General features: G+C 40.6%; 1 long non-coding RNA gene across 1 annotated transcript; it reads left to right on the top strand.

The window, feature by feature from the left end:
* Nucleotides 1-12,452: 12,452 nt before the first annotated feature.
* On the top strand, nucleotides 12,453-94,625 carry LOC110016490. The gene is made up of 4 exons (XR_002291793.2): nucleotides 12,453-12,496; nucleotides 89,374-89,513; nucleotides 90,022-90,338; nucleotides 94,307-94,625. It is a non-coding gene; the product is annotated as an uncharacterized LOC110016490 (long non-coding RNA).
* Nucleotides 94,626-144,179: the final 49,554 nt, after the last annotated feature.

The following is a 144,179-nucleotide window of genomic DNA, read 5'->3' on the forward strand; positions in this document are numbered from 1 at the left end:
CTCAAAGCGCTCAGCTCGATCAATATCTGAGGAGGAGAGGCGAGGAGAAGAGAGGAGAGAAAGTGGGAGCGAGTGATAGGGGAGGGGATGAAGTACAGACGTCTTCATTTCAATGGCTAAAAGTGGTGTGTGCAAGACTCAGCGCGGATTCTTTTGGACACTTCCAGTGAACTCACAGGTTCACAGTCACACTTGTTTGGACGGGGCTTTTAGGATCATTTTCATGCCCTCAGAGAAGACACACAATATGGTAGATGGTAATGAAAAGCGTTTACCCCTTTTAAAAAGGCCAGATTTGGAGATGTCTACCCAAAAAAGACATGCTGTTATAATAATGATGGTAAAAATATCTTAAAGAAACTAAACATTGCTTCTAGAAAAAACAAAATAAGAAGGTAACAAACGAAAGGTGTAAGCATATAAATGGATTGATTTGACGACCCACTCCCCAAAAAAATGTGTTTTGAAAATGTTCTTGTGGCATTTTTCTCACGATGGAGGACATATATAAAGAAAATTAAGCCAAAAATGGATTCTTTGAGTATTTCGTCATTCAAATTACAGTGAATCAGGGCAGATGAAAAAAATCAGTTTGAAAAAGCCTGTAGTTTTTACATAGAAAACTACCAGGGCAGCGTGCAAACTGCTTGCTCTGCCCCATTCTGATGTATAGACGTGTAGCATTTGTACATCTTCGTTTTCCTTGTCCGAGCTGGTATCTGTAATTATTGCTATTTCTAAAGCCTTAACTCATTTTCCCTTGTGCTATCCTAGGCAGTTAAACATTGGAAGCTGGGTCATCTAGACCCCACTAGACAGTGCGCTGAACCTTTTTTCTTGAATGATTTGTGATCTTCACTGGTGTCCATGGATTACATGAAATCTTTCCACCTTTATCCACCTTTGTCATGGTAGGAATAACACCTCAATGTAAGGGTGGGGTCATCCAAGATAGCACAAGGGTTAAATACAAAATCTAGTAGAAATTCTTTTTTGAAATTTTGACTTATGATCAAACAAAAAGGACTGATGTTTCGGCCAAATGCAGAGTTGGGCTTTAAAAATTTAAGTTTAACAGCAAACAGTGGTCATTTTTAATTCTTAAGAGTTCAAGAGAAATCCACTTTTGTCAGTGAAACTGTGCTTTTCTTTTGCTGTGAAATATTCTCACATTTTACCCCACTTTGTGTGCTAAGACTCACCTTCTTTTTTTATGTACATAAATAGGGTCCTTCTGCTGATAAAGAGAAACAAATACAAGAGAGAAACTCGGTCTGCCAGGTAAGTGTATTGTACAATTATATTCTAAAGAGAAATCAGCAAAGACAGGACACTTTAAAATAAGTCTAAATCCTTAAAAAAAAAAAAAATCTGTGAATGAGGTAAGAAACTGTTGTTCTTAAGAATTTGTTTTAATCGATCTTCTTCCGAAGAATTCTTATTTTAAGAAAAAATAATTCTAGCCACTAAGACATTTTTTCTCAAACAAAAATTAGTTTTCTATAGAAAAACTTTCTTAGACTATTTTTCTTGAAAGAAAAAATAAGACTGATTCTTTACTTTGTTAAGTTACAGATTTTGCAGGGAAACTGTGGCCCAAAATGTGTTTGGACGTGACTAGATTTATACTGATTTGTGTGCAATTATGTCAAAATGTCGTTTTTTATATGCTTCAATCTAGGTGGGAAATGATAAAAAAAACTCCGGTAAGTCATTTTATGTAACCTGCCTGAGCATCCTCTGAGTGCTGCAACAGTGGAGCTCAGGGAAGCCTGACCTTTTGTGCAAAGGAGCACCTAATTTGCCTCAGTTATTTAGAGTAGGCTGTGCAAAAACTGTAAGTTTGCTCTCTAGAGGCCTCCCATGTCAAAAAGACACATCCCGTACACAGAGTGAACACGTACAGAACGCTAAAAGGAAATAAGAGCAGATGTATCCAACTGCAGCAGAAAAAAGAATGCGAACCCACCAGCAGAGACCCCGTGATTGGCCCCGAGCTGAAATGGACATGAACAACCTCTGTGTTAACAGCAAAGGGGCCTGTTTTGATTTCCGACACATTTAGTACAGAGAAGCTGGCGCTGTTTCGGTTGCTTTCCAAGTGGAGCTGAGTCATACGGGTCCCAGGACAGATTCTTAAGCTTTAAAAAAAAGACACGAAAAATGCTGAAGGAACTTAAACCAAACTCGGGGCGAGAACACAGAAAGCAGAGATGTGTAATTCAGTGTTTGAATGTGTGCATGAGGGATGCCTTTGGGTACAGGAAACCTTCACCACAACATCCCTGGAGCTGCTGCAGAAAGTTTCAACTCGGAGTGGAAGTGAAATAAAAAAACAGAGAAAGATGGTAGCAAAAAATAAATAAATAAATAGACTCTATAGCTATACTGTCTACCTCAAATCACATAAATATTACAGTTGAACTGCTTTCCTCGTTTTTCTTTTTTTAAGTAAAGCAAGATTTTAGAATGGTTGTCTCTGTCTCGTCCCATATTTATCACCTGCCTGTATCAGGAACAGAAGTGCTGGAGTTACTTATAAAACCATTAAAGACCAGGCTGAGTTTTTTAAGGGGATTGGGATCAAAAGCAAGGTGTGTGGGTTTGTTTTCTGGTTTTGGTTCAACAAAAAATCATTTTCATTTCATATTACCTTAGGTTAGTGTATTATGGATGGCTTTCTATAAACAAATGAATTGTGTGCACAGAACGAATAGAGAAATATATTTAATATCTGATAAAGGAATCATGTGACAAGACCTTTTAATAAAACATAATATATATATATATATATATATATATATATATATATATATATATATATATATATAATATATATATATATTATGTGCACTTAAAATTCTTAATTATTAACAACAGTAGATGTTTTTTTTCCATTACACATATGCACAAAATCTTTTTAGAAATTCTAGAAATTTTCATAAAACGGGTGCCAGGAGTTTTTCTCAATAAATGCAAGTTTTTTTGGGAAATCTGCTGTGTTACCATAAGCAAAATTCATTATCGCAAATCCAATTGTTGCTGCATTTTCATAGTCAATGGAAATGCAGCAACTGTGTTTTATAATCGGGAATGTGAAGAAATTGCGGTCATGCTTACTGATGTTGAAGCGATTATCAGAGCTACATGGTGCTCTGTCAAAATGTCCTGTCTATTTAAAGATTTGTAGCTGACTTTTTTTGTGTGTGTAACTAAGTTGGGAGTTAGCGTAGTCTCAGCTATGCTTGTATTAGAGGTATTGAGTTTTCACGTGTTTAAAATATTACGCTAACAATGCTAACGCTACTAACATGACCAATGTGTAGTTTTTATAAAAAATATTGTATAGTTATTGTGAACGCAGTCAATAAATCCTGACTGGCAGACTTACACTAATCTTTAAAATACATCTGAAGTAAAAAATTGAGCTACACTGTTTGGGAATTTATAATACCAACTCTTAAAGAAGAACAAAATCAAATAAAATTAAACATAATCAAAATCAACATTTTTTTTTTTTTTGATCAGATGTTGGGATCTTCAAGATTAGTTTATTTTTTTCTCATAAAGTTTTATTTGGTTCCACAATGATCATCCCCAATACGTTTGATGCACCACCGTCCCTTGGTGTGTTTGGCCAAAAATATAAACTGAGGCAATCTTAGAGCAACAAAAAGCACATTTTATTTTGAAGCACTTTTCTTAGCAGAACTTGAAAGTCTAAGAAATAACTGGAGCAGAGGTGAGGCCAAGTCAGATGATTAAAACACAAGACTCAAGTAAGAATTCACCACAGGGCAGGTAGTTTTGCTCCACATGCTGTTTACTATTTACTTGTGATTTGAAACACAACTTCTTTAACTGTTTCTTTATTTAGAGAATTCACACATTAAAAGTTCACACTAAAGCTCAGAAATTATGTGCAAAGTCTGGGCTTTTGGTACTAGTTGGTTAAATTAAATTCAGCTACTGTTTAGCAGGTGAGTGTTTCCCATAATTGAGGAAACGAGTGCCACAAACCCAGTGGTCTCATCATAAGTGGCCCACAACTGAGTCCTGATTTTTAATTTAAAAAAAGTCTCAATTTGGACACAAATAGCACAGAAACAAATGTAAGGTTGTGTCAGAATTCCCACTCTAACCCCTAACTACTAAAAAACTTTATAGACTATGTAGCACCCTGAATTTTAAAAGCAATTCGGACACCATGCTCAATACTAATCTTGTTGTTATTTAAGTGTTAATTTGAGCACTCTTAACCAAAGTAATCCCACTACACAAATCAGGGGACAAACACCAACTAACAAATTACAGACCAGTGTCTTTACTCTGCCAATTCTCAAAAATACTCGAAAAAGTATTCCTCATAAGGCTGGAAAGTTTTATAGAAAAACACAAACTAATATCCGACGACCAATATGGTTTCAGAAAAAACAGATCAACATCCATGGCGATTACGCAACTACCTGAAGAAATTATAACTGGCACTGACAATAAAGATTTCGCAGTAGGAGTGTTTGTCGATCTGAAAAGGCTTTTGACACTATTGATCATAACATTGTAGTAAACAAACTGGAAAGATATGGAATACGAGGACCAGCATTAAAATGGTTAAACAGTTACATTAATAACAAGCAGCAGTTTGTCCAACTGGAGGACTGCAAATCATCCCTGCTAAATTTAAGCTGTGGAGTTCCACAAGGGTCAATATTAGGTCCCATACTGTTCATCCTTTACATTAATGACATTCACTTGGTATCAAATGCACTCAAATACTTTTTATATGCAGACAACACAAGTATAGTCTGTACAGGGGAGAGCCTCAGGGAAATTGTAAAAAAAACAGTAAATACAGAATTAGGGAAACTAAAACAATGCTTTGACAAAAATAAAGTGTCACTCAGTGTTAACAAAACTAAATTCATAATTTTCGGAAATCGCCACATTCCTTCAGATTAAGAAATAAAAGTTGCCATTGATAACCATGTTCTGGAAAGATTGACTGAAATCAAGTTCCTTGGAGTAATTCTGGACGACAAAATAAGCTGGAAACCACAAATAAAGCCAGTCAGAGCTAAACTTGCTAAAAGCATAGCAGTGTTGAGAAAAACATGCCATACTCTCACTCACAAAGCACGTTTACTAATATGTTCATCCATAATACTACCATATTTACAGTACAGTGCAGAAGTTTGGGGAAATACTTTTAAAACAAACCTACAGTGTTTATATATCTTACAAAGAAAAGCAGTTCAAATTGTTCATGGAGTGATGGAGTGGACTATGGGTCACATACAAGCGCTCTGTTTTTAAAGTCGGGTTTATTGAAAATATGGGATCTAGTGAAACTGAAAACAGCTCTCGTCATGTACAAAGCCAGATACAACTTACTTCTAATAAACTTACAGCAAATGTTCAAAGACAGAGACGGGAGTTACAATCTAAGAAAAAAACTGAATTTCAAAAAGCAGTGCATTCGAACAACAAAAAAGAAAATATGTTATCAAATTGTGGTGTGAATTTATGGAATGGATTGGATGAAGGTTTAAAATAAACCAAAAGTGTACATGCATTCAAAAAAACCTACAAAAGTCACTAATAGGACTGTATAAGGCCAGAAACGATTAATTAAACAAAAAATGTCACTTTAGCACAGTTGCAATGCAGAATTGTATTGTGAATGTTTTGTACCTATCTGTAAATAGCAATACGCGTATTGAAAACGCACATCAGGTTTTGTAAAAAGGGGTGGGAGCAGACAAGATTTCTCTTCAACCCACTCCTTTTCAAGCACACTATTATTTTATGTCTTCTAAACCACTGTGTGTGTTGACTTTTCATTTGTGTTTGAAATAAACTAAACTGAAACTGAAACTTTTTTTTTTTAACGGTATTATCGATTAGTTTAAATCTAATTGATTTGACCATTTTGTGACAAATATTTATGAGTCCACTGTCTTTTGAAGATAAAAAAGCTGACGATTAAAAAAATACATTTAAATTATTTTTTTGGGCAAAAATTGTTCAGAAGCAATGCATTGTGGTCCATATTCGCCTATCTAATAAGCATTGATGCAAACTGGTTTTTCGCAGAGACTTCTGGGAAATTTCTAGGGCACTTGATTTTGGAATTGTAGAATCACACAGCACTGAAAAATGGTGAACGAACTATATAATGAGCAGTGAATGAATTTATAAAAAAAAATACGCCCCTCTGATCCTCCGCTGGTGGTTTCTCCTCCAAGCTCGGGTCCTCTACCAGAGGTCTGGGAGTTTGAGGGTCCTGCAGTATCTTAGCTGTTCCTAGCACTGCGCTTTTCTTGACTGAAAGGTCTGAGGTCTTTCCAGGTATCAGTTGTAGCCACTCCTCCACCTTGGGGGTTACTGCCCCGAGTGCTCCAATTACCACAGGCACCACTGTCACCATCACTTTCCAGGCTTTCTCCAGTTCTTCTCTGAGTCCCTGGTATTTCTCCAGTTTCTCATGCTCCTTCTTCCTGATTTTCCCATAGCTATGCACTGCCACATCCACCACAACGGCTTTCTTCTGTTCTTTATCCACTATTACAATGTATGGTTGGTTCACCATTACCATCCTATCAGTCTGGATCTGGAAGTCCCACAGGATCTTTACCCTTTCATTCTCTACGACCTTTGGGGGTGTTTCCCATTTTGACCTTGGGGTTTCCAGTCCATATTCTGCTCACATGTTGCTGTATATTATTCCAGCCACTTGATTGTTGCGCTCCATGTATGCTTTCCCTGCCAGCATCTTACACCCTGCAGTTATGTGCTGGATTGTTTCAGGCGCCTCTTTGCTCAGCCTACACCTTGGGTCTTGTCTGGTGTGGTAGATCTTAGCCTCTATGGCTCTGGTGTTCAGGGCTTGTTCCTGAGCTGCCAGGATGAGTGGTTCAGTGATGTCCTGTAGGCCAGTCCTTTCTAGCCATTGGTAGGACTTCTTGATATCTGCCACTTCAGTTATAGTCCGGTGGTACATCCCATGCAGAGGTTTATCCTCCCATGAGGATCTGTCCTCCAGCACTGTATCCTCTGCTCTCCATTGCCTGAGACATTCTCTGAGCAAACTGTCAGTTGGGGCCTTGAGCTTGATGTACTCATGGATCGTGGATGTTTCATCCTGGATAGTGGCTTCTACGCTCACTAGTCCTTGGCATCCTTCCTTGCGGCTAGCACACAGTCTCAGGGTGCTGGATTTGGAATGGAACCCTCCATGCATGGTGAGGAGCTTTCGTGTCTTAACATCCGTGGTCTGTATCTCTTCCTTTGACCATCTTATTATTCCTGCAGGGTATCTGATAACTGGCAGTGCGTAGCTGTTTATTGCCTGGGTCTCATTCTTGCCATTGAGCAGGCTTATCAGAACTTGCCTTACTCGTAGGAGGTATTTAGCTGGTGCAGCTTTCCTTGTTGCCATTTGCCTGCGGAATTCCAAAGTACTTGTAACTGTCCTCAATGTCTGCTATTGTTCCTTCTGGTAGTAAGAACCCTCCTGTGTGGACTACCTTGCCTCTCTTTGTCCCCATCCGTCTGCATTTCTCGAGCCCGAATGACATCCGAATGAGCCTGAATGACATTGTATAAAGAAAAACAAAAGATACAAATGTACATAGAACGATACAGACAGACAGATGGGGTCTATTTTCTTACATATTGATATTTGGAACAGGAATATTTTTTATTTCATTTGCTAAAAAATACTTATTGGATGTGGCTTTACACTGATTCACAAATATCCACAACTAACCATGATGTCTTAAAGATGGTTTATACTGCTTAGACCAGAAAAGTTAGTTAGACTTGGTTCGGTTGGCAAAGGGAATAATACAGACATTATATTTGGTGTGACTGGCCTTCATTTTGTCAATGAGAAAAACTGTTTTTTGGTGGTATTGTCCAAAATGTCCATCAACCTCAAAAGAAAATAAAGTAAGAGAATAAAATCTAAGAGCCCACATCTTCCCATAAATCAGGCAAAAATATGTTTTCTTTTTTTTTCAAATTTACACAAATTGGCTTTTCTTTTTGCTTAGTTGGAATTACACAGTGATAATAGCAGTGTGTCCTTCCTTGACTTTTCCTTGGTTTGCTGGATGGTCAGTCTATATTCCCACTAAATGAATCTCACCAGATTTCATTTGTAAGTGAAAACATTTTTATCATGTGTAAGCAGACTATACTTGTTAATGTCCATGTGCTCATAACACGTAAGAGGTACAAATACTGAGCGCCACAGATATGCTGAAAGGTGGGCAACAACAAAAGATCAAAGTCATACTTCAGATTTTGTTTTTTTATGTCATATCTGCTTGATCCCAACCCTTAACAACTGAACTTTCCACACATCCTTTCTTTTACTGTTAAGCTACAGTCACACGAGTATTTAAGGACGCAGTAAAGGTTGAAGCGAAGCAAATCCAGTGAAATTTGCGCCAGGTTTTTTCTTTCACGTCTGTCTGTCTGTCTGTCTGTCTGTCTGTCTGTCTGTCTGTCTAATCTAATTTCTACTTCATTATCAATTTTCAAATGCTTGGCATTTCCGTAAATTAAAAGGCTCATTATCCATGCATAACTTCTAAATCCTAGTCCCTGATTGGTCAAAGTTCAGCTGGTTTAAGATAAGGTACATAGAGCCCAAAAACTGACTTAAAACTTGCATAGCTATGTTTGAACGCGAGCGTTTCGAATACGGAAGCCTGAAACGTGCATTTATATAGACTTTTCATTGAAACTGGTCTCTTGTTGATGGCGGTGTGAATGTAACTTCAGACGCACACACGGCATGGCTACTGACAATCCCTTCATCTGTTAACAACAGCTAATGTGTTAAAACTCCTGTAAGCATTTTGGGTACCACCTGTGCAGACGGTTCTTGGAAATGATTCACACAAACCCCTCGGCAATAAAACTTTGAAGCACGCCCACTTTAAATGCCTGATTTTCAGTTTTACGTGTGTTTATGTCTGGTGGAAAAACCTCAGCGCTTCACTGTTCTCATTAGGTGTCTCTGCTGGAACAGAAAGCACACTGAGAGTGACCAGACTCTATCCTGGTTTCATCTGTGGACAGCTTGGATGTGTGTGTTTTTGGAACCCGACGTCACCTTTGATGTAAAACACATAGTACATGTTGTTCTCATTTATGATCCCAGCCTTTCTATTGCGCTGACATCGTCGTCCAGCCGCCCCGGGGCAGATGGCATCAGGATCTGTATGAGAAAAATTCATGTGTGTGTCTACGTGCATGCTCTTCAGGATAGCGAGGAAAATGCTGACCTAAAAGGTCACAGGCCTGAGACAGGCTTTATTTTTAACAATTAATCTCCTTCAACCAGGAGAGACAGAATGACTCTAAAACCCTCAAACACCGCACCACAAATATACACACACACACACACAGGGGCTGATGATGACAGGCATCAGACCGCTGTGTGCGGTTGTGTGTTAATCTGTGATGTGAATATGAGGAGATTAGATAGACCCGGGGATTAAAATCTGGCCTTTACCTCAGAGGATCTGTTCCAGCAGGGAGGGATCCTGATGGACACACAATCACCAAAGACACACAAAAAATACACAAAAAAGAGGCACAGTACTCCCAAGGCCCAGGTAAGAAAAAGAGAAATATTTGAATGAACGCACACCAATGAGAGAGACTGAGACACAGAGCAAAGAAATGATGGAAAGACAAAAAACCATGATTGCACAGAGAACATTGCACCAATGAACACACAAAATGGAACCCTGTATTAAAAAAAAGCACCTCACTCTGTTGGAAAATTAGCTCCTTGTTTATCAACCAGGAGTGTCAAACATACATCCACAAATATGAGCAGTGTGGCAATATTTGCACTGAAATTCAATTAACGTTCTTTTTGCATTAAAGCAGACACTGACATTTGAATACGTCCATCTATTTCACCGGTTTTATACGTCTCTTTGGCATTAAGAATTTCTAAAAGAAAGAATACTGTGGTGAAATCAGCATTTACTAAGTTTTTGCAACCTTTGCCTCTTCTGACTCGATACATTTTTGCAGCTCAGATAGATATTTGGGCTTTCTGTACGTCTCTGTTTAGTTTATCAAAGAAAATATTTTATTAAGTATAATCTCTTATTTTTCACTTTAGCGTAACAATGTATTCTGTAATTAACAAATGCAGTTGTAGCTGTGCTGCTTACAAAGTTAAATGTCACTGAAACAAAGCAACAAGTCTGAATCAATCTTGGTGCTTCTGTCAGCCTGCATTAATCTAAAGAAAAGAATAAATGTTTCCTAATATTTCTGCTTTTGTTGAAACAAACTTGGTTCATAAATGTGTTTCTAATATTTTCTCCAGTGAGAAAACTATTTTTTTCTATTTTAAAAGAAATCACAAAGAAATCCCTCTAACTCCATTGTACATTTTACAGATATGTTAACATGTTTCATCAGATACTAAAAGCATAAGGAAAAGGGAGAAACATTTCATCTTGTTAGGTCATCAAGGATTTACCACAATAATGAAATCCACCCAAAAAAAAGTGCTATATTTTTATAACATATACCGTAGTATCAATAATAAGAAATTGGGGGAATCGGGCTGCACGTTGGTGCAGTGGTTAGTGCTCTTGCCTCAGAGCAAGAAGGACCCCCGGTTCCAATCCCGGCTGGGGGACAAATTTGGCCGTGCAGAGGCCAGGTAAGTCACAGCAAACATTTCAGTCTGACTGTCAATGAAAGACAACATTTTGGATTTTTTATCAACTCATCCCACACATTCCCAGACGTGGATCTGAGGAATTTAGAGGCCAGATAAGTTCCTCGTCGTGTTTCAGACAATTCCCAAACAGTTTTAGCAGAGCTGCAGGATCAGTGAGCGAAAGAGGCCACTGCCTTCAAAAAATTGAAATACTATGAGGGGTTGTGGAAGGTCCACGACAATGTTTACATTAGTGGAATGTGTCAGAGGAGACACTCGCTGCCTAAAACATACCAATCTGTGAGGGGTGCTAAAGGAACAGGGTCAGCGATTGGTTGTTTAAGTTTTAGTTTTGCTTGAAAAGTCGAGGATTTTTCTTGGATTTATGCTGTCCCATTACAAGTGTTCCAATATGTATCTTTAAACATCACACAAAACGACTGGAAGACTGTTCACAGTTTCACAATCTGCGAGTACTTAAAAAAATGTCATATTATTAAATGACAGTTAAAAATGTCATTACAACTATGTCACTGCGCTATTGAGCACCAAGGGTATGCATCTCTGAGTCACACTGGTGAAATATTTGGCTGAAGATGTCCTAGGTGTCATGAATGCAGAACAATTTCGAACCCAGACGCTGGAACCCGGAAAGAACACAGAGGAGAAAAAAAAAAAAAAAAAAAAAAAAAAAAAGAACACAGAGGAGAGCGAGCGTGGCAGGTAAGAGGATTTAATCAACAGGTAAGTTAGATGGTGAGAGCAGGATTCGTGGTGTCCACGATACGAGAGGCAGACTTCAGTGGCGTCACTGGTGGATTCTTCCACAGGTCTTGGGAAGCGTAGTCGTTGGTGGTGATCCAGGAACAGGAGGAACGGCAGAGGCTCGAGGTGTGTCCAGAGGGGAAGGCAGAATGTGAGTTCCGGGCAGAGGCTGATTCAGGCGACCACTTGTGGCCATGAATTCCATCAGGGGCAACGGACTGGCGATGAATACTGGTCCTGGAGCTCCTTAAGTAGGCAGGCGGTGATGATGATGTAAGTGGTCGCAGCTGGGCTGAATCAGGAACCAAGCGGAGAGGTGAGGGGGAGGAGTCTAACAGAGGCACCATGACACTATAGGTAGATTTAAGGTCAGTAATTTGGATCGAATCAATCAAACCAATTATCGAATATGAAATGAATTGTCAACCACAAATTATGATATGAATTGAATTGTTAAAAATAATTTTTACACCTCTACTAAATCAACTCCACAAGTATGCACAAAGGAAGTACAGATATTTGAGAGTGCATTACCTCCTTATATTGGGAGTCTTTTATGCCTTAAGTGAAATAAAATAAATTGAGAACAATTCAAAACATGGAACTACTTTTCAGCAAAAGAAAAAACTTAAAATGTTCGTGTTTAGAATACATAAATAATTAACAAATATGTGTTAATATGTACTATACTTGATGTTTTGCTTGTCCCAGTGTGTGTGTGTGTGTGTACACGCGCATCTATGTCTGTGTGTTCACTCTGTGTAGCGCTGAGCTACATGAGGAGACAGGAAGCATGTTGGAGCTGACAAGGCCTGTAGGGTCAACATCAAGCCAAATCAACTGCTCTTGGGATCAACCATTGCTCCGGCTCTGTCAAATTAGGGCACTCCGCCAACACACACACACACAACCAGACACACAAACGGCCACACATACGCGGACACATGGACATGCACGCAAACAGCTGTCAGGCACACACTCGTGACTGCCCACTGCCCCGGAAACATCAGAGCACATCTCTGCCCTGAGGTGAGAATTGCCGTTTGGGTTTGTGTGTGCCTGTGTTGTGTATGTGTTTGTGTGTGTGTGGGCAGTCACGGGGTCTATGTGTTGAATCCTGGAACCTAGTGGCCAGGCAGTGAGGGATTTGTGTTGGCTTGTATGCGAGAGCGAGGCCATATTTTTCTGGAAATGATTCGTTTAGTGACGTTTGAACTTGAGTTAGTCATTACCTCCCAGTGATTGTGTGTGTATGAAGTGAAAAAAAGATCATGTGTGTGTACACAGGAAAGAAAAACATATGGACAGCGGAATGCACAGCCATTACCATGCTTTTGTAGCACACGAAAACAATTTCAGGTGTGTCTTTTTCACTTGTCGTAACCTGTGTTCATACGTGAGTGTGAGCATTTGTGTGCTTGCTATGCCCCAGGGGTGTCATCAGCAGGACAGCGATCGGGCATCTGTGTGCAGTCCAGTGGAAGTCAGCAGGCTAACTGGGCTAACTGGGCCAACTGTGCCAGCTGTGCCACTGGATGCCCGCTCTGCACTTTATCAGCAGCATCATCATTCTTTCAGCTTCACATGCATATCTCCCACCCATCACGTCCGCACTCATCCAAATCTGTCCGATCCAACCCCTAGCAAAAAGTAGTCCATAGTAAAAAGAAGTCTATGTACTTGAAGTACACTTAGTGTACTGTATACAATAAGTGAGGCAGTACTTGCAGTGTACCTTTTATATATTTTCTATATATAGTAAACGTAAAATGTTCCAACTTTGTCTCAAGATGTATTTTGTTTGTATACTGCAGTGGTCTAAAACCTTTTTCAGGTCACGGACTGGTTTAATGTCAGACGATGTTTTCACAGACCGGTCTGAATGGGGCGGAAGTTTACGTTTAGTATTTTCAAGCTTATGGTTTCTGAAAAAACAATTTTTCAAATTAAAATAGTACTACAAGAAATGAAAAAAACTTAAAACATTTGCAGATTTTTTTTTTTAACAGATGACGAAGATTTAATTTAAAAAACATTGCTGATTTGTTGAAGTTTTTTCTAACTTGTAAAAAAATTCAAATTCCAAATTAAAACTCCTACCCGTATCAAACAAATCAGCTAAATGGAAATAATCTAAGTTGGTGTTTTCATTTTTTCTGTCTGCCGCCCTTTACCACGTGGCACACAAACCGGTACCGGTCTGCGGCCCAGGATATACTTTCCTTACGTACACTCAAGTATACTTGGTAAAATAAACTTCAAGTGTGCTACTTTTTGCCAAGGGAAACTTAATGTTTACAGGTGGGAAAGCTACATAAACCCTTTTACTCCAGAGTTGTGGTCGGCGACACCTAAACAACACAGTTTGTGTTGTTTGAACGAAAGAATGGTAATCAGAAGAATGTAAGCGCTGGAGCTAAACATCCAGAGTTAAAGGGTTAAAAAGCTATATTACCAAAATAACACAAATTATAGCGGCCCCTGGCTGTATCGTGGTTCACCATTCCCAGTCTCGCTGTTTAGCAGAATTTCTTTGTTGCTTTTTCAGTCATTTTTTTATGCTGTTTTTTCAGTTACCGTAGTGTGTTTACACTATGTTCTGTGTCCTGATTTGTCAATCTTTGTCAATCAATCTTCTCTGTGCCGTGTCACCTGAGCAGAACGTGCTCCGTTTGCCACATTTACATGAATCTGCGATCACGGTGAAACCTTTGTTTTCATTCTCTAATCCTGGACTTATTTTTCTATTAAGGTTTAATTAATAAGGTTAAGGTTAATGTCAATTAAACTGTCAATGACGTTGCATGTTATTTTAAGAAAATAACACCAATAAATGAAGAAACACTATACTTTACCTTTAATTCTTTGTCAATGAAGATAGTTTGTTTCCTTTAAATGGTGCCACATTTGTAGTAAACATCCTTTATCTGGGATGAGGGGCAGAGGTGAGGTGTTGTTGGCATCCTAAAAAGCTCATGCTACTGTTCGAGGAATTTTGGTGTTTGGTAAATTGAATGACACTGCATGATTTTACATTTGATTAAGTGAATAAGTTATCAAATCCAGTTATCAAAAAGCAGTGGTTGCGTGGACACTCTTAAAAGATTGTACAATGATTTTCGAGTGGATTCGCAAACTTTCTGGTCCTGAGAGGGTCTCTTTTAGCTCATGTACAGGAGTGTTTGTCATTGTAGTGTGGCAGCCAGGGCCTCATGACAGATCAGGGCATTCAGGCCAGTGACATTCCTCCAGAGCCTTGAATGCATCACGGGCCGGTGGTGTGAAAAATGCCGGCCGGCCTCATCCACTCAGCCGCAGATGAATGGAGCGCTCAGTGCACTCACCCATAGATGAATGGAGTGATCCGTCTTGTCAGCGGAGGTCGACCGGGAGGTTACAGTATCCAGCATATACCTGTGTGTGTGTGTGTGTGTGCGCGCCCATATATTTATGTTTGCTGACTCCAGAAACAAACTGCAGCATGCACACATTTACACAGAGTAATAAACACAAACAAAACAATGTAAGCACAAACACATGTAATCTTAGCTCCTCCTTTTTTCTTCCACCTTGTTTTTTTTTATTTTTTTCCATTTCTGAACTAAGCCTTTTATCAAATAAAATGAAACCTTCCTGTTCAGTTTATACTGTTTTGTCACACATATGGACATATTTATTTCATTTCTTACATTTTACTGTGAATTTTTCAGAGTGATCTCCCAGCTCATATTGATGTCCTAGAAAGGTGCAGATTTCTATTCTATTTAGCTGGGAAGCATAAGAAGTCGTAACAAAACCGTATGTGTTCTTTTAAGTTTTATGGCAACCAAACATCAAAACATAAAAGCAAGTATAAATTGATGGAGACAGAAGCAAGTCCACAAACCACAGAAGGTTTGAGTCTTCTACTTAGACCTTGTTTAGTCTTTTAAACATGGGTGAAAAAAATGACTGAGTGGACACACTAAGAACCATAAAGACTTGTTTTTAAAGGGTTTAAACAATAAAATAACACAGGGGGCTCTTGATAATACCGATTATTTTAAAAACATCGACTTATAGATCAGCCAGTGTTAACCCTTTTACACCAGAGCTTTAACAGTACTAAGGTGTTTATGCAATCAGCAAAGACCAGCTACAGACAAACTGGGCACGTGATGAAATGCATGTTCTTCAACATGTGTTTAACGTATGGTAGTCATAATGGACTAGCAGGGAGCAGCTTCTTCTTTGGAACAGGCTTGATGCGAAATGTCGAAGTGGTGCTTGTGTGTGCTATGTGTGAACACGGAAGCCCAAAATGTGCATATATGGGCGTTTACAGAAGCTTTTCTTTAGTGGTCACTTGAATGCATGGCACAGAGGGCAGTGTGAACATAGCTTTATGTGCAGAAAAGCAGTGTTGCACCTAAATGCAACACTATACTACTTTGATGCTTTTCAGTTGGATATATAGTACAGACCAAAAGTTTGGACACACCTTCTCATCCAAAGAGTTTTCTTTATTTTCATGACTGTGAAAATTGTAAAGTCACACTGAAGGCATCAAAACTATGAATTAACACATGTGGAATTATATACATAACAAAAAAGTGTGAAACAACTGAAAATATGTCATATTCTAGGTTCTTCATAGTAGCCACCTTTTGATTTGAGTACTGCTTCTCACACTCTTGGCATTCTCTTGATGAGCTTGTTGAGGTAGTCACCTGAAATGGTCTTCCAACAGTCCTGAAGCAGTTCCCAGAGATGCTTAGCACTTGTTGGCCCTTTTGCCTTCACTCTGCGGTCCAGCTCACCCCAAACCATCTCCATTGGGTTCAGGTCCGGTGACTGTGGAGGCCAGGTCATCTGGTGCAGCACCCCATCACTCTCCTTCTTGGTCAAATAGCCCTTACAAAGCCTGGAGGTGTGTTATGGGTCATTGTCCTGTTGAAAAACAAATGATGGTCCAATTAAACGTAAACCGGATGGAATAGCATGCCGCTGCAAGATGCTGTTATGTATGCCTGTTCAGTATGCCTTCAATTTGGAATAAATCCCCAACAGTGTCACCAGCAAAGCACCCCCACACCATCACACCTCCTCCTCCATGCTTCACGCTGGGAACCAGGCATGTAGAATCCATCCATTCACCTTTTCTGCATCGCATAAAGACACGGTGGTTGGAACCAAAAATGTCAAATTTGGACTCACCAGACCAAAGCACAGATTTCCATTGGTCTAATGTCCATTCCTTGTGTTCTTTAGCCCAAACAAGTCTCTTCTGCTTGTTGCCTTTCTTTAGCTGTGGTTTCCTAGCAGATATTCTACCATGAAGGCCTGATTCACACAGTCTCCTTTTGACAGTTGTTGTAGAGATGTGTCTGTTGCTAGAACTCTGTGTGCCATTGACCTGGCAGGAATGTTGTAGTATCCCTTATCACCACACACACACACACGCACACGGGCAGCACTGACACACAGATTGTTACTCACCCAAACGACCAGCCCATCTCCTGAGCCATCAGCCTCAAGCCTGGCGCCCCGAACAGTGACTCTGACACATCTATATGTTTTTCCACCTGACCTTTTGCCGTCCTTTCTGCCACAGCCCATAAACCATAAGCTGATGTATGAAGGCAATTTTTAGCGGTGCCACTTGTATCTGAGTGATTGTGTACATTTTACTTCTGGGGTGCCTGCCACCTTGCCACCCCACCTCCCCCTGATCTCTGTATTCGGATAGTCTGCTATGTTGTGTGGTGATGGTGGCTGAGAAAAGGTGGGGGTAGAGGGAGGATGAAAGGATGGGTGGATGTGATGCCAAATTCAAACATCTGTCTACTCTTAGGGCAAAGATTCTGCTGTGGGGTAGCCCTTCACTCAGCCAAGTAACAACTGAAAAGTCTAAATCAAAGAAAAGGTTTCTCTGAAGCTATGGTGCAGCTATAGTCTCCTAACAAAATCTGTGAAAATTTCTTTCATAAACCCATTCAATTATTAATACCATATTGTGTATCATTACCATATGTTCTTTAAGATAAATTGTTTTTTAATACCTTAAAATCATTGAATCTATTTAATAAAATGTCAAGAGGTTGATCAAAACTTAGAAATAGAAAACTTAATAGATTGATGATTCTTTATGTCTATTGGATGTATCCTGCTATCACACTTTGATGTAATCTACAGTTTACATTCAACATCACTGGCATCAGCCAAACTTCTTTTTCATTCTTGGCATGTTGTCTCATTAGTTTCTTCATGCTTAGATGCTGTAGTTTTTCATGTAATTGTCTGTTTAATGCATGGCCAGTTGTTGTTGGAACTGACCTTACCTGACTGTCACACTGAATGCGATTTGTGCGTTGTCAAGTTGTCAAGCTGGGCCGTCATTCAAAGACGATACCTGGAATGTAATCGAATGATTTTATAAACCTATGTGGCAATGTCTTTGTCTTTGTAAATACATAAACTCAAAGTATGTCTCTCAAAAACACTGGTTAAAAATTATGTCTTTGATGTTGTTAATATGTTCTTGTGGTATTTTTCTGATGATGGAGGACGTATATAGAGTAAATTAAGATTGAAATTGCATTCCTTAATATTTTCTTCATTGAAATCGTAGTGAATCAGGAGCTCCAATTGGAAATATATTTCTGACGTGGAAAATATGTGGATGGCCTACAAGCTCCCTGCTCTGCTCCATTCTGTTGCATCCACTCATAAACGGCTAGATCCACGTACGTCTTTGTTTTCCTCGTCTGAGCTGGTATCTGGCTCAAAACTGTACGGCTGGATAGCTCCAGTATTGCTTTCCATTTTTGTTGCACCACTAATGTCAGGTTGGGGTTGCGAGGGGTTGTAAGCTAGCTGGAAAGGGTGTAAACAGGTGGTTAATGGGAAACAGGATGGGGTTGCTTTAGCTCCAGCAGTCCCACCCACAACTCAGAGGTAAAATTCGAATGACCTACTCCTGCTCTGCAGAAACTACATCCTAAACCACACAGGTTATTTGATTTTGGCAAAAAAAAAACAAAATAAAAAATACTACCCCAGCATAAGTAAAATTAAAAGACCACTGTCAACACTTTAAAATAGATCAAACAACGGTCAAAGTGGGACTTTAACGTCCTTCATTTCTTCCATAATGTGCCAATGAGCCTGTGAAATAAAGACTAGCAAATTTTTATTTATTTTTTGAGAAATAATTGCTTGCTTATTCCTCATTTTCCATGCGGTTGACAGTCATTTTGATAAGCTTGAATCCTGTTTCAGAGATATGCCTGACTTGGAGACGTTGTCGGCCCTTTAGCGTTTTAACTCCTGATTGAACAGGTGACTGAGTGCCCCATTGGCTGAAGCAGATCAAGCTCATTAGCTTTTTTAGCATGAACCTCTGCTATGACACTATTTGACATTTGGAAATTTTACATCACTTGAGTGCAATGACACCTGCTACTGTAATTTTTTAGCATAAATCCTCTAGTGAATGCTGTGAATTGGTGTATGTTACAGTAAAAGAGCAGCTTTGTTAGCTTGTTAGCATGCTGAACAGATATGTGTGGCATAAGCCTATTTAGAACCCTGCACAAGCTGCTTGTGATTAGCTAGTCATCACTTCTCAAGAAGTGTGTGTATGTGAGTCTCTTTTAAACACTTTTTCAATTACAGCTACTCATTATCAGGTTGTAAATGGCTGGGTCAGCTGGCTGGAGTTCTGCCTTTGAACATAGTACAAAGGCATCATTACAGAGGCTCAGCCCAGCAAGAGACACCCCCACTTCTCCATCACCCTGAGGAAAAAAATAATCTGCCTCAGATGTAAAAACTAACAAAAAGAGAAAAAAAATGCTTCTCTTTTAAAATGAAATTAATTTTTTTTAACTTTTTCCTCTTCTTTTATTCCCCTGCTCTCCCCTAAGCCCTTGGAAAACCCTTTACTTGATATGTTTATCTTTTATCATTATTTAAGACTCATATACTTGGAAAAATCATTTGCAATTTTCTGAAGACCACAATAATCAGTGACCCCTCCAACAAAGCTTAGCAAAAAGACTTTTTTAAATCTTTTGCAACAAGGTTAGCAGCGGAACAAACACCGGTTCTGTTAATTATAATATGAGATTTTGAAAAAAGGCCCTTTAAAAAAAAACAAAAAAAGGAACACTCAAGTGTTTTAAGTTTGATTAGCATTTTTATTACAACTTGTATTCATGCAGCATGATGGCCTTTTCTTTTTTGTACCTCTCAATAATATCTTTAAGGATCAAAGGCTTCAGTTGGCTTTCTCTCATCTATTTTTACTTCATAAAATCATCGTTTGCCTTCTAATGCTGTAGCAGCGGAGTTTTGCAATAAAACCACATTGGTGGAGAAGTGATATAAATTTGTTATTCTGGGACTAAACTGACATAAAAAGGGAACAATTCACCAAAGTAAAAAAAAAAGGTCCCCCACTGTGACCCATTGCTGCCTAAACTGTAAAATGTTGCATTAATAAGTATTCAGCGCTTAACTTTCTCTTTTTTTATTTTGTCAAATCTGAATTCTTTTGATCAAACTACTTTTTAAAAATATATTTAAATACACTTTTTAAATTGTTTAAATGCAATGAATTGTGGTCTATATATGCCACTCTAGTTAGCACTGATGCACAATGGTTTTTCACACAGGGACTCCTAGAACATTTCTAGGGCACTGGATTTTGGAATTGTAGATTCGGACAGCACTACGAAAATGCCGAATGTACTAAGTAGGGAAGGAATCGGACATAGCCTCAGTTTACTGCATCTAAAAAGTGGTCCTGCTATGGGACTGATTCATCTGTAGTCCTCTTTTTGCAAAGCTTTTGGACAAGGAAGGGGCTTGCAGTAGGACCAGCTGCTGAATAAGAAAAGTGTGGTACCTACTCCATGTAATTCTTTAAAAGTCTCAAACACAGCAACACTTTTGCTGTTTTTTTCTAACAATTGTTCACGATGGGGCTTCACTTATTATTCTCAGATGCTTGGTGTCCCAGCCATTTGAAGCCCTTTTACTAATTACAACAATTTTTGTTTGAAGCAACATTGTTTTTTATTCACATCTTTGCTGCTTCAGGCAAGACAAGTTTATTTGGATGGTATCTCATGTAGGTAAAACTGATATACAGAAATGAAAGAGTTTGGAAATTGACATTAAGTTTACATGAAAATGGCCACACACTGATGGCGACTCTGCTGTCTAACCCTGGTGCCATCTTATAACCACAGAACCAAAGTGTCTTTGCCCAAGGACAATTCGACACATGGGTAGGCAAGGTGGGTACCAAACCTGTAATTTTCCATTCAGCGATTTTTACATATACCTCTGCATACGTTGCCTTCCATAAATGACTTTTTATGTATTTATTTATTTATTATAAGTTTTTTTTTGAAAGTACAAAAACAAAAAAATGGTGAAATTGGGGCTTGATAAGCCACAAAGAAGTTAGAGCCATGGTAGAACATTTTTGAAAGCATGGGAGACTTTTGCCAAACTAGACCAGACCAGACTGCAACATTGACAAGATAATAGGAAAGTTGTTTAATCTGATGAGGAGATGAATCAAGTTGCAGTTTTTTAGCCAATGTTCGGGGTTCTAGAGGAAAGTGTTTTGTGGATTAGCACACAGTGAGTAACAGTGTGCTAATGTAATGATGTTGGACAGTTGACACACATGGATGTGGGTGTCTGGGGTGATCTAAAATCATGATCTTAATAAGAATTCAAAGAAAAATCCAGCCTTGAGGATCAAGAAATGTGGGTTGGGATTCACTCCTAATGGTCACCAGCAGAAATCTGAGTTGGATCAGATTAGTGGTTTAAGGCTTGTTTAAAAAAACTCTTTTCAACTGTTTTGCTGCAGGTACTGAGCCCCTAGTGAATGATAAATGCAACATTTTGCACATTTATTGCTATTTCTGTCTTTGTCATTTTTATTTTACCATTTAAAAACACACAGTTCTGGCATAAATCTCACCCTCTTACAAGTTACATGACAAGAGCCGGAGTGCTGCCTGTCTGCAGTGGGATTATACAATCTCTGCAGGGACAGACAGCATAATATAGATGTCTTAATTAAAGTTTTATTAAGATGGAAGATAATGACTGTGTCCTTAATGATGCACTAGTTCTGAGTTAAATAAGTGAAGTGCCGAACTTTTGATGTGCTTATACTAAAGCAATTTCATAATGTGTGTTTCATTTCAAACAGTGAATTAAGTATGAGAAAGTAAAGTAAAAATATTAAGTACATACGTATCTTTAAAGTAGTGTTGTTGCTTAAATATTCACTGTAACTTTATTTCCTGGTATGCAGATGCTCACAACAAAAATTGTGAGTAGAACAAAAAATATCTGGATGTCATAGTACAAGGTTTTTAATCATTTTGTGTTAAAATAGATATTGGATTTGACATGCAACTAAAAAGAAGAGTACAAAATCGTCTTGGTAAGGGACTGGTACAGAATGTTAGGGCTAAGTTTTAGGGTAAATATAAACACCTGTCTGATCAAGGTAGGATCAAGCGTCTCTGCTACTCAGTGTTTACAGCAAGTAACCCCCAAAAGTTATCTGCTTTCTATGTTAACCCAACCTCAAATGTTTGAAAATCAAACAATAGTTGGTTCGTGACAAACGAGACAAAAGTTTGACAAAGATCATGTGTCAAGAAAAAAGAACAGCTTGCTAGATTGTTGGATTTTGTCCTACAGCCACTGGCCGTGACGCTGGAGGACTGTTAGCTCTGGATTTGCACAGTAAAATGCAAAAGAAAGGCACAAGAGCAGCTACTGTAGCCCAGACCTTTAGGGCTGAGAGCAAGAACAGCAAGACAAAACAAATGTATCTATTTGTTTATTTTTATTTTGCCTTTACATCCAAATGTTCTCAATAATCACATATTATGGAAACTTACAAATTGCACACCATATATAAACATACAATTCATAATTTGGTAAGAAGAGTTTAACAACCCAATGATACTTTAATTTTGGAGCCTGAATCGAATCCAGGTTGCAGTAAGGAGAAAATGCTGTCTTTGGCATAAAGCCTTAGTCACATTGACCTGTACGGGTGCTGTGGGTTTTTGGCTTGTCCGGGGTCATGGAGGGTCGTAGAAAGGAGCAGCCACATCTTAAGGGGAGCCCAGATGTGTCTCGCAGTTCCCTTAGGGCTTGTGCGGCCACCTTTAGAGACGGGATGAAAATGGAACGTATGACTTGTTTGGTGTGTTGAGAAGCATTTGTTAAAATAATGCAAGTAACTCACATCTGTGATGTATGGGTGATGCTGTCGTACGGTGCCTTTACACCACAATCAAGGCTTTAACAAGATGTAAAATACTGGCTTCTTACTGGGCATGCGCGAATGCCACACGCACGGCGAGTCCAGGTGATAAGGAAGTGCCTGTAGGAAACCCTGACAATCAAGCTGCATGCAAGGAGTGTCCATTGAGGAGCTCATTGCAGAGTATTTGGTAGGAGTTGAAAAAAATTAAACATCCATATGACACGCTTGTGTCTCACCTACTGACAGAAACACGATTGAGGAAATGTTCCTATATATTTTCCAAAATTCTATGATTAATGGTTTTAAAAAATTATGAAACCTTTTCATCTTTTCCAACTGTTATACATTTTTTAAGAAAAAAAAAGGTAATGCATTGTCCTGAGCTGCAACTTGAGTTTCCGGTCTGCGATGTGTGGTTTACTTAATTTTCTATACCCTTTTTTCTTTTTCTGAAGTCTCTGTAAAAGAAGTTTAAATTTGGTTTAGCTGCACTTAAATTTACTTTAAAAGAACAACACAAAAAAACTGGTCCAAACTCAGGATATGCTAAAATTTTGTATCTGGTAATACAAATATACACAGACTCCCTCACCCAAAGAGATTCCTTTAGGATTTTGCTCATCAGGTCCAATTTCCTTTCCTTTATCTCTTCTGTTTCTATGTTCACGCAAAAATAACTAAATGGAAATGATCATTTTGCTTTCCCTTCTTGCTTCATGCACATGTTAAACTCACGTTCCGACACACTGCATGTTCCTGCTATCAAAATGCTAATCCGTCTGCTGTCTGACTCCTTGCTGGAATATTTTTTTAACCTTTTTTTTTTTTTTAACTCCGTGACTTCATTAGAAAGAAAGCAGAGACTGGGTGACAACATTAATTACAGGTGTGTGCTGACACACTGAAAGCTATTTTCTACTGAGTCGACCTAATCATCATCAATATCCTCATAGCCATCCACCCCCTCAAGACCCTCATGCTGGGAGCGGATGATTCAAACAACATGTATATTTAAGTCAGCTGCCAGCCACATATAAAACTGAGGCTGTCCTGAATGTGACCTCCAGATGGGATGAGGGGTAAGATAGTGGGTGATGACGTGGAGGTGAAAGAAGGTGTGTCTCTGCTGGGGTGGGGAGTATTGTCAGGGGATAATTGCCTGGAGACGGTGCAGTAATAAGCTCTAATGGTCAGTAATCCAAGCCTGGAGAGGGCCTCTCCACAGTGCTCCAGTGAATGCCGGTAATGGGCTTCCAGCTCTGTCACTTACATATGCATAGATCTTTCTCCATTAGGTCTGGTTTGAATGACAAATAAGGGCGGGTGTAAAAAATGATAATAAAAAGGGAAGTGGAGTGAAAAAAGAAGAGAAGGAGCTGGAGGAAGATTTCCTGGCTTGCTGGCAGAAATTTGGCAGCAGATTTTTCTCGATCAGCCTGTTGTCCCGATGCTGCCACCCAAATGAAAGGAGGTGCAACTTTAATGGTTTGAAGATTATCTTGACTCTAGAAGCTTATTTTCCACACTATGAGGTGCACTTAAAACACGTGATCTTATTCCAAAAAAAAAAAGCCAATGCGCCTTTTAACCCAGAGTAATTTATATATGGATTAATTCTGCTGTGAACATGTGTGTTATTGTGAATGCGCCAATGTGGCTAATGTGTAGCTGTGTCAAACAGTGTTTTGTTTTGTTTTCTCCATGTCACTAACAAGGTTGGTAGTTCGCATAGTCACAGTAATTGTTGTTTTAGCTGTATCCGTCTGTTTTTTTGCACATTGCAAACAAAGTTGGGTGTTCTTGTGAATACACCAACTATAGTGTATCGGCGTCTGATACATTTTTCTTCGTCGTGTTGTGTCTGTTCCTTTTCAAAACAAGGTTGGGAGTTGCAGGTATAGTGAATATGCTAAAGTGGCTAACGTGTAGTGTATTACAAACAAGTTCTGGAGTTACTGTGAATGCAGTTAATAAAGTTGGACTGATTGATGGACTTGTCTCTGAAGCTATACTCACACCACCCTTGGTGATGTGTGTTCCAGCGACCACATTCAATGAAAAGTCCATGTAAATGTGACCTTCGCATTCAAAGCTCTCACGTACACGCGTAGCTGTGCACATTTTTAAGAGTGTTTTAAAGCTCTATGTACAAAACTTGTGCATTGAAAGTTAAACCAGTTTGATCAATCTGGGAATTGGATATAGTAGAGACGTATGGATGGCATCCTCTTTAATTTACAGACGTGTCAACCATTTGAAAATTGATTATGGACGAGAAATTCATTCAGTTGTTCCTAGCTACAAACTACATGACACCAAGTCTTTCATATATTGGAATAGAGCTGTGAAAGAAAAAGCCTAGAACATGAGTCTCGAGATTTGCAGTACTTTTACATTGTCATTGTAGTCAATAAGATAGCACAAAGGTTATTGCTCCCTGTAGTTTGGTGTGTCTTATATGTGACATAAGTTCAAAAATAGACCAGTTATTGCTGGGGTTCTTTATAATCTAGTGTGCCCTATGGTGCAGAAAATATGATACTTTTTTTTGAGGAGCCTCTCTGACAGGTAAATGGCCTTTATTGACAGTACATTTATTATTCCTCATGTTACCACTGGATTTTCTTTGTCCGTTGGCATGACCAAAGTAGATGGACTAAGCTTTTTCTTCCCCATTACAGTATCTTTCTTTTTCATAATTTTATTTTGCTTTTGTCAATAAGGCTGTCAGTAATATAAATGCAACTTATTTACAGTCTCGCATTTGTAGGACTTTTTTCCAGGACCACAAGTTGCTAATGGCATCTCTGAATTGGTGCTTGCTTTCTTTTCTGTCCTAGTGTAACTGGATCATTTCTGCGTTGTGTTTTAGGGAGTCAAAAGATGTCTGGACACAGCAGTACCCTTGGAGACTACCTCCTTTTATTGGGGATCTGAAAAACTCCTGACAATTTTCCAAAAAGAGAATAGAAACCACGGTGTTAGCATCCCGTATTAGCTCCTACATAAGGGTGAGAGCTAGAGGGAGCACAGGAAATTCTTATATTGAAAGAAACAGTCAACATCTATAAAGGTTTTTGTATTTTCATAACAGATTTCAAATGATAACAATGTATGGCACATACTTAACATAAAATGAGGATTCATATCGCTAACATTAGAGGCACCCACCTATCCCGCTGGACAATAAAAGGGAAAGGGGATAGGGAAGGCAAGCGCCAAACTCATAGAGGGAAAACCAGTGAAGAAGAACACATTAAGGAGGGGCTACAACCCAACGCTGAATACAGGGGGTAAAGAAACTTAGGGACAGCCAATATTTTGTGTAATTAAAACAAACAGATCTCGTCCTGTTACACTGGCACACATCAACAACCTACTTCTTTTTACAGTGGGTCAAAATAAAACTGGTGTTTAGTTGCCTTAAATGACTCAGCAGAAGATTTACTTTATTACTTTTCCCTTTTTTCTGCAACGATATGGTCAAAGTTCACTTTTACAGAACTGTGATTATTGCTCATGCTTTTCGGGCCTGCTGCCGAACTTCCGTGTGAAGACCAATTTAAAAAAATAAGCCATTTTAATTACCTCAAAGTTTTGCTTTTAGAAAACTCTGGTTCAAGGCAGAGTGCAGGATTCAGTGTAATGGCATGCCATCAAGTTGTTGCCGCATTCCTGCAGATAGCTTGCTGGATAACCTCAAAGCATCAAACACAAGTGCTGTCCCAACGGTAATCAGTCAAATTTTCTCATGTTAAAAAACAAAAACACTTGTTTTAACTTTTTTTTCATATTGGGAAGGTCACCTCTATCCTTTATCATCCATTCAGAGACTTTTTTGATAATCCAATTTTCACAAAAACTACATATGGATAATTTATCTTAGTGGAGAAGTTTTAATAAAAATAATATGCAAAAACTTTTTCTGTAAATTTAAAATGAAAAAAGGAATTTTAGTTCAAGTCATTCTTGTTGGTCAGCAATGTAATAAATTGAAAACTATGACAAGAGCCAAAGTCTACCTGTGTGGTTTTAAGAGTCATCAATCTACCGGCAGAAAAGTCAATCTTTAAATTTCACCAGGCAGAATTTTTTATTTTATTTTTTATTTTGAAACGGTTTATTTCAAGCAATCAAAAGAGAATAATACACAAAAACAATACAATCATCAGTTATACATCCATACAGTGACGGATCAAACTCAGGATAATTAGACAAAATCAAATATTGCTTGAAAGGAAGTGGAAGGAAGCAAATTTATATAATCCCACCCCTGTTCTACTGTATGCATTTTTTACATGATTTATCATTATCCAGTTCCTAGCTTTTATCAGACAAAATTAAGAATCCTTAGGTATCAATAAAGCACATGACAAAGATGAATTACTTAAATTATTATGTAAAAATAACTATTTTAGAAATATACATGGCAAATGCAGATCAGTTGTCCAAAATATATGCAGATTATTTTACTTATAAAAAAATCTATATGATAAAAAAAAAACAATACCATATCAGAAAAATAGACATAACGCTGTTTAAAAATCTTCAAAGCAAAAATTGTTCAAGTATCAGAAATTAAAAATATGTGTAAATTATGTTACATTAGGAAAAATCGTGAATCCATTTTTCAATTTTTGGATCAATTTTTTCCAAGTTGGGTTTATTTATATACCACTAATTCAAAAAAGATGTTGTTTATGGTGCTACAAAATAAGGACAAAAAGCACTAATGCAGGTTCAATCTTCATATATTTCTATTAATATCCATATAGGTCGGATGAATTTAATAAATACAAAAAATCTCAATTGTATGTTACATAAAGGACCAAGAAAACACTAAAGAATATGTAGTGTGCCCTGTCATACAAAGGACTCACTTGGGTGATTATGGAGTGGAAATTCCCCTCTAAAATTAATAAATAAATTGTCGTGTTGCAAAGGACAAGACAAGAGACAGATCAACACAATGGAATACTTGTTTCAACAACAAATGCAGACAAGTTAGGTGCAACATTGATGAAAAAGACATGAAAAAAAATATGTAGAAGGAGGAAGAGCTGAAACTAACTGGATACTGAAACACAGTGCTTAAGTTTAGGGTCTATCTGTACTGGTACTAAGAGGCAGAGGGGTAAAACACTAGACCTTTAAAGCTAGACCTGAACCAAATGAAGGGTATATTTTTCAGTATATCAGTTTAAAAAAGGTGAAAGCTCTGAGATTAAAACCCCTAACTGTCATCTGGTTTATAACTTGTCTTAGGTTTGCTGGATCGTTTGTCTAGCTGCTGCGTATGGACCTTAAGAGCTAACCAAGAGCCGTATTTTCAGACAGATGACAGATCACCTATTTGGTTTTCATTAAGTAGAGCTTTCACGTCTAAGAGGCCAATTGGAGAAAAACAAAGGCTGATCTTAACAGAACAGCCCCAGAGTGCAAGCATCCCTTTCAAAACTTTCTCTGCACTCTGGTCACTTTATCATTGCTAAGGCAGTAATGCAGCAGAGGGTTGGGACCTCTTAAATAACAATTTTACAAATGTCACTTAAATACAGCCTTAGAAAGTTTCATGAAAACTAACGTTCAATATATATAGACAGTGGTGGACAAAATTGTTGGTCCACAATGCTCACTGAAATGACTTGAAACGTTCAAAAGTAAAAATAAATGAAAATTATTGGGAAAAAAATAATCAAAATCAGCTATTACTTTTGAGTTGTTGATTAACAGAATTATTTAAAAAAAATAAACTAATGAAATAGGGCTGGACAAAAATGATGGTACCTTCATAAAAGACAGAACTAATTGCCCAGGGGTCATGATGAACTCAGGTATGTCCTTTAATTGACATCACAGCTGTTTTCAAACCCATAATCAGTCAGGCTGCCTATTTAAAGGGAGACAAATAGTCACGTTGTTGTTTGGTGAAAAGGTGTGTACCACACTGAACATGGACAACAGAAAGCCAAGGAGAGAATTGTCCCAGGACATTAGAAACAAAATTATAGACGAACATCGTAAAGGTAAAGGCTATAAAACCATCTCTAAGCAGCTTGAAGTTCCTGTGACGACAGTGGCACATATTATTCAGAAGTTTAAGACCCACGGGACAGTAGCCAACCTCCCTGGACGTGGCCACATAAAGTGACATGGCGGGCCTTGAGTTTGACACATGTGCTCTATGGGGTTCTGGTCAAAGTACATTGCTGGTCGTACCATATGAGGCACTCCAACGTCCTGAAGTCCAGCTGTGACAATTCTGGCACCATGTGGTGGAGCATTATTATCCATGAGCAGAGAGTCGGGGGTGTGCCGGTGGAATTGGGGGATGATGATTGTTCTATGATGTTTCTGAAGTAAGAACGTGCAGTGACTGGAACATCTACAATAACCAAATTGGTTTTAAGCTGACTGGTGATGCCTGTCCAGAACTTTGCACCTCCTGGAGGTCTAAAGAAAACCATAAGGACCATGTTGACCTTGGCAAGTCGCTCACCTCCCTTTCTTCAGCAATGCTGACAATCACCATTCCTGTGCAAGGTGACCCACCACTCATCAGTGAACAGCATGGTAGACCAATGCTGCATTGTCAAGGTTACATGGTGTTGTACCCATTGCAAATGTTCGTGGCAATGTCTTGGTGGAGTGACCTGTAACAGTCGTCTGGTATTCAGGTCAAAGCGGTGGAGGGGTTGTTAATGGTTTGTCTGAAAACCCTAGTACCCCTCATCTGGTTAATGGGCCTGCAGCTGTGTGGCCTGGGTCTGTCACAAACTCTGAGAGTAGTTCTGTTGTGTGGTTGTCACCCAAATACAAATGCCTCCCTATCCCGATAATCTGTGAAGTGAAACAAACACTGTGTACACAACATCCACAGAGTTCTTCCAGATATGCATAATTTATTGTGAGTAGTCTATTCTAACTTCTTTTAAATCTTAATTTTTGATAAGCTAAAAATCCTTCAAAATAAAAGTCTGAGAGTTGAAGTTCTGACTGAAAACAAACAATCTTAAGGTAATTCTAAAGACCAGGGATCCAAGACCAGAGTAAGACAAGAGGGAGATGAACACATATCTTATAGGAGGGGGGCTTAGAGTGAGGAATACCTTGGTCTTTCTGAGCCACAGAAGGGGGGAGTCAAAGAGGGGAGCGATCACTATATGTGAAGTACTCCCCAGCCTCCTCATTCAGCTCCACTGCCAGATGGCACACACTCAACCCCCAGTGGAGGGAGTGACAGACACACGCGTGCATTTTTGAACTCAACCATTGTCAGTTACAAACGCATCGTTACCAGGTTTACTCAAAGAGTTATCCCAATTAACTCTCAGCCACCTGATTGGCTGCTTAAGCAGCTGCTTTGGCTTCTTCCTCCCTGAAGGGGTCACACCGTTCCCCATCAAAGCATTCCCCAGAACGTACAGGAAGTTAGATGCCTGATAAAGGAGGGGAGGTGCTCGTGCCATCATTGGAACATGTCACCATATGGATGCAGAGACACTTAGGAGATGTATCACTTTCTGCTGTATTGGTTTGCACCAGTGTTATTCTAGACAATTGAGTAAGTCTTTGAGTCTTTGTGTGTTTATGTTCATAGAGTGGGAGTTCAAGGACAAACAGATCCAAACATGCAGGAAGGATGGCCCAATAAAGAGGTTTGAGTTTCACAACTGCTTCTTTAAGTGCTGCACCTCTGTTTAGAGAAAAGCCTTGTGTGGTTCATTTATCCAAAGAAATGACTTTGTTATTCTTGTTGTGCACATTTAACACACAAACAAACTTGTAACATGAATTACAGCACACAACCATAGTTCCATAAATTTGCTTTTTAGTTGTCCCTGTTTGTGAGGGCTCAGCATTGACAAGCACACAGCAGTAAGAGATATCCAATGGCTGGGAGCTGTAGGAAGAGGCCCGCTACGTCTGTCAGCGCTGCCTGGCAAAGGCGCAGCGAGTTCAGATGCTATCGCCATGAACGGCTGCATCAAAAGATTGAGCTTCCTCACCATCCCTCTCACCCCGAGGTGAGCCGAGTGGCGCAGTCCGCTGGGCCACACAACAAAAAAAGAGGGGAGGACGCCAAAAAAAAGACGGCAGGCATGGGACAGATAAGAAGGAAGCAGCGGTAATATAAGCCATGGGGAGGAAGTGGTTTTAGATGGAGGACAACACCAAAGGGGTAGAAGGAAGAGAAACACCATAGGTCTTACTTTCACCACTTATGAGCAATACTTGAGACCAGACTCAGATACAGGAAAAGAATATTCTAAGAACAGGCAACATTTTGTAAATTTAATGCAGATTTTCTGTTATTTTGTGTAAAAAGCATTCATACTGAACTTCTTTCTTTTCCTTTAAGTTCTGTTTAAAACCATGAGATTTGCAGATATTAGACACTTTCAAAAACAACATTAGGAAATAAATATATCTCATGTCAAAGAAAGAGAAATATTTCTGTTTTAAAACTGAATAGTTGTTGACTTTAAAGTCAATGTTTATGCAATCAAAACCCTTTTTACTACAGAGATCAATTCTTCAATTCCTACAGTAAAAATATACAGAAATTAATAGTTTTTCAAGGTAAACGTTTAGGTAGGGTTTTGTGGGTAATGGTATTGTTTGAGGCCTAGGGGCTCATTAGTGCTGTTCAAGTGATACATGTGTGGCCGTTCCATGGTCCATGCTTGCAGTATGTCTGTTAGAAATGATGAAATTAGACAATCAGGGTGTAGGTGGTGTGGGCAACCTATGGGTGTCCTACAGGCGTTGATGTATCACCCGCACTCCCCATGCACGCTGCATTTGTGTGCAGTCAGTAGTTAGTGCAGACACCTCACTCATGACAAGAGTGCAGCATTAAGGGGCCGTACGTCAGCATCACCTGTACCTCATAGGTGTGTGCAACATACATTATCCTTACAAATACTTTCCGATACATTTATCGCACACACAACAATGGTACATTTCGCTTTCACAACGTCCTGTAGCCCTTGTGCTATCCTAGGCAGTTTAACGTTGGGAGTTGGGTCATGTAGACCCACTAGACAGTGCACTGAACCTTTTTTCTTCAATGATTTGTGATCTTCACTGGTATCCATGGATTTCACAAAATCTTTCCACCTTTATCCACCTTTGTCATGATAGGAATAACACGTCAATGTAAGGGTGGGGTCATCTAAGATAGTACAAGGGGTTAAGATGGCCGCATAAACCACAGAGGTACTTGAAGACACAGATTAACCCAAAAACCTGCAGCACACGTGGGAGTGCATGTGTCTAAGTCACTTGATCTGTGCATCACCTGTAGCTTGACTGCTGGTTGTCTGAGTAATTATCAACTGAAAAATATGAGAATGCTGCTGACCAATTTCAAGGATTTGAACCTTTACAGTTCCCCTTGATCTAGTTTAGGTTAAGGGACTTTTACATCGGGACTTGGGGAAAATATATATATATATATATATATATATATATATATATATATATATATATATATATATATATATATATATATATATATATATATATATATATATATATATATATATATATATATATATATATATATATATATATATATTCTTTTTTTCCCCAAGTCCCTATGAGTCCCTATTTTAAAACTATAGGAAGAAAGGGGGATGTATGATGAAAAGTTCATGAATTAAGAAGAGTTTTGCTCTGAAATTTGATTTGTGTTTGACAAACAACAAACTTTCATTCAGTGAAAGAAGAGAAGAGGTTTTTTCTGCTTATTTTTGGTTGATAACTCAGAAAGTTCTTTGATCAAACTGGTTGGATCGTAGGAATCTAAATTGTTTCATCAATCAACTCAGTTAAGTATTTAATTCAAATTAAATCAGTTTATTTGTATGGCACTTTTAAAACACAAAGTACACTGCAAATTTTGTCAATCTACCTAAGATTATTAATCTTAAAACTAGCTGTAAAATCTTATTGATCTTAATTTTAGATAAAAACAGCAGCACGTGTAAGATTATTAAACTTGTTTTAAGAAAAATATGCATTAACTGTCTTGATCAGTTTGTAAATCTAGAAAGTAGTCATTTTACATGCAAAACAAGAAAAAAACACTGCAAGCCTGATTTAAGGACAGGAAAACGTCCTAATTTAAGTTTATTAAACTTGTTTTAAGACAAAAATATGCATTACCTTTCTTGATCAGTTTGTAAATTTAGAAATTAATCATTTTCCATGCAAAACAAGAAAAAATACTGCAGGCCTGATTTAAGCACAGGTTAAGGTCTTAAGTTTATTTTAGATGTAACCATATTATCTGATATCCAAAAATGTACTTGAATACTGATGTTCAATAGCTCATCCAATATTTATAGGATAAACAATAGATACGTATTTTTGTTTTTAACTGCAACAACATTATATTTGATCAAAACACTGATCAAGACAGGTAATGCATATTTTTCTTAAAACAAGTAATATAATCTTACACGTGCTGCTGTTTTTATCTAAAATTAAAATCAATAAGATTTTACAGCTAGTTTTAAGATTAATAATCTTAGGTAGATTGACAAAATTTGCAGTGTATGTTTTTGTTCTAACTATTGGAATAACCAAAAGGCCGGTATCAGAGGACCTCAGGGTCCGCCGGGGCTCATACTTTATCATCAGATGAATAATAAGGCCCATGACCATAAAAACATTTATAAACCAATAAAAGAACTTTAAAATCAATTCTGAATTGGAATGTAGCCAATGCAGCCATTTTTAAATGGGTGTAATGTGTTCCCACCCCCTGGTCCTCATCAGCACGCGTGCGGCTGAATTTTGCTGAAGTTGAAGGTTCGATATCCTTTTTCTGGGGAGACCAGAGAGCAGGGCATTACAATAATCTAGTCTGCTGGAAATAAAAGCATGCATTAGCACCTCTGTGCTGGCAAGAGGGAGAAATGGGCCGACTCTGGCAATGTTTTTAGATGATAAAATCCTGTTTTTGTTATATTTTCAATTATAACAAAAACATGGAATTGAATTGAATTTTTAATTCAATTTTATTTATATAGCCCAATACTTACAACAATTGTCATCTCAGTGAGCTTCATAGTGGTAATTTTGTAATAAACATGAATCATAAACAACATAAAGTCATAGAATACAATAGGTGATAGCTAAACTAAACTAAAATAAACAAACGAAACTAAACTGACCATCCTGCCCTTAGACCCTTATAATTACACCCCTCCTAAATCCAAAAGCAATAGAAGAAACTTCCCCCTGCTTTTTTTAGTGATCTTTGCTCATCAGGATGTAAAAACACACTGTCCCTTTTTTGAGCCTCTTTGGATGAAGACTTAGAATTTAAAAAAAACTAAAGAATTCCACACCATATCCTTCAGATGGTTACAGGGGCTTAAAAAGTCTTAAAAACCTTGAATTTCAAAATGTGTAAATATGGCCTTAAAAAGCATTTAAAAAGTCTTACATTTTGATATCTTGGTCTCAAAAATGGTGCTGTTAAATCTTTTCCCTCTGACTTTTCTAGTCTAAAGTTTATTTTTCAAACACGGTTATGTAAGTAAAGCGAATCATGCACCATCACGCTGGATTAAAACGATGTAATATTTTATCCGGTAAAAATTAGCTTGGCCAGCAGATAAAGAAATTCATTGGCCACGCACATAAGTTGGCTGGTGAGTAAAAAATGAAATGTTGACCCGTGGGATTGTGACTTTAAACTTGGAGCATCGAGCCCCACTTAGCTGTTTGAAAGTTGCAGCTACCAAACGTGGGAGTACAACAAATTTGCTTCAACACCTGAAACAGACACTGTTGAGTGCGAGACGCATTTTTCTTTACGAGATGCTCAAGCTAGCGGTAGCTCACAAAACATCTGCTGCATTGATCGTTGCAGCTTGTATTTAGTTGAACTTTGTGGTAGAGCATATTTCCAAAGGAGATGTTAAAATAAAATAGTTTTTTGTTAAATATGTTCTGTCATTTGTAATTTTTGTTAGAGAAAGTAAAAGGAGGGAGAAAAGAATTAATTTAATTTGGTGTTTAAAAAAAATTAGATTAAATTTTTTGGGCAGATCTAATAGCTCTAATAGTTGCCTGCATAGTATAGGGAAAAAGTGACACTAGGGCAGTGAAAAGCAGTTCATCTTCAGGAAAAACTTGCAGTTAACTGAAATAATTTTGTCTTTGTTTGAATTTTGAATTTGTTGAAAAACAAATTGGAAATAATTTGAATATCTCCAGTTGCCAATGACCCTGTGTATTCATCCACGTCCATATTTGTGCTTTCTTCATCTTACTTTGACCAATCTCCAACTTCACATTGGCGCACATGCATATCCGTTTTATTTTGTTTAACCAAGAGACGTCAGTGCCAACTGTGTACACACTTCTTTTCGATTAGTCACCGATGGTTTCACTGCACAAAAATGTGAGTAATGAAGTAAAGAGGGTTTCCTGTAGTCCAGTCATTGTAATTTATTACGTTACTCCATTACTGACAACTGTTCTAAATTTCGAGGATTTTGTTTTTTCTTCCTCCATAGTGGTGGGAATTAGGAAGAGAAAGTGGTCTAAATTTTTAATATGCACGGCCCTTAAAAATGTGATTTTTAATACCTTAAATTTAAAGTCTTAAATTTAACTTAAAAACTCATTTAGGAACCCTTCCTTCAGTTCTGAACTAAGCTGTCCAACGCAATAAAAAAGTTTTTAGAAGTTTTAAAATCACGGCAACAACGTCATCATGATGTCAATAATTAATTTAGAACATATTTACCATGTAAAGCCACCACTTAAGTCTATTATGGGGTTTGGATGCTCTTTTTGTCTTTATCAGAGCCAAAACGTGTGCCAGCTGGCCCCCTGCATGCCAACAAAACCGCTAAAACCTACAGAGACCTGGAATCTGCAGCACCTCAGAGGACGGCCTTTTCCGGACATGAATCAGGCTAAACATCTTTAGATACATTTGGAGCAAAAGCTAATACAGGTGGGACTTTATTCATCCTGTCTTCCAATACACTGCAAAAAATCTTAAATCTTAGCCCATTGGCAGATTTCATTTAAAATAACAAAACAAAACTAAATAATTTCGAGTCACGAAGAACATCTTTTCTCAACCTAAGATTATTTTACTTTTGAAAAGCTGTCAAGAAAGTTCTACATTTATAAAAAGTATTTATTAGATGTATAATGGACGTGCAAAGTTAAGAAAAATACAATAAAATGTAGAATATGACTTGGCTTGCCAGGGCCCAGGTGTATGGAGTTAATTCAGTCTCAATAATCAGAAATGCACACAACCTGTTTTACAAATGCACACGCTCCGATTCACAAATGTCATTTTATGCAAACGTGAAAAATAAATTCGGAAATACACACCCTGTGTTTCACAAACACACAGATTGTGTTTCACACATGCACACTAAATGTTTTACAAATGCACAATAAGTGTTTCTCACAAATGTGCACACTGTTTTTCACAAGAACATTTTAGAAATTCACAATAAATGTATCAGAAATGCACAGTAAGTGCTTCACAAACGTGATTTTTAGGTACACATGTGATGTGAACTCACAGATCATTCGAACTGCAGAATGTGCATTCAAAATCCCGTTCTCATTTGTGAATCTCCCCGTGTGTGTGAGAGATTTTTCTACGGTGAATATTGAGACTCATCTGACGGAGCGGGTCAACTAATGTCACCATTGGCTAGTGAATCTGTCAATCAAACTCATCGGGAAAGCAGGCGGGTTCGCTTTTAGCCAATCGTATGGCCCCTTACACTTTCTCTACGCTTTCTGCGGGTGGCAAAAGCCCCGCCCATATTTGATTCTGTACCAGTCGGTCGTTAGCGTGTTAGCCTTAGCATGGCTTGTCGGTTTATTGCCTTCGGTTGTCAAAAATTACTGGCTTGTGCAACTTTTCAGTGGACCTGGAAGCAAGGCAACATTGGTTGAATGCAGTTGACATTGAATCCATCGAACTCTGTACTGGTCATGAGATTTAAAATGAACGTTTCACTCGGGATTGTTTGTACGTTATTCTCTTAGCTTTCATGCTAGCGTCATTTCAACACTCAGACACGGTTTTGATCATATGAAGGTGGAGAAAAATCTTCAACTTCCACAGGTTTTGTGGAGAAACTGGCATCACTTTGCTCCGTACCACGCAGTGGGACTACATTACCTCAAGTTCATCTCACTGTCAATCACAGATGCCCAATATACACCTCCCCTGCTCAGCCCGAAGTCACTTTGCTTGACCTTAATTTTATTTTTTTAATAACTCAAATGTCAGTGATTTTATATTGTAACCATATACATATACACATCTTGGCCAGGTCACCCTTGCAAAAAAGATCCTCATCTCTCTGGGTTTTATAGCTGGTTAAATACTACACAACAAAAGATGGTCATAGAACAACAAAGTGCAAACATTCACCCTTTATTGCAGAGTAAAATTCAGTGAAAACATGGACAGATTAAAACATCAAAATTTAAGCAAATGTGGGATCTCTACTGATTTGAATTTTATTTAAACTGGAACTAATTTTCATAACATCCTTACATACAATGAAGTCCCTTGAACAATACAGCAGTATTGATTTGAACTCTGTCTTACTCCCCTCAGTCTCTCTTCTTCTGTATGTAATTATGTCACCTAAATTAAGTTCTAAACACACTGGACAGTAAAGATGTAGGTCAACTCCCAAACGGTCTGAATTCCACAATGGATTGATGTCGTCTTGCAGTTCCAACATTTGTGGACCCAAAAGAGGACTGTCCCATACCAGGACATTGATCCCAGGATGAGGTTCAGCCATGGATCCACTCTCCTCCCATTCAATCTCTGGAACCAGCATACCCTGACAAAAAAAAAAGATACTGTTTATGAACAGCACTGTTTTTTTTGTGTTTTAGATTATGTAGGAACAGTGACCGACTAATAATAACTTATATTGTTGCTTGCAGGCAGACCTCATATCTCCATAACTGTTTAGAATTTGCAAATAAGTGAACCTTAACAAAGTAGTGACATTAGTACATCTGATGGCTCATAAGGCCATGCATTGTGATGCATTTTGAACTTGCAGATGTGCTATTCTTCCTACAAACAAACAATTTAGGGAAATTGTTTGCACCACACAACAATAATCCTTTTCATTCATTTTCGATGAAAATTCACTGTAGTCATTATGATTTCATGATACTCTTCTTGATACTTTCCACTTTAGTCAAACTGCACACAAATCAGTTGTCCAGTACAGTGAGATTAAATAAAGCATTTACCCGGGGATCAGAAACAGGGTTCTGGGTCAAGCCCAACTGCCACAGCTGATTTGGTGTCATGCTTTGCTCCGTCCTGATTGGATGGGTGTCCCACGCGTCACTAAAGACACCCAAACTGGCCTGAATGCGTGGTAGAAAAATGTAATGGCAGCAGAATACGTGATGTGACTGATATTGAGCAAGTCTTGGTCCTCAAGAGAGTGCAGGATGTTGTAATATAAACCAGTAACACTCACGAAGACATCACACCAGAGGAGCTCAATCCTGTATTTGGAAAAAAGCAAAAAGAAATATTATATTGTCAGATTTATTTTTAATACATCATTCACTTTTATGTATCAGGGCTCCAGACTAACTTTTTTCACTAGGAGCATAGTGGCCCCTAACTGAAAATTTTAGGGGCACAACCAGAAAATTTAGGGGCGCATACCGTAAATCAACATTCTAACCAAATCTACTAATTTCCACTGTATTACTAATAAATACTTTAATAATAGATGCAGAAATTACAATGTGCTGTTTCTAATTCAGTGTCATATTTTATTCTGCACTTTTGAAGATGCAACATGAAGGTAAACTGACATCACCATCGCTGTCACGACAGTACAACTAAGTAAAAATAGTAAAAAAAATACCATACATTTAGAATAAAAAAAAGTTTTTAGTAACAAGTGATTACCGTAGTAACCTTTCGTAATTTCACAGTTTCAAACAATACTTAAATGTATGTAAATATTAGAGGATTGAAATTCATGTTGGTGACACCAAATAGGTTCAGCCAAGATGCACAATAAGCGTGTTTGAGATCACCCAGATGGACGCAACACTGCACAGATCACCTGGGGCCTGTTTCAGAAAGGAGGTTCAACCAACTCTGAGGTTGAACTTGAACTCTGAGTTGGTCAATCGGGAGATTAACAACTCTGAGTTTTCTGTTTCAGAGAAGCTGATCGGAGTTAGGTCAATCAACTCTGAGTGGACTGATTCGGAGTTTAGCGTGCGCACCGCGACTATAAGAAGCCATTATCAATGGAGCGCAGATATCACGAGTCACCATGGCAACCGTGAAAAAAAGAGGTCTGCCTATTTTTTGCCAGCTGAACTTGACGTGCTGCTGCAGAGTTACAGTGAATATGAGCACATATTCCAGAAGAAAAGCAACACCGCTGCATCTGCAAAACAGAGACAGTTAGCGTGGGAAAACGTAGCTGCTCAAGTTAATGCGTAAGTTTGCATTTAAATCATTGTTATAAAATATTGGCTGTAATAACTTTTTAAATAGCGTAAGGTGTGAAATAAAAAATGGTGATATTTAGGTGTACTTTTGAAGTCTCATTCCTGGTGTAAATGCATGAAATGCTGCATAGTGTACAGAACCAATCTGGGGGGTGGGGAATGCATTTAACGTCGGTAATGTTTAGAGGACTTTTTTGTTAACATTCCCCTCTTGCAAACGTTTGTCAGTTTAATATTAATACATGCAATTGTGTTTTTAAAAGTGAACTTTTGTCTACTGTTGAACCTTTCGCTGCGCGAAGACTTCTCCTTTCTTTTCTCTCGTCTTTCCGACCGTGGTCAGAAGCGCAGGGGAGATTTCCTTCAGGGCCGAAGGGAATTCTCCTTCGGGGTTCACTTCCCGTCGGAAACCCTCAACCTCCAGAGCGGATTAAGAATGACTCCAAAACAGTTATTCTGGGAATGACACCTTCTCTTTATTTAACTAAGTGCTCCATCCTCCGAACACACAATATATACCACGCACACACCTTCGCTCCGTGCTCACCCCCCCCCCATCTGCACCTGCAATCGCACCCCGCTCAGCACACACACACTGCAACACTACCCTTGTATTGATCAAGTGGTATAGGTTTATATGGGATTAAGAAAGTAAGCAGTACTACTAGCAAATTGTGTTTCCAAAAAGTAATTGTTACATTAATTTAATTCAATGTCCCTGATTTCATTTTCATGTAGATGCAATCCTGCAGGAATTAAAAGAACATGGCAGCAGCTAAAAATGAAGTATAAAAACATAATTCAATCAGGTCAAATTTGAGTATGTCATGGATGTAAGCTTTGTTGACAATATTTGACATATGAAACATCTACATAGCAATACCTAATGTTGTTTTCATTGTATATATGTAATTGACTGCAACGAAAAACGGTAACGCTCAAACAAAAACGTATGGAGCAATGACAAAAAATTGAGTCTTCTCAAAATCCTCACACGACGTAAATGTAATTCTCTAGGAATTAATGCAGCCTCCTCGTCTATTGGGTCCTCCAAAAAAGGACAAGCCATTCTTGTCACTTGTCTCTGTGTGACGGAAATTTGGGCAATGAAGGTTAAAGCAAAAAATACCGCTTCGTCTTTAAAAAGGGGAGGGGACCGGCAGAAACCTTGAGTTTAGAGGATAAAACCTGCTCCCGACCAGGTTAGGTTCACAGAGTAAGTAACCATGGACACTGACTCCGAGTATAAGTTACCTCTCTTTCAGAAACGGGTTTGACTTACTCTGCTTTCTCTGGTTTAACAAACCTCCCATTCTGAAACGGAAAACCCAGGGTTTCCCTGATTCCAGGGTTAACGCACTCAGAGTTTACACTTAACCTCCTTTCTGAAACAGGCCCCTGGTGTGTGACGTATATTTTTGTTTTTGCTCCAACATCACCTGTCAATCAAAACAAAAATATCACGAGAAAGGGGTGAGAGCAAGACACCAATCAGAGCGAACGCAGCTGGAAATTTAGTATTGAACTGACTAAAAGCTGCCTTACAGACTACAAAACAATGCATTATGGGACATGCGTCCTGATGGGTTTTTTGTAGTTCACTGATCAATTAAAATAATTTAAAATACCAACTGATTAAAAAAAGGCTACATCCATTACAAAACATTAAAATAATTATAAAAGATGTAATATCACAGATCATACTTAGGGGGAGAGGCATATTAAAACGAAATTGAATGTTAAGGACAACTCCTAATTCCTGGTCTCTTTCAGTCTCGCTGCAGCTTCGATTTCATGCGAGTTTGAGACCCCTGCTGTACACTCTGTCACTGGTACACTAGCTGCAGGTCGGAAGAACGAATCAATAGTTCGCTTGCTCATAGCTCAGACGCACATATCAGGTTGTGATGATATTTGTCTCCGTTTCCTTCCCACAGATGTTTACGCGCGCTCGATTATCTCTAGGCCCCGCCCCTCCACATATTTTAGCCACTTGCAGTGACTTTCCCTATTCTTCTCAGACGCATTGGCCGCCTCAGGCATCACTCAATGAAACGCGAGTGTGTGCTCGCGTGTGCTCCAGTCTCATGAGTATTCGCGCGAGTGTGTGTGTCTGCCTGCGTGCGTGTGCGCTCGCGTCTCATTGATGATTTCATCTCTCATTTCATCGATCATTGACGTGCTCCTTTCATGTTTAATGTATAAAAAATACGGAGGGTGGAGGAGGCAAATTTACTGGTAGCACATGTGCGACTGGGTGTAAAATTCAGTCGCACACTCTCAAATTTTGGTCGCAAAATGCGACCAAATGGACGCAGTCTGGAGCCCTGTGTATATATTAAAGCTTCTAAAACTAGGTTCAACTCACCGTTGATTGTGTGTACACTTTTCCTGCAATGAAGCTGTTTGTGTCAGTTCTACGTACTGTGAGCATTTACTCGGCTATGCCCACATTTTCTCCTCCGTGATCTCCTCTCACCCTGACAATAACATGAAAATCATGTCTCAAACACATAATTACAAATGCATCGCCAATACGGTACACATCAGTTTAAAATGTAATGTTCTTATGTACGTTGCCAATAAGTAGAATTTCTAGGTTAAAAAATTTGCAGGAGTGGGTTACATGTATCACTGGGGAAAAAATTGAGGCGAGAGACTGAGGGGGGGGGGTAAAATGTTATTCATGAGGGGAAAGAGTTTTAGAGTTGCCTTTGTTTTCAGAGGAGTCTAAAAAAAGTTATTTTATTTTTGTACAAATAACCAAGTACTTATACTGCCTGATATGTGAATAAAAGATTTCTTTATGAATAACATGAATACCTCAGAGGAAAGCCATAAACGTTCACAGCGTCACTGAAGAAGGCCAAGTGGGTGTCTGCACAGTTGTTGTCTGCCATCTTCTCAGGTACAAGATCTATGGAATACAAGTACAAATACTTTCAACTGTCAGATATTTACAGGGGCAAAAATGCTAAATTCCCAATTGACAGGTAAAACAGTAATACAATAGGATGATAAAATATGAAATAGAATAGAATAGAATAGAAGGGTATTTAATAATCCCTGAGGAAATTTTTTAAAAATGGCCATCTTAAAAAAACACATAAACACACATGCATTACAAATAGAAATATCACAAAATAAAAAGATTGATAAAAAAAGGTAAATAATTGGAAAATCAGTGGGTAAAATTAAAAGAAATTACTTGTAAGATGCCCTGCCAGAGAGTTGTATTGCCTGATGGCACGAGGAACAAAAGATTGTCACGCTGTCACATTCAGTAATTCTTAGAGAATAAATAAAAACACAACAAACATGGATTAGATCATTTAGCTGTCTGATCTTAAATTACATAATTTTCAAATATATGAAAGGGGAATTTTTTTAAAACACTCTTGCTATGATAACTTGAGCTTGTAGTAAAGAACACCTTTAAAAAAAAATCAGAGACAAGACACTGATCACAGGAAGCCTGTGAGTAATACTTACAGTAACTTCTACTCTAATCACTGTTGACAGCTGATTTCTCCCATCCGCCCTTTCTGTGACTACTTATCGACTACAAAACAGCCTAAAAACATAATGTTTGGGATTCTTGTCATTACGTCATTGGAAGTAAAGATACGGGGAATTTAGTGGCTGTCACTCTGACACAATCTCACAGGGCTGGTCATCACAATGAATACGGGTTCTAACGTTAGAAACTTAATGAGGCTTCTTTCATTCAACAGTGGATTCATGTATGTTATATTTAAAAAATGCCGTTTTCATGAATGTCATATGAATTAACTTTGTTGCACAGTCCACCCCGTCTTAAAGTCTGGGTTGTGAAAATGCTGTGTCTAACTTTAACCCGGATCGCGTTTACATAAAGGCAGCACACGGAACAACTAGCTAGTTAGCATAGCATAGCATCAGTGTTTAAACAAATCGCCGTCTCCAAATCAATACTTTTTATTAAACTTTCTTTGCTGCTGTAAATCCGGCATGCTTTTCCCCTTAGTTCCTTATGAATCATGTTAAGAACCTACAGATCATTGGCTATAGACGCTAGCTTGAACCGACACCGGCTTGAACTTCACTCACACTCAAAGGCAGACACAACTTGCACAGGCTAAGCAAAACAAAGCTGAGCTAATTTGCGGTGGGGGTACTCTGCAAACGACTCGGCTGCAGTGTTCATAAAGCATTCACACATGTCACTTGGCAAAGGAGAACGCTTCAACTTAGTATTCAATAACATTACAGGACGTACGAAGAGGGAATGATCAAATGCATTACTTACGGGCTGAGACTGATCCCGTTCAGAAGACCTCTCCGCCATGTTTGCCGCCCGCGTCCTTTCAACTGCTGTGCTGAACAGCTCCCTCCCTCGTCACTTTGAAAGTGAGGAGTGTAAGGGGCCATTCGATTGGCTAAAAGCGAACCCGCCTGCTTTGCCGATGAGTTTGATTGACAGATTCACTAGCCAATGGTGACATTAGTCGACCCGCTCCGTCAGATGAGTCTCAATATTCACCGTAGAAAAATCTCTCTCACACACGGGGAGATTCACAAACGAGAACGGGATTTTGAATGCACAGTCTGCAGTTCGAATGATCTGTGAGTTCACATCACATGTGTACCTAAAAATCATGTTTGTGAAGCACTTACTGTGCATTTCTGATACATTTATTGTGAATTTCTAAAATGTTTTTGTGAAAAACAGTGTGCACATTTGTGAGAAACACTTATTGTGCATTTGTAAAACATTTAGTGTGCATGTGTGAAACACAATCTGTGTGTTTGTGAAACACAGGGTGTGTATTTCCGAATTTATTTTTCACGTTTGCATAAAATGACATTTGTGAATCGGAGCGTGTGCATTTGTAAAACAGATTGTGTGCATTTCTGATTATTGAGACTGAATTAACTCCATACAGGTGCTTCCCACAATGCTGTGCTGCCAGTGGTGGATGTAAATTTAAAGTTGGAGTGCAAGACACTGTTTTCTTAGATGAAATCCTTAGCTGATGAGTGGATGATGCCCCAAAGAAAGTGTGGATTTTAAATTGAGCATAAAAAGAAAAGGTAATTACTTGACAAGGCAAAAAATCATGTTTGGATCATTGCCAGCTAATTTTAGTTTCTTCTAAAAATGTTCTTTTTAAAATATTCTTAGCCAACCAAACTCAAAATGATCAGCAAAATTATCATTTATGTAGGATTTTTAAACAAAATCTAAAGTTTGTATTTCATACATTGTTAAATAGTTCCATGTTTGTCTAAGTGGTGCACATGCACTGGAGTGGCACCGTGGATGGGGGAGTGGAGGGGGGAGGTGTGAGGAAGGCTCAGATTTCTCTCCCTGTGGGTCAGCTGCTAATCACAACCCTCCCGAGACCCCACTTCCTCACATCCCCAACCAAATATGCCCCCAACCAACACACACACACACACACACACATTAGAAACCCTGATTCCTCTGCTCTTGAATAACCTCACCGGGGGCGAGTGACGACGACCGGATGGAGGGAGGGAGGGGGCAAAATCATCCTCCTATTTTAGAGGAAAAGAGAGATTGGCTTTTGAAGGCTCTCTGGCTTAACCAGCGCACTGCTACAGGGCTGTCAGCTTCTCCAGGATTTCTCCTGAATGTGTGTGCGTTCAAAAACCCTCCCGTGGAGACGCAGAGACAGAGCGGCAGCCCTGATTAAATGCTGGAGCCGTCATGCCTGCGAGCCAGCCAGGAGATTAATATCGGCGTAACCTGTTACTTAATTCATTATGGGGATACAGGCTAATTTGATTTGATATTATTTTAATAAAGTTCTGTGATATCCAAGATTGTTTCAGGCTATCAAAATAATTTTCCAGTTATTACAGTTCGTTGGCAGGTCCCTTTGATAGCACTGGTTGGCCAGGCCTGTCCTGAATATATTATACCCCCACCCCACCCACTGCACCACCAATCCCACCACAGCCATCTACAAACACACACACATGCACACACAAACACATTTCCTAGAATTCACCACACATACACATGCACACACAAACACATTTCCTAGAATTCACCACACATGCACATATGCGCTTATAGTTAAAGTCCTCCCAAAAACCTCTTCATTGCTATTCCTCTTGTTTTTCTCACACTTACCTTGAAATGCATAATTGATTATTAATTAATTAATTAACAAAAAATATAAATAAAAAAATCAAAGAAAAGAAAGTTAGAAATAAATATAATAAATGAAGTGAATAAATAAAAACAATAGACATTAAAAGATTAAAAATAAATAGAAATTAAAAATAGGGAAAAACTAGAGAAATTCCAAGATTTAGCAATCCTGTCAAATTGACCTGTCAGAGAAAACATTAGTCAGAACTGCTGATTTGACATTCTATAAAAACAGCCAATGTTTTTTAGGCTACTAAATAGGTTTAATGTCAGACAATGTTTTCACGGACCGCTCTGTAAGAGGCCGAAGTTCGCATTTGATTTTATGTTTTAAAAAAAACAGTTTTTCAAAATAAAATGCTCCTATATACTTTAAAGAGACTGTAGACAAAGAAATGACTGTAAATGTTTTACAGAGGATGCAGATTCATGAAAAAAAAGTTGTTGATTTGTAGAAGTTATTTCTTATTTGACAAATTCTATAAAATAAACACCACAGTTGTTTTTTTTTTTTTGGTTTTTTGTTTTTTTTTAGAATGTCATTTCAACAAGGATTACTTAATCTAGGCTCAGATTATCTTTCAAGGCAAAACATTTTACACTTTTTTGTCTATTTCTCTTTAACACAGAGTATTTGCTGTGCTGGTGTCTCAAAAGATGCCTGTTTTATTTTACTCTGTTGAAAATGGCAAAAACTTGGTTCATGGCAATTTTGAGACGTAGCTAGACTGTGGAAATTCAGATTCCCATTCAATTGTTGTTGTTAGGAGCCTGAGCCTTTCTGCTGTTCTTCATAACAGTGTCATGGTTGCTGGCTATTAGCAATGGAAAAATTAACTGAAGGAAAACTTCCTGTTGTTGTTTTTATTTATTTATTGGGGGGGGGGGGTTGCAATCCTTCACACAGTAAAGAGGGTCACAAAAAATTGTGTTTTTGAGACAAAGAGACCAGTAAAATCCACTTTTTTCTTGTTTATACTTTTAACTTAACACAGACAATACAATGATCAAATTAGCAATAAAACACAAATATTCATCATCCTCACATGCTGTCTTCTGTCATTTTACGTTTATTTAAAATAGACATTTTCAGAAGTCAATATACTTTAAATTTGAAATAAAACTTAAAAAAAAAATACTTTTCTGAGTTCTGACACTTTCCCAGAGCTAAGGAGTCACTTTAGAGACTTTAGAGAGAGAAAATTCTGTTTTTTAACTTGTTCTTGTGACATTTTTCTCACGATGGAAGACATATAAAAAAAATTAGCTTAAAATTGCTTTTCTGAGAGCTTCTTTGTTCAAATCGTTGTGAATCAAGAGCAATGCCATTGAAAAGTTTGTAGGTGTAACATAAACTTACTACAGTAAGCCACAAGCTCCTTTCTTTTTCTCCATCCTGATGCATCCACTTATAGACAATTGAATCGGTTAGTTCAAAAAGGGCCCAAGTCCAAGAGGTTTGTTTTTCCAGGAAATGATTCTAATTGCATAGCTTAAATGGAGGCTACACCAAATGATTAATACTTTACCCAGATTTAGCTCCAGTTCATAGCTTATGCTATAATATGAAGCACTTCACTTTTATAATTTCAGAGGACTAGCAAACTAAAGTCTCTGGACTTGGGCCCTTCTTGAATTAAACAGGGGTGCTGCAATATTGGATAACTAGTGCTGCCATCTATGGTATAAAGAAAAATCCATGCAAGAGAGGCCCAAGTCCAGGAATTTCGCACTTAATGCATTTTAAATGTCAAGCAAAGTCAATTCATTACAACGGACTTGGGACTGTTTTGCACATAATCAGATAGCTTTTCTCTTGAAGACGATAGAACATTTAACATCTCTATTTTGAAAAATTGTGGACTTGGGTCCTTTTGAACTAACTGATTCAATTAGATCCATGTACGTCTTGATTTTCCATGTCCAAGCTGGAATCTGGATCTAAACTGTACGGCTGGACATCTCTGATATTACTCACTGTTTTTGTTGCGGGGTAATGATAGGTTGAGGTTGTGAGGGGATGTAAGCTAGCAGAAGAGAGTGTGAAGAGATGGTTGATGGGAAGTGGGGGCAGGCTTGGTTTTTGAAACCGAGCTGTACATACAATAATAAAAATAATACTTTCCTAATGTGAGAGTCAATTAAGAAATTGCTCCTTTTTGAAGGCTGCCTCCGGTGGTCTTTTAAGGAATTGCTATATTTGTTACTTTGGAATTTTGGTTTGTATCAAACTTAAAGACAAAGGTCGTCTTGTTACTTTGACACAAGCTGTGCAACCAGTTGAGGTTTCAATTTCAGCATCATTTTTTTTACTGGCTGATTGATGTTAAAATACACAAAGCTGTTTTAATCACTTCTTTCAATTTATCTTTATTTCTTTTTTACTCTCTACCTCTTTCTGCCATCACTAATGTCTGCTGTTCATTATTAAAGCTCTACTTGCCTTGTCTTTCCTGTGTTCTGCTCTATTAGAAAACCCTTGTATCGGCTGCTCCGGGCTATAAAGGGACAGAAGGAAAAAAAATAAAATGAAGACATGTTCGGCTCTTTGCAGGGGGCGTGTAAGTAGGCTGTCAGCCTGTAATCACTGTGTCCGCGGCTCTGTATGCTAATTCATTTCTCCATACTGCTGACTAGGACATGCAGTATAAATGAAGTTTGTTGGACTGCACAAGGGCTGACTTGAATAAAAGATCAGGGTCCTGAGGAGATTCAGGCTGTTATTAGCCATGTGGAACTTCACATTTACAACACCAGAGACCTAATGTTGTAATGAAGGCCTTTTTACATGGAAATTGGCATCTTTATCCCTGTCAGAGAGGGATTAGAATGGCTCCGGCTATGCCGTATATTGGCAACAGAGAAGATTCAAGCTTAGCATGAAAATATGAATAGTGGCACTCGAAAAGAGTGACATACAAGCTATCTTATTTTCACTAAATGTGAATGAGTTGCACAATAGCCCAAAAAGTATATTTTGTACCGACAGTAGTGGCTAAAACCCTATGCAATTTTGAAAAAACAACATTTTTTTTCTGGCAGATGTTACTCAGTGTCACAGTGTGTTATGCTGGTAAAAGATTGAAAAGAATTATGGCAAAAGATGCAACGTATCGCTTAAAGTTGTATTTAAGAAGTTCAAACTGTAATCATGATTATGTAATGAAATACTAAGCAAGCTTCAAGCTTAAATTTATAGATTGAGAGTGACAACCACTCAAGAATACTTGTTTTTCCTTTGCAACCCAGGTGGTGCTTGCTGGCTTTGTTTTGCCTACCTTGTCCCTTTGTGTTTTTTTCTCCTTGCTGGTCACTTTTTGCTTCCCGTGGTGGTGACGTCATGCGGGGCTGTCGGCCAATCACGGCCCTTTATTTCGTGATGCGGCGCAGCCAGTCACGTACACTCTATATGGTGCTGGGATTCAGTAGTGTTAGAAGCCGTGGGGAAGCCAAATTAGAGACAAGGCACAGGGCCCCACTATTCGGTCCAAACACAGAAGATATTGTTGACATAACATGTGGTTTTGGCAGAATTTGGCCAGGTCCAAGATGGTGAGACCCTGGAACCTGAACATCCAGAAGAGCTGCATCCTCCTGCCGGGCCGGTAGGGGGCTCTTAGTAGCCCAGTTAAAAAACTCTCACCCAACTTATGCCCACACCATCAACACACAATGGACTACCATACACATTAAAATCACACATCCCCTGCACTTACATTCCTTTGAACTGTGGGCGGGTTTGTTCTTATGTTTTGTTTTGTTTTCCTGTGGTGCAATTAAAAGTTGCTGGACTCTCTCTGTCAATGCTATATCAGTTATCCACTGTGTGTTATGAAATCTTAAACCTTTGAAGTGCTTCTGTATATACGTATGAATAGCCATTCACTTTGTCTTATTGTTAAATGTTGTCTGTCACTGTAAATATTTTGAGCAAACAATAAATAGTACCAAACTATAGGCAACATCAGTTTGCTGCCACTCAATTCTTGAGTCGAATTTTAGACGTCTGGTCACCAGCCCAATTACTACTTTCTGTGACACAGTTGCTACATCTTTCTTCCTTTTTTTGACTAATTCCTTGTGACAATATATTGATAATATTTATTGTAGAGCTTTGTCATCAGTCACAATCCAAAGTCCTAATGACATGGTCAACAACCCCTGTTTAGCATCTTTTTTCTTTTCTTTTTTACATCTGTGTACGTAGCTTAAAAGTGAAAGGTTTTAACTGTCATCTGTCCTGATACAATAGCTTCACTTGGGAAAACTTTAACTGGTAGATTAGAGAAGCTTCATTGGTCCAAAAAATCTCTTTCTAGCAGATCTCCTAAGAACCTGAGGTACCTGAGGCAGTGTGTTGAATTTGCTTCAACTGTTCTTACTTATCTAAGTCTTTGGCAACATTACTATAGGGGATGTAAAGCTGCGTTAAAACCGAACATGATTCGCGTCGGCCACTTCTCCTTCGCCAAGGGGCAAATTCTGTGGTCACTGCCTGTCCAAAAATGTGTGAGCCTGATGTCTGAGCCATGTGTGCGGCCGTACATCATTAGTGCGAATAACTTACATTATCCTTACAAAAACTTTATGATACACTTGCAACATGCATGACAATGGTACGTTCCATTGTCATGATATCCCTCAAGTTGGCTGTACAAACCTTAAGACACATTTGCATTCCCCCTTGAGATGCAGCCCAACCTCAACGCCCAAGTCCATTGGTTCAGACCGAGTCTGCCTAATTTGGTACAGATTGAGTTCTGAACCTCGCACCGTGTCTTTATTACGACTGCCTTCAACCAGGCTATTCCTGTTTTGAACCAAAGCTTGTAAAAAAAAAAAAACACGTGACTAAAGACCTCTTCATTCATTTGCCAGGAATTACAAGGGCAGGGCAAACCAACGGGAGAAAGATATATTACCCTTTGCAGTCCTTCTTGGGATAGATCACTTCTTTAAACTATATTTCGCTGACCAATTATTATTAACGTGAGGTACGACACCTTTTACTTGCTGCTTTGGTACGGCGGAAGCATGCTGCAGAGTGACAGACTGGGAAGAAGACATTTCGTGTGTGCTTTAACTCAGAATACTTGCAACTGCAGTCCTGAGGAGACAACAACTAAGGAGGTACACTGATAAGTGTTTATGACTCATTGAATGTCGGGAAAACAGTGTGAGGAGCAATGTGTATCACGTTTAAAAGATGTTATAATGAGCCTGCATTCATCCAACCACATTTCAAGTTTCTGCATCTCATTATTGTTCCACGTTTGTCCGCAGCTCAAAGTTGCTTCCCCTTACTCTGCTTATATGTCCAGCTACGGTGACCATTTTAGTCCAGTTGCTTCACTCTGAGCATGGATCCTATTCAGACTGCGAAATCTCTGGGCGAAATAAATCTCAGTCCAATTAGAATCAAACCGAGACCACCTCGAAAGATGGGTCAGAGAGCGATTCCTGGTCTTGGTCCAGGGTCCACTTGGGTTTGTTCAGACTGAAAATGTGTTCGGCATTATTGGGGCAAAGAACTCTAATTCACTTTAAAGTAAACCAAATGTGTTCAGTTTGAATACAACCTTTGACAACTTTTGTGTTTGTTCCTTTATCATTTTCTTTGGACTACTAAGGACTACTTGGCCCAACACTCAAGATGGCGGCAGGACCGGACGTGCTGTGACATAGCTCCGGCTCCAACTGCTAGACAACGAATCAAGAACGACTCAATGGCATCCCTCTGTCTCTAGAGACAATGGAGTCTGCACCTGAATTCTAGTTTGTTGTCGGGCAGCAGCGCCGACTGTGGCTGAATAAGCCAATGCGAAAGCCGCAGCTCCGGCGGCACTTGCTGCAAGTGTAGTCCATGGTAGGTATGATGGCAGTGGTGGGCTGGGTTCTCTGATGTTTATAGCTCTTCCTGTCCTCACACTGGATCTCTCCCTTCTTCTCAGCCATCTTGGCACCGGTTATGATGTTGGCACGCCAGGTAGGGTGGTCAGAAGATGCCGTTTCAAGATCTGCTGGGTTGATGTTACATGACTTCAGATCCCTCTTGCAAAAATCCTTGTAACGCAGGGCTGGTCATCCACTTTGCCATGTTCCAGTGGCGAGCTCACCATAGAGGATGACCTTTGGGATGCGGCCATTGTCCATACTGCATACATGTCCGAGCCAGCGCAGGCGCTTCTGGGAGAGGATGGCGAAAATGCTTGACATGCCTGCCTGAGCCAAAACATCAGCATTTGAGATGCAATCCTGCCAGGTAATGCCAAGAAGTTGTCTGATGTTGGGCATGTGGAAGGCATTCAGTCTTCACTCTTGGTGCATGTACAGGGTCCAGGTCTCACTGTCGTACAGAAGGGTGCTCAGGACGCATGCTTGATACACCTGCATCTTTGTTTTGAGGGTCAGCATGAGATTGTCCCAGACACGCTTTGCTAGGCGAGCCATAGCATTTGCTGCTTTGCCTATCTTCACATTGAGCTCGGGGTCCATTGATAGGTTGCTGGAGCTTGTGGAGGTATGTGAACTTGTCCACCACTGCCAGGGTGTGATCACTGATGGTAATTACGGGAGTGGTGCTGACATCCTGGCCCATGATGTTGGTCTTCTTAAGGCTGATAGTGGGGCCAAACTCTGTGCAGGCCTCTGCAATGAGATTGAAGAGCACCTCCTGAATGAGAACCTTGCGATCCTTTGTCTTTACTCTGAGGCGGGAAAGATTGAACAGGTTTCCGTATCTCCATGTGTGGAGGAAGATCCCATCTTCGGACTCACTAAATGCGTAGTGCAGGAGCAGGGAGAAGAATATGCTGTAAAGTGTCAGGGCCAGTACACACCCTTGTTTTACACCGCTCTTGATTGGGAAGGGGGCCGATGACGCTCAGTCATATTGAACAGTGCAAGACATGTTGTCGTGGAAAGATTCTACCATCTTTAGTAGCTTAGGAGGGCATCCAATCTTGTGGAGGAGGGCGAAGAGGCCAGAACGACTGACCAAGTCAAAAGCCTTGGTCAGGTCGATGAAGGCGAGGTACAGGGGACGTCGCCTTTCGCAGCACTTTTTCTAAAGCTGCCTGAGGGAGAACACCATGTCGATGGTTGATCGCTTGGTCCAGAACCCATATTGTGAATCGGGATATAAATGATCTGCTAGTGTCTGCAGGCGGTTGTGGACTACCCTGGCGAAGGCTTTACTCACGAGATTGAGGAGGAAGATCCCACAGTAGTTGTTACAGTCGCTGCGGTCGCCCTTGTTCTTGTAGAGCGTGGATATCTTCACGTCACGCATATCTTGTGGTAACACTCCCTCATCCCAGCACTGTAGCAAAAGTGTGTGGAGATGTTTAAGGAGGGAGCTCTCCTTTGCGGCCTTTAGAACCTCTGGTGGGATTCCGTCACTGCCTGGTGCTTTCCCGAAGGACAGTGAGTCAATGGTCTTGCTGAGCTCCGTGATAGTGGGTTGCAAGCCGAGTTCTTTCATGGTGGGCTGCGTGGTGGTGTTCTCCATGGCTGTGTTGGTGACAAGGTTCTCTCTGGAGTAAAGCTCTCTATAGTGTTCAGCCCATCTCTCCATCTGCTTGCCACGGTCCTTAATGATGTCGCTAGAGTTGGACTTCAGGGGAGCGATATTAATGACGCTTGGTCCGAATGCTTTCTTCATCCCCTCGTACATGGCACGGGTGTTCCCGCTGTCTGTAGCGGTCTGAATGTCGCTGCAAAGCTTCATTCAGTAGTCATTAGTGCACCTGCGGGCAACCCTCTTGGCATTGTTGCGGATTTCTCTGTATGCAGCTAGTGTTTTCTCGCAGGTCTTCTCCTTATACTTGAGAAGCACAGCACCCTTGGAGGCTAAGGCAGGTTCCATCCCTTCGATCCCAGCCTCAAACCAGTCCTCGTTCTTCCTGGCTCTCTTCCCGAAGGTGTCTGAGGCTGTCTGGTATATAGCATCACGGATAAAGTCCCAGCGTGCTGTGGTGCTGTCTGTGGGGCTGTCTTCTAGGGTCTTGTTGATGGCCTCTGCGAAGCATTTTCGCAGCTCAGGCTTTGAGGCTCTGGCCGTGTCTATGTGAGGCCTGCCCTTCTTCTTGGAGTACTGGGTCCGTCTAGGTCGGAGACGCACCATGCTCCCAACCAGGGAGTGATCGGTGTCGCAGTCGGCACTGTGGTAGCTGTGCGTGAGGAGCACATGGTTTAGTATGGGCCTTCTGGTGATGATGAGGTATAGCTGGTGCCAGTGCTTAGACCTGGGATGTTGCCAAGATACTCTGTGGTAGGGCTTGGTGGGATAGAAGATGTTGGTGATGGCAAGATCATGGAAGGAGCAGAGCTCAAATAGCCGCTGTCCATTCTCATTTAACTTGCCAATGCTGAAGTGACCAATGCATCGTGGCCAGGATGTGTGGGCTGCACCTATCCGGGCATTGAAGTCACAGAGCAGGAACAGGTTTTCCTTCAATGGGATCTCTCTGATCCTTGTCTCAAGCTCCTCGTAGAATGCATCTTTAGTTTAAGCTGTGGAACAGAGTGTGGAGGCGTAGATGCTAAAGATATGTGTAGGTCCTGAGGAAGAAGTTAGTCGGAGTGAGAGGATGCGCTCTGTTCCTTGTGAGGAGGGTTTGACTTAGAACATAAGGAAGTTGCGAACTGCAAAGCCAACCCCATAGTGTCGGCCCTCGTCTGACTCCAGACCTTGCCAGAAGAACCTATAGTCCTTTTTCTTGAGGCTGCCACTGGAGGCAAGGCATGTCTCCTGGAGGGCGGCGATGTCAATGTTCCGCTTGACAAGCTCACATTCAGTTTTCCTGGCATCATCTACTTGCTGAAGATCTCCAGATAGGCCAGGGCACATTGTTCTGACATTCCAGGTTGCAGGGCTGGTGGTTTCTTTTCCTTTTTCTTTTGGTGTTTGCCTGGTGCTCATTTTTACAACAAGCCTGTCGATTTTGTCTAAGCTTCACGCACCCAATGAAGCAAGCAAGTTGTGCTCAGGTTAAGGCGGGAAGTATCTTCCTAATGGAGTCATAGGACTCCTCCCACCGTCGAGAGCAACCCCTAGCGCCCAGCTCTACGCCAAACGAGCAAGAGTTTATAACTGGTGCCTGCTGCTCCCCGTGTTGGGTCGGTGCAGAGACAGCGAAGCTGGAGTGACCTCTCCAGGTGCAGATCTGGACGAGTGGTATGGAGATCCTGGAGTGCCCAGTCCCAGGGGCCCCCTCTCGGCATTGCTGGCAGGGTCCGACGGAAAGGCAAGCCGATCTGGCCGGCGTCATAGCAGCTGCAGGAGGTGCCAGAAGGCATTGCAAGGCTCAGCCGACTGCCTACGGATCTCCGTACCGGATTTACTATCTGTTTTTTTTTTTTTCCCATAGCCCCTGACCAGCCAAGGCCAACCTGTGAGGCAGCAGGCAACTCGTGGAGGGCGGGGCCGTTCATTTCCCTTGCAGATGCGTACAGGTATCTGCCCACTGCCCAAGAACGACAGTTAGACATAACCACAGAATACCAATCTGAAAAGTTGGAGACTATTATTTTTAAGTATGTTGGGTTCTTAACTTTGACCAACAACAAAAACCGGAGAGTAGTGTAATCTACCAAACTCGGCAAGCTTCAGCTAACCCGGCTTAGCTTCCAAATCCGACAAGCAGCGTTCGTCACGGCGAACACCATCACCAAAGCTAGCCAGATAGCAAACAGCTAACCACTAATCTCCGGCGAGCGGCAGCCTTCCACACGGGCGAAGACCAACAACAAAGCTAGCTCACAGCTAGCCAACAGCTAACCTTCGACAAACGGCGCCACTCCACACAGCGAGGACCGATAACAAAGCCTGCTAGGCTTGGCTAACCGCAAAACCAATTCAACAAACTCCGGCCAACAGCGGCATCCCTCCCGGCAAGCATTAATCTAACCCCACGAGGCTAACCACCAAACCCCAGTGAGCGGCAACCCCTCACCGGCGAGCAACCAGCTAACCTGCGGTGGCCTTCCTCTGGGCAATCACTGACACCGAAGCTAGCCTAGCCAGGCTAACCGCAAAACAAGGTCGACTTCCAGCAGCAGAAAACAGCACCAGTCGCAGCAGACAATCAGTAACCAGTTATAATGCCAGCCACAAAAGGAAAGCAAAGCAGCACAATGACTGAAGAAGAACAGGACTTTAAAAAATCGTTTAGCTGCATGTTTGAAGACATAACAAACATCTCAAAAAATCAGGAACGAATTGCAGACTTGAAACAGTATTCCCGCATAAATGATGTTGTTATTAGTGGTCTTGCTATCAACCGTCTTCCTATGCCAGGGCACTTAAACCAGCAGATGATGGGGTAGAAACAGAAAGACAGGCAGAGCAAGAATCAGTGGAACAACAAGTCGTACCATTCCTAAATAAAAAGGGCATTGCCATCAACAGCAACGACATCAAAGCTTGCCATCACCTACCAAAGAAAATGAAAAATACCCCCCCCCCCCCAAGCAACAATAACGCGATTTTCAAATAGAAAGCATAAAAATGCTGCCCTAAAGTAAGGAAGAAAAGTAAAAGGAACAAACATTTACATGAATGAACATCTAATCAAGAAAAATGCTTACATCGCACGGAAAGCACGGCTTCTCAAAAAAGAAAAAAAATACAATCGACGTGGACAACAAACTGCAAAGTTTTCAATAAACTAAATGGCCCACCTGAACCGGCAAAAGTCATCGCAATCAGAGAAATGGAAGAACTGGATGAATTTTGATAGAAAACGGCAAAAGTACAGTCCTCTCTAACACAACTATGGACATAGACATTGACCCAGATACCAATTTCTTTGACTTTGTGAAGAACCACTGCACTTAATAATAATAATAATAATAAGCTTTATTTGTATAGCACCTTTCAAGATATAGAATCACAAAGTGCTTTACAGTAAACATAAAATCACGAAACACACAATGTAAAACACATAAAGAAATAAGACAAGGTTAAGAGAACGCCATTTTAAAAAGATATGTTTTGAGTTACTTTTTAAAAGAAAGTACTGAGTCCACAGATCTGAGGCTAAGGGGGAGGGAATTCCAGAGAGATGGAGCGACTGCTGCGAAGGCTCTGTCACCTTTTGTTTTCAGCCGAGTTCTTGGAACAACCAGCAGACCCTGGTCACAAGATCTCAGGGACCTGTTTGGAGTGTAAGGCAGTAGGAGGTTTGTTATGTAAACCAGTGCTTGGCTCTTCAAAGCTCTGTATGTTAGCACCAGGATTTTAAAATGCACTCGGTAACGGATGGGGAGCCAATGAAGCTGGTTCAGCAGGGGGGTGACATGTGAGTACTTAGAGGATTTTGTTAAGAGCCTAGCAGCAGCTGTTTATTACACAGAAGAAGAATAGGATAGAAACGCAAATCCTAATCACGAACTCTCAATCATACATTTGAATAGCAGACGCCTACAAGCGAATCACCGAACTATTGAAGAAGACTTGCAACAATTTAACAAACCTTTCAAAATAATTTCAATATCACAAACCTGGCTAAAGGCAAAAAAGGGCTTACAATTCCAGCTTGAGAACTATGACTTTCACTACGTGAACAGGAAAAATAAGCAAGGCGGGGGGGTGGCTCTTTATAAACACAATAGTCTTAAACACAAAGTTGTGGAGACAATGTCGGCTGTATTGATGATGTCATGAAATATATATCTGTAGAGATTAGTATGGAGAAACAGTAACATCATAATCAGCTGCGTATATCGAGCCCCTGCAGACATGGAAACTTTCACTAGTGCTATTGAAAACATGTTTGCTAATATTTCCAAAAAGGTAATATTTCTTTGTGGCAATTTTAATATAGATTTGTTGAACCCAAACAATCACACCAAAACAGAAGATTTCACACATACAATGTACAGTTTAAGTCTTTATCCATTAATCAACAAAACCCAGCAGAATAACAACAAACAGCGCAACCTTGATAGATAATATTTTCACAAACTGCCTAGAAAACAGAATGAAAAGCGGACTACTAATGACAGACATCAGCGACCACCTCCCAGTATTTGCAAACTATGAATGCGTTTGCAGAGAAATAAAAGAAAAAAAGCAAATCGTTTACACAGGAAAACTAACAGAGGAATCAAATGTATTTAAATCAGAACTACAAGCACAAACCTGGAAAAATCTGTATGAAAGCAATGATGTCAATGCAGCTTATGAAATATTTTTGCAGGAGTTTACATTGATAGAAGACAAAAACTGCCCACTTACAAAATCCTGTAATAGAAAACAACATAATAAAAACCCATGGATGACAACCACAACCATGTGTGGCGTCGTGTGGGTGAGCGGTTTTCTGATGTCAATGTTGTGGATCGAGTAGCCCATGGTGGTGGTGGGGTTATGGTATGGGTAGGCGTATGTTATGGGCGAAGAACACAGGTGCATTTCATTGATGGCATTTTGAATGCACAGAGATACCGTGACGAGATCCTGGGGCCCATTGTTGTGCCGTACATCCAACAACATCACCTCATGTTGCAGCATGATAATGCACGGCCCCATGTTGCAAGAATCTGTAAACAATTCTTGGAAGCTGAAAACATCCCAGTTCTTGCATGGCCAGCATACTGACCGGACATGTCACCCATTGGGCATGTTTGGGATGCTCTGGATCGGCGTATACGACAGCGTGTTCCAGTTCCTGCCAATTTCCACCAACTTCGCACAGCCATTGAAAAAGTGTGGACCAACATTCCACAGGCCACAATAGACAACCTGATCAACTCTATGCCAAGGAGATGTGTCACACTTCATGAGGCAAATGGTGGTCACACCAGACACTGACTGGTTGTCTGAGTCCCCTGACCCCCTCAATAAAACAAAACTGAAGATTTCAGAGTGGCCTTTTCTTGTGGCCAGTCTAAGGCACACCTGTGCAATAATCATGCTGTCTAATCAGCATCTTGATATGGCACACCTGTGAGGTGTGATGGATTGCCTTGGCAAAGGAGAAGTGCTCACTATCACAGATTTAGACAGATTTGTGAACAACATTTCAGAGACCTGGTTATTTTGTGTATGTGGAAAATGTTTCACATCTTTGAGTTCATACCATAAAAAGTGGGAGCAATAAGAAAAGTGTTGCGTTTATATTTTTGGTCAGTGTACATAAGAAATATGCAGACTTGACTCCACCCTCCCATTGCAGTGGTTTTGGGTATGTATTTACTTGACAAAAGCATTGACAGAGTTTGGTCAGCAAATATACTCTGGTGACTAAATCAGTAACTAATTTGATACAGCGTTGCATGTATTTGTATTCAGATGTTTCGTGTGTGTGTATGTTTTCAACGTGCCTACCGGACGCACACCAACATTTAAATGGCTTAAGTAAAGACAAACTCGACTTCCGATGTGATGTGTTTGTGGGCCTTGAATCAACACACGCAAAAGGATTGCTCTATAGTGTAAACATATGACGCTAGGAAGTGTGTTAAACATTAAGTCAGATAAAAACAGAGCCTGGGGTCAGCGGCCCTGTCTGTCCTTGTAGGCAGTCTATGAAAACACACATGCTTCATAGCACATATTTGGAAAACGTGGAAACATTTTACATTACGAGCTAGAGTTTCAAGGTTGAGGCCTTCAATCTCCAGAGCGTGTGTAAGGAGCCAGGTGTTTGTGGTGTGGTGTTGGTTTGTGTTTCTTACTTTGTCTATCCTATTTCTTTGGTCATCGTTTCACCTGACACCAAAAAAAAAAGTGTTCAGAAATGAATTTACTTTAACTAAAAAAATCAGTTTCATTCAACTTTATTTAAACAAACAAACAAAACAGAAGTGGTATTCATGCCAGATTAGGGTGCAGAAGGATTCATGAGGATGCAGCAATGAAAAACTATTTAATACTGTGTCAAATATTCAAGAAGAAAGACTTTGAAATCTCTCCAATATCGAAACTTTGTTTCTGTTTTTAGGGAAAGCATTGATCCAAATGCAGGGAAACGCTAAGACACTGAAGGGTGAGATAGTCGACACAAATTACTTAGTCTGATCCAGCTCTAACATCTGGATATAAGATTTTAGAGCTTTTGACAGTTTTTTAAAGCCCTCTTTTTAAATTTCAACTATATCTTTGAACACATCATTCCATTTGACATCATATTTACTAAGGATATCCTGATCCGATCACATGATTCAAATTGGGGCTTGATCACGTAATTTCAGACTCAAATTTGTTAATACAATTTGTTCGGTAAACTTTGCAACATTTTACAGATTGTGACATTCTGGATGAAAAATTATTTCTATAAACATTTAAATTGACAGCAACTGTCTCTTGTGTTTTGTCTTTATTCAAACAAAGAAGTTTCAAAAGATTGTTTTTTTGTTTCTAGATAAATGAATAAATCAATGTTGACTGTTTTACTTATTTTTACTTAACTTGGGCTCTCCAAGCTTTTCAATATTGCTTTAGGGAAAGACTAACTCGTTTTTCATTGCGAAAGAAATGGAAGGAAGGGCTTGGAAAGGTTTATGTAAGCAGGTTGCTACTTTTTAACCATGAAACAAATACTCTCGGTTTCAAACAGGAAAAATTAATTATATTTTTACATTTCTTTGTCCCACATACAGACTGGTGTTTGCAGTGTCGCTTATTCTGATTTGTTTTGACCAATCGTACATGTGAAAGAGAATGTCATATAATTAATACTATTAATACTATAGCAGCCAAACTTTTCCTATAATACTATGCTAAAAAAACAACTGTGTTTAGGCATATTTAGTCCAATCAAATCCAGCATTAGAGATAGCTTCACACTTGGCATCTTCATGGTGAGCTGCCAAAAAAGATTTTAGTCTTTTCATGGAAGCACTAGGTTGATTGTTTGGTAGATCCTTAGTTTTTGTTCAAAAATTGTATTTTAATGCCTGTTCTTCCATTTTGGACAGTCTATGTTTGAATTTGATCTAGTGTCCACTAGTGAAGCTGTAGCATAATTTCAACAAGGATGATCTATTTCGCTTCCAGGATCTTTGAGCTTAGTTACTCTAAATTCCACTCAACATTATGCTTTTAAATTCTTAGGTGTTTCATTCAGTCCAGACAGTTTCACAGGCCCTCCACCTACCACTTTTTACCAGAACCTATGCTTTGGTGTGGTCTGGCCCTTAACCAACATCAGCATTTAGGTTCTGGGTTTTATTAATCTTTTGTCTGAGATCCAAGACATTATCGGCACAGAGCCTAACTGCAAAAGATATTTGAACTTGCTTGCTTCTTAAAATATTTTGCCTTAGCCACAACTGCTCTTATGGATGGAAATGGGCTGTCTGTGGGCGAAACATAGGCAAACTGTACGAGGCAGGCAGTTGGCCTGCACGAAAATTTAACCACTGACTTACCCATAGAGCAAAAACATTTTTCATGATGTACCATAAGGTAGCTGTTTGAGCCATTAGGGGGACTGCAAGCCACATCTGCACTCCCTTCAAGACATGGCTGCTCCTCTCTACAGCTCTTTATAGGCCCAGACAACCCAAAATCCTGCAGCACCTATGTGTATCAACCATTATATAAGTGCATGTCACTGAGGTCATGCTGTATGATTAAATAAATCCTCACTTGTATTCACAAGGTAGCCTGTCTGGTTTCCCATTAAAGTGTGAAGCACAAGAGTTCCCTTAAAGGTGAATTGAGAGCCACCTCTTCAGGCAAACCAGAGTTTGCGTGTTTGGTCCACACTATTGTTCAGATCACAGGTGTAAAACTCCAGGCTTGCCATTCTAGCTTTTCATTGGCAAAACACACCTGATCCAGGTAATTAGGAGCAAGTACTGATGGGTTTCCGAAAAACCACCAGGATGGCAGCCCTCAAGGCCTGGAAACCTCTAGTAGGTGAAAGGCAAATGGGCAGGTAGACATGAGTAAAGACTTCTTGAATCATCTCTATGCGTGTTGTGTTTACAGGAAAAAGGGGCTTTAACACTTGTCTGAAATATATATTTTTTGCTGTTTATTGTTTTTTGTTGCAGACTTGCATTTGGCTCCATCTGCAGAGTCTCATCTGGCTTTGGGCATCCTTACCCCTGAGCCACAAAGGGTTACGGGCAAAGTTCTCCATAAATCTACGCACTCTCTCATTATCAGTTTGCGCTTCTATTAAAGACTCATCAGACATTAGGACTTTTTGCCCTCAATCAATAATTATGCAAAAACAGAAATAATCAATCTTTGAAACATGAAAAAGGGGCATCTGCTAATATGTAGCTGCAGCACATCTAATTTCTTCCTTGAATATCATAAACTGACATTGCTGAGCATCCATTTGGCTTTTATGAGATTTGGCTCTTGAATCTTCGTTGGCACACGGTTCAGTGTTTGAATGGTGTTTACAGCCTGAAAGATAGAAAGAGAAAAGTGTTTTAACTCTAAATTTATTTTGCTCGGAGTTATAGTGGTAGTAATAAAGAAGTTATTGACCAAATGATATTGATCGACAGCTCCTCAGGCAAAACAAGCCGACCTTGGTCTCCCTCTGTGCCTTGCCCTCCCTCCGAATGTCTCCCCTCTACTCTCCTCCCCCGGAATTCAATAATATATTATTTTACACAGTTTAATGCTGGACAACAAATAGCTGCAAAACGAAGCATGAGGGATTGCTGGTAAATTTTTCATGGCTATTTGCTTGTAAGAGCTTGGTAAAAGAGTGTATGTGGGTGATTAAAACCATTGCTTGATCAGGGGCTGCTGTTTGACATAAGATATGGCAAAAAACAAGAACCTGTGTAAGAGAGTGGGAGGAAGAAAGAGGAAAAGGTTGGCTATAAAAATGGAAAATCTAAAGGTAATGTGCTCTTCTGGCATAAATCAGACAACGACCTTGGAGTCTTTGTGGAGGAGATGCAGGGGTAAGATCCAGGCTCCCTCTGGCTTTCTCAACAAGGGTAAACCAACGGCCATTGATTTGGCCCCGAAGAGGTGGGCCGAAGAGCCAAAGTTACTTGTCACATTGCGCTTTTAGAAGGGTAAATTTAGTTGTGAAGTGTCTGCTTGTTCAAGTTGCTGCAAAAATTTCAGTTTTTGTCTGGGTCAAAGACTCAGCTCAGTCAAAACAATTTCCAGACCTGGTCTTGATACAGAACCCTTGGTCCACATGAAGGTACACAGCTACAATTGTGTATCAAAGTCTGGTTGTTGTGTCAGTCATGTTCTATTCCAACTTTGGTTTAGGTTTTCACAATGACTGGTTTACCTTAGTTCAGGACAAGATCCCCCCCGCTGCTAAGAAACTGAATTGTAAAAGATCCACTGTGATACAAATTTTCTTTTATTTGCATGGAGGACATATATAAATAAAATTACGCTCGAAAGTCAGTTTCTGGGTTTTTCTTTACTCAAATCATAAGTCAGGAAAAAATCTTGTAGCTCATTCATTCATCTTCTTCCGTTTTGTCCCTTTCGGGGTCACGGGGCTGCTGGAGCCTATCCCGGTCACTTGTGGGCAAAGGCAGGGACATCCTGGACAGGTTGCCAGTCTGTCACAGGTCCACATATCTCACATCCATTCAGTCTCATACTCACACCTATGGACAATTTAGAGTTGCCAATTGACCTTTGAAGCATGTTGTTGGATGGTTGGAGGAAGCCGGAGACCCTGGAGAGAACCCACACATGCACGGGAGAACATGCAAACTCCAAACAGGAAGGTCCCCCATTGATGTTCTGTTTCAAGTCCTTGAACCGGGAGCCTTCTTGCTGTGAGGCAAGAGCGCTAACCACTGTGCCACCATACTGCCCAGCTACAAATTCTTGTAGCTGTGACATAGAACCTATAATCACCAGGCCACAAGCTCCCTGCTCTGCTCCATTTTGATACATCCAATTGTAGATTACAAGATCCATGTACGTCTTTGTTTTCCTCATCTGAGTTGCCATCTGGCTCAGAACTGTATGGCTAGATCAGGGGTGCTCATTATGTCAATCGCGATTGACTGATCGATCTTTAAGGACATGAAGGTAGATTGTTGGCCAGCAAAGATAAATAACCAAAACAATAAAAAAAGTACTTCTAAAACACCCGTCACCGAATCAAAATCCTATCAGAGAAGTACGGGACTTGATTGACATGCAGAAGGGCCAATCAAACATCCTCTGGTACATACATCACTGCACATGGGTGTTTAAATACACTGAGCGCAAATTCTGTCTGTCATTTGAAAGTCACTTTCTGCCCCGCGGCACGTCAAGTCCCCGGTAGAAGACCACTCCGGTCCACTGGAGTGTTTATTGAGGCCCGGACCACCCTGCGTGTCTCCTCCTGCTGCCGGCTCCGCAGTTCCTGCCCGATGGATATGAGCTCACTAAGATAGCAGTGTTTTACATGGCACGCGCTCCCATGGAGCCAGCAGAAATGCCCTGCTCCTAGCAGCATTGGACGATTCAGAGCAAAGCAGGACATGTGATGGTCGCTGCTTTCTGTTTTTTATCAGTATCAGAATTATCAGTACATAAACAATGTCATGTACTAATTGTCACGGGGAGCGGATGAGGGAGTACCCAGGTGCAGAGAAGGAGAGGAGGAGAGGAGGCAGGAGGTTGCAGAGGAACGGGGGCTTTAATAAACAAAACTAAAGACACAAAACCAAAAACCACTGCATACGGCAGGCTAGAAACTTGAAACACTAAACACTCGAAACTCGAAACAGGGAGAGCAGACTTACATATTATGGACCAGCACAGGAGGAAGGGAATGACAAGACTTAAATACATACAGACAAACGAGACACAGGTGGAAACTCTCAGGAAGGATGGGGACCAAAGTAAAACTCAAAACTACAACAAACCAGGAAACACTACAAAATAAAACAGGAAGTTAAACTCAAAACATCACAGAACAAAAAGGAAACAAGGCACAAGGGCAAAGAAACAGAAACCGTAACACCTGGTGCATGAAAGATGACATCAGTTTTCCTTTTTCCATTTTTAGTCCCATTTTACTATTGTGATTACTTTGGAGTTGTTGAGTTACAGTTTCACTTCCTAATTTTTTTTTAATAAAAATTACCTACATTTGTTTTAAATTTGACCAAATAAAGTTGATGCAGTTTTAGACAAAAAAACAAAACAGGTATGCTTGCAGAATTAGGGAAAGCAGAGCAAGTCAAACAGAAACAATAAAAAAAAAAGCTTTGAAAAGCAACTGTTTTATATGTGCCAAAGTTGCAGCTTCAATCCTGGTCTTTGGTATCTGTGTCCTCATGACAGTCCATGTGATTTCCCTTGCAGGACGCCCATATATTGTTCTTAGCTTCGGCTGTCTGTCCTCACCCACTCTTTCTAAAGAGCCAGTGAAGACAGTTTTGGTTGTCTTCACTCTTTCTTTGAGTGATTTTTTTTTCGTTGACCTCACTTAGCATGACACTTTCCATGTGAGCATGATAGTCTTGGTCGTTCGCATGTCAGAGTTGCAGATGGATAAAGATATGGTGGTTATGCGTCCTGAAATATTAATTCTGCTTGCATGCCAGTGAAGTGAAACAACCGTGAAACAACTTAGACAGAAACATACAAAACGAAGACGAGCTTGTTCATGTTTTTCACCTGTCCAGGGTGTACCCCGCCTTCACCCAACAGTAGCCGGATGAGGCTCTGGCTGCTGCGTGACCCCAAAAGGAATCAGCATGTTAAGTAAATGGATGACTGGATGATTAGTGTTTGGGAAAAAAAACTCACATCAGGATCTTGTGAGGTTATGGGAAGTAAGTGTGGAAGATTTTTGTTGTGTCAGGACAAAAATGTTTCCTTGTTGGGCTTAAACCGTCTTTAACGTCTTCAGCTTGTTTCTCTCTCATTTCAATGGATCTCTGGGAAGAACAGAATTCTGTTCCACACGCTGTACCACATTTCTTTCATGGCTTGCTGCTCTTCAGCTCTTCAAAAGCACTGGTACATCGTGACATGAGATATGACCCTACCTCTGGCATCTTAGAATTCAGTCCGTAAGTCTGTTTCCTCCGCAGCACGCACTCACGGAGGGACAGATTTGCAGCCTTTCCCGTGGTACAGCTCCTCATTTACATCAATTATGGATAGTCAACTTCCATCTTTGTGGCCTGGTGTTGCATATTTCATGGTAAGGGGGTATTTTATGAGTTAATGTGTCCAGTTGACATGCCTTTGAAAACACTGGCCTGTCCCCTGCATCGTGTGCAAAACTGGGTTGAGCATGCAAATACAATTTGTGGGTGCATTTGTGGATGGGGCTGCGTTGTTAACTTCTGTCCTTACCATATTATGCACTTAGTACAAATATGACTGAAAAATATCATTAAAAAAAAATCATAACATCTTGACAACAATTCTGTGGACTTTTATTTATCCTCTCTTTGGGTTTTTTTTAATACTAATAGGAGCAAGAGAGTCAATAGAAGAAGGTATGTTGGAGCAGGGGTCTTTTTATCTGAAGGTCGGTGTTAATAACACTTGTCTTGCGTGTTGTCCTATTCTCTCTGAATTCGCCCCTCCTCTTTGTAGCACCATCACATACTCAGCCATCCATTCACATTCCCTCTGCCTCTGCCTTGCTTTACCCCCGCATCCCTCCTCGCACTCTTGCCAGCCTGCTTGGGAGGTGTTACCAGCAGCTGGTATCTTTGCATAATGTGCAAGGCGTTTATGTGCATTTTTCCACTTGCAGCTCATGTGTGTGTCAGGGAGGCACGGGGAGGAGAATTTGGGACAGAATGGAGTCTGTTCTCCAAAGACAAAAATTGCTTTTTTGACCTAGTAATTAATGGAAAAAGTCTGGCGGTGGTGATGAAGCTCTTATGGCTCAGTTTCAGCATGGACACATAAATGATCATTTATGGAGCACTAATGGTTTGCCGAGTTATCCTCTCAGACCCCGGTCTGCCACGCCACCTCTCTGATCATCCAGCTGAGCCTGGTCATGTGTTATCTGAAGGGCTAAACCGAACATCCTTTCACACTTTTCCTTTTTTTTTCCCTTCAAGGCTATGGATTCTGGCTTCTGCCTTGTAAATCTTTTACACTTTTTCTTTTGTTCTGTTGTTTCTTTATTCTTACTATTTCGTTATTATGCTCTTCCCCTCCTTCTCAGAAATGTTTCTTTAGCTTTACCCTCCATCCATATTCTAGTCTTACTTAGTCCTGTCCTGTTGGCGGAACCTATCCCACTCACATCAGGGTGGAGGTGGAGTACGTCCTGGTCAGTTTTCCATACCACCGCAGAGCCACACATTCACACCTGAGGAACTATACCATACATGCAAATGTGACACAGAAATGATCCAGTTTGGACTGGAACCAGGGTCTTCTCGCTGTAAGAAGAGTGACCACCTCACAGCTGTGCAGGTCTCACTTAAAACCTCTTTACTAATAATATTTTCTGTTAGACTCCTTAATTAGGATTGTTTTATTTTTTTTGTTTACATTTGTTTTCTTCCCTCAAGCTTTATAAGGATTGTGTAAACATTTACTCGATTCTGTTAAATCCATAATTGGATTTATGGTTGGGAAAAGAGAAAAAGACAAACATAAATGGAGAAAAGTATTCAAACCCTTTTCTGGACAAGGACGTGCTTGTGTGCAGAACTTGTTTGTTTGATTTTGTTGTCATTTTTGTGTTCTTCATGCCCAATTATGTCAAAGCAACAACATCACTTTTTAAATATTGTTGTTTCTGAAGAACAGTACAACCAGAAAAATGTCAAAGGTTGATTCAACTTCATTCCTAATGGATGGGAAACATTTCAGCCCTCTTAACTTTATTTTAACAATTGGCCATCGTTCCAAAAAGTGTGGAAAAAAATCACACCAAACTGAACGACATAAAGGGTGGCACCTCCCAGATCGTTTAAAGCGTCAGTTAGCAGAGCCTTCCAAATCTTCAAACACACTGCCTCACTGTGATGAGTTCCCCGAAGAAGTCTGCGGCTGCCCTGCCTTGAAAGCAGCCAGATTTTTGCCGGTGTGTGCACTTTTAATTACACTTGCTTCGCTTGGCCCCCAGCTTCTAAATTCATTCTCTTTTACTCTCTTATTTTCAGGCCCTCACTGAGTATTTCTGAACAAAGCCCCAACTGCTAACTCCTCCCACTTGTCTCTTTTTTCATCCTGTAGTTTTGGCCTTCTATCTATCTGTCCGTTCTTCAAAGGCAGCTTCGCTCTTTTTATTTTAATTTCATACACAAACCCAGAGGGAAGAGCGGAGAGATGGCAGCTTAGGAGGGAGGGAGACAGAAGAAATTGTTTTATTTGAGTGATGGCTCTGTGTTATTGGGGCAAAGCCTTTGATGGCTGGTTACTGGGCAGCCACTGGCAGTGCCTAATCAACAAATGAACAATCCCAAACGGAACTCTTTTTCCTGCTGATGTTGCTTTATTGCACATCAAGGAGCATTACTTCCTTGCAACCAGTCCTGCTTTTGACAGAAAACGGTCTCTTCAAGATCTGAAGAGTTGAAGAAAAAAGGAGCTTCCAAAATACGATTTTCATGATGCTTCACTAGCAAACAAAAAAATCCCTATTGGTTGTTCTGGTTCTGTACTGTATTTACTGTATTTTCTGCACTATATAGGGCGTTCTGAATAACCCTTGTGCTATCCTAGGCACTTTAACATTGGGAGTTGGGTCATAGAGACCCACTAGACAGGGTGCTAAACCTTTTCTCTTCAATGAATTGTGATCTTCACTGGTGTCCATGGACTAGATGAAATCCTTTTCACTTTTATCCACTTTTGTCATGATAGGGATAACACGTCAATGTAAGGATCTGGTCATCTGGACCCCATAGGATAGCACAAGGGATAATAAGGCACACTATTGGTCTATTTTTTAACCTATGTTTATATAAGATGCATTGATAAAGCGCATTATGTGAGACGAAAGAGTCTGAGGTAAGTGGAGTAAGTCAGACTTTATTAATTGCGTTAACAGTAACTCTGGAACTTCTTGGTAACATGCTACATGTTAGCAACATTAGTGTATTCACAATACCTGTAATTCCCAATCTTGTTTGCAACACTGATGCTGTTAAATTAAATGTTACTGGGAGTAAGCTAACTCCCAGCTTTGATTGTAAAAAGTAAAAAAGAAAAAAAAAAAAACACCTAGTCTCACAATGCTACATGTTAGCCACGTTAGCGTATTTACAAACACCCCACCTATTTATTCTACACGTAAAACATAGTGACATTTTTTTTCTTCTTTTTTTTAACTTGTCCTCTCCAACAGCTGGGCAGACAGATGAGAGCTGAGGGCCTCTTGTGTTGGACATATTTTACTTTAACAATAGGGGTTATTAATCTTCATACAAACCAGAGGTATGTCTGAATAAACCCCTTTTGTAATTGAGGCCAAACTTTATTAATTTCAACCATGTTTGAAAATCTTGGGTGTTGGACCGGACGGAAAAGGAAAGAAGGGAAGAAAAGGGAGGGATGTTAGAGAGAGAGGGGGGTAGGAGGGTGATAATAGGAGGGGAGCGGGGATAAGACCATGAAGCAGCATAAAGCAACAAGTTTACTGGTTGTTTATCGTTACGGTAAGGTTCAAATGTAGTACAAAAAGGGCGGGGCCTGTCCACACACACACTCGAATGTTATCAACACACCTGCTAGCTGCAAAAATGTCCACATGTCGACATGTACACAAAACAGATAGTGTTCACACACGCATACTTATGCCTTAAAACCAACTAGTGTGAAATATTTCAGTCATTAAACCAGGCAAACTGTTAGTGCAAAGGTGAGCTAACACCTGTGCTCAGGTGAGTGTTTATGTCCTTCAAAAATGGATGGTGGAACGTGAAATGAAGGAGGGAGAGTGCCCAGCCATCCCCAGCCCAAGACCCCCGCCGCAGCAGCAGCGGCAGCCGGAATCCCCCCAACGCCAGACGGGAACCGGCAGGGAACAACCGCCCCCCGGACGACCAAGACCGCCACCCAGGCCAGGGCCAGCAGGACCGCCGCGAGGCCCCCAGAGTCAGAGAGCAGGGAGGCACGGAGGGAAAGAGAGCGCCGCCCCAGCCCAACCAGGGGAGCAGCCCCCCTGCCGCGCCGGGGTAGCCCAACGCAGGGCCCCACCGGAGAAGGATGCCCACAGCCCCAGACGAGCACCCCATCACCACCCAGGAGTTCCGGGCATCCCCCCGCCCCAACCCCAGGTACGAGCCAGGACCCCCCAAGGGAGACCCGCTCCGCACTCCAGGCAGCCACCCATCCGGGCAACGGTTGGTCCAGGGAGGAGCAAGGAAGGGGCCCGCCGCCCCCGCCCAGGAGGGGGGAACCCCAGGGAAAAAAGGGGGCCCACAAGGGGTGTTGTAAATATTGCCCGACCAGGCTCGGCCACAGTTGGAAATTTGGCGGGGCCCAGCGCTCAGGGGCAAGGACCAGGACCCACCCCCCACCCCCCAGGGACACGAACACCCCCGGTTCAGGTGTAATGTAAACCCCCCACCGCGCGGAGAGAGAACCGCCGGGCCCAGGAAGCCGGCACCCAGGGGACACGGCCGCCGTTGCCAAGGGGCCCGCACCCCCCACCAGGGAAGGGGTAGGGGACAGATGGTCCTAGGTCCCACCTTCCTTGCAAAATGTGTGTGCGTGTATGTGTGTTTGACAGGGTGTGTGTGTCCATGTGTGTGTGTTTATGTTGGAATTTATATATTGAGGGGGGAGGGGTGTGTGTACTAAGGGGGGTGCAGTTAAAATTGGCGGGTATGGCACTAAGGGGACATCTCCTGATTACTCACAGTGATGTGCCCTCACCTTCCCCACCAAGGGGCCCTGAATGTCTAAGGTGCGGTTAAAATTGGCGGGTAGGGTGCTAAGAGGACATCTGCTGCTTGCTGGCAGTGATGTCCAAGCACCCCCCCTACCAAGGACCCTACATGTCTAAGGTGCAAATAAAACCGAAAGAGGGGGGGCCCACTCCATACGGCAACCATAGGAGGGCCAGCACACCTGTTGCTTGGCAGTGCCCCCCCCCCCCCCCCAAGGCGCATCGCAGGCTAAACCCCCCACCCCATCACCCTAATATGAGGTTATATGAGGAAGGGGGTGAGTTGGGGACAGCTGGTAGAGGGTCCCCCCCCCCCAGCAAAGGGGCCAGGCCCACCCAGCCCAGGGGCCCCACCCCCAGAGGCGCCGACACCCCAGGCCCGGCACCACCCACCCCACACAGAGAGAGAGGAGCCAGAAAGCGTCGCCCCCCCAGAAAAATTCATTAACAGAAATGTATTTTCTTAACAGGATCTGGATTCTGTTCTTGATATGAGACAATTTGTAGCACCCCTGCTTGGACACTTCAGATTTTCCATGTAGCTTTACTGCTACTGTTGAGGAAAGGTCCTGGCTCTCGTTTGCACATTTGTACCAATACTTAGTCTGTACTACCCAGCGATTAAAAAGTTGCGAGTGGGTTTAATGAAGGTTTCGTCCATATCGTTATTTGACTCCAATGCTTCTGACAGTGCAATCTGAAAAAAAGTGTGATGAACCTCAAAATGTACTCTTTAATGGATTTTTTTTGCTGCTCATAGCAGGTTACCAATGAACACTGTGATACAATGACCATAAGTACAGCTGGCAACATGACATAATTGGCTACAGCTCAATAATAGGTTTTGTAGCCTTCAGGTTTGTGGCCCTATGTCCAAGAGATTTGGGCGAGGAGATCAGTTCAGCTCTCAGCTGAAAAAACTAGTAAGTTGGAGAAAGAATTTAAAGAGAAATTCTTGACGACTCTAATGTCTTGAAGGGGCTACTTTAAGTGTGGCAGAGGAACTTATTGGACAGTAGACCATGGGTGAAAAAAAAGACAAATACCCCTCTGGGTTAAGAATGGGTCACTTCTCTCTTCTTTATTTCATAGCTTGCACTTTTTTCAATCCTTAAATAAATGATAAGGAAATAGCAAAATTGTTTTCTTTTTTTTTTTCTGTCTTCTATGTTTTTCTAAGACAGAACACATTTTGTTATATTTTTAAATTCTGATCAATTGTTAATGATTTCCTGTTTAAGATTTATTTTACTTTTAAATCATTTAAAGCGGACCAAAAGGTGTAATCCCAGAAGCACCTTTGGGAAATGAAACCTTTAAAAAAAACTAAAGAACAAGCAATGGTGGGAATCCCAGAATGGTGATTTACCTTTGTGGCCAAATGCATTTTTTGTTTTCACTGTAGTTTCATTTTCAATGTTAAGAAAATCTTTATTCCAAAAGGTAAATGTCAAAAAAGATTTAAAAGCTTTCAATTTTATAGAAAGGATTTCTCTTTGGTCCTTAAACTCTTTGTCTGCAGTGACAGCTTTTGTACTCAATGTCTTCTTGACCACAGGGTCATAAAAGCACCACCCTGGTAGGACTGCCAGTGCTGTGCATGATACATTGCTGTGTGTGTTTGTGTGTCAGCATGCAGGTGTACAGAATGTGTGAAAGATGAGCACTGACGACAGGCCATCCACCTTGCCCTTCGGCTATTTCTGTACTGTTCCGTTGGTTGCGTAATGATCTGGGAGATAGAGATCGCTCCGTTTGTTGTTTCTATCAGCCATAACTGGGCCTTGGTGCCAGAAGGTCAGGTGTACAGAATAAGAACAGGCTTACACAACACAGACACACCTTTGATGTAAAAAAGGGGATGTGCAAGCTTTTTTCAGTTGAAAGGCAGCACATGGTTTCAGACAAGAGAAATCCGGATGAGCAGAAGTGAGCTTGCTGTTTATCACTTCAGCAACTCCCAGTGTCAGACCAGTGTTTCATAAGAAATCACATATGCAGGTAAAAACAGTAATGATGTGTACGTTTTATAAATGGTTATTTTGATCTGGGTAATGGGACCTTTTTAGCTGTTAAGAGTCTGTTCTAAGCTTCTAACATGTAGTTTTCCTGTAGAGAAGATCCAATCTCTGTTTGATCTTAGGGGGTACAGAAAGTTTGGCTGGACATGAAGGTTGGATTGGTGCTATTGACCAGATGAAGATGTGGAGTTTTGCTGTATTGAACTGACACCAGGGACTGGCTCCTGGAGTTGCAGATAACAGAGGAATAATGCTACATTCATACTGGGCATGTGACACATGTTCTTGAATGCACTAAATGCCCATTCTTAAATCTGCATTTAGCATGGTGTTCACTCTGGACTATCGCTACTCACTACTAGCTCATGTCCGCCACCTACAATTGAATCGGTTAGTTCAAAAAGGGCCCAAGTCCAAGAGGTTTGTTTTTCCAGGAAATGATTTTAATTGCATAGCTTAAATGGAGGCTACACCAAATGATTAATACTTTACCCAGATTTAGCACCAGTTTATGCTATAATATGAAGCACCTCACTTTTATCATTTCAGAGGACTAGCAAACTAAAGTCTCTGGACTTGGGCCCTTCTTGAATTAAACAGGGGCGCTGCCATATTGGATAACTAGTGCTGCCATCTATGGGATAAAGCAAAATCCATGCAAGAGAGGCCCAAGTCCAGGAATCTTGCAGTTGATGCATTTTAAATGTCGAGCATAGTCAATACATTACAACAGACTTGGGACTTTTTTTCACATAATCAGATAGCTTTTCCCTTGAAGACGATAGAACATTTAATATCTCTATTTTGAAAAATTGTGGACTTGGGCCCCTTTTGAATAACTGATTCAATTGGAAAAGGCTTAGTGTGAAATGTAGAAGCAGTGCAAAACTCGGGAATTTTGCTGCAGGCTTTTTCTTTCACCTCGTGATTTCGATATTTAAAGACATAGTGGTATATAATTCCGACACAATCTGAAATAATTAATTTCTCCTCTTTAATCAATTTTCAAACGGTTGGCACTTCCAGGAAATAAGCAAATCTGAGTCCCTTATTGGGAAGTTTTACCTGTCTTAACTTGCAACATACATTCAATGACTGCGAGTTTTGTACATAGAGCCTAAAACTTGTCCCAAAAAATGTGCGTAGCTACACGTGAATGCAAGAGTTTTGATTGCAGAGGCCTGAAACGCTTCTAAACACGCATTTACGTTGACACTTTATTGAAAGCGGTTGCTTTAATGCGTGTTGTCGAGGGTTGTGTCAACATAGTTATAAACAGTTATCATTTTCACAGCACAGTAGGACGGGGAAGAACTAGGGGAGCCAGTTTAGCTCGTGCTGGTTTGCGGCGCCTTCCGTCTGTGAAACCAGGGTTTGAATCCAGGCTGCTCCCTATTCCCTTCTCTGCTTCTGTCCCGGTCCCGAGCCCGGATAAACTGAGAGGGTTGCGTCAGGAAGGGCATCCGGCGTAAAACATTGCCAAGTTAACCATGCGACTCATCCTAAAAAGTGAGGTTGTTTCGCTGTGGCGACCCCTGATGGGAAAAGCCGAAAGAGGAAGAAGAGTAGGACGGGGAAGAACTACATCATGTCCCATCATGCCATACAAATGGAAAATGTTTCTTTTCTACCGAAAGCTGTGATGTGGTCACACGCAGAAATATCAGTCTGTGTTCATGAGTAGAAGTCTGGTAATTTTCCTTTGTTGTGTTTACTGAATTTGACTTAGATGGAAAGCTTAAGGAGGAAGGCCTTTTTCTTTCCTGTGCTGAAAGTTTTCAGTGTGAGTTGCATTTTTGCATGGCCTATTTTTTTTGTTTCAGGGCTTCGTGTATCTGTTTTTGCACCTGTTAGGAACTATGAAAAAGGTTGGATTTGGCACCAAAATTGGCAAAAGGCGAGAAAATGTGTGCGGTCTTGGGAGGAATGCAGCAGGGATCCGGGAAAGAAATCGCAAAACATAAATAAACATCAAAGACAAATGAGATTTACCTGTTTGATCATTAGCTTTCTTCAAGTACTTCCCTTCCAACGAAGACCAACACAGGCGAGAAGGAAGATGTAGAGAGGAAGGAGGGCGAACAGAGGCAGAGCTGAGGGCAGAATGTCCACCAGGAATACAAGCGGTGCCTCGCCAAATACAAAAACTCTCTCGTCTTTCTTTATCCTTCTATTTTATTCTCTTTGTTAGAGGAACTCGCCGTACAGGACTTCAGAGGCGGCTACAATGAGCACATCAAAGCGTGCCGACAGATTGTGGCCCAACGGACAAACTCGGAGTGGGCATTCATTGCTTTGTTGAAAATTAAAGAAAAAAAAGCAGGAGAAAATGGGGAAATGAAAGGAACTTTTCCGTTGTTATTTTCGCCTGTTTCCTGTTTGTCCTCGCCTCGTGTTTTTGGAGGTGGGGGTCAGCCGAGCACCTTGTTTTTGTAGGACGCTTGTTTGGGGAGGTTTCCTTCCTCCCTTCTGTCTTTCGTTCTCACTCTCCATCTCTCCGCTCACCGACTCTTTGACAACCTCTCTTTGAGTTCAGCCCACATGGCTCTGGGCAAAAATCAATGCCCAAATGTGTCTTCAGCTGCTCTGCACTGGACTGATGAAGGTTAGAACGGAGAAAGAAAGACAGATGAGCAAATTCCACAGCCTCTAAGAAAGTCCAGCTGATTAGTCGGAAAAATATTCACAAAGAAGTACATCTGTTTACTGAAATAAGGGATGAATAAATATTTGACAAATGCTCTTTTGGCTCTCTTTTTTCTTCATTGCTGTCTGCCTCAGGTGCCTTTTTGGGTCCATGATGGAAGAGGAGAGGGCGGACTAATTGTGGAAAGGAATTAAAAATTATTGCCACAGGATTCATTCAGAGCTGCTTTCAATGACCAGCAGCCAGCATAGTGTGCTGCTGAGTTCACTGACCTCGAGTGGTGAATCTCAGACTCGTTATTGATTGCCATCACACTGCCTCATTGTTTCGGTGTCATGGCTAGGGCTCCTTTCTTGTTTAATTGTTTCTTGTTGAATTGTAAAGTAGTGAGTGGGAGGCAATTGAAAGAAGCTTTTAAACTGTTTGTGCTTTAACTAGCTACTTTAAGCAGGGGCCGAGGGGAGTGAGAAGGACACAATCTTTCTACTTCTGCTTCACTTCATTGTTGCATCTTCCATGGAAACCATCACAGACTTAAACCTAAAGTGCCTGATGATGGATTTTAATCAGTCCCAACCCCCTTCCCAACCATTTTCTTTACTTCTAACCAATGTTCCAACCATTCCAAAGTTCACATTTTAAAGAATTCAATATGCGTCTAAAAGCGTTTTGAGAACAATTTCTTTACACCATTATCACAGGAATATGGTGTCATTCATCCTGGCATCCCTCTAGGGCAAATTTCCAGCCCAATCTTTGTCTGAGAGTAGCCAACATCTCACAGCAGCACACCCTCCCTAGATCTGTTGCCTTCTTTGCTCACCGCACTGACCCTTTTAGAAATTCTGCAGAGACCACAGAGGCATGTTCGGACTTGAGATGCTCCGTGGATCTTTCGCTTCACGTCGACCTCTTGGCCTCCTCTCTCTGGTTTTGATCTCCCTCCCCCAGCTCCTCCGCACCCCGGAGGGTGTCAGCTCTGGCTGAAGAGGCTTCCAGGGGGCTTCAAGGGGCCTTTTCAATCCTTCATCCAGGTCTTAGTGTTCAAAGACCTTGGCCAGTCACCCGGCTGCACACACACACACACGCAAACTTCTAGAGAAGCCAACACTTTTATATATCTGTGCAGAAATGCACACAAGCTGCACTGCAAGACAAACAGAAACTAGTAAAAAGAAACCAGTATGAGTTCTGCATCTAAGACGTATCATCAATGTTAGTTAGATTATTATCACAAATAAAAGGGAGTTGGATCCATTTCTAGATTGTCTGCCCACTTCAGTCTTTCTTTAAGAATACTCTGGGTCATGTCAACACCACATTATCGCTGCTTCCACAATGTTGGATAAAGCTGCAGTGTTCCCTAATTTAACTCAGCCCTCTGGGACTACAACAGCCGAAGAGTAAATGCAGAAAGCAGATGTGCCTTCCACAAGAGGAAATAGTTCCTGGTCAATTAAGTGTAAAACCCCACAACGTAGCCACTAGTGATGGGGCAAGATGATGGGAAGGCTAAGACGGGTTTCAACAGCCATTTCTCTGAGAACATAAAGTGTGTGCAGAGCTGCTGACTGCTGGGAGGGTGATTTACGTGGCAATGGAGAGAACAAAGAAGGGAACTAGGAATTTAAAATCACAGTCCCACTCCGTTCATCTTTTGATCTACTGTAAAATGCTCCCAATGGCCTCTTAACTATCATTTTGTCCTGGAAAACCTGTGTTGTTTTCTAGGACATAGTTTCACCTCTGAGTTGTGAGCGCGACCGTCGCTAAAAGCTATGTCTATACACTCTACCACTAGTTTACAGCCCCTCACCAGGCCTGGATTTAACCAGCTCCACTATGGGATGCAGGTAGAATATCAGGAGGGACAAGTCTGGGTGTGCTGAGAGTTGGTGTCATATCCATCAAAGCCCCTAAAATGCAAAGAAAACCATGCTGTCACATGATTTCATCTATCCATCTATCTATTGATGTTCTCCTTTGATCTATTTCATATGTCGCATAAGTTTTATGTTGAATGCTCTTCCTAACACGACCCTCTGCATTTATCAGGCTTGGGACAGGCACAAACAGGATGCTTTGTGTTCTGTTGAGGCTACCTTAATGTTTTTTGTTTTTTTATGTATGTCTGTCTCTTTAGTTGTCCATCTGTCTGTTTTAGCCTTTTTTTTGTTGTCTATGTGTTTTGTTTTGTTTTTGGTGGTGTGTGAGTGGGGGGGGGGGGGGGTTCTGTTTGTTAAATTGTTTTTTTGGATATTTGTGCGCTTTTTGCGATTTCTGCGATTTTTGTTATCACATTATCTAAAGAGGCATTGCCCCCCTTGTCCATGCATAAATGCAGCCATGGCGAACTACATCAGAGCTATCCAGCAGTACAGCCTTAAGCCAGATGTCAGTTCGGACAAGGTAAAAAAAAAGTCATACATGGATGTATTTGTATACAAGTGGAGGCATCAGAATGGAGCACTCTTTTTCCAACCAATATTTTTGTCAGGTCCTGATTCACAACGGTTTGACTACAGAAATACTCAGAAATGAATACTTAGGCTTAATTTTCAGTGAAAATATTTTCTATCATCAGGAAAATGCCACAAAACTATGTTAAAAAACGCCAAAATCATAATTTTCAACAGAGCGTGAGTACATCTGAACGTGAAGCGGTGTGTGCATGGTTGTGTCCTTCCGTGGTACAGTGGGATAACTGTGTACACATGCTTTTGCAAGGCCTTATCTAGATGTCCTAGTTATCGATTGGGCTACATGGCAGATAAGAAAAAGATGAGTCCCCCCTTCCCACTCATCAGCATCCCTGCTTTCACCTTCTACCATCCCACCCAGCTCTCTGTGCTCTGCGTGATACTGATGAGGCGATTTAGGCACTTAACTGGAACCCATCTACATCACCATCATTTTGAAATAGACTGCAATTTCAAAGATAAACTCCACTTCAAACTGTTGGTTTTGTTTTGTTTTGTTTTGTATCAATATTACAAAATTGAAAAATTCCAAAACAGGCCCCTTAGAAATAGAAAATAAAAAATGCTGCCACATTGGCAGATTTTTTTTAAATAAGCAACAAAAATCTGCCAATAAGGTAAGAAAAGAATTCTTATTTTAAGAAAAAAATTCTTGTCCCTAAGACATGTTTGCTAAAACTAAGATTATTTTTCCATTGACAAACATTCTTGATGAGATTATTTTTCTTACAAGACAGAAAATAAGTCAAATTTTCTTGAAAAATTGTTTCTTTACTTTCATAAGATTCAGTTTTTGCAGAGTACAAAGCAGAGACTGAATTTGCCAGTGCATATGCCTGACTTCAAGACAAATTACCTTTTTACATTCGATATCAGACACAGTATCTCAGTGGCTACTTATTTATTAAGACAGAATGCTTTGCTTTATGATTTATTAATGCATTGCTAAGACTTACTTGTTTTTTTTTTATATATTTTATATTTTTTGTTTATTTGTTGCTTGAGAATACATTTGCTGGATAACATTCAGTAATCATGTATATAGTGTCTAAAAATGAAAACATTTTGTATAATTTGAAAATACTTCAGGTAGTACAAATCGAAAAGAGACTAATGGTGTTTGCTTGACTTTTTACAGTTTTAGGATAAGAAATAAACAGAATTAGATCTTTTTAAGATTTATTTCCACAATTCAGATCCTAAATGACACACAGAGATACAGAGATCTGAACAAATAACCATGAAGAAATTAAAAAATGCCACAATCCGTGACCCAAAGCAACATTCACTGGGCTAAAGTTAGCACCAGGTCAAGCAACAGGGTTACAGAACTCAGACTTTAACCTGAAAACAGTTCTGGGATTAGAAAGATGAGTGATTTCGTCAGAGTGAAACGCTGGAAGAATAGGTCTGTGCTACAGTGAGGAGGAGACAGGGCAGCAAAGGTCATCCAGAGAAACCAGCAGTAGCTATGCAATAGGATAGAATGGGAAATTTGACTTTCAAAATAAAAGGCAAAAAAAACCAAAAACAGAAACAAGCTGCCCCTGAGATTGCCATCCATTGTATAAATAAATAGGTTTTCCAGGAGTGGGTGTCCCAGCAGGTTCATTCTAATAAGGGTGGGCTTAATTTTTCTGTTTTTATTTTTTGGTTCAAGAGGTATTCCTGTGTTCTCCTTCACTCCACACTTTTTAATAGGTTCTCACATGAGAAGTTATGACCAAAGCATTACACGACTGCACACTGTCAATAGTTTGACCAGCGGACCAGATTTCCTCTGATCAGCTTCTATTTTCAGCTTTTCTGGAAGGGAAGCTGAGGGGAACCTGGTTCCCATGGAAGAAGACTCTACATCAGTTTTTCTAGTTGAAAAGTAACATTATCAAAACAGTAAAGTGAAATTTAAAAGAGGAATGGCATGAGCAGCATCGTTCACACCATTTTTAATGATATTAAGTTTTACTTTGCTAAAGACTAAAAACAAAAATGAACCTTCTGAGAGTTTGAAGAACATAGTTATGTTGCTAAATCAAAAACCTTGTAAGAAAGGCTTTGCCCGACACATCAAAATAATTTAGATGAGCCAGTATTTTTTTAAATAAATTTCTAATGGAATTATATGAACAAATAGAGCTCATTAGTATTTCAAGATACTGCTTTATGTTATGGTAAACAGGTGCCATGAAGACATAGACCGGCTGCGGCTCAGAGCAGACTGTCACATGTTTGGTTTTGACTTCTACAGTCTGAATGTCAAAGCTGGGTAAGATACTGATAAGTTGCCCCTAATGTGCTTTCTGCCAGGAGTAGTTTGAAGGATATAAAGGGCACTTGGGAGCCCAGAAGAAGTTTTAGCTTTGGTGTTGACATTCCAGTTCCGTAACTCTTTATGGCAGTTGTCCCCAACCTTTTTAAAGCCACGGACCGATATGACGTCATAAAACGTTTTCACGGCCCTGTCTTATAGATCTGGTATTGTAGCAATGCCACGATTAAGGAGGAGCAGGGACGTGACAAGTCCAACTGCGTGCTTTTATTTTGACACGCATGACATTGTACATCGCACAGATGTCATCTTCCGCTCCCCTTCTCTAACTCATGGTGCAAAAAACAAGTACTGTATATTACATGTAGCTTTCTTTATTTTGGAAGTCGAAGGCTTCTCATCTGTCTCCTGCCTTGGCGTTTTCCCCTTGGCAAGGAAACTTTCCAGATGTTTGATTTTTACTCATTTTGCTAGCTCCTGGGTTTTATTTTAGCGGTAACCTATCACATGACCGAGAAAAGCAGATGTAATGCAAGTTATTTATTCTTTCTGTGTGGCCCGTTTTAAATGACCCACAGACCGGTACCGGTCCATGGTCCGCGGGTTGGGAACTGCCGTTTATGAAATTAACATGATTCCAGTGGATTCTGAAGCAGAGAACAGCATCCTTGCGCTGATATGTAACACTGTACAGAAGTGTTTACGCAATCAATGCAAATCATCTGATTCTGTCGCAGAAAAAGTGAGTTTTTGCCGTTATGCAACACTTGATGTTAGGGATGTGTTCATGTTGTTGCAAAGCGGATATGAAAAGCAGCTTCTCTTCATGTTAGAATCCGCTGATTCCCAATGATCGCATAAACGGTCAAAGATTTACAGTGGGTCAAGGAGTGTGTTTGGTTTAGGTGTCACCGGCAACACCTCTGGTGTTAAAGGGTTAAGGAGGATTTTTATAGCCCTTCAAAGTTGTTACCAGATCAGAGAGCCTAAGACTTTATGAAACCTTTAAAAATAATTAACAGTAGGAGGATAATTGGAATTTACAAAAGCCTTGGAGCCAGGTTGGACCAATACCTTTGACACTTTGAAAATGCAGCAAACAGCAGATGCAAAAAATTGTTTTTTCCAAGGTCGAATCCAAATTCTACCCCTAACCATCCGGCTTCTCTGTACCCCTACTCTCTCCAAGTAGAGAGTTATGGTAAAATATTGTCTTCAAATTTGGATGTTTCTACCACTTTATGACATCGGCAAAAGTCGCCAGTTAGCGACATAGGTACTCGGAAAATACAGCAACATTAGTGTTTTAACTTTAAAATGTTATGCTACAACAAAAACTTCTGTGCCTCAGAGCACACCCATGTGGAAAAATTGTGTTTCTCTTCCACATCACAGCGTGATGCGGAACAACCTCCTAGCAGAGGCATAGCCAGCACCAAGTCGCTACAGATTTGTTTTCACATACCAGTACAGCTACAAATGCCACTATAACCGGATCAAAAAGGAGGAGCTAGAGGGGTATGGAAGCAATTCACAATTGGCTTCAGTTTTTGCTCTTAAAGTATATATTTCTGTTTTGTGCAATTTCCAGGTTTCAGGATTTGAGAGTCGTCAAACTTGACACTTGTAAAAAAACAAACGAAAAGTTCACACCCCTACAGCTTCCGTATGCCGCTACAATTGGAGCAATTGGGAAGAGCCAGAGGTGTAGGGAAAAAATGTGGCTTTGGCCCAAATCAACTATTAGCACGTTGTGTAATATTAAGGGGGTGCATGTTAAGCTCTTCCTGTGTAATGTTAAACTTTAAACAAGTATGTCAGATACCCTCTTTTTAAAAGGTTACTGAGCACAGATAAAGCATGTATACTCTTCCATATTTACCATCAACTCATTCAAACACCATTCTAAAAACTATCGGGTAAGTGCAAAAATGTGGTGCATGTCATTTTGGGTGTGGTCATAGAATGAGGCTACAGAAGTTTTTTATTGTTTTGCACAAATGACTGGTTTGAAAAGTTTTTGTCTTTATCACATCATCACATCAATGATGTGATAATTTGATAATGTTCTGTGTCCAATCACAAAATGATTGTGATTCATGCATTGAGAGCGTGAACAATTTTTTTATTTATTTTAATCTCTTCTGACATGGCCTCCACATGCATGGACATCACATTTTGGGTTATATTACTACAGTAGTTAATTCTGTTGTGTGTTGAGGGTTAGCACAAGTATTAACTTGATCCTTAAGAGGGAAAATCATGGGCAACGAGTTTGAAGCCAGTTTGGTTCTCAAGGTAATCACTTGGTGGCTTGTCACACAACGTTGGTGCTCTTTCAGTTCAATCTGAAACTTAAAAACAGAAATTAATATTGTCAGTCAAAAAACATTTTAAATACACCCGATTGGATTTAAATGTAAGACAAATACTTTGAGGGACTTTTTTTCATAAACTCATGTTTTATATACTATAATCTAAATCAAACTCAAATGGGGGTGTTCCTTGTTTGTTTCTGCATGAGCCTTCTGAGAAAGATTGATGCTTGTAAATGTCAGACCTGGCCAGAATGGGGTTGACTACCGATCTGGAAAACTGATTTCTAATCAGCCCAAAACAAATGGGTGATGTCACAGTCCCACTGCCCATCTATTAATACAGTTGTTAGTTTAAAGAACAGCAGATCTGGTGTCAGCCGCTCCTGTTTTCCTGCAATAACTAGTAAAAAAATACCAAACCAGATGTTCTCTTTCATTATTCGCCTTATGTATTTAACCTCTTACCACCTGATGTCCATAAAAAAAGGATAAAACATGATAACAAAACAGAAAGAGATGGTCAAGAAGAAAAAAGAAGAAACTAAAGAAGAGATGAGGGCAGCTAAGACATCTAGAAATAGCAAAGTAAAATAGTGGTTTTCGAACACACCATCCTTGTCAAAACTGTGCACGTGTGCCAGGCGGGCATGAGGCACTAACTGAGCCAGTCCCCTTGGCTTCCACATGATAGATGCCCAGGGTTGAATTTGCATATGCTATGCAGGGCATCTCTTTCTCTTTTTTCATTGTTTTTAATCAGAGGCGAATGTCAACAGAATAAATGAAGTTGCGCAGTGAAGTGAAATTTTTATCACATCGGCGGTGGTTGCGTGTGTGTGTATGCAAAGAAGGGAGAGTAGGGTGGAGGGGGGGCATTATTATGATGATGCCACCACACGCACCTCCCACCCCACCCAACACACACATCCCCTCCCACCTCCATTCATCACAGGCCATATTGAGGGAGTGAAATTCAGTGGCAGTGCCGGTAATCAATGGAAGGGCTCCATATGGCGAGGATCAAAGGTGTCACATAGTGTGTGGTTCTGCTTTATTGCCAGCCAGCACTGTTAATTGGACAACAAGATCAGAGGCAATATTAAAATCCAATTAAATTGATATGAACAGATTGCCAAGTGATGTACACTAATGTATAATTGAGTATCAAGCAAATGCGAGTGGCCCGTCTCGAGCGGCGAGCTGCTGAATAAATGATGGGCGAGGCGTAGAGGACAGAAACAAGTTTGCACATTAGACACACTCCACTCCCCTTCGTTTCTCCTTCTCCTTCCCTCCATCACTCTTTGGGCTTTATGATGAGAAGGGACATAGGTTTTTGTTTTTTTGCGTTTTTTTTTTCTTCTTCCATCCCCCTTCTTTTTGGAACCAGCTCTGGTTCCTAAAGGGGCATTTTTGTCTTGCATGTTGAGACCAAAGCAGTGGAAGTTAGCGGATGTGTGTGGGCATGACGAGGACAGAAAAGCTTAAGCGTTTGTGCATGAAAAAAAGAAAAAAAAAGGGCAAGAGCTGGGGTGTAACAGTTTAAATAGCTTAATTCCATCACACACGTGTGACTTTAATGTGAGTTTAATAAAATCTAAATGATTTATCGCCTTTTTTTTGCTGGAGCTAAAGCAAGTGCATGTTGTGGCTCCTTGGCTAATCAGGCATAAACACGGTCACCCTTCCTCATGTCGGTTGAAAGGCTCTACGATCCTTCGAAAAAGAAATGAGTGAGGAGACGAGCCAAGATGCTCTGACACTCACACACCATCCAGGCTGAGTCCAAGGTGACGTTTCCTGATAAACGTTAACTTGGACTGTTGCCCAAAGTAATCAAAGTTCATCTCGACCCATTTATATATTAATTGAATATTTTTTAGCCTTGGTTAAAGCATGGAGCTGCTGTGCTCATTCATGACATTGGAAGGCCGATAAGAAGATTTCCATTTCAAATTTTAATGATGTTTTGGTTCTAATGATCGCCCCCTGTTTTGGGGCTAATTATTTATTTCTGTTGTTTTGGTTGTGGTCCAGCATATGCTGTGTCTGTTGTTATGTCCCCCGGCCCACCTCCCCCCTCTTTTTCTTGCAATAAGCTGGTCTCTTTAATTAAGCGGGCAAGGGGCTCATTAGCTGCCATGGCGATGGGGTGACATGATGTGCCCGTCTCAGTTCCCGCCGGCGATGCCCGGACGGAGTTCCAGGGGAGCAGGTGCTGACAAGGTCGCCATGGCACCGTGCCATCTGGACCAGCGCTCAGGCCCCACTGCAGCATGGCTCTTTGTAGCCGTGGATGGGCTAATGCCATCCACCAACAACCCTGACTCAAAGAGATCAAAACAGCACTCCGGCTCTTAGGAGATCTGTGGACTTAACAACCACTAAAACAAAGGCGCAATAATTGGTTTTGGCGCAATCTGTCCTTGGTTTGCCACTCTGGGGGCTGTCTGCTTATTGAGTGTGTTTGGAACAGAAGGCACAATTGAAGGTTTTCTTCATTTTGTCATCATGCACCTCAATTTGCATGACATAGACAGCTATGGTAAACACTAAGAACAAACCTTAATGCAAAGATTACGGTCATAAACAGCTCTCTAAAAATAATAAACATCCCTTATGTTGACCTTGGAAGGCTGTCAGCTTTTTTCTCTCTCTCTGAGTTGAAAGAGAGGCTGGGGTCTTTGTTTTCAGGAGATTTTTCTTTCTGCAGGTCCTGATAACCTGCTGGACTCATTCTTTTATGGTTTACAGAATAAGCATTGGATACCCCATGCAGGTAAAGTTTATTCTTTTTTTTTCAAGGATATATAAAAGTCTTGATCTTACAGTGTTACTCTAGATTTAAAAAAGAAATTATACTTCTCCATTTGTTCATGAAATAAAGAAAAACAAATTGCTTGTCTTTTTTTATGATCCTAAACTCTGGGTTTACTATTAGGCCAAATCCAAATTTCTCACCTACTCCTACAGCTTCTCCCCCTACATTTATCCCTTCAAGGGGAGTAATATGGAAAACGTAGTGTTCATATTCGGCCGTTATACCGCTCAATTACATCATCACAAATAGAGACAATAGAGAAAATGCTTCACAACTTCCACTTTCTAACTTTAAAAAATCATGCAGAAAATTAAAGCCAGTACTTACATTTAATTGTAAATGTTTGTGCTTCAGAGCGCACCACGTGAAAAAAATAGTCAGTATGGCTCCTTAAAAAAAACACTTTCGGACAGCACTAAAACTCCAAATGCCCCAACAATTGGAGGGAGCCAGAAGGATAGAGAATTCATTTAGATTTGGCCATAGTTTTTGTTCTAAAAAAGAATATCCCAACTTGTTGTTTTTCCACTTGCTGCCTGCTCCAATTAAATGACTTTGGTAAAGTTATTACAGATTCTGACTTCCACCTTAATAATAACAAGAAGAAGAAACGAAAAGTATTTTTCATTATCCTCATGTAGTCTGAAAGCAGTTCTTGCTGAGTTGCTTTCAGTTAAAATAGTTTACATATTTGTTGGTATATAAAACAGAAATATATATAAAACAGGAATATGAGTGAAATGATTTCTATGGTTAAAAACTTAAATCAATCGCCAGAATTTCTTCATCTCTTATTTTCAGCACTGAAAAGTGACAAGTTGGGCTCACCCAAAGCGTCAATATGTGACGTGGAGGGAGTCCCTGCCCTGTATCCACATATGAGGAGTTTGGGTGAGAACGTGTTGGTGTAAAAAGCAGCTCATAGAAATTCTGCTAAATGTATTTTTCAAACAAAATCCTTTGATGCATGAAAATATGACTTCTTTTTTTTTAAATCATATTGTCGGTATAAGGCACATTTAAAAGCTTTCATTTGTTCAAATAATGTAATGGTTGTATAGGTTAATGTGGTCACCAATGTTAAAGTGTTTGAGAGGTACATGCCACTCTTTCAAAATGTTTGGTTTGGGTGTTATTGTGAATTCACTGATGTGTAGTGGGGCGGCCGTGGTGCAGCGGTAGGGCGGTCGTCCCATGATCGTAAGGTTGCAGGTTCGATTCCCGCCTTGCACGCCCATGAGTCGAAGTGTCCTTGGGCAAGACACTGAACCCCACCTTGCCTCTGGTGGTAGGCGGGCGCCTGTGTTTGGCAGCGGAGCGACCACCAGTGTGTGACTGTGTGTGTGAATGTGTGTGTGACTGGGTGAATGGGTCTGTGACTGTAAAGCGCTTTGTCCTTGTAGGAAGAAAGGCGCTATATAAGTATACGCCATTTAGTGGTGTCAGACTGAGTCTGATTTTTTTTACGTTTTACTCACATATTTCAGAGCATAATCACAGTAACGTTTGTTTTGGTGGTATTAGTCTGTTTTTTTACATGTTGCAAACAAGGTTGAAAGGTATAGGAGTTGTAAATATGCTAATACGGCTAATGCTTCTAACATAGCTGACATGCATGGATTGTCTTACAAACATGTTCTAGAGCTAATTCTGGGAACGGAGTTGATTGACTGACTGACGGATTTATCTCTGACTCTTTTGTCTCACCTAATGCACCTTAGATTTTGGTGTTCCTTCTATATGAATCACAATAAAAATGTAAATTGATCATTTAGTCATGGTGCACCTTATAACCTGGTGCACCCTTTAGTATAGAAAAAAACAATACTAAAGAGTTAGGAAATGTCTGTGTTGGTTCATTTTAGTCCTTTTAGACAGTTGTTTGTTTTCTTTTACAAGCAGAAAAAGATACAAAAGACATGACTTAGTTTGCATGTCTGCATGACCATCCTGCATCACTGCAACTCTGACCATCAATGTTACACGCAAGAAAATTGAGTCTTATTCATTGTTGCCATCAACATATGCCTCTGAAAATGATGAGAATGCTCACCATGGTGGGAATCAGGGCTGGTAATGAATCATCTTCTTTAACCTACTGTACAGTCTGTCATGAATTTGGTTAGTCAGTGTGGTCTAGAAATTCGGCAGAGGGGTTACACTTCCCTCCTAATGTTGGTCTGGCATCCCTGCGTTCCCTCACAGCAGCAGAATGTCGCACGCTCGGACGGATTCAACTCTGGGGCTCATGATCACGAGACGTGCACACACTCAAAGAGTCTGTAACGAAGAAGGAAAGCCATACTTACACAGTGGTCATCCCCCCTTTCCCTCCTGCCCCACATCATTTAACGACCTCTGTGGCCTCTTTTCCGGAGGCCTCTGCTGTCATTAAGCGGTCGAACTTTTGGGCTTTGCTTAAAGAGTAAAGTTCGTTTATTGTCCAACAGCTAAACATGTTCAGGATCTTAAATGTTTTTGTTGTTGAATATGGCTGTTGATATGTGCTTAAGGAAAGTGCAGATGTTTATTTTTGAAATTTCTCTGAGGTTGCTTTGTGGTCACCCATGTGGTGCAGGGCCATACATGAAAGAAGATGCAGGATTGAAATGCAGTGATGCCAAGAACTTTCTTAAATATGTGTAAAAAAAATCTGTGGGATGATAATGGACTGCAGATTTAACAATATTTACTGAGTGGAGAAAAACGTTATCATTCTTTTTATTATTTTTTTATTTTGGCAATTCATGCTGAAATTACATCTTAATATTTATGATTAGTTGACAAACCAGAGTGAAAAAAACCAACTTTAATCTGTAGTGTAAATTTTAGAAACAGTCTTCCTAATAATTAAAAGTCAACTACCTCTTAATGTACTTTGAAACTTAGACTGTAGCATTTAAGGCTAAACTGCTATTTCCGTTTACAGAGATAAACACAGCAAAGTCAATGGGATTTTCTTGAAGTCTCCTAATTTAATCCGCCAGTCTCTAATCTGGTGTGAACCCCTAAATCCCTCTGTGCACAAAAGCTGATCGACATAATCTCGGGTGCAGGAAAGTGGCTATACGAGCCCACTTGGTACAGAAAGACAAAGTAATATAACCTTCACATTATCTTGCACTATTAATGTTATTCTAAGGTTTGTTTGTTTTTTTACTGGGGGGGGGGTCAGTCATTCACTCTGGCTCCCAGTCTTAAAGTAAACTTCCAAAATGAAAAAGAAAAAAAAATAATCCAATTAGAATTGATCATGTAAGGACATTGAGTGAAAGTGCTGCTACCACAACATCCTTAAAGGTTTAGTATTTTTTTTTTCAATTTGACACAGAAAGAACTTTGACATTTTCCTTGACTTCCATCCCCTTTGTTGCAATAAGCTTCACAATGTGAACAAAGTTAGTGATTTAATCCATAGTTTGTGTGTGTGAATGGGTAGAAGAATAGGTGGTAAATGAATGGAAGACTGATGGATGAAAAAAAGAGACATGGGGTGACCTCTTCCCATGGTGAAGCTGTGACCCTGAAACTGACTCACACCCCTGAGCACCTTTGACTTTGTTTCTGTGCAACTTCCTGTAGTGAAGTTTACCTTAGTGAGGTCTTCTCTGACCTTTTCTTTCAGCCATCTTATTACATGGGTTTTTCTCGGCCAAAAGCACATTTTAGTGCAGGACATTCATGACCTGTTTGCTGTCAAAGCTTTAAATAAAAAAAAGGAAAATAATAATATTACTAATTATGTTGGTACTTTTGTTGTAAAAATGTGAACAAGTCCTGTTCCCATTATCTTTTGATCTACTGAAAAGCATTGGTCTTTTAATGATGAATATGCTATTTTTTCACCAACACCAAAAAACGTGTCATTTTCTTAGAACATCAGACTCTCATCAGACTTATAACCAGACGCCTCAGAGTTGTGGGCGGTACTGTTGGCGTGGAAAATCCCGCCCCCCTTCCCCTCCTTTGTTAAATAGATGGAGGGAGTTTGGGTACTTCCTGGACCACTGTTCCCCAACCTTTTTGTGGCTGCGGACTGATAAACCCCTGAGGATTTTACAGCGGCCCGGCAGAAAGGGGTGGGGGTTAATTTTGATCTGATTTTAAAAAGAAAAAAGAAACCTCTGATCATCACAAAAAACAAATCTTTTGATAATAATAATAATAATAATAATAATAATAATAATAATAACAGATAACAGCAGTGGAACATCAATCTCCAGTAACATATTCTGTCAATGAATGTTGTGAGTACTATGTAAACAGGCTCCGTGTGTGGGAAATCACCTGTTGCAATAAATCCATATTTTAAGCAGGACTCCTAGGGGCCTACTGTTGGTTTTGTTTTTTGTCTTGAAGTCGTAGCCCATTCTTCCATCTGTTCTTCTGTCCCTGAACTAATCCCTTATCCATTTGCAAGGAAACATTCCACATACAACTTTTCTCGTGTTGCACGCCGCCGAACTACTTTTAGCCCTCAAGTGACTGAAATGTAACCAACAGATTCCTTTGGATTTTCAAATACAATTTTTTTCAGAAAAAAAGATCATTCAAATGTAGTCATTTTTCCTCCTCTGACCAAACTTTGCAGCTCAAGTGATCGAAGGTGTAGCTGAGAGTAACCATCCATCCATCCATCCATGCATCCATCTTCTTCCACTCATCCGGGAGCGGGTCGCGGGGTCAGCTGTCTAAAAAAAGATGTCCAGACTTCCATCTCCCCAGATTTCAGTAACACTTTATATTAAGATTCCTTAACAAGCTTTGTTAAGGCATTAACAAGCATTATAATAGAATTTTTAGAGTGTTAGTAAGACATTTATTAGTACAATAAGTCTAACAAGGTTTATTAAATTACTCAGTTAACACATTTACGAGCATTATTATTAGGATGTTTTAAGATGCTAATGATGCATTTATTGGCATTATAGATGCCTGACAAATTTGTCAGTGTTAATAAGCTTAATAAGATTTATTAACAACCTTTTTTAAAAAATTAAGAAGTATTATTATTGTTTGGGGTTCTAGTAAGACATTTATAAGAATTGTAGATGTCTCACACAAGCCCAAGTGTTCATAAGCTTATGTTTTATTAACTAACTTAACAAATCAATAGGCTTTATTAATGTGTAAGATGCTAGTAAGATATATATTAGCATTATAGATGTCTTGCAAATACCTAAAAGTGTTAATAAGATTTTTTAACGTCTAAAGTCAGACCATTGTGTCATGGCTACAGAACACTTTTCGACCCAGGCGCTGGAACCCGGAAGAAACACAGAGATGGACGAGCGTGGCAGGTAAGATGTTTTAATAATCAGGTAGTTGAGAGATCGAGAGCAGGATCCTGGATTCCCAAACATGCGAAGAACAGACTTCGGTGGCGTCACTGGTGGATTCTTCTGCAGGCCTTCGGCAGGAGTCGTTGTCGTCGGTGGGGGTCCGAGAGATGAGAGGAGATAGCAGAGGCTCGAGGTGTAACCAGCAGGAGAAGACAGAGAAGGTTCCGGACTGAGGCTGATTCTGGTGACCACTTGTGGCTATGGATTCCTGGAGGTAAGTAGAGACAGAAGTTAGGCGCAGGCTTGACGTAACAAGCTAACATGAACGAGACGTGATGACCAACTATGCACCATCAGGGGCAACGGACTGGCGAAGAATGATGATCCTGGAGCTCCTTAAGAAGGCAGGTGAGGCGATGAGGTTAGTGGTCGCAGCTGGGATGAATCAGGAGCCAAGCGGAGAGGAAAGGGGGAGGAGTCTGACAGAGGCACCATATCACATTGTCTTCAAAATCCATATAACTAAACTGCTTATAAGCTTAACAAATGTATTAATTAACTTTGTTAACAGTTTATAAGTTGCTTTGCAGCACCTCATCTAAAGTGAGGACGGTTTTTACCACAAACAACCACAAAGCATAAAGCTTGTAAAAAGAACGTTATAACATTAAAACAGACTAAACATACAAAAATCTTTCTGTAAAAGAAATATAATTTATTTCAGACAAATAAAAAAAAAACACATAGGGACCGGTGTTGGATGACACTAGCATCATAACTAATAAGGATAAAGTATTCGCATCTATCCTGAGTGACACATTTTTTGCAAATCCTATCACCAGGAGACAGTTCGCTGGATTCAATCCCAACTGCATTCAACCACTGTTGCATTGCTTCCAAGTCCACTGGAAAGTTGCACAAGCCAGTAATTTTTGAAAACCGAAGGCAATAAACCTACAGGAGCCATGCAAAAGCTAACATGCTAACGACTTTGAACGTTTTTCTTTTTTTTTTTTTAAACAGCATTTTTTTCATCTGGTTTGATTAACAATTTGAATTATGAAATACACAGAAATGGAATCTTATATCACGGTGTATCAGAATGACCCAAATGCAGGACTAGACTACAAGGTTGAGGGAAGATCCAGAGACCTTTTAACAGAAAACACCACACTAGGTGGGACATTTTCAAAAACATACAGGACTCGAAAACAGTATGACTCAGGTAAGGAAACCAGGATAAACAGACTGAACTAAAGCAACACTCCAACACAGAGAGCAGAAGAGGACACACTTAAATAGAGTTTAAACAAATGAACCTTAAGTGCAGACATCTGTGCACCACTCATGGCGAGCCACAGGAGAGGGGGCGGAGCCCTTCAGGAGAACCCACACACAACCTGCACACAAAGCACAACAGGTAAAACACAACAGAACTGAAGATTGTGACATTTTAAGATTAATTTTCTGTATATATGTCCTCCATCATGAGTAAAATACCATGTGAAAAACACCAAAAACACAATTTTCGTTGAAGTGGGTCTCTAATTTCCTTAAGATATGTACAAAAGCTTTAGACTATAAAATATGTATATGAATAAATGCTAAGTGCATTGTTTTGGTGAACTCTAAACATATTGTTCCTCCCTGTGATTTGCATGACACTCGGATGGTTGCCACTGCAAAATGTTACATTTTGATTTTTTTTTTTGTCTAAAATGAGCTATTGGTGAGTTTCATGGGACGACTGATAAAAAGTTAAATATATCAGAAAGTTGGCCGACAAGTAAATTAAATAAAAAGTGCCATTCCAGAACCTTTATAAGAAAATGTTGTTGGATATCTTTTAACACTTTTTTTTTAAATTTCATTCATTGCTGATAACTTGCTGAGAACTAAAGACACAACAAAATTAAAATATAACCAACTTATAAGAACCAAAAATGTGAGAATCATCTGAGTTCTAGAAACACATTTTAATGCTTATTTGCAACTTTGAAATTGAGACCCAAAATTAAGCTTTTAAAATTAAGCCAATTTATGTTGACTTTTATTTTGTCAGTAAATAAATCAGTTAAAAGCCATATTTTTGTCATGAGCATAGAATTAGTGATTGCTTTTTGCTGAATCTTAAATTAAGTCTTCCAAAGCCAGAATAAGAGCCTGTGGATATCCTGATAATTGCAGTTCTGCATGAAGAAGACAGCAAAGAGGAAGAAGTGCTGACTTAATAAAGAAAAAAAAAAAAGAATAGAAAAACTCTTACCTTATCCCCCACCTGCAGGGACACCTAGGGCAGACAGAGGAGCCTGTGCCGTCCTTTCAAACACTAAGACATGAAACGCTGTGCTGTTAGAGCAGGTGCCCCTCCAGTGGTGGGACCCTAAGCACACTAACCTCATATCGAAGCTTGGCATGTAGCGGAGCAGCCACAGAGAGGGGGCATTAATTATTTAGGAGCTTACGGTAACAAGCTGCAAGAGCTGGAGATGGCCCATTGTAAAAGAGACTAGCCTCCCATGTCCTGTTGTCTGTTGTTAACCCAGTTTTTCTCTTCTTCTTCATTGTCTCACTGCTTATGAGGAGGAAATATGCTTTTCGACATTACTCTCTTTTAAACACAATGTCCCAAATACAACTTTGAAACACAGATTAAAACCATTTTCGGACAGGATGTAGAAAATATGTGGCAATTGAAGGCACGTTGAAACTTAGTCCAGGTAAAACTTTTATGAATCAGGGACTCAGCTTTGGTAGTGACATATGGATAATACACAGAAGAGCCACCTCATTGATAATTGATCACAAAGAAGAAATTACTAAGTTTGTGCCCAACCAGAATTCTATGACACCAAGTCTTTAATACATCGGAATAGAGCTGGGAATGAAAAAGCCTGGAGCGAAATTCATGCGATTTACACCACTTTGACATTTTGAACCAAGCCTCTTCAACTGCAGGTGGCAGACGTGCTAGTAAACTGTAGAAGAAGAAAAGGAGGAAGAAGAAGCCCCTCCCTGCTTTTCCAATGTGAACACGCATTCATGAACGTGCTCCAAGTGCCCGGTGTGTACATAGCTTTAGGAACCACTCTGTATTTAAGGTCATATCTGAATTGCATGCTCATTAAACCTCTGGTCATTGCTCACTTTTCCTAATTATGTCTGAATTGAATGTGGATGATTTTTACTTTCGCTCTGGACAAGACTTTTTTCTGTTTTAAATTTAACTTTGACTACTTATGACATTTTAGGAACAAAGTAAATTTAACTTGACCGTACCATACTGTCCTGGATTATGATTATTTAGCTGGAGTTGGATTATAATTGATAATATAAAAACTGGCAATCTAATCCTGTTTCTGAATGATGTAGAAAATATACTCCTTTATTAATTTCTGGATTGGTTCCTGCCCTGCACACTATGTCCGAAAGTCTTTGGGCAAGACTGAACCCCACATTGCTCCTGGTGGTTATTGGATGGCGCCTGTGTTATTTTTTGATTGTATAGTTTAGAAGAAACACTGGGGAGTTTTGTCCTGGTTAATGCAGAGATGCTTGGTTGAGTTGTATCCCAAGTAACCATTACAACCTGCCTTTTAGATCCCATTCCCACTTTACTTTTTAAAACATTTTATGGATTCTTTGAGTCAGAGCTTTTAAATATAGTAAACTGCTCTTTTCAGAAGGGGCTCTTCCCCTCTGCCTGTAAGACGGTGGTGATGAGGCCTCTTCTGAAGAAGAGTCAATTAGACCCAAAAACAAGGGTCTAACTATAGACCTGTATCCAACTTACCATTTACCATAAAATTATAGAAAAAAGTGTCGCTACTCAACTCCATGAGTTTTTAATTACACAAAAAGTTTAGAGAAATATCAGTCTGGTTTTAGGACAAACCATAGTACAGAGATGGCTCTTTCAAAAATCGTTAATGATCTTAGAGTAAACTACGAATCACAGAAACTTTCTGTTCTGGTGCTACTGGATCTCAGTGTCGCTTATGGTACAGTAGATCACCAGATACTTGTCATGGTGCCTCTGTCAGACTCCTCCCCTCTCTGCTTGGTTCCTGATGCTACTCAGCTGCGACCACTTACCTCATCACCTGCCTGTCTTCTTAAGAAGCCCCTGGACCAGTATTCATCGCCAGTCCGTTGCCCCTGATGGTGCATAGTATTGTTGTCATGTTCATAGCTCTCGTTATTAAGCCTTGGTCTAAGTCTCGCTCTCTACCTTGTTCCCAGGAATTCATAAACACGAGTGGTCGCCTGAGTCTTCTTCACCCACGGATCCAAGCCACAGCATTCCCTCCTGTCACGCCTAGAGCCTCTGCCGTAACTCTAGAGACACCACGAGCCTCTGCCGACCCACCAGTGACGCCACGGGCCACCGGACCGAACCATCCTCGCCGCGGGTTCCTCCAAGGACGTCAACTCCCCCAAGAACAATCCACAAACCAAGAATCAATATTAAAACCTTCTTTCATTCCACCACGTACTCACCTGTGTTTCTTCCGGGTTCCAGCGTCTGGGTCTATTCGTTACGCTCGTCATGACAATACTATTAGACAGACTTAGGAGTCTAGTGGGCCTCTCTTGTGGGCCTCTCTGGAAATGTTCTTAAGTGGTTTTACTCTTACCTTACAGAGTGACACTTTTATTTAAGTATGGCTACGTGCTCTTCAAGAATCCATTAAAATAAGTTGTGGGGTTCCCCAAGGGTCTATTTTAGGGCAAGTACTTTTTAATTTATATATGTTGCCTCCTGGGGATGTCATCAGGAGACATGGCGTTGACTTTCACAGCTATGCTGATGACACACAGCTTTACATTGCCGTGTCTCCTGATGACCTTGAACCTTTTAATACTCTTTTAAACTGTATTTTAGATATAAAGTCATCGATGGCATAAAACTTCCTACACCTTAACCAGGACAAAACTGAAGTTTTAATCGGTTCTGAAGACAAGAGAGAGAGGATTTTACCACATCTTCATAATTTTAAACCTTCTCAATGTGTTAGAAACCTGGGCGTACTTTTTGACTCTGAGCTATATTTTATCCCACACATTAAAAATGTCGTTAAGACAGGATTTTATCATCTCCAAAACATTGCCAGAGTCCGCCCGTTCCTCTCTCTTGCCAGCACAGAGGTGCTGATGCATGCTTTTATTTTCAGTCGTTTAGATTATTGTAATGCCCTGTTCTCTGGTTTACCCAAAAAGTCTATTTCAAATCTACAGCTATTGCAGAACTCAGCGGCACGAGTTCTTACGAGGACCAGAGGGTGGAAACACATTACACCAATTTTAAAATCTCTGCTTTGGCTCCCTGTGCATTTCATAATCGATTTTAAAATTCTTTTAATGGTTTATAAATGTTTTTATGGTCTTGGGCCTTCTTATTTAAATGACATTATTTTAAAGTATGAGCCCTTGCGGACCCTGAGGTCCTCCGGTGCTGGCCTTTTAGTTGTTACTAGGGTGAGGACCAAAACTTATGGTGAGGCTTTGTTCTGCCATTACGGTCCTGGCACAGTCTGCCGGAGAACCTTAGGGCCACAGAGACTGTAGAAGTTTTTAAGAAGAGGCTCAAAACCCACCTTTTTAATTTAGCTTTTAGTTGATTTTAACTGCTAATTTATTCTATTAGTTTTAGTATAGGCTATTTTGTGTATTTAATTTCATTCTTATTCTCAAATTTATGTTTTAATATACATCTTATGTCTTTAATTTTAGTATCTTATCATGATTATAGCCCCAGTGTTTCTTGTAGGGATCTTTCCTTCCAGGGCTTGCCGGCTTGGTCTGTGGTTGTTGCCGCGGTTGTCGCCCTTGCTGGGGCAGCTGGAGTTTGACTTTGCAGCCTCACGGCAGTGAAGTGGACTCTGTTGCTGTCCCAGTCTGGGTGGGCAATGTGGCGATGCTCCCATGGCCGAGCTGGCTCCTGGTATGAAGAGATTCCCAAAAACGGTTTCCTCAAAGCAGAGCCAAGCCTTACTTGTTTATTTCTTTCTTTATTTTTTATTTATTTATTTATTTATTTATTGTTACAGTTACATAGTCATTATTCATTGTATATGTGGGGGTCATGGGTCATATGTTTTTTTTTTTTGTTTTTTTTTAACTTGTCCTGTCCAACAGCTGGGCAGACAGATGAGTGCTGAGGGCCTCTTGTGTTGGACATATTTTACTTTAACAAGAGGGTTTATTAATCTTCAGACAAACCAAAGGTATTTCTGAATAAACCCCTTTTGTAATTGAGGCCAAACTTTATTAATTTCAATCATGTTTGAAAATCTTTGGTGTTGGACCGGACGGAAAAGGAAAGAGGGGAAGAAGAGAGAGGGACGTTAGAGAGAAGGGGGGGGTAGGAGGGTGATAATAGGAGGGGAAGGGGGATAAGACCATGAAGCAGCATAAAGCAACAAGTTTACTGGTTCTTAATCATTATGGTAAGGTTCCAATGTAGTACAAAAAGGGCGGGGCCTATCCACACACACACTCAAATGTTATCAACACACCTGCTAGCTGCAAAAATGTCCACCTGTCGACATGTACACAAAACAGATAGTGTTCAAAAGCATACTTATGCCTTAAAACCAACTAGTGTGAAATATTTCAGTCATGCAAACTGTTAGTGCAAAGGTGAGCTAACACCTGTGCTCAGGTGAGTGTTCATGTTCTTCTAAAATGGATGGTGGAACGTGAAAAGAAGGAGGGAGAGTGCCCAGCCATCCCCACACCAAGACCCCCACCGCAGCAGCAGCGGCAGCCGGAATCCCCCCAACGCCACACGGGAACCAGCAGGGAACAACCGCCGCCCGGGCGACCAAGCCCGCCACCCAGGCCAGGGCCAGCAGGACCGCCCCGAGGCCCCCAGAGCCAGAGAGCAGGGAGGCAATGGGGGGACAGAGAGCGCAGCCCCGGCCCAACCAGGAGAACAGCCCCCCCACCACGCCAGGAGGGCCCAGCGCAGGGCCCCACCGGAGAAGGACGCCCACAGCCCCAGACGAGCACCCCACCACCACCCAGGAGTTCCGGGCATCCCCCCGCCCCAACCCCAGGTACGAACCAGGACCCCCCAAGGGAGACCCGCTCCGCACTCCAGGCAGCCATCCGCCCGGCCCACGGTTGGTCCAGGGAGGAGCAAGGCAGGGGCCCGCCGCCCCCGCCCAGGAAGGGGGAACCCCGGGGAAAAAAGAGGGCCGACAAGGGGTGTTGTAAATATGGCCCGACCAGGCTCGGCCACAGTTGGAAATTTGGCGGGGCCCAGCGCTCAGGAGCAAGGACCAGAACCCACCCCCCAGGGACACGAACACCCCCGGCTCAGATGTAATGTGAACCCCCCCACCGCGCGGAGAAAGCACCGCCGGGCCCAGGAAGCCGGCACCCCGGAGACACGGCCGCCGTTGCAAAGGGGCCCGTACCCCCCACCAGGGAAGAGGTAGGGGACAGATGGTCCTAGGTCCCACCTTCCTTGCAAAATGTGTGTGCGTGTATGTGTGTTTAAGAGGGTGTGTGTGTGCATGTGTGTGTGTTTATGTTGGGATGTATATATTGAGGGGGGAGGGGTGTGTGTACTAAGGGGGGTGCAGTTAAAATTGGCGGGTAGGGCACTAAGGGGACATCTCCTGATTACTCACAGTGACGTCCCCTCCCCCTCCCCACCAAGGGGCCCTAAATGTCTAAGGTGCGGTTAAAATTGGTGGGTAGGGTGCTAGGAGGACATCTGCTGCTTGCTGGCAGTGATGTCCAAGCACCCCCCCTACCTACATGTCTAAGGTGCAAATAAAACCGAAAGAGGGGGGGCCCACTCCATACGGCAACCATAGGAGGGGGGCCACTGCCTAGAAACCCCCCCCCCCAAGGCTCATCGCAGGCTAAGCCCCCCACCCCCTCACCCTAATATGAGGTTATATGAGGAAGGGGGTAAGTTGGGGACAGCTGGTAGACTGTCCCCTGGTGGTCAAACAGCTGTCCCCCCCCCCCCCCCCCCAGCAAGGGGGCCAGGCCCACCCAGCCCAGGGGCCCCACCCCCGGAGGCGCCGACACCCCAGGCCCAGCACCACCCACCCCACACAGAGAGAGAGGAGCCAGAAAGCGTCGCCCCCCCCCCCGGAAGAGCTCTGGTCAGGCCTCGACGGGACCGAGGCAGCCACCTCAGCGGAGACCCCGACCCGTCAACCCCCCCTGCCCCCGTACCAATAGTATCCCCCCCTCCCCCGCCAACCCAGCACAGGCAAAGGGACCACCCCCCCAAGCCAAGCCAGACCACCACCCCACCCCCCCACCACGCACCCCCACACCCAAGCCCAGAGGACCACGCAGCGCCCCAGCCCGCCCCACCCAGGCACCGGACCCGACCCCCCGACCAACGGAGCCCCCACCACCCCTCGCCAGGCACCGGAGGCCCCGACCCCCACCCCGAACCACGGCAGAAGGGCAAGCAGCAGCGACGACCAGGTCCTCCACCCCCTAAGTCATGGAGTTAGCTATGGGAGACCAGAGAGACTGAATTCTTTCAAAGTTACTTGAACTTTGGGCTGACATTTTTTCCAAGCTGATATGATCAAATAGCAGATTTCTGTGTTGACTTATATTTATATTTTTCATGTTTTTCCAATTCATTAAAATAGTTTTTTTAGCAATACAAAGAGTTATGAAAATGATAGAGCCTAATCCTCCTTCTACATCGATAGCACTCATGTCACCAAGCACACAAAGTGACGGTGAAGCAGTGATTGAAACTTTAAGCCAGACTGATAGATCGGCACATACCTGCTGCCAGAGAGCCTGGACAGGTGTGCAGAACCACAGTGCGTGCATGTAACTGTCCGGTAGATTACTGTCACATGGGTCATATGTTTTAACAGAGGGGATTGGGAAGGGTGAAGGGTGGGTTGGGTTTTTCCTGTAATATTGTGTGTTTTCTGTTTTTAATGTTATAGCGCTTCGAGCTGCACAAATGCATGAGAAGCGCTATTTTATAAATAAAGTTTGATTTGATGATTTGATAAGAAGGTATGTAAGTTTACCCGAACCAAACAACAAACCCTGGTGTGCTCAAAAACAAGAGTCTTATCTTTTCTAAATGGCATATACTTGTATAGCGCTTTTCTGCCTTCCTTGAAGGCCCAAAGTGCTTCACAGTCACTGTCTCATTTACGTATTCACACACACATTCACACACTGATGGCTGTTCCACTGCCGAACACTGGCGCCAACCTTCCACCAGAGGCAAGGACACGTTGAGATATGTGTGGGCAAGGGGGAAATTAACCCTGCAATCTTCTGCTCAGAGGTCAACCGGCCTACTGCTACACCATGGCCGCTCTCATGAACTCTAATGTGGTTCAGTACAGTGTGAATGCAGGCAGACTCCAAAGTACAGTCAAAAATCAGTAAAAAGTGCTGTGGTTAAAAGCTAATCACCAAATGAGGATGGGAAATCTAACTGCATTCGGCTGCTTTTACATTAGCCTTTGGAGCTTGATTAAAATGGACAAAGGATCCTAAAGAATTTTAAAATTTTATGTTCACCTCTTAACACTTGAGATGTCATTGGTGACACCTAAATAGCAAACTCTCTTTGAACTACCGTAATTCTTTGACAGTTTATACAATCAACGTGAATCAGTTAATTTTTAAGAAAAGAAAAGCAATTTTTTCATATCGGCTTTGCAGAGATGAAAAGCACAAGGCTGCTTTTCTCTGCTTCACAATCTGCTGGAATTATAATAATTGTGTAATCGGTTGAAGAGCTTTGGTAGTCGAAAGTCAACTTTAAGAATGAAATAGACCAAACTGAACAGAATAACCCTGCAGTTCCAAACATTTTGGAACTGCAGGGTTCATTCACTTTGGTTCATTGCTGCCAAACCAAAATGGGAAAAAATGCAAAGGAAAGAAAATGCTCTAATCCTCTCATTATAACATAGTAACTACCGGTAATTACTGGTAACTACCAGTAAGTACATGTATCTCCCTACTACACTTTGTATACTCAGACAACATGTAAGTCATTTTAAAAGTTTGTGAGTGTTGTTCTTTAGTGAGTAGTTTATTTCACCACTCTTACATCATTTATTCCCTTTGCTTCTCTTCCAGTTTATTCTAAACTGGGCCGACCAAGTTTGGGACCAGGGATCCACTTGGTCTGGAGAGTTCTGGGGAGCTTTTGCACTGGCCAAAAAAGTGGACTTTCCAAATCAGGGAACCCTGATGGGAAACAAATCTGCCTGTGTGGATGTAGCCTGAGTAAATTAGGGTGAACCCAGTGTAAAGTGGTATCAGTAGTAAAAGAGGGCTTCCCTTTTTATACATCAAAATAAAGCCTCGTGTTCAATGCCCTCATTTAATCTATTGCAGCAAACCTTTACATAAGTACAGACACATTTGCACACAGGGACTTATGGTTAGCTTGTAAAATTGAATGAACTCAGCAGGGTTGACCATTGCTGCCTGCCCTTTGATAGTGGAAACATTTGTTTCCTCAGGCCTGTGACCTGTGACCCCTGCCAGAGAAGGTCGAGTGCCTCCTCAGCTCAGCGCTAATGATCCATTTAACACCTTTCAGCTGTATTAGTGTGTGGCATGCTTCCTGTGTGTGAGAACAGCCTGTTCTGGTGTTAAGCACCACAAGTGACACTTTTACAACCTCTGACATGACAGGACAAAACAGGCTGATGATTCGGGCCGAGTTCCCATTTTTATGAGCTGTTCCGTTAACTTTGACAGTTGATAATGTTGTGTTAGTGCATCGTTAAAAGCAAACCCAGAAACACTTAAATTTTAACACCAAATTTACACATGCTAATGTCCCCTTCACCGATTCCCTTTTTTAATGCATGTCCATGTCACATTAAAAAAAGGTTTTATTAATCAGCTCAAATAACCAGAGTGTGGCATTTTCAGCCAGTCAGTGCCCTCATTTGATGGGAGCAATCCCACATGTCACAAATCTCAAACTTCTGCTCTTTTTCAAAGAGACAACGCCAAACAACAACACAACATGAAACAACAAATGACTCAAAGTGAGATCTCTCAGTTGGGGCAGGGGCCAGAGTACCCTTTCAAGTACAGTTGCAACAATTATCTTCAAAGCCGAGCTGAGCGAGAACCTTTGTTTTCTTCCCAATCCACATGTCTTGAACCTGACCCTGTTTCCTCCAGCCTAGTGGAGAATAACATGTTCGTACAGTTTGATAGCAAGAGTACATTTTCTTATGACTTATTCATCTTTCTTCCTCTCTCCAGCTCCTTAATTTATTATTCATTTGATCTAAAATTTCATTAATTTTCTAAAATGTTCCAATTGGGGCCTTGCTTAGCCTGGGCGAAGTTTTTTTTTTCTTTGTCCAACCCTCTTTTGTAGTTAGCTATTATTCTTTTATGCGGCAGCCTTGTAGAGGTTATCATCTTCTGAGGGCAAACAGTGTTCGCTGGAAAAGTTTTAATCAGCTTTAATGAGCAGGGTCAATGCTGGAACCACAGAGGGAGAAAGACCCAGGCATAAACTGTGAGAGGCAGTGAGAGTAGATTATGGTTGGCCTCTGGAACGCATGGGCACGTTTTATCTCTCCTTTTTTTTTCTTGCATTTTCTATCTTTCTCATTTGTACTTTTAACATCTTGCTTCTCTCTGATTTCCAGATTTAGCTGGAACTGAACTGGCATTTTAGGCACGGGAAGAGATTTCAGATAATGAAAGAGATATTCATTTTAGGCTGTCATTATCTTCAAAGTATCATTCCAGTCAGACAAGCTGCAATTAGAAGTTGAAAGTTACTTTTAAAAGTTGTCAACAGCCATGAACATGTTTCCAATGTGGCTTGGTCCACAAATGCTCAAAGCCCTAAAATTCCTTATCAGTGATAAGACTATTGTAGTCTTTCTATTACAACAATCCCTGGCTTTTTATCATTCCTTGCAATCCTGCGATATTCCACTGTTACCTTCTCCATGAGTTACCTTGCCGTTCTCCAATTTGTCTTTATCATATATTATGAGCCCTCCCTCTGGCTTTAGCCTTGGACTCTAATCTTCCGCCAAGTGATAGTCTAAGCCATTCCATTATTAGCATTTTACAGTGAAGGCCAGCTTGATCATCTTGACACAGACTGTCTCCTTCTTAAGTTGGTACATCAGAATTATTGCTTGGAAAAGCCCCCATTCAGATTCAGATTTTACTTCACTATTGTGCACTTAGCCTGTACTAGTTATCATTCTGCAACTCTACATCACATGATTTCTTAACTTCTTTCCTCATAAACATTATAATAATCAGGGGATATTGGAACGGAATGAACAAAATTTATTTTAGATAAGAAAAACGTTGAAACTTGAATGACAAAATGTCTAGAAAGAGACCAAAGAAAGCTTTTTGGTCGGATAAAATCGGTTGGCGGCTTTATATGGAGTGATATTTCTGCCACCACGTTGCACACAAAACTTTCTAAGTTGCAGGTGAAAATGTTAAATATTTGCTTTTCAATAATTTCTTATTCTGCTTTGATATATATATTTTTTTGCTTTCAATTTTTTCTTTGCTTTCAAAAACTTTTTTTTGCTTTCGAAAACGTTTTTTGCGTATGCAAAACACGTTTTTGCGTGCGTTCTGGCAAATCTCGCTTTTGTCCTATCTTTGATTTTGCCGACCACTTTGAGCGCGACTTAGCGTGATATGACTGCGAAAAAATGAGTCATGTTTGACTGCTTACGATTGGCCAAGGTGCAACATGTACAGAAGTTCAGAAGTAAGCATGAACAGATTCACAAAAAATAAAATGACTGGCCTGGCTTGGTGATTGGTAAGCTCTGCGCTAGTGTAAAGCTATGCGCATCCAAGCAGCCACATATGATTTAAAATTTATGTAAACGTGTGCAAATGTGCATTCTCGCTTAGCTACACAAAAAACTGTGTAGCAGAAACTGCGGACAAACCCATGCAGGGCCCACATTTTCTGCATACTTTTAAACTGTACGGGGCCCACCTGGCCTTGCTGGCTGGGAAGTGACTGTTTGTGGGCTCTACGTACCAAACGCGTTCCATCGAATACACCAGGTCAAATTTTGACCAATCAGGAACTTAGATTTGGTAGTGATGTATGGCTGACATCCCTTTTAATTCATGGAAGTGCCAACCGTTTGAAAATGTATTATAAAAGAACAAAAATAATCATTGCAGTTTGTGCCCAGGGTTATTTGACACCAAGTCTTTGAGATATCGGAATAGAGCTGTGAAAGAAAAAGCCTGGAGCAAGGTGTGTGAGCTTTGCATTGCGTTTAGTGCGTTCTTGAACGTCCGTCACATGCCCAGTGTCTCCATAGCTTTACGGATGTGGTTGGATGTAAAGAATCATACATTTAGGTAACATTCACCAGTTTTGTGAATGGCTTGTGAAAGACATAGTAAAGAGAGGGAAAATTAAATGTTTTCTTGCAGCAATTTCTTCACGTGATTTGAATAAAGAAACATTCAGAAATGCAACTTTTAGCCTAATTTTCTTTATAAATTTCCATCATGAAAAAAAAACTGCCTCAAGAAAATGACAAAAACATAATTTTCATTAGAGTGGATCTTTTAGCATTAATTTGTTTTTGAATAAACAAGTCTAATGCTGCAATTAACTTATTTCAATTTCAATTCAATTCAATTCAATTCAATTTTATTTGTACAGCCCAAAATCACAACAACAGTCGTCTCGATGGGCTTCGAAGTAAAACATGAAATCAAAAGGATCACGAATACAAAGAGTTCAATAGAAAAATACTAAAATGAACTAACAAACTGACTAAGCTATACTGGCATCCCTGCCCTTAGACCCCCCTTCGCGGTAAGGAAAAACTCCCAAAAAAACCGGATTCCGGAAAAAACGAAGAAACCTCAGGGGTGCCCACATGAAGGAGGGATCCTCCCCCAGGACGGACAGGCGATTTACCAGAAATCTTAGAGAAGAATTAACTTATCTAAATCTACAACTACATATATAAAAGTCCAGCAGACGAGCTTCATCCAGCCGTGGTTATCGGGACAGTCAAAGGCGCGAGTCGAGCCGGAGACAGGAACCACAGCCAGGTGTAGGAGCAGGAGCAGAGGCGAGGTACTCGGTCAGGTACAGAGCAGAGACGAGCCAGAGATGAGCCAGAGGCAGGATCCACAGCCAGGTGTAGGAGCAGGAGCAAAGGCGAGGTAAACGGTCAGGAACTGGAGCACGGATGAGCCAACTGGAGTCTGGAAGCACTCCCACTCCCCAGGAGGGGAGAGGAAAAGAGGGACAATACATGAATCGCACTGCACCAAACAGAGGCATGGAGAACTAAATGATAAATTATGATCAAGAATAGAGGAGAGGAAGGGTAGAAGTAAAAAAGGAAAGAGGACAGAACCCCAGTGTACCATAGTTACCCCAGCTTCAACTTCTAGCAGCCTTTTAAAAGAAATAGTTATTATTAAGTTTAATTTAAACAAACTAACATTAAGTTAAATAATCTCTGAATACTAACTAGTCTGACAATAAGCCTGTCCAAAGAGGAATGTTTTCAGTCTAGCTTTGAATGTAGAAACTGAGTCGGCCTCTCTTATATGAGCTGGGAGTTTATTCCATAAGACAGGGGCTTGGTGGCTAAACGCTCTACCTCCAACCGTACTTTTACCAATTCTAGGAACCACAAGCAGTCCTGCATTTTGCGAGCGAAGTGTTCTGATTGGTTGGTAAGGGACTATGAGGTCCTTAATATAGGACGGGGCCATTCCATGTAAGGCCTTATAGGTTAACAGGAGGATCTTGAACTTAATTCTAGAATCAACTGGGAGCCAATGGAGCGAAACTAACACAGGAGTGATGTGATCTCTTCTGCTAGTTCCAGCTAACAATCTAGCAGCTGCGTTCTGAACAAGCTGGAGACTTCTTAAGGAACTCTTAGGACACGCTGCTAACAAGGAGTTACAGTAATCCAGCCTCGACGTAACAAATGCATGGATGAGTTTTTCAGCATCACTCTTAGAAAGTATATTTCTGATCTTAGCAATATTCCGCAAGTGAAAAAAGGCAGTTCTACACGCCTGAGATATATGAGCCTTAAATGATAAATCCTGGTCAAGTAAAACCCCAAGGTTTCTAACTGTGGAATTGGGGGCTATACTTATACCATCCAGGGAGACTATCTGAGCAGACAGAGCATCTCTGAGGTTTTTAGGACCAAGTATAATGACCTCAGTTTTTTCTGGGTTCAAGAGGAGGTAATTAATTGTCATCCAGGTCTTGATGTCACTGATGCAGGCGTTCAGTTTCTCTATCTGGTCATTCTGGTCAGGCTTAATGGATAAATACAACTGCGTATCGTCGGCATAACAATGAAAATTAATGCTGTGTTTCCTGATTATGTTTCCTAGGGGTAACATATAAAGCGTAAACAGGATCGGTCCCAAGACTGAGCCCTGTGGGACTCCATAGTTGACTCGAGTGCACTGAGAGGAATGGCCATTTACATTAACGAACTGATACCTATCAGACAGATAGGATTTAAACCACTGGAGAGCAGATCCTCTGATCCCTATGTCCTGCTCTAATCTATGGAGTAAAATACCGTGGTCGATAGTGTCAAAGGCAGCACTGAGGTCCAACAGGACCAGAATAGAAAGTAGTCCCTTTTCTGAGGCCAATAACAAGTCATTAGAGACTCTAACTAGTGCAGTTTCCGTACTGTGGTGAGGTCTAAACCCCGACTGAAAGTCTTCAAAGTGGCTGTTGTCCTGTAGGTGGCAGTAAAGCTGCTTAACTACAACTCTTTCTAGGATTTTAGAAATAAAGGGCAGGTTTGATATCGGTCAAAATGTACAATTTTGTGGAATTACAATGTAAAAATATTGATTGTTTTTTAAAAGCTGGGTTGTTTTAAATTAAAGATAAGTAACTTATGTAACAGGCCCCTAGTGGCTACTGCGCTAGCAGACCTTACCCTGTTCTGACTGGGTCGTGGGGCAGCACTCTATGCAAAGATGCCAAGACCACCCTCTCCCTGGCCACTTCCTCCAGCTCCTCTTGGGGGACCCCAATGCCAGTTGAGAGAAGAAGTCTCTCCAGCATCCGTCCGCCCAGTGGGACATGCCCAGAACACCTCCCCAGGGAAGTGTCCAGAGGCATCCGGACCAGATGCCTGAGCCACCTCAATGTGGAGAAGCAGCGGCTCTACTCCAAGCTTTCTCTGGGTGACTACGCATCTCACCCTATCTCTGAGGGGGGGGGGGGGGGGGGGCACCCAGCCACCCTACAGATGAAGCTCATTTGAGCCATATTGTATTCAGGACCTCATTCCTTCGGCCATGACCCAGAGCTCATGACAACCTCATGAGTATTGGATTGAAGAAAGCTTAGCTTTCTGGCTCAGCTACTAATAATCTAATCTTTATATTTATATATATATCAAAATCTAGCAGCTAACAGGTCTTTGAAAAGGGAATGCAGATGGATTTCTTCCACATTGGTTAAAGTTCTAATATTCACTTCAAAAAGAAACAGTATTATTTTTGCAGTTATTTGCAATTTTTCTTTGCTTCATTGATGTAAATGAGGTTGTGCCAGCTTCTTATCCTCACTTCAGAGCTCACTTGTGTCTTAAGACCTTGAATCTGCAATTATAAACGGCATTCTTTGTCTGTACATGCATAAAGTGGTCGACTTTATTCAACCATCAGAGTTTAAATTGGTCTTTTAGAAACATTTGGCCTAGTGAAGGACTACTGAAAAAAAAACTGGCTTTTTGACTCAGTACCTGTATTTGTTCTTTAGTTGGAAGGGCATTCCTCTCTCAGAAGAATGTTTCGTTGCTAAAAGACAATGTGTGATCTGGGTGTAGTTATTGTTATATTATTTAGTGACTAAAAACTCTGCTGAACTCAAACTTTTCTTTGGTTAAAAGAGAATTCTGCAGTTTGAGGTTCACAGTCAAAGCGGAGAATATGTGCTCCGTCTGTTCAGTTGCTGACTGAGGCCGTGGTCAAATTTCCACAATAGATGTTAGATCCCAATAAGAAATCCTACCTTCCTCAGCTCACCCTTTTCACACCATGAGGCCGCAAAGCTTCATTGATCTTCCTCGCACAAGCATTACTGTTTTCCTCTCTTGTATGCCAAAGGGAAAAGGTTAGTGTGCACGTGTGTGAGTGCATATGCTTGTGGCCATCTCCATCATCCCCATTATCTCCTTCAGCACATATCCAAATGTCACTACATCTTTCTTGCAAATGTCTTCCAGTGTTCGTGATGTGTGAATGCATGCGTGCCTCTTTTACGTTCACAAATGTAGGCGGTTACTTTTTGGACTTGGAGTTTTTGTTTGTATGTACGTGTGTAGTGACTTTACCACGGCTTTAATGTGTGAGCTCGGTATGTGTGTATGACCAGATGGGGATGCAGGCAAGCCTCACCCCGCTCCCAGTGGAGCTGGAACCCGAGCTCAGAGGGCCGGCGCTTAGCCCTGGTGTCGATAAGCGGTCGCTCTTCAAAGAGCACTGAGGAAAAACGGCTCGGCCCTGTCAAAGCTGGACAAATTCCCCGCTAACACCCTGAGCCTCGCAGCTTGAACAGTTCAAAGAAGGAGAGGAAGATAAGAGGAATGCTAGGAGGAGCGTTACTTAGCACATTCACTGTACATGTGCGGTATATGCAGCACATCATTTGACTATTTGAGACAATGTCTAAGTAACATATTGCATAGGGGACACAAGGTCATGGTATTGTGCGTATTGGCTTTTTTAAAAGCTGTCTTGAATGGAATCAGCTGCAACACAATAAACACCTGGATACTCTATAGTGGTTTGCTCCAGGCTGTGTTGCCAAATGTGGATCTGCACACGTTTTGCTCTTGAGTTGAATGTAATGTTTCACATGTTCTTGGAATTTAAAGAGTATTCCCATCCTCACCTTTTTTGGCAGCATCTGTGAAATTAAGTCTTGTGTATTAGCGCTCATCCTCGTGCCCAATCAATCACCAGATTGTTCCTGGTGCCAAGTTTGCATCCTTTGTCCTTCTTGTCTTTAACCTTCTTCTGAGTTATTATTTGCCCTTCATCTTGCTGTTGGGGGCGCGTGTTGGAGCACAGTAGGATTATTTTCCGTCGTTTTTATTTTCTCAAGTTACACTATGGGTTAAAACCAAAAGCATTAGGGGATATTAGTGGCATGTACATTTTTGCTCAATCAATTCTATCTAGACAAATACAAGGTAAAGCCAAAAGATAAGCAGGTATATAAAGCTATAATAACATGCAGCTGTACAGGGGTTGACCTGTGCTGCAGGTTTTTGGGTTTCCAGGCCCGTAAAGGGTTGTAAATATGAGTGGCTGCATTTAAAGGGGATCGCAGTCACGCGGTTCCGTTAAGTCTCCTTCAGACACTAGTCACAAAAACGGAACGTCTGGGTGTTACGGGTGTGGTGAGTGTATAGTAATATAGTAGTGGTGTGCAGGTAAGAGCCCGTTGGTCACCCACCCTAGCTACAATCTAATTTCCTAATTTCTGACAGTCTGACTGCTTGCAAGGTGTACACAATTATCACATGAAAAGCACTAACAGGGTCCTTGTGCAGTACGCAGGTTTTGGAGGAGTTAAAAAACATGAAAAGCTCATTTGACATTCCTGCATCTCACCTACTTTACCCCTACTTACCCTTATGTGTCTCTGTGACCTGTCGCTTGCAGCATGCCCACAGTAAAGATTTTCACTCTACAGGCTAGCGGTGCGGTCTACGACCTTGACATTTTGTGCGAGGCAACTTTCGTGCCTATAATCCATCCTTAGAGCAGTTGTGACTAAGACTAAAGCAGTGAGGTTGCATAGCTCAGCATATGTTACTGTCAAAATGACTCAGTTAGTCAGGGGTTTTAGAGTCAGAACACTTCCTTAAAAAATAGACAGCCAATTCTTAACTATTGGTGCGACCATATCAGGAATTTGTTTTCATTCAGACATTCTTCAAGGGAGAAAGAAAGTCAAATGCATTCATTTAAGGAGATCCCAGTTAGTTTTTCAAATAAAACTCCACTTGATTACTTAAGGCAAGCAGTACCAAATGGACAGTCCTCTAGCTGCTCTAGTTGGTGCATTTCAGTGACATGCCCGATGCCACTACTTTTTCCCCTTTTTCCACATATATTCACGTCTGACCTTTTTTCTTTCATGCAGTATGCGAAAAATGTAAGTTTTGGCCATGTGACACGGCCTTTGTGTGTGATATAATTTCAAAAATAGACCTTTCATTGATGGTGGTAGTGATAGCATAGCTCCAATACAAGCTCACAGTGCCGTCAGTCATATCAGTGGTTTCAAGTGAACCTCATTCTGCACCTCCAGACACATTTCATTCCTAAAAATGCAACAGAATGACCATCAATGCTTTACTGGAACAAAAGAACATTTGATGTGCAAGAAGTCATTAAAAAAAAGATAAAATAAAAAAAACAAGCCTCCGCAGACCTCTATTTTAACTTGTAAGCATTAATTTGTTCTTGAGAACAACAAATGGTTCTTAGATACTGGTGAGGCCTTTTTCTCTTTTATCTGCCCCTCAGACATTAATTATATATTTATATTTGGAATATGTAAAAATAGAGTGGAGGAGTGCTAGGGAAGGCAAACTGATTAAAATTTAAACAATGTAGAAAATCACTCCGTTACCTTAAGGGATGCTAAAGTATATCTCTTGTTTTTTATCTTTATCTTTATTCCCTCCTGCCTTTGCTGCTTTCATTTGCTGTTTTTTTCCCCTTCTTCTTTTGGGGGTGGTGGAGATTTCTTTAAAGCTGTGTGCTCCGTGGGCACACATGCTTCCCGCCTCACAGACAAGTGTGTGTTCCTTCACACTCTAGCCGTGGGTGTGTGTGTATTCGCGTGCGCTGTGCAGCACCCGGGCTATTTGTCATGGCGTAGGCTGTTTGCTGGGTCAGTCCAGATAAACTAATGTGTCAGTGCATAGGGGCTCCGCCGCTGACCACGGCGCCTGCAATATGCAAAGACTTTGAATTATTTCTTTGCCCCATGGCTCCCCCACTAAATACCATGCAGAAAGTAAAAGCGGGAGGGCTTTAGAGGGAGTGGGTGAAGAGAGAACACGACTGAAAAAAAAGAGAGGGCAGTGACAAAAAAAAGATTAGGGAATGGGGAATAGAAGAGATGTAAACCAAATGAGGAGAAAGAGACACGAGAAGATAGAGAAAAAGATTAAGAAGAGTAAAAAAAATAGGTCTACGGGCGTATACCAAACTCGGTCAAGCTACAGGGAAAGCAAGTATATTTAAAAAAAATGAAATAGAGTGACAGTGAAAGCCTCTGCATCCCAGGGTTGATGGTCACGCTGAATGAAGTATCTTTTAGTCTGTGGTATCATAAATAAACATGTGTGTGAACATCTTACATGTACTTTTCTCTGAGTTGTGAATTTGTTGCCAAAATCTATAGTACATAAATTCATCAAAATAGGAAATCACTGTATGCAGGGGTTAAGGAACAAAAAAGTCAAGTGGGAGGTGGATATTCTCCACAGCCTTTTTGTAGCGAGAATCGGGTGAGATTTTGTCACAGAAAAAGCTCCATAAGCCTTTCACTGATTGATTAAAGCTACCGGTAATCATTTTAATTAGACAGTAGCTGCGTTTACATGGACAAAAATAGTCGAAATAAAGGCCTGATCAGAATTAAAATGCGTCGTGTAAACACACCGTTCGTAATACTCTGCCCCGATCAGACTCATCCGGATCAAAATTTCTTTCCGATCAAGATAGGTGGGTTATGCCGATTGATCCGATCGTGTTGCATGTAAACAATTTGTTTCGATTGTGGGTTATTACTGCTCTGGTTTTACGTCATGCATTGACACTCCAGAGGAGGATTTTAGAGCGCGAACAGGGACCGAACGGGGGACCTTCCAGCTGGGGAGATCCGCAAGAAGGGATCGACGCATGTTCAGAGTAGCATCTGCGCCCAGCGTACCCAGACCCTTCCTTTGACCCGCCTTCCATCGCCCCACGAAAATCTTGAACCCCTGCCCAAACAACCCAGACAAGGGGAGTAGGAGACCCCCGCTTGGTATAGACTGCTGGAGGGGTGAAAGATCAGCTGATTTATATATTCGTCACACAATGCACCAATTGTGCAAAAACTGTGCGTGATTATTGATCTTTTTATTTACAATTCATTAGTGATTTGTGCATCAATTATGCAATTTGAATATGTGCGCCGGATATGCAATATAAAAGTTACACATTGGTGGAACATGCATAAAAGCTCTGTTAGACATACGTGGAACGGTTATGGAAAGCCATGAATGTGCATATATTTCTTGCAAAAATCACACACAATTGCATATGTGGAAAATGTGCAAAATGTTCATAGTGGCTGTGTGATATTGTCTCTAAGTATGGAGCTCAAAGATTTGAACTCATTTTAACAAAACTTTCCTTATTTCTAGTCAATCCCTCTTAACAAAATAAAATCTAATTGTATTTATTCTGAAAAAAAGTTTCAAAAGCTGAAGAGCAGAGAAGTTAACTGCAAACCTATAGTCAAAATCTGGAATGTCCAAAAACCAGGTTTTATAGCTTAGCAAGGATCAAATATTTTCCAGTGTATGAAGTAACATAAAGATATGTAAAAACTTTCTAATGAATACAAAACACAAAAGTGCAAGTAATGGTCTCTCCATTGGTGAAAACCCACGTAGCCTCCAAACACACCCAAATGCACAGGAATCCAGATGCTAGTGATCATTGTGTTTGAATGTTTTGTCAAACCTCAAATTAGGCTTTTTCCCCTCCAGCTGACAGTCAGATGAATTCATTTCATTTATTTTTGTTTGGCAAATGATCAGAGCAGTAACAGTGGTGCATTAAAACGTCAGCTCAAAGGGAAATAGACAGCGTTTGGCTGGAAAAAGGTTTGGGCAATACATCCCCACCCCCAAGCAGCCTCTGTCTGGCCCTGGGGCAGAGGGGAGATTGACAGGGTGGGAGGCTGGATCTCACAGCCACGGGGGGGGGGGTCCCTGTTTAAACGGCTGGAGCTTTGGCCCTGTGGTGTGAGAATCTGAGCTTCAGCAATGATAAGACTAAAACTCCATCATTTACAGGTCATATCTATAAATAAATTGTTGGGGCAGGAATGCAAATTTTGTTTAAAAATGTATCAGAGGCGTTCTTGCCAATTAGGGAAGCAACTAAAGTCATGAAGCTAAATTCTTGAAGCAAGTTTCCATTTTATTGTCCTGTTGGAAGCAACCACAGAAGAATTGCAGTCAGGAATTGATGAGCATGATCAGCAACAACATTCAGATGGATGGCACACTGTGATTGATTGCTATTAAGGGGCCAAAGGTGTGCTGGAATATATTCCCCACACCATTACGCCACCACTCTTGAGGACTGTCGGCTGTGTGTGTGACTGCAGGCCCGCTTTTTCCATTCTGTAATTGTCCAGTTTGGTGAGTCTGTGCTCTGCAGCCCTGTGTTTCTTTTTTTAGGCTGACAGGAGCAGGACGTGGTCCTCTGCATTTATAGGCCATCTGCCTCAAGGTTCACCATTCTGACATGTTTCTGACATGCAAAAACTGTTATCTAACTTATCCTGCTTTTTCCCCAAGCTCTCTTAGCAACTAATTTGGGCGATTTTCTTTGTCATTGACGTTTGTAGAGTGGCAGCTTCCCGGTTGTTTTCGACTGATGTTGCTGCATCTTCTTTTGGGATCACTGTTGGGCATTTTCATCAACAGTTTTGAATAAAAACTACAGTTGAAATAAACTGTTTAACAATGTACACGTATTTCTATTGCTACAAAACAAGTCATTTCATAATTTCACTCAAACCACTACATAATATTCAAGAATATATACGATCCTATAAAAGGAAAATATAAGTTTGTAAGTTTTTTTGTTTTTGTTTTGGGGATGTCATGCCTTTTAACACAGTAGCTTTTGCCGGCGACACCTAAATAACACACTTTTTTGGCATACTATAATTCTATGACCGTTGACGCGATCAACGTGATTCTGACAAGGAGAAAAACAGTTTTTAATGTCGACTTTGCACCGATACGCAACACAATACTTGGTAGTTGAGTTTCTTCATAACAGAACCAGCTGATTTAACATGTCATGATTGTGCAGTGTTGAATATCAGTGCAAAGTTGCTTTTCTCCCTTTCAGAAGCCACGTTACGTTATTTGCATAAACGATTCTAGAGTTACAGTGATCAAAAGAATGTCCAAACTGGAGCTAAAGCTCTGGTGTAAAAGGGTTAAGCTGTTTTGTACTAATGAAGATTTTCTTCTGCATCTCAATTCTCTTTTTTTGGTCAAACTGTCATTCATTTATGTCCTGCTTTGAGTTGTAAATAAAAAAGTATTAATCAAAGTATAAACCATTGACTCTTTATGAGAACTAGATTGCTTTCCTTCCGGGAATAAATTTGCAATACAAATGACGCCATGTTGGAACCAGACGACGTGACATAACGCAACATTAAAGCCAAATCTTGCTTAAAATGTGCGCGTCAATTACTTTTATAATTTTAATTTTTAATTTTAATTTTAATTATAATTTGAACATTATATGTGTGCCGTATTTGCGCTAGAAAAGTTATGCATCGGTGGAACTTGCATGAAAAGTCAGTTAGACATGCATGGAACAATCGAGGAAAGCCACAAATTTGCATATGCATCTCACAAACATCACACAAAAATGTGAAAGATTTATGTAATAACTGCATAATCTACATAAAATATTAGTAAATTCCGTTTAGTGTTGGGTTGCACCATGTTGTGTGTTTTCTGCTCTAGTAGAAAAGAGTGGCATACAAGCTTTCTTAGTGTTCACTTTGTTGGTAAATTGGATTGCACATGAAGATAAATAAATAAATAAATAAAAATCAACACAAGGGTAAAAATGAAGATCATTCTAAATGAGATTACAGAAAGCGTAAGCAGTAACATGTGAAACACTACAAAGCTGGTGAAAACAGTTTATTTAAAGCCTGTTTGGTCTACTTTGTTCTGCAGAACTGTAAATTGTAGATCATACAGCTCCTGTTGTGTTTCATTTCCTGCATGTGTTCTACAGTAACAACTGAAACTAATCAACTTTCAAAGATGCTCACTGTAAAAACACGATGGTTTATTTAACACCCCCCCACCCACACACACACACACACACACACACAAAAAAAGGACTGCTCCCATTTCCTAAATTATCCTGCAGAAAAAAACAACCCCTGTAACTGATGTTATCCATTATACTTTTTCAACGTCTCTCTTTCCGTATTTTAACATTACACACCTCTCCTGCACCCTTCCTGCATTTTTTCCTGTCTTCGTTGGCAGTAAATATACAATTAACTAAAAAAAGACATCATTTGTTTGGTTCAGTTAAGTCCCCAGGCGTGTTGTTTTGGCCCCGTGTATAACACAGGGTGCGTTTGTTTTCGTTAACTAGCACACGTGTTGAGAAAAAAAAACACCTCACTTGACAATGCTTCATTAATAACACTCCTCTGCTTTGTTGCCTGCTTTTTCTGCTGCTCCTGCGTTTTGTTACTTCTCTGTCTTACTTTGCCTGTCTTTTGTAATTCCTTTGCATCTGTGTTTCCAGTGGCAGTTGGATTGTATGTGTGTGCTAGAGTCTGCATTGCTGATTGTGTAAAGGTGCAAACAAATGGAAACAAGTGTTGGACGAACCTAAAAGATTTTTACAGATTCCAGTTTTTAATGGTTGATCTTCAGGCCGTGTCACACAGCCACTATATGTGCATTTTTCCCATTTTCCACGCATGACATTGTGGTCTTTTGTGATACATGCATGATATACTTTGTCATTCATCGATGTGCGCAGATTTCAGGGTTTCTGCCGACAAGTCTTTACGTGAAATTGGTTTTGAGCTGTTCCAAATTTTTGGTCTGTTGAGAATTACACAGTTTGTGCGTATTTTATGTAGCTTATACACGATTATTACAATAATCTTACACAATTTCATGTGATTTTTGCAGAATACATATGCAAATTTGTGGCTTTCTACGATGATTCCACTTATGTCTCACAGACTTTTCATGCATGTTCCGCGGATGAACAACGTTTATATCGTGTATACGGCGCACATATTGACGCACGGATCACTATTGAATTGCATATAAACACTGCAATAATCGTGCATGGTTCATGGGCAGATATGGTGCACAGATAGGGCGGTCGACCTCCGATCGGAATGTTGCAAGTTCGATTCCTGTCTTTCCCACCCATGTATTGAAGTGTCCTTGGGCAAGATTCTACATTGCCTCTTGTGGTTATAGGTTTGATTTGATTTGATTTGATTTGAAATTGTTTATTTCAAGCAAATTAAGTAGAAATAATACACAACAGCAATATAAACATCAGTTATACATTCATACAGTAACTAATCAAACTTAGGATAATTAGACATATTAATAAATATTGCTTGAAAGGGAGTGGGAGGAAGCGAACTTATATAATCCCACCCCGATTATACTGTAACCATTTTATTACATGATTTATCAATATCCGGTTCCCAGTTTTTATCAGACAGAATTAAAAATCACAAGATATCGATAAAGCACATGACAAAGATGAATTACTTAAGTATTACGTCAAAAATAACTATTTTAGAAATCAACATGGCAAATGCAGATCAGTCATCTGAAATATATGCAGCTTATGTTACTTATAAAAGCCATTCATATGAATAAAACATAATACTATATTATTAAAGCAGACAACACTACTTCAGGAATTTTCATAGCAAAAATTTCATCAAGTATCAAAAGTTAAAAACATGTGCAAAATTATGCTACATTAGGAAAGATTTTTGAATCAATTTATCAAGTTTTGGAGAAAGTGTAGTAATATCATTAAAAGTCAATCAATTTAACAATTTTCAATAAGTGATTAATCATTTGTTTTACTTTACTTTTTTTTAAATCTTTTTTTGTATTTTTTTTTTTTTTTTTTTTTTTTTTTTTTTTTTTTATAATAAAGAAATGCTGTAGGGGAAGAGTAAAAAGGGTCCATAACTGTCGATTGTCCAAGGTTGGTATTTCTTCTTTTACTGATAACAGCTGATCTCCTGGGTTCAAAACAGAGTTTATAGTTCTCTTCGATGTTATGTCTGCAGACATTAGATTCAGGTCCATATCCTTCTTCAGCTGATATCAGCGACGGTGAAAGTTGAGGTCAAGTTGTGTGCAGGTCAGAACTCTGCTGTTATTCAGGTTACGTTAAAGTGATGAATCCACGTGTCATATTTCTTGAAATTATTTGGCTCTTCGGTTTATTACTCCACGTTGTTTCAGACGACCGTGATCAAACACTTTTCAAAGTCTTTCATGGTGCTCACAACCACAACCTTGGACCGGTCCTCTGGACCGAGCGGTTTGACATAAATCCTGCAGCCTTTAACCCAAGTGTTCTCAATCTGCTTACGCTTCCCGAGAAGCCGTGCATGTTTTGAGATTTCAGCATTCCTTCTGGTAAGATGGTCGTTCAGATAAGCAGCCGAACCTTTCAGGTGTTTCCTTTGATTCATCAAAGCTAGCTTGTGTTTGTGATTCACAAACCTGATGAGGATCGCTGGTTTATCCGTCTCCTTTCTCCTGGGGAGCAGGTGGCAGGTCTCGATGGTATTGAGATCCAGGGAAATCCCTTTAGATGTGAGAAATGAATGTATTTGCTGCTCCAGAGACACAGCACCGATCTCCGTATTGGCACTGCTAGCTACGCTAGCGCTAGCATTAGCAGTGCCAGCTCGAGGCTTGATTGGTACTCCAGTGAGAATGACATTATTCATCCTTACTTGCTGTTCCACATCGTCCAGTGTTTTCTCCAGAATCTCGACCTGGTTTTCTCGCTGCTCGTTTTGAGCCCGAAATCTTCGGAACTCTTCCATCATATCCCAAAGGGGCGTTAGCTTAGCCGACACTTGTTCCATAAAACTTTTCAGCGTTTCTTGAATAATGTCAAGAGTCTTTTTGAGATCTTCATATTCCTGGGGTTTCTTCGGGGGCATGGTCAGCTCTCTTTTTTGAAAATCAACCTTTTAAGTAATTTGAAGATAGTTGTATTCGCAGAGAGGCACGCCACGTGCCTGCCGTGTAACCCGGAACCGGACGTTGCCAGTGTGTGCCAGCCACCATCTGTATGTGAATGTGTGAATGTGTGAATGGTACTGTAACTATAAAGCTCTTTGGAAGCTAGAAAAGTGTTTTATAAGTATACACTATTTACCATATTCTACATACTTTATATAATGCAGTACAAATGTTAGCTTGAATTTTTCTATCCCTGGGCTAAACACCACAGTCTTCATAATTTCATAAACAGAAAAAGTGGTAAGGACACAATACGTCACATTTCATAGGAAGACATGTGCTGAGAGATGAGGGCATCTATTCTCGCTGCACAGGCTTCTTCTCAAATATTAATAATAATAATAATGATGAGCAAAGGGCTGACCAGGGCCTGGGGCCCACAAGCACCTTCTCCTTATTAGAATAACCCCTGGAACTCTCTGACACACACTCAATTGAAAATCCACTGGAACTCATGCACATGACATTATGATGGGCAATGTGCACATATATGCACATGCAAATGCATTCAAGCCAACAAAGACATATTATTCAAAAGACGGATCATGTGAGAGCAAGCAGACACACACACAAATGGGACAGACATGCAAATGGGACCCATTGGGACTGAAAGATGGATTCCCCTCTGGCCAGAGAGCCCATACTCTCCATCACCCTCCACCCCACCCGCCTGACCCATGTCACACAGAATCAGCCTCCCAGTCCAACACACCCACACTTAGAGTCGCCTTTTCGGTTCTCAACTCACCATATACGCCCCCAGTGCACATTGTGTGTGTGTGTATCTCTGCCATGCATCCACACATCAGACACGCACTGAGACATGGCGGGTGCCCTGCCTCACCCCTGGACCCCGCCGGTCATTAGTATGGAGGCTGTCTGTGTTTGTTTGGCTTCTAATGGACCATTTAAATGCAGAATATTCACAGCAGACAGGGCCATCCTCGGGGACAGCACACAGTGAGGGCTGAATATGCTCGGGCTCCATTATCCTGGAGGAAGTTATCCTTATTATCATCACACAATGCCACACTGACTGGCAATGAGTTAGTTTGCTTTGGCCCTCAGCTGACTCTGTCTTCTCTTCATGTACCATAAAGAACGAAGCCTCAGCCAACATTACCTGCATTATTGATTGTTCTGCAGTCACATAAAAGAGATAGTACACCCCAAGGCCTTGCATATCAAAGAATGATGCAAAAACTCTGACAACAGCTGTTTAAAATTAGTTAACTCCAACCGAATAACATGGCTTTGTTGTTTTGTGATCCAAATGGTGAAGCATTAAGCGAAGAAAAAACTGCAAACCATGATTACTTTAAGACCACCTTTATTTTTGTGGGAAGGTCAGGGTTTAATTCTCATTTGGCTACATGTAAACTTCGACTCATTTTTGCTTTAGTCACATGCACCCGTTCGGGGGTTGACCTGCACAGGTGCTGTGGGTTTCTGGGTTATTCAAGCAGCCACATATTACAAGAGTGGCAGATTTGTCTTGCAGTTCCCTTGAGGCTCTTATGGCAACATTTAAGGACGTCAAGAATGTCCAACTGTCTTGCATGTGGTAAGCGTATTGTGAGGATACTAATGTTTATGATGTACAGTCACCTAACGCCGCACTTTAGTCATCTAGGTAAACTCCTTACTGACCATGAGCAAATGCTGGGGTGTGAAGGTAATACGCAAGTGCCTGTAGGGCACCTGAAGGATGGCTGCATAAACCACATTACCTCATTTGTTCAGCCATGTACACAACGGTAATGTGATGTGCATTCAAAAATGGGCTAAAAGGGCATTCTTGAGTGCTTATAGCGTACGGGTTCACACTGGACTGTCACTACCCGATCCTAGTACATCTGCTCACAGTCATCAGAGGCTTGTTGCGAAATGCTAAAGCGGTGCAAACGTTGCAAATCTTGCTCCAAGCTTTTTCTCTCACAGCTCTATTCCGATATATGAAAGACTTGGGGTCATATAATTCTGTCTTGTCATATAATTCTGTCTTGGCACAAAACACATTTCAGTCAGACAAGTCATGCAGTAAAAATCATTTATTTACACATTCTTTTAGTTTTGGCATTCACATTCTTCTCGTTTCGCATAAGGCTCCGTACAATTCCATGAAATAAGATTTCCATAAAACTTTTGGGTAATAACTACCCCCAACACCAAAGATCATCAAGATGAAAGAAATGTAAATGTACAATCAGTGTGTAATAAGATGAGGTGTGTTTTGGCTGCATTCCATATTCAGACTTACAAGTATGACTGCTATGTGTGACCCGGCACCTTTGACCGTAGGGCCGCTCCCGTTCGAGAAGACGAAGACGGACGCCCCCACATCAGAAGAAGGGGGGACCAATGAGTCCGAAAAGAACGGGGGGAAGACATATGACGCTGAAGCGAGAAGGAGAACAACGAGCATGGAGAACCGGTGACGAACGCAGTGCTTGTGGTAAAGAAAGAGAGTGAACTCCTCACCTGGACTTAAATAGGACGCTGAACAGGTGAGTTGATTAACAGAACCGCCCTAGGGGAGTAACCAAGTAAAACACCGCTGAGTAATCTGCCTGAAAGGTCGCTCATTAATTCCTGCTTCATGATCAATTTCCAAACACTTGGCACTTCCATGAATTTAGAAGGAGACTTGTTATGTTAGTACCAAATCCGAGTTCCTGATTAGTCACAGTTGAACTGGTTCGATTTTTTTTAATATGTCTTCAATGGATGTATGTTTTGCACGTACAGCCTGAAAACGGACTGAAAGTTTTGTGTAGCAACTGGTGGACGCAACAGTTTTGAATGTGGAAGCCCAAAATGTAAATTACACCGGCTTTTCCTTGGAAGTGACCACCTTAACACAAATTTCCAAGCCCAATGTTAATGTAACGGTCAAGCTGCTTCCAGGAGGTGTGTGACTTAGACAACCCCGACAAGCCATGCACAGTGTGCAGGTTTTGGGGTAGCTGTTCTTTACAGCTGTTCTCTTGGAGATAAAACACAGATCATTGTTTTTTTGCTTTAACTGATTTCATGTAGCACAATGATAGACAAATATTGCCCAGATTACGTGTTTGCAAAACAAATCCAGATCCTCTAAACAACATTAATGAGGTTTTTTTTCATGAAAAGTCTGCAGAATTTCAGTGCCAAACGTGGACTGTGGCCTAGCCTTTCCAGACAACATGACAAACCTTATGAGAATATCACTGAGTTTCCACAGCAGGGAGCTGGCTGGAGATGAGACAAAGTCTTAAAACTACCAACAGTTTTCTTTGGAACCAGGAGGCAGTGAGTGAAGGGAGCAGATTTCTTCTCTTGTCCTTTTCTTTTTGTCCTCAGAGACACTACAGCAGGGCACATGATTAATATCTTGGAGGAGAGCTACACTTCCTAATGTCATCTCCAAATAAAATCATGCATGTCCTGAAAATCTTTCTCATTGAAGCATAATGTAAATAGTTGGATAAGGATTTTATAGTCCATCTTAAGGCCTGTTCACACCGGGACGAATTTCGCCGGCGATTTTCGCCGACGTTTAACGCCTCGTGACTAAACAAAGGGCACCAATGTGAGTGTGCACACCGACGCGAAAAAACGGCACGCGCCAAAGCGTCAAAAAAAAAAAAAACGCCTCGGGTTCGTTTTTTTTTTCCGACGCGTCGCGTCGAAATCTATTCGACCAATGAGAATGGCGCTTTTGCACACGTGTCTGGAGCTTCTGAAGTTACAGTAAAACACAACTTGGGGGCGCTCAAACACAAAACTGCCTTGCTGAGCACACATACCAGCGAAGAAGATAGACGCCAAGTAGCGTCTACACTGCCGCAAAGAAATAATGACGGACATTCTAAAATATCCCCTTACCAAGTACCAGTTGGAGCTACTGGTGCTTGAAATATTCATGTTTTCTTTGTATTATTCTGACAAGCGCGTAAATACTTGCTCTCTTCTTCTGAGTGAAAAGCGACTTTAAGAATCGTAAAGTTGCGCAGCGCCACCTTGTGTACAGGAGTATTTCTCTTTACATTAAGTGCCATCTAATGTCAGGGAATGAAATTGCATGTTCGCTCGGCTCACCGTCAGCGAAAATCGCCTGGGTGTGAACACAAAAAACGTGGCGAAAAACGCTGGCGAATAATGCCTGGCGAATATTCGTCCCGGTGTGTACGGGCCTTTAGATTAATGGGTAGCAATAAAAGTTTTTTTAAGATCATGCTGTGGTCCCCAAACTATTTGGATGTTCACACATGTTACCACTTGTAAGAATTAGGCAACATAGCACCATGCTGGTCTAAATGGTAAATGACATATACTACACTTTACTACCTTCTTAGAAGATCCAAAGCGCTTTACAGTCACATTCACACACAGTCACACACTGATGGTGGCTCCGCTGCACATTGGCGCCAAACTGTGACTAGAGGCATTGTGGGGTCAAGTGTCTTGCCCAAGAGCACTTTGGGACATGGACGGCCAAGGTGGGACACAAATCTGTATTCTTACGATAAAAGGTTGTCTGCTCTACCTCTGTGAAGCCAGTTGAGACAACTTGTTGTAATATTGAACTATATATATAAAACTGAATTAAATTGCACCACCAGTTAAGGGTAACTTTGTGACTGTGTGGTTTGTACTCCAGAGTTTTAGCTCCATTGTTTTCATTCTTTTAACTACCGTAACTTTTTCAACCATTTACACAATTAGTGTAATTCCAGCGGGTTTTGAAGCAGAGAAAACCAGATTTTCACAGATATCCAACACTTTATAGTGACGTTTTTACGTAATCAAAGTAAATCAGTTGATTCTGTTGCAGAGAAAAGCAGCTTTGAGCCGTTGTGCAACACTTTACATCAGTAATCAGTGCCAAGCTGATGTGAAAAGCCGCTTTTGAACAGAATTTAATTCCTTAATTCCTTAAGGTTTTTGTTGCCACCACTGTGGCAACAAAAACCTTAAGGAACTATATTTCCAAATTTGTTGGTTTCTGTTGTGGATTGAATAGGATCTATCTAGTCATTGTCTGATGGACCTGGGATCAGTCACTGTCATCTCCATACCAGCCTCTGCAGGGGTGTGAAAGTTTGGTACTGAGTGCTTCTGAAATGTAAATGTCAGAAATCTACTTTGGGAAACCAGGTTTCATTAATCCCCCTGTGGAAATGGAAACCAGGTTTCTGGTTTACATGACTTTAAAAAAAAATACAGGTCACTGAAGATAGACAGTTAAACATGATCACTTAGGTGCATGTACAAACATTCATTGGGAGTTTTGCAGCCAAGTCCGTCTAACTGAATATTACTGGGATCTCAATCAAACTGCCATCTCTTGCAAAATGTTATTGTTTGTAATATAAAGTCGAACTCCAATAGTCTTTTGATCTATTTAAAGAATGCTCCTGGCGATTTTTAACCATGATTATACTATACAAAAGTTTAAAACCTGTCATTTTCTAGAACATAGTTTCTGCAGAGCAGCACTGGTTCATCAGAAATTCACCTCTGAGCTTCGGGTCTAACTATTGGAGTTAGCCTTCCTTCATTTCCCATCATGCCTGTGTTTACACTATTTCCTGCTAGATTACAGCCCTTCACAACCACAAGCTAATATTACCAATGCAACAAAATTGGCAAGCAATATTCGAGCTATCCAGCCATGCAGTTTTGAGCCAGATTCCAGCTTGGGCGAGGAAAACAAAGACTTACATGGATCTATTTGTCTCCAAGTGGATGCATCAGAATAGAGAGGAGCTTGTGGCCCGCCCACTGTAGCACCTACGTCACGGCTACAAGCTTTTTCCAACAGCGTTTTTCGTCGGCTCTTGATTCACAATGATTGAAATAAATACATATTAAGAAATGCAATTGTAAGCTTAACATTCTTAATATTTGTCTTCCATCGTCATTAAATTAAAAAGAAACACTATTTTTATTGGAGTGGGTCTTTAACGACTTTCCAACAGTCCAACCCCCAGCCGACACGGCAAAGATCCTCCTTGTCAACAAAACAGCTGTGAAGGTTATCTCACACAGTAAACAGAAGATCTCAGGGGAACATCCAGTTGCACAGAACAGAGCCACACTCAGTCAAATATTGTCAACCGTTTTATCCTATAATTTAGGACTGTGAAGCCAAGCAGGCTGCCATTTAAAATTTGGTGTTTTCCTCGTCTTCCATTGTTTGCTATTGTTATTGAGTTTAATTCCATTTTGAGCAACTGTTACAGTAAAAGTGACATTCTGTAAATATGCTAAAGTCAATGAAGCAAATCATGGCATCTGACACAGATTCAGAGGAAGACATTGTGTGTCATGAGGTAAAAAAGGTGCCACAGTTTTTCCATTAAAAAAAAATCTTCATTTTTTTTAAATTTCAATTAAAGGTCATACATTTCACATAGGCACATTTAAATCAGTCTTTAAAGTGATATCATCAGAATAAACACAAAAGATGGAGCAAAAATGAAAGCTGCACCAATATATTTTGCGTCTTGCCTTCAGAAAGCACTACTTTGACCAAAAATCGTCCTTACATATATTTGACGTGTTTGCGGATGCTGGAATAAAGTCTAACCTGGTTGTTTAACCTGCTATTGTGCTTTGTAATTGCATCAGTTGATGTTTCAATTTGTTCTGAGGCATCCGAGCGAGCCGGTATAGATGTTGTCCAGCGAACTTCTCAAGCAGCAACATCAAATGTCTTCCTCACTGTTAATCTCATAAAAATGAAAAGGGTTTTGGCGTGAGGCTGAACAGTGCTATCCACTGCCGCTGGCGCTGGATTTGCATAATGTTTTAGGGTTTAATGTGTTTGCCTCTGAGCATGTGTTTAAGTGGGTGTTCATACATGTGGTTCAGTGTGAGCATGCGTGTGTTTGGGGAAATTTGTTCGTGCGTGGAAGCGAGGTGTTGAAATGTACAAATATGTATGCGCGTGTTCGTCTTTCTGTCTGAGTCTACACGTGGGCAATGCATGTTCTGATCTCTCCGGGGTGGGGGGGACAGCAGCAGTAGTGGTGGAGGGGGAGGGATGGAGGGAAGTTGCTGGCCCAGCGGGAGGTTCCAGATGTAGAGCTACTGAGCTGACTGGCCTGGTCTTTTCTGGGCTTATGAATGCTAACCCTAACCTCCACCGATTAGAAGCTGCCCATTTTCTGCTAAGGGTGTGCAGACAGAGAAGGGAGAGAAAAAGAGACATTTGATTTTGCTTTATCTTTTAAACATTTTCTGGAAATTCTTAAAACACCTATCTTTGTTAAAAAAAAAGGGAAAAATAAAATCAGCATGGAAAGATAGAGAGAGATAGGTTCTAACAACTTCATTGCCTTCGCCCAACAGTAGCCAAGATAGGCTCCAAAAAGTATACAGTGGGATCACTTTTTCGTTTTACTTTAGTCTTGTCTCATCTTTTAAAAAAACAGACTTGGCAGCTGCAGAGATATAGCAGCCAATGATCAGAGAACTGCAGATTAGGTCCTCACCATGTTCACCATTTATTGACGTGTCTTTGGGCAAGACACTGACTCCCTCATTGCTCCTGGTGGTTGAGGCTGATGGCAGTGGAGCCTCTGTGAGTTTGTGTTTGCATGGGGGGAATGGGACTCTGACTACTGAAAAGCAATGTAGAAAATTGCTATAGAAGTAGCCTTTTTTTCTGCACTGTAGGGTGCCCTAATGTAAAAGGGTCAATAAGTCAGTCAAATGAGTCAGCAATAGCTCATCAGTTAATCCAACTTTATCAACTGCGTTCACAGTAACTCTAAACTTGTTTTTAACACATTAGCCACCTTAGAAGCTTTATCTACGTTAGTGTATTCACAATACCTGTAACTTCCGACCTTTTGCAACAGGTGAAATACCACTAAAATAAATCTTACTGTGACTACGCTAAGTTCTTACTTTGTTAGTGACAAAAAAAAGAAAAACACAGGCCGACACCATACTTATAACACCAGAACAAACATTTTCACAGAACGTTATGTAGCTCTCAAAATCGCTTCAACATCAGTAAATACAACTAGAATGAATCCATGTATATGGCACTCCAAGTTATAAGGCGCACTGTTGTTGTTGTTTTTTAAAGTAAGACAATAAGTGCACCTCATAGTGCTGAAAATATAGTATGTGCTATTTACGTTACAGCGCTCAAAAATGAACTTAAACGCCACTGAAAAAAAGCCGTCTAGATTTTCGATTCAAAGAAACAAAAAAGGTTCTCTGTCAGATATAAAACCAAGCTAAATATGGTGCTTCTTTTGGTTTAGTTCAACATGGTTCAAGTCATGCTATGTATTTTACTCAGGTTTTATTTCCAGGCTTTTACTTTGCACTCCATCACATCAGGTTTCAGCTTTAACCGCGCACAGCTGCTTCTGTTTTAGCTAATTATGCCTCAACATTTAAGTCAGTTAGAGTCTGGTTTTCTGTTTTGTCACCCTTTAGTCTTTCCTGATTTCAGCTTTATCACAGGTTTGTTTGCCATCTTTGAGTATACATTTATTCAAGTCTTTCAAGTTCCTGCCCCCTCGTCTATCCCTGCACTTTGGTTCTCCACCATTCATGACACAATGGCTCATTCACTTCCATGGAGTTGGTGTCTAGTGTGAAGATTTAGGAGAGTCTAAAAATGTCCAACATGCAAAAAAGCTCTGTGCAAGTGTGAACTGACCAACAGTGATTATGTCCGCTTTTAAAATCTTCCAAAAATAAGCCTTCAAGGTCTTCAATGGAGAGGCCCATGTGCAGAAGATTGCTCCCAGACACCATTTATAGGTTTTTCTATCGACATGTAAACACTGTAGAGGACAGTCACAGCACTGCACGGCATGTTTTGTAGGGAGAGCTGTTGAGCCTGCAGCAGTTCTTCCCCTGAATGTTATCTGTTCTTATCTCTGCGTGTGACTGGCCTGGTAGCGCTGGGTCTGCTCCATGCACCTTATCGCTGGGGCAGGTACCAACCCCCCACTTGACTCCTGACACACACTGTATCTGAGCGTATAATGTACACAGTAAGTGGTGGGAAACTCCAACTCTTCAGAGGTGTCTTGAGTTCACACACCAGGAAAAACTGTAAACTCAAATGTTGCCAATTGTTTTTTTTTGTTTGTTTTGAAGAAAGGCTGAAATTTGTCATAATGCAGCACCAAGAAGTGTTCATACGGTCCTGATAAAAAAGAATGATAATAAAATGCTTTCCCTTAAGAAGAAAAAATAGTTTTAGATATTTTACTTGTTTTGTTTTTTATTTTTTCCGTTGTACACTAAATACATAGTTCCAAATCTACACACATCTCAGTTAAAAGCTCATTTCTATGAAAATTGTGTCTTGTAGCATTGTTCTCATATGTGAAGAAAATAAGTTTAACATTGCATTTCTGAATATTTCAAAATATTTCAAAAAATTGTGAATTAGGAGCAGAGTGACGGATACAAAATCAAGAACTGTAGGAAAAAAAATAGAAGAATTTGAACATGCTAATGCGTGAAAACAAGACCCATACATTTTGAATGCATTTATAAAGGGCTCTTCTAGTTTAGCCAGTTTACACCACAATACACATTTATCTGTTCATAATATAGTTGCAGTACTTCTAAATCTGGTTTATATTTGTATGTCTTCCTAATGCAGAAGAGCCTTGCCTATGGAAACATCAACATCCCAGATTCCCACTAACTTAATGAGCAGGGGGCTTCTGAGCTGCCCCATGTCAGTCCCTTAAGGTTTTTCCTGTACCCTGAACCATAAGGTCTCTTTAAATGTAGTATTTTTGTGTCCAACCACACTTTTATTGCAGTCCCCTCACAGTAAAAATTGTAAAACACAAAAAAGAAAAAGGGTTACTAATACGAAAGTCGAGTTGTGAGACCATTTCAGGAAGACACAACAAGTCATGACTGGTCAGTCGAAGTCTTAATGACACACAAACGCACAGCAAATGTCGTCACCTTCGGCCATATGGTGAAAACATTTACATAATATCATATTTTATTTAATTAGTCATTCTAAATGCAATCAAAAGCTGATGAGAGTTCTGAGCTGCCTTGCTGATTAGGAACATGATAGCACTCTGACCCCAAACACAGAGGCTCTGCATCCCAATGATGGAATATCCAAAGTCTCTCTGTGCTCCAGAGGAAACCCACTGCCCCTCTGAGGTGACTTCATCACTCAGTGTTGGACCTTTGGTCAAATAAATATAGAAAAGAATGACAGAATCAAGAATTGAGAGAAAAGTGCCTGGTGTGAAAGGAAGAGAAGGTCAGCCTGTCTGTTCAAGACGCTTTGGGTCACGTTTGAACTGTTTGATGCTGCCATGACAGTACATATGTGTGTGTGTGTGCAGCTCTTAAAAAGGAACAAGAAGGACATGTTGCTCTTTGAGGACCACCCTGTTCACACACGGAGACCTGACACCCGCGCTGAAACGGCCATCCCAGAGGAGTGAAGTGTTGTGGGTAAAAGACCCTTGAACAGGAAGGAAAGAAGCCAGGCCCAACACCAGTGAGAACACACCAGAATGACTTCACAGGCTTAACTGCACACGCATAAACTCATTACAGCTCACAGACACACACACAGTGTCTCCTCATGGACAAAAAAACACACACACAGCAGTGTGCTCAGCTGTGAGTCAAATAAATAGTATGAGCTGAGCGGTTGGGTTCTGCATGCTTTGCTAGGGCCCAAATAGTTTTTAAGAGTTTGGTGAAATGTGCTTCATAAGGAATGGACTAATTTTTTTTTTCTCCTTTGGGAATAAATCATGCTTTGCAGTCCTTAACTCACAAAACCAACAAGATGGCAACAAAGTCGTAACTCTCAGACTTAAACACAGCTTCATTGTGAATGTATTTGTTTGAATCTTTTAATTCAAAATCCCATAGAAAATAACTATGGAATCAAACTAAAGGTATTTTATAACTTAAGCTTCCTTTGTATAAATTGTTTGACCGACAATTCTTGCTTTTTAAAGACCATTTCCCCACATCGATTTCATTGATTGCTGTCAACCAATAAAAGTCTGCTTTAGACCAAAAGCTATGGAATAAACTACTTTTTTTTATTTAAAGTAAGGATTAAAGGATTAAAGTTACCAGCTTCTATTCAGGGTAGATTCAACCAAATGTATCTCAACTTTAACTAAGTTGTCAACCTTCAGGAGCTTTAATGTGGTTAAAACAAACGTAAAAAGAAACAAAACTCGACAAAGCGTTTTAATAAGAAGCAAAAGAAAAAACAGCAACACCAGAAATCTAAGCATCTTTGATTTTGACGACAGTTGTTTTTGGGAACATAAACAAAGAAAATTTCCCGTTTTTACTTGTACACGGTATCATATGTGGTCTTGTTAAGATATACCTCTGCCGGTTCCAAGCCCGGTTTGAGAAGGTTGCGTCAGGAAGGGCATCCGGCATAAAACATTGCCAAATTTACCATGCGACTCGTTCGCTGTGGCGACCCCTGATGGGAGAAGCCGAAAGTGGAAGAAGAGATTCTATTATATCTTTTGAGAAAGCTCACACGAAATACAGACATTTTTCTGAAGGTTCATATAATTTTTTTTCTTAAGAGAAAAACAAAATAGTTTGCAACTGTCAGTAACTGTATAAACAGAAAACCTGTGGTTTAGAGTTAAAGTCATTCAGTTATTTATTTACCCACACACAATGAGTTATTGATTAGAAAAATTGGAACACCTTCTAATGATTATGTTGATCCATCCGTTTCATAATTGTAATAAAGTTTATTTTCTTTTTATATAAAAGTTATCTTGCACTTTAAAAAAAATATACTTTAACTAATTTTTTTTGGTGTGATTTTCATTTCTGAGTTCTAGACATGTTAGCATTTTTAAGACAGATTGAGTAAGACTTTATTGTTGTTCTTTTCAGTTATGTAATCACCTCCTACACCAACTGATAGATTTCTTGGACCAGAAATCTAATAAAAGACGCTGCCTCTGGAGACAGCAAGAGTTCTAAAAGTTCATTACATCTAGATTTTCTGTCAGGAAGCCCTGCATTAATATCCATCTCTGTCCATTCAGAAGCTTTTCATTTAAAAACATCTACACAACCACAACATTTAAATACTTTTAAAAGATCTGCTTGATGTATTTGTAGAAGTCTTTTCTCACAGACCAACTGTAAAGTAATTCCACTCAGTATTGCTTTACCAATATCTCCTTCCTTTATATCTTAAAATAGTATTGCTGACTCTCATTACATAACTTTTAAATATGTTTTGTTTGTTTAAATTTTTGAAACTGTATATCTATAAAACGCAGGAGCAAAAAATTACTAAAATTAAGAGTCGTGTCAGGAATTGGTGGTGTAGGACCCAAATTGGAGGGGATCAGGCTTGATGGCATAAACTTCAAACCTTTAATAAATAAACTTAGAAACTGACAAACGGTGAGACAAAAAGTGTGACAAAAGAGATGATCTGACAAGGATGAACTGAAAAGCAGACACTGAAATAAACAGAGGATGATTAACTTAAATAAGAAAGCTTTGGATAACTAAACCTGAACTTTGAGATTTGTGAAAACTGAAGATGACAAGAACCACTAAAACATAAATGAAAACCAACCAAACCAAAGAGCATAATCCTCACAGTATCCCTCCCTAAAAGGGCAGATACCAGATGCCCCAACACACCACATCAGCAGGGACCTAAATGAGGGCCAAAGCAAAAGCGAAACATGTAAGTTGCCTAGGTCCTCTGCAGCCAAGCAGGTGAACGGTATCAAACCCTTTCTCTGGAACAGAATATGAAGGACACTCCCCCCAGGGACAGAAAACATCAAGGGGAGCAGTCCCAGCAACTGTCCTCTGGCACAGGGAACATAAAGAGGTGTGGCCCTGGTGACCTTCCTCAATGACCCCAGCAATCCCTGTCAGGATCAAGACACTTGAAGATGTGCTGCTCTGGAAATCTTCCTCAGGAGCACGCAGGAGCATTCCTTGACATGACATGACTTAACATGAATAAGGCTTTAAGAAGACCATATGGAATGTTGTCACATGGCATAGACTGCAGTGGCAAGAACTCTGCCATTGCAGTCTATGCCGACAAAGAATCTCTTGCTGGGTCCAGTATGGTCAGGTTGATCTTTTACGAAATTACGGTGTAGGACAATTAATGCAGAAGACCAGGGTTGATGGCAAAACCTTAAAGTCTTTAATTAATAAACTTCAACATGAACAAACTGTAAGAAAGAAGGGGGAAAAACTAAAGTGTGACAAAGCAGACAACCTGACAAGAATGAAATGAAAACCAGACACTTAGAAGGATTAACTGAGTTCTGGACACCTGAACCTGGTGTGACTGTGACAGGGAAAAATCCAAAACCTAAAAACTAAACATGACAAGAGCCAAGAAAACACACCTGATAGCAAACAATCACATAATCACCACACCATGTCTGGCTCCAGAGCAGATTCTTGATTTGTAAGCTTTATCTACTACAAACAAACAAAAAATAAACCTGGAATACACAATATTTCATTTATGAAATGTTGCTCAAATTCAATGTGCCAGCTGGGTTCCTTCACTTTGAAGGAGTCTCACTAAAAATTGGTCCAAGAGGCCAGATCATTTAAATGACACTTATAATGTGTTTGTTTAACCCTTTAAGACTGGAGCTGTCACAGGCAATGCCTAAATACCACACGCTCTTTGACATACAGTAACTCTTCAACCGTTCACGCAATCGCCATCAATCAACTAATTCTGATGTGGAGAAAAGCAGCTTTTCGATATGACTTTTCACTGATCTGCTACACATTACTAACGTAAACGTAGTGATGACCCTGCCTCCTTTAGTGAAGATAGCGGTAGGTGTGTTAAGTGTAGTCTTGTGTTAGACTTGGAGGCCAGGCTGGAGCAGTTAGAAGCGCGGCTCCGCACAGTTGAAGCTAAGCCGGCTAGCCAGGTCGTTACTCGTAGCGCGGGCCGCGCTACCAGGGCTAACTTAGCTAGCACCCCAGCGCCCTCCCAACAGCCGGGAGACAGTCAGGGGTTTGCACCGGTTGGGAGGAAACATAGTGCTAAACGCAAAAACTTAGAGCACCCGAGACTCCACGTTAGTAATAGGTTCTCCCCCCTCAGCGACACACCCGCTGAACACTCAACTCTGGTTATAGGCTCTTCTGAAGTTAGAAACGTGGAGCTCCCAGCGGCTACAGTCAGGTGTTATCCGGGGGCCAGAGTTGGTGACATCGAGGGGAACCTTAGGATGTTAGCTCAGAGTAAGTCCAGGTTCCGTCGAGTCGTGATTCACGCAGGCGGTAATGATGCCCGATGGAGACAGTCAGAGGTGGTTAAGTTAAACGTAGCTTCGGTGTGTAAACTGGCTAAGACGATGTCCGACACTGTAATTTTCTCTGGTCCCCTGCCGAACTTAGTCAGTGATGAAATGTACAGCCGCTTTTCATCATTTAACCGCTGGCTTTCTAGATGGTACCCAGAAAACGGCGTTGGTTTTGTGGATAACTGGAGCGCGTTTTGGGGGAAGCCCGGTCTCATGCGGAGAGACGGCGTCCATCCCACCCGGGACGGTGCCGCTCTTCTTTCTAGAAACATTTCTGCTAGCCTTAGTCTGTTAACCTGACAATCCAGAGACGAGACCCGGGCGCAGAGCAGCAGTGTAAAACGCTCCTCTGAGCCTCCCTTAGGGTTAGTGCCGGTGCAAAACCCATGCAGGGAAAGTCAAGCAGGTCCGAGCTTTAGCTTATGTGCTGAAAGACAAATGAAAGGAGCGCGTCATAGAAACCCTACAGTGACAGACAGCAGTACTCACAAGCAGAATTATGATGTAATTAAATGCGGTTTATTAAACATTAGATCCATCTCCTCCAAGTCCCTCTTAGTCAACGAGTTAATTACTGATAACAACCTTAGTCTTTTAGCCTTAACAGAAACTTGGCTCCATCAGGATGACTATGTTAGATTGAATGAAGCAACCCCCCCCACTTATGCTAACTATCAGAAATCCAGGATTTCAGGGAAAGGAGGTGGTTTGGCAGTAATATCACAGTCTAGCTTACTTCTCAGCCCTAAAGTTAAAAATGCTTATAATTCATTTGAAAGCATCATATTGTCTTTAAGTCACCCAAACAGGATAACTCGAAAACCTGTTTTACTCATAATTATTTATCGCCCCCCCGGCCCATATTCAGAATTTTTAACTGAGTTTTCCGACTTCCTATCGACTATTGTCTTACATTCTGATCAAATTATAATATTAGGGGATTTTAATATTCATGTTGATGACCCCAGTGACTGCCTAGGAAAGGCTTTTGCAGCTTTATTAGATGATGTTGGTTTCACCCAAAGTGTGAATGAACCCACTCACTGTCATAAGCACACCCTGGATCTTGTTCTAACCCATGGTATAGAGATCAGCCAGCTGAGTGTCCTTCCTCTTAACCCCATCATTTCCGATCACTTTATGATTACCTTCCAGCTTACACTGGAACATCCTTCTGCCCCAGTGAATAAGAAACAGCTTAGAAGAACCTTAACTGACCGTTCTGTGTCTGAGTTTAAACACACAGTTCAGCCAGTACTTAGTGATATTCTGTCCAGCTCCCATAGCATCAGTCCTAGTATAAATGACCACTTTGTTAATGATGCCTTACAAGCCCTCAGGAGTACACTCGATGTTGTTGCCCCCTTGAAACCTAAGTTGGTCAGACAAAACCGAGTAGCACCGTGGTTTAACGCTGAAACTCATTCTCTTAAACAAGAAACCTGTAAGTTGGAAAGAGAATGGCGCCGCTCCGGTTCAGAGCAGTCTCTGGATATCTGGAAACATAGCCTATTAAATTATAAAAAAGCTCTGCGTAGAGCTAGAAGCCAGTACTATACAACCTTAATATCAGAGAATGGAAACAATCCAAGATTTCTTTTTAGCACTATTGCTAAATTAACTCGCAGTCAGAGCTCAGTAGAACCACATGTTCCTGTTTCTCTCAGCTCTGATGATTTTCTTACATTTTTCGACAGTAAAATCTCAAATATTAGACATAAGTTAAATCAAGTTATTCCTACTATCAGCCCAGAACAGGCTGAAGCGGTAGAAATGGAGGCATCCATAGAAACCTCTGTAACATTAGACTGCTTCACTGTGGATCAAGCGGAAATAACATCAATTATTACGTCCTCAAAATCCTCAACGTGTCTGTTAGACCCAATTCCCACCAGACTTTTTAAAGAAACTTTTCCCCTAATTAATGATCCTATATTAACAATGATAAATGCCTCTCTGGAAACGGGTTACGTGCCACAGTCTTTTAAATATGCAGTTGTTAAACCTCTTCTGAAAAAGCCCAGTTTGGATCCTAGCATCTTGGCCAACTATAGACCGATATCAAACCTGCCCTTTATTTCTAAAATCCTAGAAAGAGTTGTAGTTAAGCAGCTTTACTGCCACCTACAGGACAACAGCCACTTTGAAGACTTTCTGTCGGGGTTTAGACCTCACCACAGTACGGAAACTGCACTAGTTAGAGTCTCTAATGACTTGTTATTGGCCTCAGAAAAGGGACTACTTTCTATTCTGGTCCTGTTGGACCTCAGTGCAGCCTTTGACACTATAGGGATCAGAGGATCTGCTCTCCAGTGGTTTAAATCCTATCTGTCCGATAGGTATCAGTTCGTTAATGTAAATGGCCATTCCTCTCAGTGCACTCGAGTCAACTATGGAGTCCCACAGGGCTCAGTCTTGGGACCGATCCTGTTTACGCTTTATATGCTACCCCTAGGAAACATAATCAGGAAACACAGCATTAATTTTCATTGTTATGCCGACGATATGCAGTTGTATTTATCCATGAAGCCTGACCAGAATGACCAGATAGAGAAACTGAACGCCTGCATCAGAGACATAAAGACCTGGATGACAATTAATTACCTCCTCTTGAACCCAGAAAAAACTGAGGTCATTATACTTGGTCCTAAAAACCTTAGAGATGCTCTGTCTGCTCAGATAGTCTCCCTGGATGGCATAAGTATAGCCCCTAATTCCACAGTTAGAAACCTTGGGGTTTTATTTGACCAGGATTTATCATTTAAGGCTCACATATCTCAGGCGTGTAGAACTGCCTTTTTTCACCTGCGGAATATTGCTAAGATCAGAAATATACTTTCTAAGAGTGATGCTGAAAAACTCATCCATGCATTTGTTACGTCGAGGCTGGATTACTGTAACTCCTTGTTAGCAGCGTGTCCTAAGAGTTCCTTAAGAAGTCTCCAGCTTGTTCAGAACGCAGCAGCTAGATTGTTAGCTGGAACTAGCAGAAGAGATCACATCACTCCTGTGTTAGTTTCGCTCCATTGGCTCCCAGTTGATTCCAGAATCAAGTTCAAGATCCTCCTGTTAACCTATAAGGCCTTACATGGAATGGCCCCGTCCTATATTAAGGACCTCATAGTCCCTTACCATCCAATGAGAACACTTCGCTCGCAAAATGCAGGACTGCTTGTGGTTCCTAGAATTAGTAAAAGTACGATTGGAGGTAGAGCGTTTAGCCACCAACCCCCTGTTTTATGGAATAAGCTCCCAGCTCATGTAAGAGAGGCCGACTCAGTTTCTACATTCAAAGTTAGACTTAAAACATTCCTCTTTGGACAGGCTTATTGTCAGACTAGTTAGTATTCAGAGATTATTTAACTTAATGTTAATTTTTTTAAATTAAACTTAATAACTATTTCTTTTAAAAGGCTGCTAGATGTTGAAGCTGGGGTAACTATGGTGCACTGGGGTTCTGTCCTCTTTTCTTTTCTACTTCTACGCTTCCTCTCCTCTATTCTTGATCATAATTCATCATTTAGTTCTCCATGCCTCTGTTTGGTACAGTGCGATTCATGTATTGTCCCTCTTTTCCTCTCCCCTCCTGGGGAGTGGGAGTGCTTCCAGACTCCAGTTGGTTCATCCGTGCTCCTGTTCATGACTGTTTACCTCGCCATTGCTCCCGCTCCTACACATGGCTGTGGATCCTGCCTCTGGCTCATCTCTGGCTCGTCTCTGCTCTGTTCCTGACCGAGAACATAGTCTCTGCTCCTGCTCCTACACCTGGCTGTGGTTCCTGTCTCCGGCTCGACTCGCGCCTTTGACTGTCCCCCCAACCACGGCTGGATGAAGCTCGTCTGCTGGACTTTTATATATGTAGTTGTAGATTTAGATAAGTTAATTCTTCTCTAAGAGTTCTGGTAAATCGCCTGTCCGTCCTGGGGGAGGATCCCTCCTTCATGTGGGCACCCCTGAGGTTTCTTCGTTTTTTCCGGAATCCGTTTTTTTTGGGAGTTTTTCCTTACCGCGAAGGGGGGTCTAAGGGCAGGGATGCCAGTATAGCTTAGTCAGTTTGTTAGTTCATTTTAGTATTTTCCTATTGAACTCTTTGTATTCATGATCCTTTTGAATTCATGTTTTACTTCGAAGCCCATCGAGACGACTGTTGTTGTGATTTTGGGCTATACAAATAAAATTGAATTGAATTGAATTGAATTGTAAAGGGTTGCATAACAGCGAAAAACCGCTTTTCTCCAATTCAGAATCTTCTGGAATTATGATCATTGCGTCAATGGTTAAAGAATAACTGTGATCAAATAATGACAACACTGGAGCTTCAGTTCTGGTGTTAAAGGGTTAAAGAACTCCAAAGTGCACAGAAAAACTAAATGCAGTTCAAGTTCTGAAATTGTTTTCCAAATTGCTATGACAGTTCATTTTTTTAAAAATTGTTTTGTCCATGGTAGATTAATATTTTTGAAAGGCATTATACGTTTTTACTTCACTAAAAGCAGTCCCAGGTGTTGGTCCAAATGTGTCACAATTGACATGCTACATTTAAACACCATCTCTACCTGGAATAAATTAAGCATTAACAGCACAGACGTCCTGTTCCAGTCCAGGTGTGGCACACCTGAGCAAGCAGGCCAAGCGTTTTGCACCTGAAAACAGACACAGAGTGATTACACAGACCAAATGAAAAGTAGCTGGGGTCAAATGTGCTATAGAATGACATGGATGGGGTGCAGTGCTGTGACTAGGCAAGTATTGTGACAAAACAGGACTTAAAAAGCAGTAATTTTGGTTCCAGCGAGAAAGAAAATGTCTTTTGCCACTTAAGAGAACTTTACTTTTGTACAGATATACGCTTTCATGCTGCCCTGTCGGCAAAAAAAAGAGTGTCAAACCACATGTTGTCCAACCTAAAGAGTAGACCAGAATTAAACACAGGAGCTTTGCCCAAACAGCTCTGGTGGGTTTGCTCTGGCTAATGTTTTACTGTCAGCTGTACTTCCTTTCACCAATTGTTATTTTTATTTATTTTACTTTTGTCACTGACAGTCTTCAGCTTCTTTCTTGTAGAGGTCCCTCCTTTTGTCTGAAGAACCAGCAGGGCTTTAGTCATAGTGTTTGGGGAGAGGGTGATGGTGGTGGGCTGGTGTGAGAGTCTGTCTGGTTAGGAATTGATTCAGTCTGGGACTTAGAAAGGGGTGGGAGGTCGTACCCTAGACGATGTTCCCCAAGCTGAGGTACTGGCTGTTTAAGTGAACCTGTCTGCAAGTCTACTTTGAAACTTATTTATTAGTCAAGTCAGAGTTTAAAAAAGGACTGAGATTTATATTTTCATATGATGAAAAATGCATTCAATGCTTTTTTTTCTATCATTTTTATACTGTTTCTGTTGGTGTGTTGTCTCTTGTGTCGGTCCTTTAAAGCTGTGTCTCATTAGGTCCGGGAGGACAGGATAGGATACCCCCAACTGCCACCTCCTCTGCTCCAAGCACCTGCTACACAAACAAAACAAAAAAAACATCCCCTTCATCACTTTGACACATGCTCAAACATCTTGATACACACACAATCATTTAACACAATTTATCACAATTCTGCCTCTAATGTACACGCCGTCTTCCTCCGCATAGAAAAACAAGTGTTTCTTTCGCTGCTTCTTTGTTGCTCTGCGTCGACACTTGATGGACAGGCACTTTAACAGGTAAATGAATACAAAGGAGATGTAGGCACACAGTGAAGGACAAACACTGCGCAAAATGACCTCAACTTCCACGCAAACACATTCCAATCTGAATTACAGGTGCAAATTGGGTGGGGAGGGGGGTAGTTACAGGAGGGGGGTTGGATTCAGCTGAAATAGAGGACCTGGACTGATCAATACTACTGAAGATGATCCTCCCTCCTTCCCTCCCCACTCAATTGTCATGCTTTTGCCAAGCAATTAAAGACCCTCCTGCTCGCTCCCATCCCTTTTATTCCTTCTTCTTTAACAACTGCCCCTCCAAAGGCCAGTGACCATTTTATCTGTCACACTTTGAAGCCCATTTTACATCCAACATCAGCCCTGGATCGCTTTGTTTTTGCAATTCTTCTTTTTTACCATGCGTTTGATCGAAAATGTCACTTACTCAAAAACCCACCAAAATTTGCACGTACCTAGGACCCGATAAAAATGAATTTTGGGCAAAGTCAATGCTCCCCCCCTAAAAGGATGACATCACAGAAAACGTCCAAAAAAATGAATGGGGCCAAAATCTCTGTGGGGGCTCAAAAAAATAAAAAATCTAAAACTGTCTGTTAAAACCAAAAATTCAGGAATATCCAAAGGAAGATTTGAAAGTCTTATGTTATGCCACAGGACCTGCAGCTTGGTGGCCATTTTGTGGCAAAGTTCATAATTGTTTTTTTTTCACATTTTTGCTTAATGTGGAAAAAGAAAACTTTTTTTCGAACTATTTTCATGAAATTGTACACACATTCTGCCAGCCTATAGGTCTACAACCAACGTTTCATTGACCTTTGACCTCGGGAAGAGGGTGCCAAGTTGAAATTAGGTAAATATAAGTCACCTTTACGCCCACCTAGTAATTTAAACTCCAAGGGGTTTTGATCTATCTTGATTTCCTAAGTCCTCGAATATCATTAGGAAGCTGGGAAAAAACATTGGTTTCTAATTTAGTAGATTTTGAGTGGCATTAGCAGGGCGAGCTTGCAAAAGTTGGGTTCATCTGTTGCTTCCACATTTTTTTACCTGATTTTTCTGAAAATGTAATACATTAATCCTTGGTTCAAGATGAACCAAACTAATATGTCATAAGAACATATTAGAAATGTGGGCGTGGTTAACAAAAAACCTCAGTTGCCAAGGATATTCATTTGCTTTTGCAAATTCCTTTAAAAGTTACCTGTGTGTCACCCCCAAAACATGAAATGGCTGCTGTGGAGAGAAAACTGATTTTAAAAAAGCACTTTTTAAAAAAAGTGTTTTTTTTTATTAACTTGTCACATGCAGCTCTGATCAGGGTGGAAGGGGCAGAAAGGTAGAGTGAGGGCAGTAGCTGCTTTGGCAGTGAAGGTGCGTAAATAGCTACATTATAAAAGGTACAGACTTGACTTTTCAGCCTCTTCTATATTGCAACTTTATTATTAAGTAAAAAACAGGGTCTGACCCATGCTTTGACTTAGAAATTAGTCAAAAATTCTTAGTCCAATGGCAGATCTTCTTTAAATAGGCAATAAAAAAAAATCTGCCAAAGGGGGAAAAAATGAACTTATCTAAATTGTTTTTCTTGCAAGACAGAAAGTACGACTTTCTTCTTGAAACAAAGCTCTTTTCATTTTCTTGAAATGCGGTTTCTGAAGAAAGATAGCCTTTCCAAGAACATCTATATGTCAATCTTTTAGTAAAATAAGTCAGTTATGTGGTCAAATGCGAGCATGCATGCTCAACCCTGTCCCAGAAACAGGGTGTGTAGCTCATCGCTTTGCTGGAGACATTCAGAAAAAACCCACATGCGCTTTTCCACATGCACACACAGCAGGTGGCCACAAACACAATCGTACAGATGCTGGGTCAGGCTGTACACAGCGGGTCAGTGTTAGCTTTGTGTAACTCAGCATGGGACCAACATAGATTAGCACCAGTGTGTCAGGGCAACACTTTGTAAAATTGCTAGCACATGGGCATTGTGCCTCCTCGTTGACCTTAACCCACTCTTAAGGACACACAACTAAAACAAAAAGATTTTACATTTTGTTTAACTCAACTGACTTTTTTAGTTTCTACTATCCAAAATTGAAGTCTCTTGTGCTTTTTTTTTTTTTTTTTTAGCTATTTTCTATTTAAAACAAATTGTTGTCAACATGAATTTGTTCACTTTTTCATAGACTTAGAAGACATCAAAGCGATAAAACACTGGACGGTATTTATATTGGCACAATCTGCTGCAGGCATAATCGACATGAATCAAGTTTAACACAAATGATAATGCTTTAAACACCAGAATGCTACAATTTTTAATAATATTTAATGATATCATACTGTTGCTTTGAGGATTCCGTGGGTTAGTTTGGCATCTTTTCAGGTCATCTGTTTTATCTACTTTTTTCTTTCTCTACAATTTTTGTCGGTTTATTTTTTAGATATTTATGTTTCTGTGAGAAAACTGGGGGATTCTGTAGCCACATTTTATTTCTTGTATCTCAAACAGAAATGCATTCATTTTAACAAAAAAAAGAGGGCATTAGGGCACTTTTTAATATGGGAGAAAAAGGCCAGGTGCTCAATCACCCTTAGGGCCCAATGTGTGTACATGCCTGGTGTCATGGAAGCAGAATGTTGTCCACACGTAATACCTATTGATCACTTGAACAGCATTTACAGATGTTTACTTTTGGTGTTTGCACATTCTATAAAATGCATTTGTGCACAGTTTTGTTGAACTGTGACATTTTTGGTTCCAAATTGAGACTTTTTTTTTAACAATGTACGGGATAACCAAATGGATGTGTGTTAGAATACAACTCTTTTTTTGATTTCAAGTAAGTATTTTACTATGGTACTAAAGTAGAGTAATTTCATGTAAAAAATGTGGCGAGTCAATTGATAAAGATATCAAATTATCTCCATATATGGCCATTAGTTAAATATTTACTCACAAGGCAATAAAAATATTTTTTAGTAGGTCTAAAACTTGGTAAGCAATCTCTATAGTTTATAAGACTAGGATTGTGTCATTTCATAGACTTCAAAAGATGCAAAGTAATTGTCTAAAAAACAAGCCTGCAAATGCAGATAATTGCTGCTTACTATATATTAATTATTATACAATTTATCATTTAGAAATCTGCCAATCATCAGTCTTTGACAAGATAAAATAGAGATGAAATATCAACACTGTCCCTATTGATAATGTATTTAATAATATCTGTAGTTAACAGTCTAATCATGTGGGTGTTGCAGAGTTGAGACGTATCTCAATATTCTTAATACCAGAAGTAAAGTCTTTGAACATCATTCAGGACTTCTATGGTCTTCAGGGTTGGGGGGTGTGATTTCACTTAGAGAGAGAATTGTATTGTGGTTCTCTGAGGGTGACGCTTTTGCCTTCACAGACAAATCGATTAGAGACAGTTCAGCACCGTGAATGCTGCAGGCGTTTCACAGAAGAAGAAAAGAGACAGAGGAGGGAGGGTGACAGAGAGGTTGATTGCAGAAGCTGGCCCTCTCCCAACTCATTTTAAGACAAGAGGGTGGAGGCCAAAAGCATTTAGACTTGCAAAGCGAATGCATAGCGACTAGGCAGTGATGCAATGCCTATTTTTGAATATCTAGATCGATATCACATTTGATGTCATAGTGGTCTGTGATGGACTGCAAACTGCCCAGGGAGCACCCTCTGGCTTCATGTCAGCTAAAGGACAGACTAGGACAGCACGAGGTGTGAGTAGATAATGAACAAATCAGTAGGTGCTATTTAGAGGCTTTTATATCCCACTGAAAATTAAAATGACCAAGATTTTACTAAATAATAATTAGTTACTCATTCGAATCGTAACTTTATTTTGCAGAATTGTAGTAGAACTGTCATTACAGCTATAAACAGCTACTTTAGGATTTTTACCCAGACAGAATCATTAAAGTAGTATTTACAAGGTTCATTAAAAGCTAATATTTGCTAAATCCTTTTCCATAAAAACTTCTAAAATATGTGATAAAGGACTTTTTAAAATATAACTTTCTTTTTTCTTTTTTTCCAATGTAAAAAAATGAAGACTTTCAAGTGTGTCTTATCGTACGGAAAATATGGGCAAAAATTTTCTCAGAAGCTACCAGTGCCTTATATGAGCATTGACAGCATTCACCAAAAGGCTTTTTTCTCAGCGGTCAAAAGTCTTGATCCATAGTGTCTTAAGTGACTCTGTATAGTCAAATATTAAATGAGATGCAGTAAAAACAAGTGATTAGCTTTGAATACTTTGCAAAAGACTTATTTAAACTCATTTAGGTACATGAGCCAAGGATGCTTTATCATTAACAGTTCATTAATATGTGACTAGGTAGATTTAAAAAAATGACATTTTGACAAAGAAAACATTTATTTAATTGAATTTTATAGCAGCTGAAAGTGTTGAAGGAGTCTGATGTAACACTCAGGGTGCATTCAGACTCGATACATTTGGTTGCCTAAAAGTGAACCAAAGTTGATTCCAAAGTTGATTGCAAGAGTTAGAAACATTTTTGGGCGACTAAAAAGGTCTTCAGTCATGCTTTGGTTCAAAACATAAATGTCTGGTTGACAGCAGTGTGACACAGACCACACGAAAGGTTCAGGGCTTGATCCAGACCAAATTAGGGAAACTTGGTCCTGACTTATGACCTTTTCCATTCTGAATACACTCTTGTGTATTCAGTGCATGTGCATTGGCTGACCCAAAGTTAACATCTCTTTTATAAAACTTTTGGCTGGAGTTTTTAAACAGTGTTGTCAAAATCATATTCCAGAGCTGAAATGTGAGCAAACATAACCATGACATTTGTTTCTGTTTTTTTTCTCGGCAATATGGCTACTTTTTACCTTCACTCTCATCATATAAAATAAATATAAAAAAAAATGTTCAACATGGTTAATGCAAAAAACTACCTTAAAGTATAAAAGTACAAAAAAAGAAAAACAAGCCAATCCATCCATTCTTTCCACTACAGTCTCTTGTGTCATTAAAGTGTGTTATTTTATGCTTGCTGTAGAGTAAAAGCTGTGTCTGAATCTGTCCTTGTTTTCATTGATCTGTGCCATCTGCCTGGCGGTAAAAGTTCATGCAGGAGATGACCAGCCTTTGAAATGTCCTTCATAATGTTCAGAACTTTTTAGATATGGGAGGAAGTGGGTAATCATCAGAATAAAGAGGATGGAGCTGATGATCTCCTGTGCCATATCAATGACCCTTTGGAGCACCTTCTTTGTGGTTTAGCTCATGTAGCTCATGAAAAACCCTTTTCATACACAAGTAGACATACCTAAGAACTTGCAACTAGAAGCTGTGCATGATCTGTTGTGTGAAAGGATTACAAATATTGGGGCAGTCGACCTCTGATTGGAAGATTGCAGGTTCATTTCTTGCCCACCCATGTGTCATTGGGTCCTTGGGCAAGACACCGCACACCACCTTGCACCTGGTGGGACGTTGGTGCCAGTGTTCGGCAGCGGAGCTGCCATCAGTGTGTAAATGGGCCTGTGACGCCATTTACCATATTTTCAAAAAGATGATGGACTGTCCCAAAAATTTGGTATTGACTCGCACAGATATGAGGATCAACTGAGTGTTTTGAAGTATCATACACAGAGGACTTCTTTTAGAGGATGAGCAAGTCATATGACACAACTTTTGATTTTGGCTAAAAACGGCATAATCATAATTAAAAGACCACTCGGAATCCTTTGAAAATAGATCAAAAGATGATTGAAGTGGGTCTTTAACACTTTAGGTTGGGTTCTTCTCAAGGAAACACAAAAACTGTGTAAAAGAAAAAATCAACAGCTCTTAACACAATCCCCTTAATAGTTAACTTTTTCTTCATGTAGTCTATTATCAGCTTCCTAAAATGTTAAGGTGTGTACAAGTAAGTTATTCTTCATTCACCAACACCCTTATAAGCTTAAAGAGCCCCACTTCTGTGCTACCATCTTCACACTTGATGAAGAAGATAGTGTGGTTAGTTGGGGTGCAGTCAAGAACAGAGCAGGGAACTTTGGTAGACAATCCTGTGGGTAAAGAATAACTGTTCATAGTTCCTACTGTTTACAGCACAATATAGAGTAATCAATTGGTAATTTAAAAAACTTAATAAATCAATCTGGCTCTAAGCTTTAAGAAAAATCACAACAGAAGAGCACTCACACACGAAAAATAGCTCCTCCCCTCTGCCCTGTCTGGGCTGAAAGGTCAGTGTGTCTGGGAAAGCCGTTCTGGGATCCCCTTAAGTTATTAAAGGTCACTCACTCGTATTGAGAACAGACACTAAAACATGCCCGTAGACCCACACAGATAGACACAGCAGATTTAACATTCTTGTAAAATTAAATGTATCAATCAATCTTTGGGTTAATTCTCTTTGACAATGGTTTAAAAGCAAATGTGGTCATGACAGCCTGCTGAGGTTGAAACCTAGTTTCATTTGAGGAAGAAAGGTCTTTTTTTCAAAAGGACTTTAATTCCTGCCTGATGGTTTGTAGAGCATAAGCTCAAACAGGAATTCAGTCTTGTTTGGGTTTGACACATTACAGTAGACTACTTTGGACAGATATTTGGACCACTGCGCTTCCATTTTCCAACTGTTTGGGGTAGAAGTACTTAAACTCTAGCAATGGTGACGGCCAGGAGACCTGCATAAATTCAGCATTTGCAGAGTGATAGAGACCATGGTCTGCATTTCCAAGAACAATAAATTAGGAACATTTCAATACTATCCTATATTCTGGCACATTCCTGCTGGAGTGTCATGAGAGCCAAGAAGATGCAAGATTCAGAAGGACTCTCAGGGTCATGTGCTGTCGAGCAAATGACCAACCCATGTAAAACATGTCTGATAACTCAGGAGTTAAATCAGCACTTTAAATTTTTTTACATCCTTAAGCTTTTTCCAAACTATAATGTTCTAACACAAATTTA

This window comes from Oryzias latipes, chromosome 15 (genome assembly GCF_002234675.1).
Source record: "Oryzias latipes chromosome 15, ASM223467v1".
Taxonomy (NCBI): Eukaryota; Metazoa; Chordata; class Actinopteri; order Beloniformes; family Adrianichthyidae; genus Oryzias; species Oryzias latipes.